We start from the raw sequence: 120,075 nt of genomic DNA on the forward strand, positions 1-120,075 counted from the left end.
ATCAATTTCACATGCTATTGTGCAAATGGAATAGACAACAGATGGAAATTATTGGCAATTATCAAGACACACTCAATAAAGGAGTGGTTCTGCAGATGGGGACCACAGACCACATATCAGTACCAATGCTTTCTGGCTGATGTTTTGGTCTTTTTTGAATGTTGGTTGTGCTTTCACACTCATGGTAGCATGAGACGGACTTTACAACCCACACAAGTGGCTCAGGTAGTGCACCTCATCCAGGATGGCACATCACGCGACTTTCCCCTCTCCAGTCCATCCTTAATGCAGCAGCCAGGGTCGTCCATCTGGCTAATCGTTACTCGGACGCGTCCGCTCTTCGCCAGTCGTTACAATGGCTGCCCATTCATTACAGGATACAATTCAAAGTACTTGTTCTCACCCACAAAGCTCTGCACAGTGCGGCACCCCCTTACATCTCCTCCCTCATTTCTATCGGCCTAACCGACCGCTGCGCTCTGCAAATGACTTTCGACTAACCTCTGCTCTAATCCGTACCTCCCACTCCCGACTCCAAAACTTCTCCCGTGCTGCACCAATCCTCTGGAATGCTCTACCAAGATATTAGGACCATCCATGATTTGCATAGTTTTAGGCGCTCCCTCAAAACACATTTGTTCAGAGCGGCCTACCACGTTCACTAATCAAACTCATTTTATGTTTGTGTGTGTGTGTAGCCTGTTCACTATCTCCATCTATCCCCCACCCCCTGAAGATGGCAGGACCATCATTGTAAATACATCATTGTAAATACACACCTGTGCTTTGTATCTCCCCCACCTCATTGTAGATTGTAAGCTCTCACGAGCAGGGTCTTTTTAATTCGATTTAATTATTGTATTGTTAACGTTGTTACTTATGACTGTTGTGTTTGAAACTGTTAAACTGTAAAGCGCTGTGGAATATGTTGGCGCTATATAAATAAAGATTATTATTATTATTATTATCAATGCGAGCTGTGGCAAGAAAGTTTGCTGTGTCTGTCAGCGTAGTGTCCAGAGGCTGACAGCACTACCAGGAGACATGCCAGTACATCAGGAGATGTGGAGGGGGCCGTAGGAGGGCAACAACCCAGCAGCAGGACTGTTACCTCAGCCTTTGTGCAAGGAGGAACAGGAGGAGCACTGCCAGAGCCCTGCAAAATGACCTCCAACCGGCCACAAATGTGGATGTCTGCACAAACGGTTAGAAACGAATTCCATGAGGATGGTCTAAATGCCCGATGTCCACAGATGGGGGTTGTGCTCACAGCCCAACACCATGCAGGACTCTTGGCATTTCCCGCAGAACACCAGGATTGGTAAATTTGCCACTGGCGCCCTGTGCTCTTCACAGATGAAAGCAGGATCACACTGAACACATGTGACAGACATAACAGAGTCTGGAGATGTCATGGAGAGCGATTTGCTGCCTGCAACATCCTTCAGCATGACCGGTTTGGCAGTGGGTCAGTAATGGTGTGGGGTGGCATTTCTTTGGAGGGCTGCACAGCTCCCCATGTGCTCGCCAGAGGTAGCCTGACTGCCATTAGGTACCGAGATGATATTCTCATTGTGAGACCATATGCTGGTGCAGTTTGCCCTGGGTTCCTCCTAATGCAGGACAATGCCAGACGTCATGTGGCTGGAGTGTGTCAGCAGTTCCTGCAAGATGAAGGCAGTGAAGCTATGGACTGGCCCGCCCGTTCCCCAGACCTGAATCCGATTGAACACATCTGGGACATCATGTCTCGCACCATCCACCAACGTCACGTTGTACCACAGACTGTCCAGGAGTTGGCGGATGCTTTAGTCCAGATCTGGGAAGAGATCCCTTAGGAGACCATCCACCGCCCCATCAGGAGCATGCCGAGGCATTGTATGGAGGTCATACAGGCATGTGGAGGCCACACACACACACACTAATGAGCATAATTTCCTTGTTTTGAGGCATTTCCACTGAAGTTGGATAAGCCTGTAATTTGATTTTCCACTTTGATTTTTGAGTATCGTTCCAAATCCAGGCCTCCATTGGTTAATAAATTTGATTTCCATTGATTTTACATAAATATACTTATTTATTGGTTTAATACTTGTTTTATTTTTTTTTTATTTAGTTTATGAATTTGTTTTTTAATTTTTACATTTTGCTTTAACATTTTTCCTTAGTCCCTCTATGGGACTTTACCTTTTATTAATCTGATCGCTGGTATAATGCATTGTAATGCATTATACCTGTCAGTGCTACTGACGTAATCCTCTTAGACTATGCTCTCAGCATGGTTTAACAGGCTTGCCATAGCTGGGTGATCCGGATGTCATCATGATGACCTCGGCAACGATTGGGCTCTCACGATGATGTCGCCGAAGCTCCATTCTGAAGATTCATCCTCTCCCTGCTTTCGTAATGCTGCATCCTTTATTGATCACGGCATTAATAGAGTTAAATGCCCAGGGAAGGTGCATGCAACGCTCCTAGTACTGACAGCTGAGAGTCAGCAGAGCTCCCAGCGATGATCATGCGGGCACTGCTCCTGTAAACGCATGATCACCATGACATACAGTACAGACCAAAATTTTGCACACACCTTCTCATTTAAAGATTTTTCTGTATTTTTATGACTATGAAAATTGTACATTCACACTGAAGGCATCAAAACTCTGAATTAACATATGTGGAATTATATACTTAACAAAAAAGTGTGAAACAACTGAAATTATGTCTTATATTCTAGGTTCTTCAAAGTAGCCACCTTTTGCTTTGATGACTGCTTAGCACACTTTTGGCATTCTCTTGATGAGCTTCAAGAGGTAGTCACCAGGAATGGTTTTCAATTCATAGGTGTGCCCTGTCAGATTTAATAAGTGGGATTTCTTGCCTTATAAATGGGGTTGGGACCATCAGTTGTGTTGTGCAGAAGTCAGGTGGATACACAGCTGATAGTCCTACTGAATAGACTGTTAGAGTTTGTATCATGGCAAGAAAAAAGCATCTAACTAAAGAAAAACAAGTGGCCATCGTTACTTTAAGAAATGAAGGTCAGTCAGTCTGAAAAATTGGGAAAACTTTGAAAGTGTCCCCAAGTGCAGTGGCAAAAACCATCAAGCGCTACAAAGAAACTGGCTCACATGAGGACTGCCCCAGGAAAGGAAGACCAAGAGTCACCTCTGCTTCTGAGGATAAGTTTATCCGAGTCACCAGCCTCAGAAATCGCAGGTTAACAGCATCTAAGATTAGAGACAAGATTAATGCCACACAGAGTTCTAGCAGCAAACACATCTCTACAACAACTGTTAAGAGGAGACTTTGTGCAGCAGGCCTTCATGGTAAAATAGCTGTTAGGAAACCACTGCTAAGGACAGGCAACAAGCAGAAGAGACTTGTTTGGGCTAAAGAACACAAGGAATGGACATGAGACCAGTGGAAATATATGCTTTGGTCTGATGAGTCCAAATTTGAGATCTTTCTTTCCAACCACCGTGTCTTTGTGCGGCGCAGAAAAGATGAACGGATGGACTCTACATGCCTGGTTCCCACCGTGAATCATAGAGGAGGAAGTGTGATGGTGTGGGGGTGCTTTGCTGGTGACACTGTTGGGGATTTATTCAAAATTGAAGGCTTACTGAACCAGCATGACTACCACAGCATCTTGCAGCGGCATGCTATTCCATCCGGTTTGCGTTTAGTTGGACCATCATTTATTTTTCAACAGGACAGTGACCACAAACACACCTCCAGGCTGTGTAAAGGCTATTTGACCCAGAAGGAGAGTGATGGGGTGCTACGCCAGATGACTTGGCCTCCAGAGCCACCAGACCTGAACTCAATCGAGATGGTTTGGGGTGAGCTGGACCGCAGAGTGACAGCAAAAGGGCCAACAAGAGCTAAGCATCTCTGGGAACTCCTTCAAGATTGTTGGAAGACCATTCCCAGTGACTACCTCTTGAAGCTCATCGAGAGAATGCCAAGAGTGTGCAAAGCAGTCACCAAAGCAAAAGGTGGCTACTTTGAAGAACCTAGAATATAAGACATAACTTCAGTTGTTTCACACTTTTTTGTTAAGTATATAATTCCACATGTGTTAATTCAAAGTTTTGATGCTTTCAGTGTGAATTTACAATTTTCATAGTCATGAAAATACAGAAAAATCTTTAAATGAGGTGTGTCCAAACTTTGGTCTGTACTGTACATATATGTCATTTTGCGGGAACCTCTTCCCAACCATGACGTAGACATACATCAAATGTCGCGATTGGGTTAAGAAAAGCTGCTGATAATCTCCTCTCCTGGCCGGTTTACATAATTTTTCAATGCCAGAAACCTGGAATCTCCTGGTGCTACGTGAATGCTGTAATATAACATATTTAACTACATTGGAAGTGCAGCGATCTGATGAACTGGAAATATTAAAATGCTCAAGAATACATTTATAAAGACCTTGTAGTGCACCCTACATACGATAGATCACATTCCTAGCATCTGATAATGTATAATACATGATCGGAGTTACAATTCATGTGATCTTGAATATTGAATGATTGAGAGCCATTAGAGTTTGAAAAAGTCTTGGAGGGAACCACATACTTGAACATTTTGCAGGGACTAAGTCCACATCTAAAAATCCCTCTATCATGTTGCCATGTTTTTCGAGAAGGATTAAATAAATGACTGCTTGACGATTTATTTCCTATCGCTTGTGCACAACGGGCCCTACCCTACAACCCTGATCAAGTATTTGACAAAGCCTTTGGTCCTCGAATAAGACAGGTATTTTAACCCATTTCTGGTATTGGACGTACTGTTCCATCCATGTGACCCGGGCCCTAATTCCCATGGACGGAATAGTACATCCAACGAGATCAGCCGCGCTCACGGGGGGAGCGCGGCCGATCGTGGCCAAGTGTCAGTTGATTATCACAGCTCACATCCGGTACTAAGTGCCAGGAGTGGTCATGGACCGCTCCTGACACTTTAACCCCCGGAACATTGCGATCAAACAAGATCGCAGTGTTCCGGTGGCATAGAGAAGCATCGCACAGGGAGGGGCTCCCTGTGTGCTTCCCTGAGACCCTCAGAACGCGGTGTGATCACTTTGTTCTGAGGGTCTCCTCCGTTCTCCCTGCAGGCCCCTGGATCCAAGACGGCCACGGGCTCCTTCCGGGTCCTGCAGGGAGGTGGCTTGTCAGTGCCTGCTTAGAGCATGCGCCGGCAAACCTCCTGCACTGCCTGTCAGATCGCTGATCTAACACAGTGCTTTGTGTCAGATCAGCGATCAGACTTGTTACAGTGATGTCCCACCCTGGGACAATGTAAAAAAAAATATATACTATGTAAAAATATTTTTACAAAAATTCCTAAATAAAGAAAAAAAAAATATTGTTCCAATAAATACATTTCTTTAAAAAACAATAAAAGTACACGTATTTAGTATCGCCACGTCCGTAACAAACCGACCTATAAAACTGTCCCACTAGTTAAGCCTTTCAGTGAACACCATAAAATATAAATAAAAAATGAGGCAAAAAACAATGCTTTATCATCATACCACGGAACAAAAAGTGGAATAACATGCAATCAAAAAGATGGATATAAATAACCATGGTACTGCTGAAAATGTCATCTTGTCCCGCAAAAAAACGAGCCACATGCAGCATCATCAGAGGAAAAATAAAAAAGTTAAAGCCCTGAGAATAAAGCGAAAAATAATTATTTTTTATATAAAATAGTTTTATTGTAGAAAAGTGCCAAAACATAAAAAATTATATAAATGAGGTATCGCTGTCTTCGTACTAACCCAAAGAATAAAACTGCTTTATCAATTTTACCAAACGCGGAACGGTATAAACGCTCCCCCCCAAAAGAAATTCAGAAATTGCTGTTCATTCTGCCTCACAAAAATCAGAATAAAAAGAGATCAAAAAATGTCATGTGCCTGAAAATGGTACCAATAAAAATGTCAACTCGTCCTGCAACAAAAAAACATCTCACATGACTCTGTGGACCAAAATATGGAAAAATTATAGCTCTCAAAATGTGGTGATGCAAAAACTATTTTTTGCAATAAAAAGCGTCTTTTAGTGTTTGACAGCTGCCAAACATAAAAACTCACTATAAATAGTAAATCAAACCCCACTTTATCACCCCCTTAGTTAGGGAAAAATAATAAAATAAAAAAATGTATTTATTTCCATTTTCCCATTAGGGTTAGGGTTAAAGTTAGGGTTGGGGCTAAAGTTAGGGTTAGGATTGGGGCTAGAGTTGGGGTTAGGCTTTGGATTAAATTTACGGTTGGGGTTGGGATTAGGGTTGGAATTAGGGTTAGAGTTCTGTCAGGGTTAGGGGTGTGGTTAGGGTTATGGTTGAGGTTGGGATTAGGGGTGTGTTTATGGGTGTGGTTAGGGTTGGGATTAGGGTTACGGGTGTGTTCGGGTTATGGGAGTGTTGGGGTTAGAGTTGTGGTTAGGGTTGGGATGAGCGTTAGGGGTGTGTTGGGGTTAGGGTTTGAGATAGAATTGGGGGATTTCCACTGTTTAGGCTCATCAGGGGCTCTCCAAACTCGACATGGCATCCGATCTCAATTCCAGCAAATTCTGCGTTGAAAAAGTAAAACGGTGCTACTTCCCTTCTGAGCTCTGCTACGCGCTGAAACAGTAGTTTACCCCCACACATTTTGCAGTCCAATTTCTTCTGTTACCCTTGTGAAAACAAAAATTTGGGGGCTAAAAAATCATTTTTGTTGGAAAAAATGATTTTTTATTTTCACGGCTCTCCGTAATGTTAGGGCATGTTACGTTAGGCTACAGGTTATTCAACCTTAATAACTATGTAACTATGTAATAAACTTTACTGGAACACTTGGGGGGTTCAAAGTTCTCACAACACATCTAGATAAGTTCCTTGGGGGCCTTAGTTTCCAATATGTGGTCACTTGTAAGGGGTTTCTACTGTTTAGGTACATCAGGGGTTCTGCAAATGCAACATGAGGCCCCCAGACCATTCCATCAAAGTCTACATTCCAAAACGCCACTAGTTCCCTTCCGAGCGCCGATGTGTGCCAAAACAGTAGTTTTCTCCCACATATGAGGTATCAGCGTACTCAGGACAAATTGGACAACTTTTGGGGTCCAATATCTCCTGTTACCCTTGGGAAAATACAAAACTGGGAGCTAAAAAATAATTTTTGTGGAAAAAATGATTTTTTATTTTCACAGCTCTGCGATATAAACTTTAGTGAAACACTTGGGGGTTCAAAGTTCTCACAACACATCTAGATAAGTTCGTTGGGGGGCCTAGTTTCCAATATGGGGTCACTTGCATGAGGTTTCTACTATTTAGGTACATCAGGGGCTCTGCAAATGCAACGTGACGTCCGTAGACCATTCAATCAAAGTATGCATTCCAAAACGGCACTCCTTCCCTTCCGAGCTCTGCCATGCCCCCAAACTATGCTTCCCTCTCACATATGGGGTATCAGCGTACTCAAGACAAATTACAACTTTTGGGGTCCAATTTCTCCTGTTACCCTTGGTAAAATATAACAAATTGGATCTGAATTAATATTTTTGTGACAAAAAGTTAAATGTTCATTTTTTTTATACATTCCAAAAATTCCTGTGAATTACCTGAAGGGTTAATAAACTTCTTAAATGTGGTTTTGAGCACCTTGAGGGGTGCAGTTTTTAGAATGGTGTCAATTTTGGGTATTTTCAGCCATATAGACCCTTCAAACTGACTTCAAATGTGAGGTGGTCCCTAAAAAAAATGGTTTTGTAAATTTCGTTGTAAAAATGAGAAATCGCTGGTCAAATTTTAACCCTTATAACTTCCTAGCAAAAAAAAAATGTTGTTTCCAAAATTGTGCTGATGTAAAGTATACATGTGGGAAATGTTATTTATTAACTTTTTTGTGTCACATAACTCTCTGGTTTAACAGAATAAAAATTCAAAATGTGAAAATTGCAAAATTTTCACCAAATTTCCGTTTTTATCACAAATAAACGCAGAATTTATTGACCTAAATTTACCACTAACATGAAGCCCATGGGTATTTTCTATCATATAGACCCCTCAAAGAGACTTCATATGTGATGCGGTCCATAAAAAAATGGTGTTGTAAAAATGAGAAATTGCTGGTCAGCTTTTAACCCCAAAAAAATTGGTTCCAAAATTGTGCTGATGTAAAGTAGACATGTGGGAAATGTTACTTATTAAGTATTTTGTGTGACATATCTCTGTGATTTAAGGGCATGAAAATTGAAAGTTGGAAAATTGCGAAATTTCCAAAATTTTTGCCAAATTTCCATTTTTTTTCACAAGTAAACGAAAGTAATATCAAAGAAATTTTATCACTAACATGAAGTACAATATGTCACAAGAAAAATGTGTCAGAATCATCAGGATCCGTTGAAGCGTTACAGAGTTATAATCTCATAAATGGACAGTGGTCAGAATTGTAAAAATTGGCCCGGTCATTAACGTGCAAACCACCCTTGGGGGTAAACGGGTTAAAACTATATTTTTAAGTTGTGAAAATTGATTACTATATTCCAAAACCAGAGTTGGTTTATTTTTGTTATTACACGTGGTTATAGAGGGAGGTGCAAATAGAAAATCATGTCTCTGTTTGTCAGGCAATCCCTGCATGTGTTTTAGCTAACAGCCACAAGACATACAGCAGCGGTGACGTGTACATATTTTGCCAGCACGCCGAAGAGACTCGGTTAGCTCAAGCATGCTCAGATAACACTTTATCCCACCACGTTCGCTCATCACTTACTAGTATATAATAAAAAATCCTCAGATTGGCTGAAATTTCTTTTAATATATGTTAATTCACGTACAGCTATTCCCTCGATGACATGGGAGGGATAAGCAACATTAACCTTGAGGAGAGTATTACCAGCAGTTTTTTCCATGATGAGGTGTTAGTAATAATAGACTGTCCCGCAATGCCCTCTACCGCCAAAAAGCTGATATTATTTGAATTAAAAAATTTAAATTGTAAATTGAAGGAATTATTATTGATCTAATCAAAGCTAGGTATGGTGGATACTGTAGACCATAACATATCTGCCATACCTAGCTTTGTTGATTGTAGCATCTGCCTCTAACAGACCCGTGTAAAGTGAAGTTCTGCACACATCTGCTAGCCTGCTAAGTGACGCTGTCAGTCTGTGTCAGTGGCGTTTACAGTGCACCGGCAGAGGGCATGCTGCTTCATCTGCCAATCAGCGCCTTCGCAAAATGATTGCAGGACGCCAATGGTTTGCCATGACAGCCAGGAATCTGTGAAGCCCCGTGCCTGCCATGATGGTACGCCTGTAAAAGCCAACCCATGCCTGGGGTTCATAGGAGACTGTGATTTTTACTATACTATACTATACTATAGCATTGGATCCAGGATATATTTACAATATTCAGACAATGAAAAAATCCGGCACTCCAAATGAATTATTATATTTTATTAATTATTAATCCAGTTTTAACGTAACGTTTCGGTCAATCGTGACCTTCATCAGACGCTGTATGCAGTAACTGTAGAGACCACCATAAGTGTGATAAATGTGACTCCGTCAGGAGTTCGCAAGTGTGTCCGGTGATCCGGAAATTCTGAACCGCAACGTGCGGTGAAAGATGCAGACATTCCTTTCACCGCACGTTGCGGTTCAGAATTTCCGGATCACCGGACACACTTGCGAACTCCTGACGGAGTCACATTTATCACACTTATGGTGGTCTCTACAGTTACTGCATACAGCGTCTGATGAAGGTCACGATTGACCGAAACGTTACGTTAAAACTGGATTAATAATTAATAAAATATAATAATTCATTTGGAGTGCCGGATTTTTTCATTGTCTGGATATAGGGGTGGCATCCCTTCTCTGAGCACCCTACTACAATTAAAGGAGGAGTGACGTGATAGATTTTTCAAATATTTACAATATTGTATTATTGCTGTACAGTGTATTGGACAATCACAGGTTCAAGTCCCCAATAGGGACTAACAAATACAGTAAAAAAAGTTATATATATATATATATATATATATATATACGTTCACATCATTCCCTTTTTCCCCTAAAAAAAAATACAGACACGTAGTAACGCTACATTCGTAAAAATCCGATCTATCAAAATATAAAATGAAGTAACCTGATCAGTAAATGGCGTGACGAGAAAAAAAATCAAAACGCCATAATAGGGTTTCTTTGGCCACCGCAATAAAATGTAATAAATGATGATCAAAACATTGTATTTAATCCAAAATAGAATATATAACAAGATTGGGTCAGTGTGATTATGTCGAAGTAAAAGGAAGGTATTAATGAATACAACAAGAAGATAATAAATGACATACAGTAAAAAGTTGCAGACAAATTTCTTAAAAGAAAAGAAAATAAACCCGAAACTGATCACTTACATTTTGTGTTTAGGATCCAGGGGAGGCAGAAAGCAGGACAAGTTTTCAATTCGACTGACTCCAAGAAATGACCAACATCCAAAAGTCTTACATTTCTAAGACCTTGTCTGTTTGTTCCCAACCCCATCCTGTGATGTCACCTCCAGACAGAGTCAGGATATTTGCATTCTTTGGCTCTTTATGTTGATTTATCCCCCCACCTGTGGGTTGTGATGTGTAAAGGTACCGTCACACTCAGCAACTTTCCAACGATCAAGACCAGCGATACGACCTGGCCGTGATCGTTGGAAAGTCCTTGTGTGGTCGCTGGAGAGCTGTCACACAGACAGCTCTCCAGCGACCAACGATGCCGAAGTCCCCGGGTAACCAGGGTAAACATCGGGTTTCTAAGCGCAGGACCGTGCTTAGTAACCCGATGTTTACCCTGGTTACCATTGTAAATGTAAAAAAAAAAGCACTACATACTTACATTCCGGTGTCTGTCACGTCCCTCGCCGTCAGCTTCCCGCACTGACTGTGAGCGCCGGCCGGGCGTAAAGCAGAGCACAGCGGTGACGTCACCGCTGTGCTTTACGGCCGGCGCTCACAGTCAGTCAGGGAAGCTGACGGCGAGGGACGTGACAGACACCGGAATGGAAGTATGTAGTGTTTTTTTTTTTCATTTACAATGGTAACCAGGGTAAACATCGGGTTACTAAGCGCGGCCCTGCGCTTAGTAACCCGATGTTTACCCTGGTTACCAGTGAACACATCGCTGGATCGGCGTCACACACGCCGATCCAGCGATGTCAGCGGGTGATCCAGCGACGAAATAAAGTTCTGGCCTTCTAGCTCCGACCAGCGATGTCACAGCAGGATCCTGCAATGATATCGCTATCCAGGACGCTGCACCGTCACGGATCGCTATCGTTGTAATGTTGTTCAGAGTGAAGGTACCTTTAGGTCAAAGAAATGCAATTCCCAGACCCAATGTGCACATAACAACCAGTCCAGAAAGGAATCCTACGCAATAGTTGTGCTGGGACACCCTGGGGGGTTTATGGCTGTGTGCTGCAGGAGGCCTAGAACCACTGTCTTCTCCCCACTTACGGGAAGAAGGTGTGAATGGTTTACCTGTTAAGGTATTGTCACACTCAGCGATGCTGCAGCGTTATAGACAACGAGCCGATCGCTGCAGCGTCGCTGTTTAAGTCGCTGTAGAGACGTCAAACACAGCAACTCCAGAACGATGCAGGAGCGATCCAGTGATGTAACGGCGACTCACTTATCATTCTCGCTGGTTGTTAGCTCCATGTAAAACATTGCAGGCATCGTTGCTTTTGATGTCAAACATGACGATACACGCCGACCTGACAACCAAATAAAGTTCGGGACTTCTAGCTCCGACCAGCGATGGCACAGCGGGATCCAGATCGCTGCTGCGTGTCAAACACAACGAAATCGCTATCCAGGACGCTGCAACGTCACGGATCGTTGTCGTTCTCGTTGCAAAGTTGCTGAGTGTGACGATACCTTTACAGTTCAACCATTCAGTGTAGGACTACTGCACCCAGCCACTGACATCTCATGCCTACGTCAATAAGTAAAGAATATATATATATATAGAGTGCTCTCAGTGGGAGAGACAAAATAGGAATCTTGTGGGTGTGATACCTTTTAATGGCTAACAAAATATAATGAACTAGATTGTGGCCCGATTCTAACGCATTGGGTATTCTAGAATATGCATGTCCCCGTAGTATATGGACAATGATGATTCCAGAATTCGCGGCACACTGTGCCCGTCGCTGATTGGTCGAGGCAACCTTTATGACATCATCGTCGCCATGGCAACCATTATGACATCATCGTCGCTGTGCCCGTTGCTGATTGGTCGAGGCCTGGCGGCCTCGACCAATCAGAGACGCGGGATTTCTATGTCGATGCTGTGGCGGTCTCTGATTGGTCGAGGCCTGGCGGCCTCGACCAATCAGAGAGCCGGGATTTCCAGGACAGACAGACAGACGGAAAAACCCTTAGACAATTATATATATAGATGATGTTACAAAGCAAGCTTTCAAGACGGCTTGCGTCTCTTCATCAGGCTGAAATCTGGAATGAGATAGATAGATAGATAGATAGATAGAGTCCAAAAAATGAAGGCAGCACTCCAATAGAAAAAAAGAAAGTGATTTATTGGCCCATGTGCAACGTTTCAGTCCAGGATGTGGACCTTTCTCAAGCTTTTTTCTATTGGAGTGCTGCCTTCATTTTTTGGACTATAGTATGAGGTTTGGTATATACCTGGAAGGATTTTTTGCACCCTTTGTTTTCTTTTGGTGCTGCTTTATGTTTTCTTTTTCTAGACAGATAGATATATACATAGATTGATAGATATTATCTATCTATCTATCTTGTACAATATCTATCTAAAACCAATAAGGCGGAACAACACAATGTATACTGTCGGGTGCACAAGCCTTCACTGCAATCTATCCACTATGCAAACATTCCAATAGCATTAGAAAAAAATACTTGAAAAAGGCTCCATAGGAGCTGAAACGTCGTTTGTTGTGAATTCTGTGGCTGAATTCACTCCTGTGGTCACAAGTGGTACTGCAGCTTCTGAGCTTCCTTCCTCAGGTGTTCTGGTGAGCTCATTAACTGCTTCGTTACTTAACTCCACCTGATGCTGCTATCCTTGCTCCTAGTCAATGTTCCAGTGTTGGATCTGAGCTTCTCCTGATTGTTCCTGTGACCTGCTGCTCTGTATAGCTAAGTGCTTTTTTTGCTATTTTGTTGCTTTTTTTTCTGTCCAGCTTGTCTTTTGTTTTGCTGGAAGCTCTGAGACGCAAGGGGTGTACCGCCGTGCCGTTAGTCCGGCACGGTGGGTCTTTTTGCCCCCTTTGCGTGGTTTTTGCTTTAGGGGTTTTTGTAGACTGCAAAGTTCGCTTTACTGTCCTCGCTCTGTCTAAGATTATCGGGCCCCACTTTGCTGAATCTATTTCATCCCTACGTTTTGTCTTTTCATCTTACTCACAGTCATTATATGTGGGGGGCTGCCTTTTCCTTTGGGGTATTTCTCTGGGGGCAAGTCAGGCCTATTTTTCTATCTTCAGGCTAACTAGTTTCTTAGGCTGTGCCGAGTTGCCTAGGTAGTTGTTAGGCGCAATCCACAGCCACTTTTAGTTGTGTTTAGGATAGGATCAGGTGTGCAGTCTACAGAGTTTCCACGTCTCAGAGCTCGTTCTTTTGTTTTTGGGTATTTGTCAGATCACTGTGTGCGCTCTGATCGCTAAGCACACTGTGTCTCTGGATTGCCTTCATAACACCTTTCATTAGCAGACATAACAGTACTAGGAGCCAACTAATGATTCTCAATAGAGGGAAAGAAAAAGTTCTGACATCATGTTTTTTTTCCTCTGCTCTGTGTTCACTTTTTTTTTTTTCCCCTAGACATTTGGGTGTTTCTGGACACAGGTGTGGTTATGGATTTTCAGGGTCTGTGCTCTTCAATGGATAATCTCGTTATAAAAGTACAAAAGATTCAAGATACTATAGATCAGAAATCTATGCTAGAACCAAGAATTCCTATTCCTGATTTGTTTTTTGGAGATAGAACGAAGTTTCTAAGTTTCAAAAATAATTGTAAGCTATTTCTGGCCTTGAAACCTCATTCTTCTGGTAATCCTAGTCAACAGGTTTTGATTATTATTTCTTTTTTGCGCGGCGACCCTCAAGACTGGGCATTTTCTCTTGCGCCAGGAGACCCTGCATTGAGTAGTGTCGATGCGTTTTTCCTGGCACTCGGATTACTGTACGATGAGCCTAATTCGGTGGATCAGGCTGAGAAAAATTTGCTGGCTTTGTGCCAGGGTCAGGATGATATAGAAGTATATTGTCAGAAATTTAGGAAATGGTCAGTACTCACTCAGTGGAATGAATCTGCGCTGGCAGCTTTGTTCAGAAAGGGTCTCTCTGAGGCTCTTAAGGATGTCATGGTGGGATTTCCTATGCCTGCTGGTTTGAATGAGTCTTTGTCTTTAGCCATTCAGATCGGTCGACGCTTGCGCGAGCGTAAATCTGTGCACCATTTGGCGGTATTGCCTGAGGTTAAACCTGAGCCTATGCAGTGCGATAGGACTATGACCAGAGTTGAACGGCAGGAATACAGACGTCTGAATGGGCTATGTTTCTACTGTGGTGATTCCACTCATGCTATTTCTGATTGTCCTAAGCGCACTAAGCGGTCCGCTAGGTCTGCCGTCATTGGTACTGTACAGTCCAAATTCCTTCTGTCCATTACCTTGATATGCTCTTTGTCGTCGTTTTCTGTCATGGCGTTTGTGGATTCAGGCGCTGCCCTGAATCTGATGGATTTGGATTATGCTAAACGTTGTGGGTTTTTCTTGGAGCCTTTGCGGTGTCCTATTCCATTGAAAGGAATTGATGCTACACCTTTGGCCAAGAATAAACCTCAGTACTGGGCCCAGCTGACCATGTGCATGGCTCCTGCACATCAGGAAGTTATTCGCTTTCTGGTGTTGCATAATCTGCATGATGTGGTCGTGTTGGGGTTGCCATGGCTACAAACCCATAATCCAGTATTGGATTGGAATTCCATGTCGGTATCCAGCTGGGGTTGTCAGGGGGTACATGGTGATGTTCCATTTTTGTCGATTTCGTCATCCACCCCTTCTGAGGTCCCAGAGTTCTTGTCTGATTATCAGGATGTATTTGAAGAGCCCAAGTCCGATGCCCTACCTCCGCATAGGGATTGTGATTGTGCTATCAATTTGATTCCTGGTAGTAAATTCCCTAAAGGTCGATTATTTAATTTATCGTGCCCGAACACGCCGCTATGCGCAGTTATGTGAAGGAATCCCTAGAGAAGGGACATATTCGCCCATCGTCATCACCACTGGGAGCAGGGTTCTTCTTTGTAGCCAAGAAGGATGGTTCGCTGAGACCGTGTATTGATTACCGCCTTCTTAATAAGATCACTGTTAAATTTCAGTATCCCTTGCCATTGTTATCTGACTTGTTTGCTCGGATTAAGGGGGCTAGTTGGTTCACTAAGATAGATCTTCGTGGTGCGTATAATCTGGTGAGAATCAGGCAAGGAGATGAATGGAAAACTGCATTCAATACGCCCGAGGGTCATTTTGAGTATCTAGTGATGCCGTTCGGACTTGCCAATGCTCCATCTGTGTTTCAGTCTTTTATGCATGACATCTTCCGTGAGTACCTGGATAAATTCCTGATTGTTTACTTGGATGACATTTTGATCTTCTCAGATGATTGGGAGTCTCATGTGAAGCAGGTCAGAATGGTTTTTCAGGTCCTGCGTGCTAACTCTTTGTTTGTGAAGGGATCAAAGTGTCTCTTCGGTGTGCAGAAAGTTTCATTTTTGGGGTTCATCTTTACCCCTTCTACTATCGAGATGGATCCAGTTAAGGTCCAAGCCATCCAGGATTGGATTCAGCCGACATCTCTGAAAAGTCTGCAAAAGTTCCTGGGCTTTGCTAATTTTTATCGTCGCTTCATCTGTAATTTTTCTAGCATTGCCAAACCATTGACCGATTTGACCAAGAAGGGTGCTGATTTGGTTAATTGGTCTTCTGCTGCTGTGGAAGCTTTTCAGGAGTTGAAGCGTCGTTTTTGTTCTGCCCCTGTGTTGTGTCAGCCATATGTTTCTCTTCCGTTTCAGGTCGAGGTTGATGCTTCTGAGATTGGAGCAGGGGCGGTTTTGTCACAGAGAGGTTCTGATTGCTCAGTGATGAAACCATGTGCTTTCTTTTCCAGGAAGTTTTCGCCCGCTGAGCGTAATTATGATGTGGGCAACCGAGAGTTGCTGGCCATGAAGTGGGCATTCGAGGAGTGGCGTCATTGGCTTGAAGGAGCTAAGCATCGCGTGGTGGTATTGACTGATCATAAGAACTTGACTTATCTCGAGTCTGCCAAGCGCTTGAATCCTAGACAGGCCCGTTGGTCGTTATTTTTTGCCCGCTTCGACTTTGTGATTTCGTACCTTCCGGGCTCTAAAAATGTGAAGGCGGATGCTCTGTCTAGGAGTTTTGTGCCCGACTCTCCGGGTTTATCTGAGCCAGCGGGTATCCTCAAGGAAGGAGTCATTGTGTCTGCCATCTCCCCTGATTTGCGGCGGGTGCTGCAAAAATTTCAGGCGAATAAACCTGATCGTTGTCCAGCGGAGAAACTGTTCGTCCCTGATAGGTGGACTAATAAACTTATCTCTGAACTTCATTGTTCGGTGTTGGCTGGTCATCCTGGAATCTTTGGTACCAGAGAGTTAGTGGCTAGATCCTTCTGGTGGCCATCTCTGTCACGGGATGTACGTACTTTTGTGCAGTCCTGTGGGATTTGTGCTAGGGCTAAGCCCTGCTGTTCTCGTGCCAGTGGGTTGCTTTTGCCCTTGCCGGTCCCAAAGAGGCCTTGGACACATATTTCGATGGATTTCATTTCTGACCTTCCCGTTTCTCAAAAGATGTCAGTCATTTGGGTGGTCTGTGATCGCTTTTCTAAAATGGTCCATCTGGTGCCCTTGGCTAAATTGCCTTCCTCCTCTGATTTGGTACCTTTGTTCTTTCAGCATGTGGTTCGGTTGCATGGCATTCCTGAGAATATTGTTTCTGACAGAGGTTCCCAGTTTGTTTCAAGGTTCTGGCGAGCCTTTTGTGGTAGGATGGGCATTGACCTATCCTTTTCCTCGGCTTTCCATCCTCAGACTAATGGCCAGACCGAACGAACCAATCAGACCTTGGAAACATATCTGAGATGTTTTGTTTCTGCAAACCAGGATGATTGGGTGTCCTTTTTGCCGTTGGCTGAGTTCGCCCTTAATAATCGGGCCAGCTCGGCTACCTTGGTTTCTCCATTTTTTTGCAATTCTGGGTTCCATCCTCGTTTCTCTTCAGGACAGGTTGAGTCTTCGGACTGTCCTGGTGTGGATTCTGTGGTGGACAGGTTGCAGCAGATCTGGACTCAGGTAGTGGACAATTTGACCTTGTCCCAGGAGAAGGCTCAACTTTTTGCTAATCGCAGACGCCGTGTGGGTCCCCGACTTCGTGTTGGGGATCTGGTTTGGTTATCTTCTCGTCATATTCCTATCAAGGTTTCCTCTCCTAAATTTAAACCTCGTTTTATTGGTCCGTATAGGATTTCTGAGATTCTCAATCCTGTGTCTTTTCGTCTGACCCTCCCAGACTCCTTTTCCATATATAATGTATTCCATAGGTCGTTGTTGCGGAGATACGTGGCACCTATGGTTCCATCTGTTGAGCCTCCTGCCCCGGTTTTGGTGGAGGGGGAATTGGAGTATATTGTGGAGAAGATTTTGGATTCTCGTGTTTCTAGACGGAAACTCCAGTATCTGGTTAAATGGAAGGGTTATGCTCAGGAAGATAATTCCTGGGTTTTTGCCTCTGATGTTCATGCTTCCGATCTTGTTCGTGCCTTTCATGCGGCTCATCCTGGTAGGCCTGGGGGATCTGGTGAGGGTTCGGTGACCCCTCCTCAAGGGGGGGGTACTGTTGTGAATTCTGTGGCTGAATTCACTCCTGTGGTCACAAGTGGTACTGCAGCTTCTGAGCTTCCTTCCTCAGGTGTTCTGGTGAGCTCATTAGCTGCTTCGTTACTTAACTCCACCTGATGCTGCTATCCTTGCTCCTAGTCAATGTTCCAGTGTTGGATCTGAGCTTCTCCTGATTGTTCCTGTGACCTGCTGCTCTGTATAGCTAAGTGCTTTTTTGCTATTTTGTTGCTTTTTTTTCTGTCCAGCTTGTCTTTTGTTTTGCTGGAAGCTCTGAGACGCAAGGGGTGTACCGCCGTGCCGTTAGTCCGGCACGGTGGGTCTTTTTGCCCCCTTTGCGTGGTTTTTGCTTTAGGGGTTTTTGTAGACTGCAAAGTTCGCTTTACTGTCCTCGCTCTGTCTAAGATTATCGGGCCCCACTTTGCTGAATCTATTTCATCCCTACGTTTTGTCTTTTCATCTTACTCACAGTCATTATATGTGGGGGGCTGCCTTTTCCTTTGGGGTATTTCTCTGGGGGCAAGTCAGGCCTATTTTTCTATCTTCAGGCTAGCTAGTTTCTTAGGCTGTGCCGAGTTGCCTAGGTAGTTGTTAGGCGCAATCCACAGCCACTTTTAGTTGTGTTTAGGATAGGATCAGGTGTGCAGTCTACAGAGTTTCCACGTCTCAGAGCTCGTTCTTTTGTTTTTGGGTATTTGTCAGATCACTGTGTGCGCTCTGATCGCTAAGCACACTGTGTCTCTGGATTGCCTTCATAACACCTTTCATTAGCAGACATAACAGTCGTTTGCCATGTGGGTCTGAAGTAAGTGCTGCCTTATTTTTTTCTAATGCTATCTATCTACCTATCATCTATCTATCTCATTCCTTCTATCTATCATAGATAGAAGGAATGAGATAGTAGATAGATAGATTGACAGATAGATGATAGGTAGAAGGAATGAGATAGATAGATAGAAAGAACGAAGGAATGAGATAGATAGATGGAATGAGATAGATAGATAGAAGGAATGAGATAGATAGATAGATACCAGCCTGATGAAGAGACACAAGCCGTCTTGAAAGCTTGCTTTGTAACATCATTCACTATATTTTGTTAGCCATTAAAAGGTATCACACCCACAAGATTCCTATTTTATCTATCCCACTAAGAGCACTCTCTATACTTTTTTCTACTGGCTAACATGGTACCAAACCACTTTTTTTTCGTTTAAAGGGAACCTGTCACCCCCCTCAGGCGTTTGTAACTAAAAGAGCCACCTTGTGCAGCACTAATGCTGCATTCTGACAAGGTGGCTCTTTTAGTTATGCTCCCTGCACATGCTGAAATAAGCACTTATAAAATGTGCCCCCTCATACCGTGAAATCGCCAGGGAGGCGGGGCTTTCCTTCCTAATCAGATGCAGCACAGCCGTCACTCCGGGCCTTTGCGCACCGGGCGCCACATATACATCATATATATCTGTACATACTTAAAAAAAAGAAAAAAACCTTCTGCAAGCATGTGCCAGCCAGCATATTTTATGCGCCAATAATACATTTTATTCACGATATTCAGCTAGAAAAAAAAAATCAATTTCAAAATGGCACCCACCACGCCAGCGCAGTACCTGCTATCGGTGTCTATAGCTGTGATCCGATAGCTGCTACTGTGCAAGTGCAGGCGACGCCATCTTGCTAAAGAAAAAAAAATCCTCCTCCAAGATGGCGCCGCCAGCGCCCGCGCAGTAGCAGCTTGGAGATACTATTTTAAGTATGTACAGATATTTATTATGCAAACTAGGGGGTCAGTCAGTGAGGGATCAGTGACCTGTCAGCAGGCTGCATTATGAATTCATTATCAGAGCATCACATTAAGATCCATCTCCAGGCCCGCCTTAGGGCACGAGCATATCATTAACTACAAACTGAAAATAAAGAACACCCATCAGATGGATTTCATCAACCAAGGTATCATTTTAATCAGTATAATGGTGCCGACCTGACACTGTGTGTAGGTTACTGTGCACAATCCTTCTGACAGGTTCCCTTTATAAATGGCTGGGAGATTTCTCACCTCCTCGCTGCAGGTTTCCTCACATTTGAATATTACTGTTTCTGGCACAGGATTAGCCTTGCTATCTTGCCCTCCCTCACAGTAAACCTGTCCTCCTGGGCTCAGGGCCATCACCTCCTGTGGTGGTATTATTGCAGATGTTCCCTATGGAAAGTACACAGAAACCATTTTTCTTAATCATCTACCATTAGACACTGTAGTCTCATGTCTAGTCTACCTAGGTCAATATTCACACCTGAAGGAAGTGTCCCCGACCCCAAGTGTGGAAACCAGGTGAGATACTGACACGACTTTATGGCTGACGTATAATGTGGAACATAGTGGGCAACCATTCTGGCAGCCTGGATCAGATGCAGGGTAAAGGTACTGTCACATTTAGCGACGCTGCAGCGATCTAGACGATGCCGATCACTGCAGCGTCTCTGTGTGGTCACTGGAGAGCTGTCACACAGACAGCTCTCCAGCGACCAACGATGCCGTTCCCCGGGTAACCAGGGTAAACATCGGGTTACTAAGCGCAGGGCCGTGCTTAGTAACCTGATGTTTACCCTGGTTACCAGTGTAAATGTAAAAAAAACCAAACACTACATACTTACATTCCGGTGTCTGTCGCGTTCCCTGGCGTTCTGCTTCCCTGCACTGACTGTGAGCACCGGCCGTAAAGTAGAGCAGTGACGTCACCGCTGTAATCTGCTTTACGGCCGGCCGGCGCTGACAGTGCAGGGAAGCAGAAGGCCGTGTGTGATGCCGATTCAGCGATGTCTGCAGGAGGTCCAGCGACGAAATAAAGTTCTGGCCTTTCTGCTCCGAACAACGATGGCACAGCAGGATCCTAATCGCTGCTGTCAAACACAACGATATCGCTATCCAGGACGCTGTAACGTCACGGATCGCTAGCGATATCGTTCAGTGTGAAGGTACCTTAAGCCCATGACAGCATAAGGCAGGAAGGGGTTAATTTTCTTTCTGAATCAGGAGGTGAACAGGTCTTAGCAATTGAATGGTAAAAGAAAAGAATGGGTTTGGGGAAGGTAAGATAAAGTTTGTGGATGGGAATAGTAGATATGGGGTTTATATACAAGATTTTGGCAGGTTAATACACCATTTACTGTGAGAACTATCGGTGTTTCATCATACCCAAGCTATTCAAGCATTAGAGGCTAGGAATCCGAATAGATTTAGTCTGTATGTGGATATATACAAATTGCTTCCTGATGTATCGGTTGGTGAAGGTAGCCCTCCATCTACATTCTACAAGGTGCCCGAGGGCCCTTAGTTTTCGGTTACCTGGGACTCACCTATCCTTTGAGAGGGCGCATGCAGGGCTGATGTCACCACTTAACGCATCCAGGCAAGTGTCAGTGCCCTGAGCAAGCGGGAGGGCCCACTCAACATTGGGGGATACCGGCATGCTATGGGGCCCATGAATCAAGGGGGCCCAGTACCAGGGCATTCTTTAAATAGTTTGCAATACAGGTCCTTCTCAAAAAATTAGCATATAGTGTTAAATTTCATTATTTACCATAATGTAATGATTACAATTAAACTTTCATATATTATAGATTCATTATCCACCAACTGAAATTTGTCAGGTCTTTTATTGTTTTAATACTGATGATTTTGGCATACAACTCCTGATAACCCAAAAAACCTGTCTCAATAAATTAGCATATTTCACCCATCCAATCAAATAAGTGTTTTTTAATAACAAACAAAAAACCATCAAATAATAATGTTCAGTTATGCACTCAATACTTGGTCGGGAATCCTTTGGCAGAAATGACTGCCTCCATGCCACGCCGCATTGAAGCAATCAGCCTGTGACACTGCTGAGATGTTATGGAGGCCCAGGATGCTTCAATAGCGGCCTTAAGCTCATCCAGAGTGTTGGGTCTTGCGTCTCTCAACTTTCTCTTCACAATATCCCACAGATTCTCTATGGGGTTCAGGTCAGGAGAGTTGGCAGGCCAATTGAGCACAGTAATACCATGGTCAGTAAACCATTTACCAGTGGTTTTGGCACTGTGAGCAGGTGCCAGGTCGTGCTGAAAAATGAAATCTTCATCTCCATAAAGCATTTCAGCTGATGGAAGCATGAAGTGCTCCAAAATCTCCTGATAGCTAGCTGCATTGACCCTGCCCTTGATGAAACACAGTGGACCAACACCAGCAGCTGACATGGCACCCCACACCATCACTGACTGTGGGTACTTGACACTGGACTTCAGGCATTTTGGCATTTCCTTCTCCCCAGTCTTCCTCCAGACTCTGGCACCTTGATTTCCGAATGACATGCAAAATTTGCTTTCATCAGAAAAAAGTACTTGGGACCACTTAGCAACAGTCCAGTGCTGCTTCTCTGTAGCCCAGGTCAGGCGCTTCTGCCGCTGTTTATGGTTCAAAAGTGGCTTTACCTGGGGAATGCGGCACCTGTAGCCCATTTCCTGCACACGCCTGTGCACGGTGGCTCTGGATGTTTCCACACCAGACTCAGTCCACTGCTTCCTCAGGTTCCCCAAGGTCTGGAATCGGTCCTTCTCCACAATCTTCCTCAGGGTCCGGTCTCTTCTTCTCGTTGTACAGCGTTTTCTGCCACATTGTTTCCTTCCAACAGACTTACCATTGAGGTGCCTTGATACAGCACTCTGGGAACAGCCTATTTGTTGAGCAATTTCTTTCTGGGTCTTGCTTGAGGGTGTCAATGATGGCCTTGTTGACATCTGTCAGGTCGCTAGTCTTACCCATGATGGGGGTTTTGAGTAATGAACCAGGCAGGGAGTTTATAAAAGCCTCAGGTATCTTTTGCATGTGTTTAGAGTTAATTAGTTGATTCAGAAGATTAGGGTAATAGGTCGTTTAGAGAACCTTTTCTTGATATGCTAATTTATTGAGACAGGTTTTTTGGGTTATCAGGAGTTGTATGCCAAAATCATCAGTATTAAAACAATAAAAGACCTGACAAATTTCAGTTGGTGGATAATGAATCTATAATATATGAAAGTTTAATTGTAATCATTACATTATGGTAAATAATGAAATTTAACACTATATGCTAATTTTTTGAGAAGGACCTGTACTTACCTCTCCCTCTTACTCCGCAGCTCCGGTGTCTTCCGCATTTTCTGACTCTGTCTTGTCTCAGGGCAGAGGGCGCAATGGCATCACTAAAGGGAGTGTGCTGGCTATGTAATTAGAGTTCTTGTAAAAGGCGATTATCATGTGTCTACAGACATGAATATTCAGGTTGCAGAGGAAGTAATCATCCCGTTTTTCAGAGCTTTAAAAAATAAAAAGGGGCAGGACCGCAGTCGTAAGATGATATTGGAAAGGGGGGACAACAGTGAGGCTAGAAAAAATGATGCATTGGCTAAATAAGCACCCAAATTAGGAAAAGCCAGTCGAGTAGGCTGGTCAGTAACATGTGCTGTCAGTGGTCTTTGGATATAACAAGACGGTGTGTGTTCAGTTGAGCTTTCATTCACATTAACACTTAACCCACGTACATGTCGAACACTAAGCCTATTCCCCCTTCCACAGCGACCTCGCTTTTACCCACTCATGTTGTAAGTAGCCTTCACCCCTTGTACCCTGCTGTCTCACAATCTTAAGGTACCGTCACATTAAGCGACGCTGCAGCAATATAGACGATGCCGATCGCTGCAGCGTTGCTGTTTAGTCGTTGTGTGGTCGCTGGAGAGCTGTCACACAGACAGCTCTCCAGCGACCAACGATGCCGAAGTCCCCGGGTAACCAGGGTAAACATCGGGTTACTAAGCGCAGGGCCGCGCTTAGTAACCCGATGTTTACCCTGGTTACCATTGTAAATGTAAAAAAAAAAAAAACACTACATACTTACATTCCGGTGTCTGTCGCGTCCCCCGGCGTCAGCTTCCCTGCACTGTGTCAGCGCCGGCCGGCTGTAAAGCAGAGCACTTACACAGCCGGCACTTACACAGTGCAGGGAAGCTGACACCAGGGGACGCGACAGACACCGGAATGTAAGTATGTAGTGTTTTTTTTTTTTACATTTACAATGGTAACCAGGGTAAATATCGGGTTACTAAGCGCGGCCCTGTGCTTAGTAACCTGATGTTTACCCTGGTTACAAGTGAACACATCGCTGGATCGGCGTCACACATGCTGATTCAGCGATGTCAGCGGGTGATCCAACGACGAAATAAAGTTCTGGCCTTCTAGCTCCGACCAGCGATGTCACAGCAGGATCCTGATTGCTGCTGCGTGTCAAACACAACGATATCGCTATCCAGGACGCTGCAACGTCACGGATCGCTATCGTTCTAAAGTTGCTCAGTGTGAAAGTACCTTTAGGCTCACAGCTGTCAGTATCTTGTCACTAAATGAACAATCACTATTTATTTTCGTAGATAGTGTGCCTGAACAACACTCTTATGCCTAACAATTTTTAAAGGGAACCTGTCACCCCCAAAATGGAAGTTTAGCTAAGCCCACCGGAATCAGGGGCTTATCTACAGCATTCTGTAATGCTGTAGATAAGCCATTGATATATCCTGAAAGATGAGAAAAAGAGGTTATATTATACTCACCCAGGGGCGTTCCCGCTGCGGTCCGGTCCAATGGGCTTCGCGGTCTGGGGCCTCCCATCTTCATAGGATGACGTCCCTCTTCTTGTCTTCACGCTGCGGCTCCGGCGCACTTTGTCTGCCCTGTAGAGGGCAGAGCGAAATACTGCAGTGCGCAGGTGCTGGGCCTCTCTGACCTTTCCCGGCGCCTGCGCACTGCAGTACCTTGCTCTGCCCTCAACAGGGCAGACAAAGTATGCCTGCGCCGGAGCTGCAATGTAAAGACAAGAAGAGGATGTAATCGTAAGAAGATGGGAAGCCCCGGACCAGAATGCTGTAGACAAGCCCCTGATGCCGGTGGGCTTATCTCAACTTCCATTTTGGGGGTGACAGGATCCCTTTAAGTGGAAATATAGCCTTATGATTTGCCACTGAAACACAATTTTAGCACAAACGATTTACAGTAGCTAATGGGGCTTTGGGAGAATGCCACAGTTTTTGCACAACTTAGGGTCTGTTTCCACGATCAGGAAACGCTGCGTGTCTGACGCTGCGTAGAGCCGCAGCGTCAGACACGCAGCGTCCAGATGTTACAGCATAGTGGAGGGGATTTAATGAAATCCCATCTCCACTATGCGTGTTAACATGCACGCGGCGGCCCTGCGACTCCGGACATGCTGCGCGTCTTTTCAGATCGCAGCATGTCCGTATATCTTGCGGCGACGCTGCGTCGCCGCAAGATATAGCACAGGGCCCTATGGTGGGGAGCGATGATGTCGGATGTGTGCTGTGAACACATCCGGCATCAGCGCGTCACTTAAGGGGGCGGGGCTTAGCGCAGAGCGGGTTTGCCGCTCAGGCTAAACCGCCGGCCATCCTGAAGGTGGAAACATACCCTTACTTTGATGCTGGAAGATCGATTTCATAGAGGACAAATTCACTTTCAGCACCAGCACTAGCGCAGGAGCGATCATCACTATGCACTGTGACACTGAGAAAATGGCGCAAGCAAAACAAGATGTCTGCTTTTTATATAGTCAGGTACATGTCACTTCGGCAACCAATCACAGAAGAACAGAAGACCTTGTGTCATGACGTTGTGGATGGTTTCTGTGCCCTGATTGGTTTCCGGAATCGGCACACAAAAAATTAACTGAAAAAAAAAAAAAAAGGATGGGCAGCTCCTGTAATCTCTTCAGACACTCTTTTAACCTCTCTGCAACCCCTCTCCTCATCAAACACATCCCCCCCCAGCGCTCGTCTTATAGCATCGCTGTCCTAGTCAAAGTAATACAAAAGCATTAGTGGAAGCACAATGATTTACCAAACTTTTACCGACTTTTGCCGACGCAGAGCTTGGATTTGGTTTCAGCGTCACCTTTCCATCCCTTCAACCACAAAGCCCTGCAGGCTACATTGGTTAGACCCACCATCCTGGCCACTAGGCGGAGTCAACGGAAGCGTCTGATAAGGATGCCGTCCCTCTAATTAAGGGGTTGGAAGAACGTAATTTGTCTCTGGACATACCGTTCTTAATATTCTGCTCTATCTGGTCTAACCATACCAGCATAGACCTCCCAGTACATGTGGCAGATATTGCCGGTTTGAATGCTCCTATGCAAGACTCCCAGGATCCTTTAAGAATGGCATCTGACTTAAGATCCATGGGATCAGTTAATATTCCAGCATCCTCCACCAGCAGGGAGGTAGAGGAAACTGCCGCCTCTACCTTGGGGGCTTTAGCCCAAGATGCCATATCTTCATCATCGAATGGATATCGCCGCTTAGACGCTGCGGGCATGAAACCTCTTTGCCCTTGTTTTTCGCATTCCTTTATCAGCTCTTTTATCACTGAGATAACCAAAAATGCTGGGCCTTTCGCGCTGGGAGACCCGCAAACATAATCTCCTGAGGAGTTTGGGGTTCCTTAGCCTCTGACAACCCCATCGTGTCTCGTACTGACTTGACCAATTGTTAATACCCCGCTCATGCATAGTAAAACTCGTACAATCAACAGGCAGCCCTGGCTGACCAGCCTGACCAAAGAATTGAGACGGGCTTCCAGGATTGCCGAGCGGAGATGGAAGCAATCCCGCTCTGCTGACCACTTCACTGCATACAAGCAGTCCCTCGCCAGCTTCAAGTCTGCGCTCACTGCCGCAAAACAAACTTACTTCTCATCTCTCATATCCTCCCTGTCTCACAACCCTAAACAGCTTTTCAACACTTTCAATTCTCTACTCCGTCCCCCAGCACCTCCCCCCTGCTGAAGACTTTGCCTCTTTCTTTAAACAGAAGATCGATACGATCAGAGAAAGTTTTGGCCCACAGCGCCCACTGCCCCTCTTAGCTGCTCAACCCTGCTCCTCCAAAACCAGCTTCTCCACCATGACAGAAGATCAGCTCTCCACCCTCCTGTCAAGATCACACCTCACCACCTGCACGCTTGACCCGCTCCCGTCCCACCTCATCCCTAACCTTTCCACGGTCTTCATCCCAACCCTAACGCACCTCTTCAACCTCTCACTCACAACAGGTGTCTTCCCCTCATCCTTCAAGCATGCCAAGATCACACCCATCCTCAAAAAGCCCTCCCTCGACCCATCCTCTGTGTCTAGCTATCGCCCGATATCTCTTCTCCCTTATGCCTCCAAATTGCTGGAGCAACACGTCCATCTTGAACTGTCCTCCCACCTCTCCTCCTGCTCCCTCTTTGATCGGTTACAATCAGGCGTCCGTTCCCATCACTCAACTGAAACTGCCCTAACTAAAGTCACCAATTACCTACTAACTGCCAGGAGCAAGCGACACTACTCTGTCCTCCTTCTCCTGGATCTGTATTCTGCCTTTGACACTGTGGACCACTCCCTTTTGCTACAAATCCTCTCATCTCTTGGCATCACAGACTTGGCCCTTTCCTGGATCTCGTCATATCTGACAGACCGAACATTCAGTGTCTCCCTCCCCCACACCACCTCCTCACTTCGCCCCTTGTCAGTCGGTGTTCCTCAAGGCTCTGTTCTAGGACCCCTACTCTTCATCTACACTTTCGGCCTGGGACAGCTCATAGAATCCCACGGTATGCAGTACCATCTCTACGCTAACGACACGCAGATTTACCTATCCGGACCTGACCTCACCTCCTTACCAAAATCCCGCACTGTCTGTCTGCTATTTCAGCCTTCTTTTCTGCTCGCTTTCTACAACTGAACATGGACAAAACAGAATTCATCATCTTTCCCCCATCTCACTCTACCCCTCCACCAGACCTATCCATCAATGTCAATGGCTGCTCACTTTCCCCAGTCCAACACGCCCGGTGCCTCGGGGTGATCCTCGACTCTGCCCTCTCTTTCAAGCCACATATCCAAGCCCTTGCCTCCTCCTGCCGTCTCAAACTCAAAAATATTTCCCGGATCCGTGCTTTCCTTGACCGCGACACAGCTAAAACGCTAGTGCATGCCCTTATCTCCCGCCTCGACTACTGCAACCTCCTACTCTCTGGACTCCCCTCTAGCACCACTCCAATCCATCCTACACTCTGCTGCCCGACTAATCTACCTGTCTCCCCGCTATTCCCCAGCCTCTCCCCTATGTCAAGCCCTTCACTGGCTTCCTATCGCCCAGAGACTCCAGTTCAAAACCCTCACGACATACAAAGCCATCCACAACCTGTCTCCTCCAAACATCTGTGACATGGTCTCCCGGTACCTACCTACACGCAACCTCCGATCCTCTCAAGACCTCCTTCTCTACTCCCCTCTCATCTCTTCTTCCCACAACCGCATCCAAGACTTCTCCCGTGCTTCCCCCATACTCTGGAACTCTCTACCAACACATCAGACTCTCGCCTACCATAGAAGCCTTCAAAAAGAACCTGAAGACTCACCTCTTCCGACAAGCCTACAGCCTGCAGTGATCCTGAAGTTACTGAACCGCCGCACAACCTGCCCTACCCTCTCCTAGTGTTTCATCACCCATCCCCTGCAGACTGTGAGCCCTCGCGGGCAGGGTCCTCCCTCCTTATGTACCCGTGTGCCTTATTTGCTCAAGTTTAATGTATTTGTCTATATTTGCCCCGTATTCACATGTAAAGCGCCATGGAATAAATGGCGCTATAAAAATGTATAATAATAATACCGTCAATCGGAAAGCATGTGTGCTCCTACTCAGAGGATATGGACTCTCGGGACATATCTGAATTCACCTCCCCGGTGTCCGAAGGGGAATCACCCCTGGGAGAAGTGAACTTTCTGCTGGATGTTCTCCCCACGATACTACTAGAACCCCCCAGGGACTTTAGTTCTTCTTTGATCAGTATCCTCCGTTCTTACTGAACCCTTGTCTTGAGGGATATTCCCAATACAAATTTGACATAACCTCTTAGGATAAGTGTCCGGAAGGGCCTGGGAGCATAGGGCACATTCCTTATGTTTGGATTGTACATTATTTTTAGCCTAAGGATACACAGAAAGGGGGGCATCAGCGTGACCAATAACACTCACGGAATGAAGCTTGTCAGCAAGATACCGGCTTCGGAGACGAAGGCACAGGCTGAGACATGGAACAAGTTGACTTATTGTCCCTTCCAGCTTTGTCCATTGAACTACTCTGCTTAGAGTGTCCACTACCACTTTTTCTGCTACTGATGCGAGAAGGCACCATTAGCTCCTCCAGTGGGCGTGAAACAGGGTCACTTGGGGATGACATTACTGCGCACCAGAACACTGACAGGCCGGCGTTTTTATGCAGCTTCCCCAAGTGACTCATCTTTTTTTTTTCCTTACCCGGAAGTGCTCCACTACTTCCGGGTCCTGTGCCTCCATGCACGCGCCCGCCGTGTATCTCCCGGATACCCCCGGAAGTATTGCCAACTACTTCCGGGGAACGTTGCTGACTGCGCACGCCGGCCTGCTCTCGGCCACGTCTCGATCACCGCTGGGCTCCGCCGAAACACGCTTGCGGCAGTACCCTGATGAGCTGACCAGGAGCAGCTCCCACAGACCTGCTCAGGTAGGGCGGCCATTGCGCTGCGTCTCCCCTGCGAGTCCTGGCGGCTATTCCGGTCAAGGGGAGGACTGTGCCCCTTGGAAATATCCTCCGGCAGCACATACCTCCTTGCGTGAGCCAGGACGGACATACCCGGGTTCTGGCCTCATGTACATCAGAAGAGGGGGGAACAAACAGAATCTCGCCCGACGCGGCCTCTGGCACCGGAGCCCCTGCCGCTCTTAACAAAACTGCACAGGCGGCAATCCAGCCCAGACATCCTCTTCTCTCCACAGGTTCCCTTCTAGGAACAGGAAACCAACTGAGGAGGGGAGCCGCCCTTTTTATCTCTCTGTAGGTTTCCTCTTTCTATCCCCTCTCTCGGTGGGTGCTGTCATGGCGAAAAAAAAAAAAAAAAAAAAAAGACACTGACACCCTGCGTCTCTGGCGGTCTTATGTTTACCCGGCTGCAATCCGGAGGATCTAGCATGCGGTGCACTGCTTAAGTAAAGAGACTTGGTACCAGCGTGCCATGGAAACTGGACAAAGGGAAGTCTGGCCTGATTGGGGACTGCAAACTAAAGTCGTATACTATGTAAATCTAATGGACTGCGTGAAGAAGCCGTGTACTGTCTTTCCAATGGTCTGGGTGAAGAAGCTGTGTATTGTGTATCTCTAATGAACTGTATGAAGTAACACATTAAAGGAACATTTTGTTTGAACTTGCTTGGGTCACTGCTGTTTCACTTCGTACGGTGCAACCGCTGCATCACAACATTCAAAGCTGGAATACTGCATATTTTTATTCATTACGTTTATTACCAAAATAAAGCACAATAGATAAGGAAAAAAATATTTTCAGAATTACTGGGATATGAGACATTCCATCGTTATTACTGCAAAAAGCGACATGTCAAATTTCAAAAATTAGGTTTGGTCACTAATGGATTACAATGCCTTCTTCCCCAATGTGAGTTCTCTCATGTCTAACAAGTTGAGACTTTAAATAAAAAAATATCCCACATTCAGGACATAAAATGGCTTTTCTCCTGTGTGAATTCCCTCATGTGTAACAAGATTTGATTTATTTGAAAAACATTTCCCACATTCTGAACATGAAAATGGCTTCTCTCCTGTGTGAATTCTCACATGTTTAACAAGAGTTGATTTATCTGAAAAACATTTCCCACATTCCGAACATGAAAATGGCTTCTCTCCTGTGTGAACTCTCTCATGTGTAATAAGATGAGACTTTTGAGTAAAACCTTTTCCACATTCCGAACATGAAAATGGCTTCTCTCCTGTGTGAACTCTCTCATGTGTAACAAGATGTAGTTTATCTTTAAAACATTTTCTACATTCTGAACATGAAAATGGCTTCTCTCCTGTGTGAACTCTCTCATGTGTAACAAGAGTTGATTTCTGTGAAAAACATTTCCCACATTCCGAACATGAAAATGGCTTCTCTCCTGTGTGAACTCTCTCATGTGTAACAAGGTGTGATTTGTTTGTAAAACATTTTCCACATTCCGAACATGAAAATGGCTTCTCTCCTGTGTGAACTCTCTCATGTGAAACAAGAGCAGATTTACATTTAAAACATTTTCCACATTCTGAGCATGAAAATGGCTTTTCGCCTGTGTGAATTTTCTCAAGTGAAACAAGAGAAGATTTCTTTTTAAAACATTTTCCACATATTGAACATGAAAATGGCTTCTCTCCTGTGTGAATTCTCTCATGTCTAACAAGATATGATTCATCTGAAAAACAATTTCCACATTCCGAACATGAAAATGGCTTCTCTCCTGTGTGAATTCTCACATGTGCAACAAGATTGGATTTTAGGATGAAACATTTCCCACATTCTGAACATGAGAATAGCTTCTTCCTCGTGGGAGCTTTTTTATTTTCCACACTTCTTCTGTGACTTTTATTTTGTTTAACAGTCTGTGATGAATTAGGACATTGTACTTTAAAAGGATCCATGTCTGAGATGTTAGCATGTTCTTCATATGGGTCTTGTGCAATGCTTTTTTGGATTTTGGAGCCGCTGGTACAACCATCTGTCAAGAATATAACTGATGTGATTTGAGTCAAATAACCTTAATACTTATATTTATCTAAATATAAAAACATTAAGTAAAAATAGAAAAATACATACAAAATTAAAAAGTGTGTAGCAAAATGCTATTACCGTATTAACTGACTAAAGGTGTCATTTACATGATGTAATGATTTCACAAAGAATCAATTGTGCTAATGTTAATTCCCAGTCGTTGGCCAGACCAAACATAAAATAATAAAACATTTGTCATTGGTCGCATATTTTATGAGAATAAAAATGATTGTTGTTGACAGCACATCATCCAATTTGTGTAAATTGAGGCTGTTCTGCAATAATAAAAAAGCCAAGAAAGAAGGAAACAAATGATCATTCCTTCATCAAAATGAAAGCTAATAAGCCCAAATCACCTTCTATACCATCAATCACTGCTCACTGATGAAATTATATTTTCCTTGCAGCCGCTGGATTTTATTCTTCAGGATACGTAGAGGGCTGTAGCAGTCACCTCTCTGTGACTTAAGAGCTTCATGCACCACCTCAAGGACTTTAAGCGAGCGGTTGCAAGGAACATATTTTAATTTCACCTGGTAGCCGCTCTCCCAGTAAAACAGCCTAACATGCGTTAAATACCATTTAAATACAGGTTACCAATATATGTGAACGTAAATAGCATTTTTGTAGCCGACAGGTTATCTTTATGACTTACACAGGCAGATATTGACCTGTAACAAACACTGATTCATGATATGGGAGCAGGTTTGTTCTCTCTCCCCATAGATAATAGGTGAATGCTTGGCCGAATCGTCATGGCTATGTTGGATTTCAAGGACAGTGCGGTCAGCAGACTCAGGTACAAGTAATGTCTATACTAACATCTCTAATTACATGTCTATGTCTGTGGTCTGGAGTGGTTTAGAATAATAAAGCATAATTGGTTTCCATATTGCATCCTCTAATGAGTGCTGTGGTAATTATATCTATTCTTCACTGAACACTTCACATCGACCACTGGCACCCAATCATCCATGTGAAGAGTGCAGGACTTGCTCATATTGTGTCAGAAATGCTCAGGTGTCAGTACTACTAGGTGGTGTCTGTCTCACACAATCGCTGACTGCTACATGCAGAACAGAGGAGCCGTATGGTCGTGTACTAGGAAGTCATGGCCATGGAGCAAATATAAAGATGGATAAGCCCAGGCAATTCTCTACTTTTTCTTATAATCTACTCCTGGCTGTGACTATGAGACAATTACCTTAAAATAGTTTTTTTCTAATCTCCAGCTAGTTCCGTATATCAAATAGGTTACTTAAGTTATATATTAATCCTGGAACCAGAACCATGATGGATATGATGTAAAACACTAAACTAGATACTTTGGCAATGAGGTCTGTCATGTGTCTTTGATGATCTATCATCACAGTCTATTATTAAATCCATATTAGAGATACACAACTGGTCTTATTAAATGTTGCACTATCACATTGTCAACCCTATGAAATCTGTATTTTAGCCGAATGGGGAAATCTGTGGCCAAAAAAAAACACACAAATTGTCTCTTCAGAGAGGAAGAGAATTAGAACTCTAGTGCCACCTATTGGAAGTAGCAATCCTAAAAGTCAATGTCAACCCTTTAACGAGCCTTGTCACATGACTTAGGATAAAAGCCAAACCAGAATCTCAATTTGCAGATACTGTGTTTTGGGGTACTGAAGTCATGTGACAAGGCTCGTTAACCCCTTTCTGTCATTGGACGTACTATTCCGTCCATGTGGGGTGGGCCTTAATTCCCATGGACGGAATAGTACGTCCAGCGCGATCGGCCGCGCTCACGGGGGGAGCGCGGCCGAGTGTCAGCTGACTATCGCAGCTGACATCCGGCACTATGTGCCAGGAGCGGTCACGGACCGCCCCCGACACATTAACCCCCGGCACACCGCGATCAAACATGATCGCAGTGTGCCGGCGGTATAGGGAAGCATCGGGCATGGAGGGGGCTCCCTGCGGGCTTCCCTGAGACCCCCGCAACAATGCGATGTGATCACGTTGCTCCGAGGGTATCCCTACCTCCCTCCCTGCCGCAGGCCCGGATCCAAGATGGCCACGGCATACGGGTTCTGCAGGGAGGGAGGTGGCTTACCAAGTGCCTGCTCAGAGCAGGCACTGTGAAGCCTGCAGTGCTGTAAGATCGGTGATCTGACAGAGTGCTGTGCAATCCGCTAAAAAACCTGCTATAAAAGTAAATCAAACCCCCCTTCATCACCCCCTTAGTTAGGGAAAAATTAAAAAAATGTATTTATTTCCATTTTCCCATTAGGGCTAGGGTTAGGGCTAGGGTTAAGGCTTCAGTTAGGTTGGAGCTAAAGTTACGGTTAGGGTTTAGATTACATTTACGGTTGGGAATAGGGTTGGGATTAGGGTTAGGGGTGTGTCAGGGTTAGAGGTGTGGTTAGGGTTACTGTTGGGATTAGGGTTAGGGGTGTGTTTGGATTAGGGTTTCAGTTATAATTGGGGGGTTTCCACTGTTTAGGCACATCAGGGGCTCTCCAAACGCGACATGGCGTCCGATCTCAATTCCAGCCAATTCTGCGTTGAAAAAGTAAAACAGTGCTCCTTCCCTTCCGAGCTCTCCCGTGTGCCCAAACAGGGGTTTACCCCAACATATGGGATATCAGTGTACTCAGGACAAACAGGACAACAACTTTCGGGGTCCAATTTCTCCTGTTACCCTTGGGAAAATACAAAACTGGGGGCTAAAAAATAATTTTTGTGGGGGAAAAAAAAGATTTTTTTATTTTCACGGCTCTGCGTTATAAACTGTAGTGAAACACTTGGGGGCTCAAAGTTCTCAACACATCTAGATAAGTTCCTTGGGGGGTCTAGTTTCCAATCTGGGGTCACTTGTGGGGGGTTTCTACTGTTTAGGTACATTAGGGGCTCTGCAAACGCCATGTGACACCTGCAGACCATTCCATCTAAGTCTGCATTCCAAATGGTGCTCCTTCCCTTCCATGCGCCCAAACGGTGGTTCCCCCCCACATATGGGGTATCAGCGCACTCAGGACAAATTGGACAACAAATTTTGGGGTCCAATTTCTCCTGTTACCCTTGGGAAAATACAAAACTGGGGGCTAAAAAATAATTTTTGTGGGGGAAAAAAAATATTTTTTTATTTTCACGGCTCTGCGTTATAAACTGTAGTGAAACACTTGGGGGCTCAAAGTTCTCAACACATCTAGATAAGTTCCTTGGGGGGTCTAGTTTCCAATCTGGGGTCACTTGTGGGGGGTTTCTACTGTTTAGGTACATTAGGGGCTCTGCAAACGCCATGTGACACCTGCAGACCATTCCATCTAAGTCTGCATTCCAAATGGTGCTCCTTCCCTTCCGAGCCCTCCCATGCGCCCAAGCGGTGGTTCCCCCCCACATATGGGGTATCAGCGCACTCAGGACAAATTGGACAACAAATTTTGGGGTCCAATTTCTCCTGTTACCCTCGGGAAAATACAAAACTGGGGGCTAAAAAATAATTTTTGAGGGAAAAAATTTTTGTTTTATTTTTACGGCTCTGCATTATAAGCTTCTGTGAAGCACTTGGTGGGTCAAAGTGCTCATCACACCTCTAGATAAGTTCCGTAGGGGTCTACTTTCCAAAATGGTGTCACTTGTGGGGGGTTTCAATTGTTTAGGCACATCAGTGGCTCTCCAAACGCAACATGGCGTCCCATCTCAATTCCTGTCAATTTTGCATTCAAAAGTCAAACGGCACTCCTTCCCTTCCAAGCTCTCCCATGCGCCCAAACAGTGGTTTACCCCCACATATGGGGTATCAGCGTACTCAGGACAAATTGAACAACAACTTTTGGTGTCCATTTTCTCCTGTTACCCTTGGTAAAATAAAACAAATTGGAGCTGAAGTAAATTTTTTGTGAAAAAAAGTTAAATGCTCATTTTTATTTAAACATTCCAAAAATTCCTGTAAAGCACCAGAAGGGTTAATAAACTTCTTAATATGGTTTTGAGCACCTTGAGGGGTGCAGTTTTTAGAATGGTGTCACACTTGGGTATTTTCTATCATATAGACCCCTCAAAATGACTTCAAATGTTATGTGGTCCCTAAAACAAAATGGTGTTGTAAAAATGGGAAATTGCTGGTCAACTTTTAACCCTTATAACTCCCTAACCAAAAAAAAATGTTGGTTCCAAAATTGTGCTGATGTAAAGTAGACATGTGGGGAATGTTACTTATTAAGTATTTTGTGTGACATATCTCTGTGATTTAATTGCATAAAAATTCAAAGTTGGAAAATTGCAAAATTTTCGCCAAATTTCCGTTTTTTTCACAAATAAACGCAGGTAATATCAAAGAAATTTTACCACTATCATGAAGTACAATATGTCACGAGAAAACAATGTCAGAATCACCGGGATCCGTTGAAGCGTTCCAGAGTTATAACCTCATAAAGGGACAGTGGTCAGAATTGTAAAAATTGGCCCGGTCCATAACGTGCAAACCACCCTTGGGGGTAAAGGGGTTAAAGGGTTGACATTGACTTTTAGGATTGTTACTTCCAATAGGTGGCATTAGAGTTCTAGTCCTCTTCCTCTCTGAAGAGACAATTTGCATATTTCCAGGAGGAGCATTGCAGCTTTAAGTCACCTCATCTCGGCATGCTTAGCATGTCAGTCTCCGCAAGGAGAAACGATACTTCTTGGATATAAAAAAAACCATATAACATAAAACTTCAATTGTCCGATCGGGTGAATGAGGAGATATTGAGTCTCCTCTGTTTTATTTAGTGGCGACTTCTCAATGGGGCAGTTACCTGTAGGAACGTCCTCTTTGCACCACTCATCATCTCGCACATCATTTTCTCCTTTCTCCATGACATCAGCTTTGATATTCTTCAGATATTTTCCTGGATGTCAAAGCTGTGAAAGTAATAATGCAAAAGTCACAGACAGAAGGAAAACTCACATGGAATCTTCTAGATGGAGGCTTTTACTACAAGCTCATAGGGCACCTGAGCCCCAAAAGATACTGACATCTCTGCCTCCTATATCACTGGGGCTGCCCTCAGTCAGTACAGCGGCACGTAGTGATAGAAGTAGGCGTCACTGTAAGTAACTGCATTATGGCAAAGTCATTTCCTTCATTAAATGCACTATCATTTTTATATTATTTAAGCAATGTTTTGTCTGGAGATGTTGTATATTTGGGATACATGCTGTTTTTTGTGAGGTTGGAAACATTTTTTCTTTTTATGGCATTCATTTCTGATATGTTATGTTAGAAAAGTTGTCCACCAATTTTTTAATATTTTCATGAAGCCCAGTATGGTTTGAACCACATATGTCAATGTCTGGCATGCAGGCCAAATCTGTCTGGCAAGGTGATTATATCTGGCCCACGATGTTCGCACCACCCCTCCCCCTTCCTGGCATCACCCCAACTGCTCAGCATCCTGGACCAATACAGTTGAAGGTAAAAATGAATGAGGGATCTCAGCCATAATTCTCCTTCTGCATCTGATGTCTCAGCGCACCAGGTGCAATAACATCACTATTCCGCTCCAGCTGTGCTGAGCAGTGACGAGCTTCAGAGTACTCGCTGTCGAGTCTGGAGCACTGGGGAGAGCCGAGTATTTTTATTTTTAATGTGGGGACCATTATGTGATATGGAGTATTTCTCGGGGCCATTATACTGTATGGAGAGATATGTGGGGCCATTATAGTGTATAGAGGACTATATGGAGGCTTTACACTGTATGGACGACAATTTGAGGCCCATTAAACTATATGTAGGTGCCACGCTGTGACAGATGTAAGTAAGGGAAAGGGGCCTAAAACAGTCCCTGGAACTGGGTCCCTAACAATCCCCGTCTCAGGGGTACTCTTGATGTTAGGTAGAGAGGCCTGGGTCTCCAATATGATAAGATCTTGTCCAGCATGGGCCAGCTGGAGTAGATTGCCTTGACACTACAATGGAATGGGAAACAGTGGCTATCCTGGAGGAACTTGAAAGGGAGAATACCACCCCTGCCCAAGGTACCTTTCCTGCGTCCGTTCTGTCCAGGTCTACCACATTCTTCTTCTTTTCTTTATGTCCACAAATCGAGATTTGTGTTGGCAGATTTTCAAAATATCCCGAGTTATAGGAGGAAGGACAATTTAACTAGGGCACATCGACAGGTGCTGAAGGAATTAAAATTGATGAAGGATGTGGTTATTAAGCCAGCGGACAAGGGTGGGGAACGTGGTCATCTGGCTGACGAATCTGTATACAAAGGAGGCTTTCCACCAACTCATGGATAGGGCAGCATACATTTCATTATCTAAAAATCCTGTTGGTGATTTCTCGGCAATCCTTAGTGGGATATTGTAAAAAGCTTTTCAACAGGGCATCATCCCCAAGAAAATCTATGAGGGCCTTGTGGTCAAAAATCCAGCGATCTCTACTTTTTACTTGCTGCCTACGATCCACTAGGATCCCCTAGTTCCACCAGGGAGTCCTATTGTTTCTGGCATTGGAGGGCTATGTGATCCAACATATAAATTCATTGAATATTACCTTCATCCATTGGTGGAGATGCTGCCCTCCTTTGTCAGGGACACTACGGACATCCTGGGGAAATTAAGTGGCTTAACTATGGAACCAGACATGCTCCTGGCCACAATTGATGTGGAGTCGATCTATACGAGTATTGGACATTCTAGTGGCTTAAGGGCGGTAAGATTTTTTTCTTGAAACCAGCAATCTAGACCCTGATCTGTGCTCTCTCGTCCTGGAACTGCTGGAATTTGTGCTGACAATTTTTTCACCTTTAAGTACTGGTTCTTTCTCCAGCAACGCGGCACTTTGATGGGTGCGGCGTGTACGCCATCGTACTCAAACCTCTTTCTCAGATTCTGGGAGAGGGAGATTCTTGGTGTTGGTGCTCGCGCCGCTTCCCATGCGCAGTGCTGGTATTGGTATATAGATGGTATTTTCATCGATTGGCAGGGTCCCGAGCCTGGGCTTTGTGATTTTATCCATGAGCTAAATCAGAATTACTATAATATCAATTTAACGTATAAAATCAAAGTAAAAGAAATTGATTTTTTTGGACATCAGAGTTATGATTGATGATATGGGTATGGTGCAGACAGACGTATTCCGTAAGGAAACATCGGTCAATTCATTACTACATATGTCTAGTGCACATCTCCTCTACGATATGAGCTGTCCCAATCGGACAGTTCCTACGGATGAGGAGGATTTGCTCAGTGGATGGGCAGTTCGAGGCCTAGGCTCATGACCTCTCCAGCAGATTCCGGGATCGAGGTTACAACAATAGGAGCATTAAACAGGGTTACCAATGGGCCAGGAAAGCACCGAGAGATCAACTTATTTGTTCAACAAAGACCAGCACTAAAAAGGATCTGCCTTTGCTTTTTATTACCACTTTTAATGATCAATGGGGATCCATTTGTAGGATTCTACAGAAACATTAGCCAGTGTTAAAAACAGAACCCACTCTTAAGCGAGTGATTCCGGACCATCCGCTTCTGACAGCGAGGGGGGTTTGAAATTTGTGTGATATTTTGGTTAGAAGCCACTATGCGGCCAATCCCCCAAATCCTTTTGCGGCAGGTAAGGAAAAATGGGGTTGTTATCCTTGTGCAGCTGGCCGGAATATTGTTACAACAACTAATGGTAGTAGGGATTACCAGATAACTAGCTTTATCACATGTAGTACCACCCATGTGGTGTACTATGCCATCTGCACCAGTATCCTAATTTATGTGGGGCTTACCTGAATTTAGGATTAGGACATGGGAGCATGTGAGGGACATCGTGGCAGTAAAATAGTTGGATGGAGATGTTGAGCTCAAAACCATTTCTAGGCATTTCAAGCTGTGCCATTACTCTGACCTGACCGCATTAAAGATCTGTGGGTTAAATAAGGGGCATTGTGGTACGAGAGGTGGGGATCTGAAACGGGTCCTGGTGCAGCTTGAATGCCATTGGATTGTTACTTTGGGCACGATGTCCATGCATGGTCTCAATGACAAATTATCCTTTGTTCCTTTTTATGAATACACTGCTGCATTTCCTTCATGGCCTGTATTAGGAGTCACTAGTTAGCATTATTTATGCTCTTTCTGGTTTTGGTTTATAGATGGTTTTTGCATTTCCTTTTCTCCCCCACAAATGTTGTATGTTTCTATTTTTTCTCTGTTTTATGTTCTTTTTAACAGTGTTATATCACTAGGATCTTCACCACTTGATTAGATGGTTCTCTATTCCTAATTATTGAATGGACTTCAGTATCATGTAGTGGACGGACATCGTATGGAATAGTGAAGAAGATATTTATTAATTTATGTGCTGAAGACTTTATCTTCTGTCTTTCATGATCTATGTTCATTATATTGTTCCTTCATTATATAAAACAAAAAAACGGAGTATATAGATCCCAATACACATTTAAAAATATACGTTTTTTATTATCAACAATATTCTGAAAACATTACATCAGTAAATACATATATAGCACAGGATAAAGTGAGGAGGAAACAGATGGTAGCGGCGAAACAGAAAAAAAAAAAAAAAAAGTATATATCACATCCCTGGGGCTGCTAGTACAAGATCACTAGTATAAGGATTTCATGTGACAAATGCCACAATCTCCCATAGTTAAATTATTAGTTAAAGTGCCACAGTGCAAAGATATTACCATTCATAAGTACCAAGCAGCTTACCCATCGTGTATGGATGTCTTTCCAAGTTCCACACGCAGCCCCCCTGACGCACGTTTCGCGGTCTGCTTTTTCAAAAAGGGGTCTGTCAGATTTAATAATTTAACTATGGGAGATTGTGGCATTTGTCACATGAAATCCTTATACTAGTGATCTTGTACTAGCAGCCCCAGGGATGCGATATATACTTTTTTTTTTTTTTTTCTGTTTTGCCCCTACCATCTGTTTCCTCCTCACTTTATCCTGTGCTATATATGTATTTTTCTGATGTAATGTTTTCAGAATATTGTTGATTAATAAAAAACGTATATTTTTAAATACAGTGGGGCAAAAAAGTATTTAGTCAGTCAGCAATAGTGCAAGTTCCACCACTTAAAAAGATGAGAGGCGTCTGTAATTTACATCATAGGTAGACCTCAACTATGGGAGACAAACTGAGAAAAAAAAATCCAGAAAATCACATTGTCTGTTTTTTTATCATTTTATTTGCATATTATGGTGGAAAATAAGTATTTGGTCAGAAACAAACAATCAAGATTTCTGGCTCTCACAGACCTGTAACTTCTTCTTTAAGAGTCTCCTCTTTCCTCCACTCATTACCTGTAGTAATGGCACCTGTTTAAACTTGTTATCAGTATAAAAAGACACCTGTGCATACCCTCAAACAGTCTGACTCCAAACTCCACTATGGTGAAGACCAAAGAGCTGTCAAAGGACATCAGAAACAAAATTGTAGCCCTGCACCAGGCTGGGAAGACTGAATCTGCAATAGCCAACCAGCTTGGAGTGAAGAAATCAACAGTGGGAGCAATAATTAGAAAATGGAAGACATACAAGACCACTGATAATCTCCCTCGATCTGGGGCTCCACGCAAAATCCCACCCCGTGGGGCCAGAATGATCACAAGAACGGTGAGCAAAAATCCCAGAACCACGCAGGGGGACCTAGTGAATGAACTGCAGAGAGCTGGGACCAATGTAACAAGGCCTACCATAAGTAACACACTACGCCACCATGGACTCAGATGCTGCAGTGCCAGACGTGTCCCACTGCTTAAGCCAGTACATGTCCGGGCCCGTCTGAAGTTTGCTAGAGAGCATTTGGATGATCCAGAGGAGTTTTGGGAGAATGTCCTATGGTCTGATGAAACCAAACTGAAACTGTTTGGTAGAAACACAACTTGTCGTGTTTGGAGGAAAAAGAATACTGAGTTGCATCCATCAAACACCATACCTACTGTAAAGCATGGTGGTGGAAACATCATGCTTTGGGGCTGTTTCTCTGCAAAGGGGCCAGGACGACTGATCCGGGTACATAAAAGAATGAATGGGGCCATGTATCGTGAGATTTTGAGTGCAAACCTCCTTCCATCAGCAAGGGCATTGAAGATGAAACGTGGCTGGGTCTTTCAACATGACAATGATCCAAAGCACACCGCCAGGGCAACGAAGGAGTGGCTTCGTAAGAAGCATTTCAAGGTCCTGGAGTGGCCTAGCCAGTCTCCAGATCTCAACCCTATAGAAAACCTTTGGAGGGAGTTGAAAGTCCGTGTTGCCAAGCGAAAAGCCAAAAAAATCACTGCTCTAGAGGAGATCTGCATGGAGGAATGGGCCAACATACCAACAACAGTGTGTGGCAACCTTGTGAAGACTTACAGAAAACGTTTGACCTCTGTCATTGCCAACAAAGGATATATTACAAAGTATTGAGATGAAATTTTGTTTCTGACCAAATACTTATTTTCCACCATAATATGCAAATAAAATGTTAAAAAAACAGACAATGTGATTTTCTGGATTTTTTTTTCTCAGTTTGTCTCCCATAGTTGAGGTCTACCTATGATGTAAATTACAGACGCCTCTCATCTTTTTAAGTGGTGGAACTTGCACTATTGCTGACTGACTAAATACTTTTTTGCCCCACTGTATGTGTATTGGGATCTATATACTTTGTTTTTTTGTTTTATATATATTGGGGAGTATCCTAGGCTGTCCCAGAGATTTGGGCAAAAATATTGGGAGATAAATATTTATTTTCTCTCGGCCAAAAATTTATGTTAATTTTTGTGAGTTTTGTGTGGAGTTCCTTCATTAATTGTTGCTTTTTATCTTAAATATATCCATTGCATACTGCATTAATATACTTACCAAGCATGCTTTAAAGGGAATCTGTCACCCCAAAAATCCTACATGAGCTAAGCCCACCGGCATCAGGGGCTTATCTACAGCATTCTGTAATGCTGTAGATAAGCCCCCGATGTAAGCTGAAAGGTAAGAAAAACAGATTATATTATACTCACCCAGGGGTGTCGCGGTCCGGGTCCAGCGCCTCCCATCTTCATACGATCACGTCCTCTCGTCTTCCTAAAGCGGCTCCTGCGCAGGCGTACTTTGTCTACCCTGTTGAGGGCAGAGAAAAGTAATGCACTGCGCAGGCGCCGGGAAAGGTCAGAGAGGCCCAGCGCCTGCGCTCTGCCCTCAACAGGGCAGACAAAGTACGCCTGCGCCGAAGCTGCAGCATGAAGACAAGAAAAGGACCTCATCATATGAAGATAGGAGGCGCCGGACCCGGACATCCATCGGACCCGAAACGAACCGGGACCGCCCCTGGGTGAGTATAATATACCTTTTTTTTTATCTTTCAGGTTACATCGGAGGCTTATCTACAGCATTACAGAATACTGTAGATAAGCCATTGATGCCGGTGGCCTTAGCTCATATACCATTTTTGGGGTGAAGATTCCCTTTAATTTATTGCCCACATTCAAAATGGCACAGCATTGTGCACATGCGCAGTGGGTCCCTTGCCGGCTCGCGTCATTGAAGGCGTCCTGTTGGCTCGACGTGGGTAGATGAGGAAGTTTTCTCCTTACCCACTCCATAGCCTGGACAGCCAGAGGTGACGTGCTTTTCGGCTGCGACCACACCACGCATGCACTGCAATTAATGTGGTACTAATTTCGAACACTTGTGACTATATATACGTCTCTCTATCTCACATGCACAGGTAGGCTATATCTCCCCCTGAGGAAGCAAACTACGCGAAACGCACGTCAGGGTTAGCGTGCACTCCTCACTCGACACATGGGTAAGCACTATAGCATCTCATGCACTGTGAGCAGCTGTTTCTTTCCCTGATCGTATCAAGCATATGGCAAATGGGATTGATTGATTAATACCCCTTACATGTCCATATGATGTTTACTATATCTAATTGGGGTAAATTCTTTTTGTGACATTTTTCCCTGTGAGACAATATTTCTTTCTGCAGAGTTTTACTACACACGCACAGGGTTCGTTATTCTGCTTAATCCTCATTTGCTATCTTTGCATGTTGTTATGGAGGTCTCCTGGTTGTAGTGACACCTGGTTTTCTTTTTCTTCCCCAATGTTAACTTGTATCATGTTTCTTGTTAGTGGGCTATATGCCCGCTTAATTTATGTAAGTGAGCTGTTTTGACTAATAAAGACATTTTGTATTTTAATATAACTAATTGTTTCATCTCACTTTCATATTTCACTCAGAGCTGTTGCTCCTTTTTTCTTTGTAGGATCATACATATGATCAAGTTAAACTCTAATCTGTTCCCTCCCCCACCCCATGGGGCTTGGTACAGAGATGTAAGGGAAACAAGACACAAATACAAAACAGGGATAACTGAATACCACTATCATACAACAGCACTTAGGCTACGTTCAGATTAGCGTTTCCCGACGCTGCGTCGGGAAACGCAGCGGCGACGCACGCGTCATGCGCCCCTATCGTTTTTGACGCTAGCGTCGGACGCAAGAAAACGCAACAAGTTGCATTTTTCTTGCGTCCGATTTTCGTCAAAAAACGACGCACGCGTCGCAAAACGCAGCGTTTTTGCGTGCGTTTGCACGCGTTTTTTCGTGCGTTGCGTCGCCGACACAGCGGCGTGCAACGCTAATCTGAACGTAGCCTTACCAAACAAAATAGGCAGGGGGATAAGGAAAGGGAGGAATACACAAACCATCGGATTGATTCATCAATCTAATCCCTATTCAGAGCAATACTATATCCACCATGACTGCAGTTTATGGGTTAGGGTACCGTCACACACTGCCATTTTGATCGCTACGACTGTACGATTCGTGACGTTCCAGCGATATCGTTACGATATCGCTGTGTCTGACACGCAGCAGCGATCAGGGATCCTGCTGAGAATCGTACGTCGTAGCAGATCGTTTGGAACTTTCTTTCGTCGCTGGATCTCCCGCTGTCATCGCTAGATCGGTGTGTGTGACACCGATCTAGCGATGCGATCCAGCGATGCGTTCGCTTGTAACCAGGGTAAACATCGGGTTACTAAGCGCAGGGCCGCGCTTAGTAACCCGATGTTTATCCTGGTTACAAGCGTAAAACTAAAAGAAAAACAAACAGCACATACTTACATTCTGGTGTCCGTCAGGTCCCTTGCTGTCTGCTTCCCGCACTCAGTGACTGCCGGCCGTAAAGTGAAAGCAGAGCACAGCGGTGACGTCACCGCTGTGCTTTCACTTTCACTTTACGGCCGGCAGTCAGTGAGTGCGGGAAGCAGACGGCAAGGGACCTGACGGACACCGGAATGTAAGTATGTACTGTTTGTTTTTTTTTACGCTGGTAACCAGGGTAAACATCGGGTTACTAAGCGCGGTCCTGCGCTTAGTAACCCGATGTTTACCCTGGTTACCCGGGGACCTCGGCATCGTTGGTCGCTGGAGAGCTGTCTGTGTGACAGCTCCCCAGCGACCACACTACGATTTACCTACGATCACGGCCAGGTCGTATCGCTGGTCGTGATCGTAGGTAAATCGTATAGTGTGACGGTACCCTTAGAGTCTTTATCCCTAGGATACACAGGCATCACATCTGCGATCTAAAACTAACACATAGCTTCCACAACAAGTTTTGCCTAACAAGCTTCCTCATAGGGTTGGGGCTATACATATTTTTTATAGAGATTATAATAGTGAGATTGCACAGGCACACTGCTGGGTGTTTATTAAATAATTTACGTACCACTATTTTTTTTAACAAAGTATAATAAAATCCATGTTTTAATGCATCCCTTAATTAGGGCTTATTTACCCTCTGGGTAATTTGCTATTATGAATTTTCAATTCCTATGGGTCCCCATATAATGTTCCATCTATCTATATAATTGTCTAAGGGTCACTTCCGTCTTTCTGTCTGTCCTTTTGTCTGACTTTCTTTCTGTCTGTCACGGAAATCCCAAGTCGCTGATTGGTCGCGCCAAAACAGCCACGACCAATCAGCGACGGGCACAGTCCGGCGGCAAAATGGCCGCTCTTTACTCCCCGCAGTCAGTGCCCGCTCCAAACTCCCCTCCAGTCACCGCTCACACAGGGTTAATGGCAGTGTTAACGGACCGCATTATGTCGATGTGTAACGCACTCCGTTAACGCTGCTATTAACCATGTGTGACCAACTTTTTACTATTGATGCTGCCTATGCGGCATCAATAGCAAAAAGATCTAATGTTAAAAAAAAGCCCCCAATTCCAGCCGAGGCCTTTCCTGCTCCACGCGACGCTCCTGTGACCGATCCATGCATTGCGGTCTCGCGAGATGATGACGTAGCGGTCTCGCGAGACCGCTACGTCATCATCTCACGAGACCCCAATGCACTCTTGGGACCGGAGCGTCGCGAGGAGCATTGGTAAATGCCTCTGCTGGATTCGGGGGGCCGATGGAGGGTGAGTATATACCGTATATACTCGAGTGTAAGCCGACCCGAGTATAAGCCGACCCCCCTAATTTTGCCACAAAAAACTGGGAAAACTTATTGACTTGAGTATAAGCCTAGGGTGGAAATGCAGCATTTACCGGTGAATTTCAAAAATAAAAATAGATCATTATTTCCCCATAGCTGTGCCATATAGTGCTCTGCACCGTTCATATTTCCCCATAGCTGTGCCCCATATAGTGCTCTGCACCGTTCATTGTGCCCCATAGCTGTGCCCCATATACAGTGCTCTGCACCATTCATTGTGCCCCATAGCTGTGCCCCATATACAGTGCTCTGCACCGTTCATTGTTCCCTATAGCTGTGCCCCATATAGTGCTCTGCACCGTTCATTGTGCCCCATAGCTGTGCCCATATACGGTGCTCTGTACCGTTCATTGTGCCCCATAGCTGTGCCCATATACGGTGCTCTGCACCGTTCATTGTGCCCCATAGCTGTGCCCATATACGGTGCTCTGCACCGTTCATTGTGCCCCATAGATGCTCCACATAAATCTCTGCCGCCGCTGCTGCTGCAATAAAAAAAAAAAAAACACATACTCACCTCCCTTGATTGCAGCTCCCAGCGTCTCGTTCCGGCGCCTCCATCTTCCCGGCGTCTCTGCTCTGACTGATCAGGCAGAGGGCGCCGCGCACACTATATGCGTCATCGCGCCCTCTGACCTGAACAGTCAGAGCGCAGACGCCGGGAAGATGGAGCGACGCCCGGCGGCTGGAACGCGGACAGGTGAATATGCTATACTTACCTAGTCCTGGCGATCCTCGCGCTGTCCCTCTACCTGGTCTTCGGTGCCGCAGCTTCTTTCTCTATCAGCGGTCACCGGCACCGCTGATTAGAGGAATGAATAGGCGGCTCCGCCCCTATGGGAGGTGGAGCCGCCTATTCATTTTTTTAATGAGCGGTCCCACGTGACTGCTGAAGAGGGGAAGACACTGCAGCACAGAAGCCCGTGGGACGGCAGGGACAGCGCGAGGATCGCTGGGACTAGGTAAGTATACCTCAGCGCCCTCACCCGCCGACCCTGCCACCCACCTTGACTCGAGTATAAGCCGAGAGGGGCACTTTCAGCCCAAAAATTTGGGCTGAAAATCTCGGCTTATACTCGAGTATATACGGTAACTATTTTTTATTTTAATTTTTTTTTTTAACAGGGATATGGTGCTCACATTGCTATATACTACGTGGGCTGTGTTATATACTATGTGGGCTGTGCTATATACTATGTGGGCTGTGCTATATACTATGTGGCTGTGCTATATACTATGTGGGCTGTGCTATATACTATGTGGCTGTGGTATATATTACGTGGCTGGGCAATATACTACATCACTGTGCTCTATACTACGTGGCCTGTGCTATATACATGGCCTGTTATATACTACGTCTCTGTGCTATATATTACGTGGCTGTGCAATATACTACGTGGCTGGGCAATACACTACGTGGCTGGGCAATACACTACGTGGCTGGGCAATACACTACGTGGGCTGTGCTATATACTACGTGGCCTGTGCTATATACTACGTGGCCTGTGCTATATACTACATGGGCTGTGTTATACGCTATTTGGCTGTGCTATATTTCTCTGCTTTATCTGTGCATCATGAATCGTGGTATGTGTTAAAGAGGGGGACCCACTGAGAGCGAGACCGCTACATCATCACGGGTTATTGCCGCAAGGCATTACTGGGAATGGAGCGTCGCGAGGAGCAGCGCTAAAGGCCTGGGCTGGATCCGGGGGCCGTCGGAAGGTGAGTATATAACTATTTTTTATTTTAATTCTTTTTTTAACAGGGTTATGGTGCCCACATTGCTATATGCTACGTGAGCTGTGTTATATACTACGTGGACTGTGGTATATACTGAGTGGGCTGTGCTGTATACTGCGTGGGCTGTGTTATTTACTGCATCGCTGTGCTCTACACTACGTGGGCTGTGCTATATACTATGTGGCCGTGATATATACTATGTGGCCGTGCTATATACTACGTGTCCGTGCTATATACTACGTGCCTGTGCTATATACTGCGTGGGCTGTGCTATATACTGCGTGGGCTGTGCTATATACTGCGTGGGCTGTGCTATATACTGTGTGGGCATGCGTTATATACTGCGTGGGCTGTGCTATATACTACGTGGGCTGTGCTATATACTACGTGGCTGTGTTATATACTACGTGGCTGTGTTATATACTACATGGCTGTGTTATATACTACATGGCTGTGTTATATACTACGTAGCTGTGGTATATACTACGTGCCTGTGCTATATACTACGTGGCTGTTATATACAGTGTGAGCTGTGCTATATACTACGTGGCCTGTGCTATATACTACATGGGCTGTGTTATACGCTATTTGGCTGTGCTATATTTCTCTGCTTTATCTGTGCATCATGAATCGTGGTATGTGTTAAAGAGGGGGACCCACTGAGAGCGAGACCGCTACATCATCACGGGTTATTGCCGCAAGGCATTACTGGGAACGGAGCGTCGCGAGGAGCAGCGCTAAAGGCCTGGGCTGGATCCGGGGGCCGTCGGAAGGTGAGTATATAACTATTTTTTATTTTAATTCTTTTAACAGGGTTATGGTGCCCACATTGCTATATGCTATGTGAGCTGTGTTATATACTACGTGGACTGTGTTATTTACAGCATCGCTGTGCTCTACACTACGTGGGCTGTGCTATATACTATGTGGTCGTGCTATATACTACGTGCCTGTGCTATATACTGCGTGGGCTGTGCTATATACTGCGTGGGCTGTGCTATATACTGCATGGGCTGTGCTATATACTGCATGGGCTGTGCTATATACTGCGTGGGCTGTGCTATATACTACGTGCGCTGTGCTATATACTATGTGGCTGTGCTATATACTACGTGGCTGTGCTATATGCTACATGGCTGTGTTATATACTACGTAGCTGTGGTATATACTGCGTGGGCTGTGCTATATACTGCGTGGGCTGTGTTATTTACTGCATCGCTGTGCTCTACACTACGTGGGCTGTGCTATATACTACGTGGCCGTGATATATACTATGTGGCCGTGCTATATACTACGTGTCCGTGCTATATACTACGTGCCTGTGCTATATACTGCGTGGGCTGTGCTATATACTGCGTGGGCTGTGCTATATACTGTGTGGGCTGTGCTATATACTACGTGGGCTGTGCTATATACTACGTGGCTGTGTTATATACTACGTGGCTGTGTTATATACTACATGGCTGTGTTATATACTACGTAGCTGTGGTATATACTACGTGCCTGTGCTATATACTACGTGGCCTGTGCTATATACTACATGGGCTGTGTTATACGCTATTTGGCTGTGCTATATTTCTCTGCTTTATCTGTGCATCATGAATCGTGGTATGTGTTAAAGAGGGGGACCCACTGAGAGCGAGACCGCTACATCATCACGGGTTATTGCCGCAAGGCATTACTGGGAACGGAGCATCGCGAGGAGCAGCGCTAAAGGCCTGGGCTGGATCCGGGGGCCGTCGGAAGGTGAGTATATAACTATTTTTTATTTTAATTCTTTTTTTAACAGGGTTATGGTGCCCACATTGCTATATGCTATGTGAGCTGTGTTATATACTACGTGGACTGTGTTATTTACAGCATCGCTGTGCTCTACACTACGTGGGCTGTGCTATATACTATGTGGTCGTGCTATATACTACGTGCCTGTGCTATATACTGCGTGGGCTGTGCTATATACTGCATGGGCTGTGCTATATACTGCGTGGGCTGTGCTATATACTACGTGCGCTGTGCTATATACTACGTGGCTGTGCTATATACTACGTGGCTGTGTTATATACTACGTAGCTGTGGTATATACTGCGTGGGCTGTGCTATATACTGCGTGGGCTGTGTTATTTACTGCATCGCTGTGCTCTACACTACGTGGGCTGTGCTATATACTACGTGGCCGTGATATATACTATGTGGCCGTGCTATATACTACGTGTCCGTGCTATATACTACGTGCCTGTGCTATATACTGCGTGGGCTGTGCTATATACTGCGTGGGCTGTGCTATATACTGCGTGGGCTGTGCTATATACTACGTGGGCTGTGCTATATACTACGTGGCTGTGTTATATACTACGTGGCTGTGTTATATACTACATGGCTGTGTTATATACTACGTAGCTGTGGTATATACTACGTGCCTGTGCTATATACTACGTGGCCTGTGCTATATACTACATGGGCTGTGTTATACGCTATTTGGCTGTGCTATATTTCTCTGCTTTATCTGTGCATCATGAATCGTGGTATGTGTTAAAGAGGGGGACCCACTGAGAGCGAGACCGCTACATCATCACGGGTTATTGCCGCAAGGCATTACTGGGAACGGAGCGTCGCGAGGAGCAGCGCTAAAGGCCTGGGCTGGATCCGGGGGCCGTCGGAAGGTGAGTATATAACTATTTTTTATTTTAATTCTTTTTTTAACAGGGTTATGGTGCCCACATTGCTATATGCTACGTGAGCTATGTTATATACTACGTGGACTGTGTTATATACTGCGTGGGCTGTGTTATTTACAGCATCGCTGTGCTCTACACTACGTGGGCTGTGCTATATACTATGTGGTCGTGCTATATACTACGTGCCTGTGCTATATACTGCATGGGCTGTGCTATATACTGCGTGGGCTGTGCTATATACTACGTAGCTGTGGTATATACTGCATGGGCTGTGCTATATACTGCGTGGGCTGTTATTTACTGCATCGCTGTGCTCTACACTACGTGGGCTGTGCTATATACTACGTGTCCGTGCTATATACTACGTGTCCGTGCTATATACTACGTGCCTGTGCAATATACTGCATGGGCTGTGCTATATACTACGTGGGCTGTGCTATATACTACGTGCGCTGTGCTATATACTACGTGGCTGTGCTATATACTACGTGGCTGTGCTATATGCTACGTGGCTGTGTTATATACTACGTAGCTGTGGTATATACTGCGTGGGCTGTGCTATATACTGCGTGGGCTGTGTTATTTACTGCATCGCTGTGCTCTACACTACGTGGGCTGTGCTATATACTACGTGGCCGTGATATATACTATGTGGCCGTGCTATATACTACGTGTCCGTGCTATATACTACGTGTCTGTGCTATATACTGCGTGGGCTGTGCTATATACTGCGTGGGCTGTGCTATATACTGCGTGGGCTGTGCTATATACTGCATGGGCTGTGCTATATACTACGTGGGCTGTGCTATATACTACGTGGCTGTGTTATATACTACGTGGCTGTGTTATATACTACATGGCTGTGTTATATACTACGTAGCTGTGGTATATACTACGTGCCTGTGCTATATACTACGTGGCCTGTGGTATATACTACATGGGCTGTGTTATACGCTATTTGGCTGTGCTATATTTCTCTGCTTTATCTGTGCATCATGAATCGTGGTATGTGTTAAAGAGGGGGACCCACTGAGAGCGAGACCGCTACATCATCACGGGTTATTGCCGCAAGGCATTACTGGGAACGGAGCATCGCGAGGAGCAGCGCTAAAGGCCTGGGCTGGATCCGGGGGCCGTCGGAAGGTGAGTATATAACTATTTTTTATTTTAATTCTTTTTTTAACAGGGTTATGGTGCCCACATTGCTATATGCTATGTGAGCTGTGTTATATACTACGTGGACTGTGTTATTTACAGCATCGCTGTGCTCTACACTACGTGGGCTGTGCTATATACTACGTGGTCGTGCTATATACTACGTGCCTGTGCTATATACTACGTGGCTGTGTTATATACTACGTAGCTGTGGTATATACTGCGTGGGCTGTGCTATATACTGCGTGGGCTGTGTTATTTACTGCATCGCTGTGCTCTACACTACGTGGGCTGTGCTATATACTACGTGGCCGTGATATATACTATGTGGCCGTGCTATATACTACGTGTCCGTGCTATATACTACGTGCCTGTGCTATATACTGCGTGGGCTGTGCTATATACTGTGTGGGCTGTGCTATATACTGCGTGGGCTGTGCTATATACGTGGGCTGTGCTATATACTACGTGGCTGTGTTATATACTACGTGGCTGTGTTATATACTACATGGCTGTGTTATATACTACGTAGCTGTGGTATATACTACGTGCCTGTGCTATATACTACGTGGCCTGTGCTATATACTACATGGGCTGTGTTATACGCTATTTGGCTGTGCTATATTTCTCTGCTTTATCTGTGCATCATGAATCGTGGTATGTGTTAAAGAGGGGGACCCACTGAGAGCGAGACCGCTACATCATCACGGGTTATTGCCGCAAGGCATTACTGGGAACGGAGCGTCGCGAGGAGCAGCGCTAAAGGCCTGGGCTGGATCCGGGGGCCGTCGGAAGGTGAGTATATAACTATTTTTTATTTTAATTCTTTTTTTAACAGGGTTATGGTGCCCACATTGCTATATGCTACGTGAGCTATGTTATATACTACGTGGACTGTGTTATATACTGCGTGGGCTGTGTTATTTACAGCATCGCTGTGCTCTACACTACGTGGGCTGTGCTATATACTATGTGGTCGTGCTATATACTGCATGGGCTGTGCTATATACTGTGTGGGCTGTGCTATATACTACGTAGCTGTGGTATATACTGCATGGGCTGTGCTATATACTGCGTGGGCTGTTATTTACTGCATCGCTGTGCTCTACACTACGTGGGCTGTGCTATATACTACGTGTCCGTGCTATATACTACGTGTCCGTGCCATATACTACGTGCCTGTGCTATATACTGCGTGGGCTGTGCTATATACTGCGTGGGCTGTGCTATATACTGTGTGGGCATGCGTTATATACTGCGTGGGCTGTGCTATATACTACGTGGCTGTGCTATATACTACGTGGCTGTGTTATATACTACATGGCTGTGTTATATACTACGTAGCTGTGGTATATACTACGTGCCTGTGCTATATACTACGTGGCTGTTATATACAGTGTGAGCTGTGCTATATACTACGTGGGCTGTTATATACTGCGTGGGCTGTGCTATATATGTGGCTGTGCAATATACTATGTGCCTGTGCTATATACTACGTGCCTGTGCTATATACTATGTGGGCTGTGCTATATACTATGTGGGCTGTGTTATATGCTACGTGGGCTGTGAGACTCTTTTGCCCAGGGCCTTCAAAAACTGGAGCTGGCTCTGGCTTCACTGATTGGTCACAACTACTGTGTTTTCTCTTTCTAAATCATAATGACAACCCAAAACATCCAAATGACCCTGATCAAAAGTTCACAGACCCCATTTCTTAATATCGTATATTGCCCCCTCCAACATCAATGACAGCTTGAAGTCTTTTGTGGTAGTTGTGGATGAGGGTCTTTATTTTCTCAGATGGTAAAGCTGCCCACTCTTCTTGACAAAAAGCCTCCAGTTCCTGTAAATTCCTGGGCTGCATGAACTTCCACATTCCAAAGACATACTGATAGGGAATGTAGATTGTAAGCCCCATCGGGGACAGCGATGATAATGTGTGCAAACTGTACAGCGCTGCTGAATATGTTAGCGCTATATAAAAATAAAGATTATTATTACCGTATATACTCGTGTATAAGCTGAGTTTTTTTAGCACATTTTTTTGTGTGCAGAAAACGCCCACCCCCTCTCTCAGCTTATACATAAGTCAATTGTGCCAGAGGGCAGGCAGGGGAGGGGGAGCGGCGGGTCACAGGGGCAGGAGCCGACGGCGGTAACTGTGCCGCTGTTAAAGAGAAATAAATCTTCATTTCTCAAATGGTATGTGCACACGTATTTTGGAGCTCTGCGGATTTTTCCGCAGCGGATTTGTGAAATCCGCAGGTAAAAGGCAGTGCCTGTTACTATTACTGCGGAATTAGTGCGGATTCCACTGCACATCTGCGGAATCCTATTGAGAAGCAGGTGTAAACCGCAGTGGGATCCACACAAAGAATTGACATGCTGCAGAATATAAACCGCTGCGTTTCCGTGCGTTTATTTCCGCAGCATGGGCACTGCGGATTGCGTTTCCCATAGGTTTACATTGTACTGTAAACGCATGGGAAACTGCAGCGGACCCGCAGCTGCAGTTCCACAGCAAAATCCGCATGTGCACATAGCCTTATAGCGCACAGTGACAGCCGCCGGCTTCCAGCACACATCCTACTCACCTTCCTGTACGCCCTCGCTGCATCTCGTTGGTTCTGGCGCCAGCAGCATTTCTGTCCGAGTGATGACATGGCCCTGCTCATTAAGGTAATGAACACGCATGTCTCTCCACTCCCATAGGCATGGAGAGAATATTCTTTACCTTAATGAGCGGGGCCATGTGATCGCTCGGCAGGAAGAGCTGCAGGAACCGGAATGAGATGCTGCGAGGACGGGCAGGCAGGTAAGTAGGATGTTTGTTTTCTAATAGGAAACATGCATACAAGGACAGAGACAGGGAAGTCATGCATACAAGGACGGGGAGCCATGCATACCAGGATAGGGGATAAGGAGCCATGCATACCAGGGCAGGGATAAGGGGACAATGCATACCCGGGCTTATACTCGAGTATATATGTAATTATTATTAGCTCCGATTCATCAAAACCAGAAATTTTCAGATTTGCAGTGTGCACCTCACCGCAAATCTTACTCCAGTCCCTGCTTGAGTAAGACTTGTGGTGAAGCGACCGCTACAAGTTATAAATTTGACGAGTGGGGGCAGCCACGTCCCCACCCAATCCCACTTTTTCAGAGCTGGGTGACAATGGAGTGAACACGCCGAATGTCACAATTTTATTTTTTTTTGACCATCCGATTTGTAACAATACTTTGACGAATCGCATCCTTTGCTTGAGAAGCCATTTCAGAGACCGACTTTGATGTGACCCCCAGCCTGATTCAGGTGATTGACAGGTCTCATGTGCGTACGTAGGGAGAGACCTGTCAATCATCTGAAGCGGGTGGAGTCAAACTAGATTTTGTCAGAAACGCAGCAGCATTTTAAAGTAAAATATACCTGGCTGCAATCATATAGCTATAGTTATGCTGCTTGTGGTTCAGGCAGAATGAATCTAATGACAAGTTCACTTTAACCCCTTTCTGACAGCTCCGGCACTGAGCCCGCATCAAAGCCGGGACATGTCAGCTATTTTCAACATGTGCCCGCAATAGCGGCGGGTGGAATCGCGATTCTCCCGCAGATATTAAGTAGTTAAATGCCGCTGTCAAACGCTGACAGTGGCATTTAACTGGCGCTTCCGGTTATTGGGCCGGAAATGAGTGCATCGGTGACTCTTGTGACACATGATCGGGGGTCAGCGATGCGTCGGCATGACAACCAGAGGTCTATTGAAGACCTCTATGGTTGTTGATACCGGCTTGCTGTGAGCGCCACCCTGTGGTCGGCGCCCATAGCAAGCCTGTAATTCAGCTACATAGGAGCGATCTGAGCATCGCTCCTATGTAGCAGAGCCAATCGAGTTAGGCCAGCGTCTAGCCTCCCATGGAGGCTATTGAAGCATGGCAAAAGAAAACAAAATGTTATAAAAAATATGAAAAAAATAAAAATATACAAAAGTTTAAATCACCCCCCTTTCGCCCCATTCAAAATCATAAAAAATTCAAACCTACACATATTTGGTATTGCCGCGTTCAGAATCGCCTAATCAATAAAAAAAGATTAACCTGATCACTAAACAGCGTAGAGAAAAAAAAATTGACACGCCAGAATTACGTTTTTTTGGTCGCCGTGACATTGCATTAAAATGTAATAACGGGCGATCAAAAGAATGTATCTGCACCTAAATGGTATCATTAAAACGACAGCTCGGCACGCAAAGAATAAGCCCTGACCCAACCCCAGATCACGAAAAATGGAGATGATACGAGTACAGGAAAATTGTGCAATTTTTTGTTTTTAGCAATGTTTGGATTTTTTTCCACTTAGTTAAAAAAGAACCTAGACATGTTTGGTGTCTATCAACTCGTAATGACCTGGAGAATCATAATGGCCGGTCAGTTTTAGCATTTAGTGAACCTAGCAAAAAAGCCAAACAAAAAAACAAGTGTGGGATTGCACTTTTTTTGCAATTTCACTGCACGTGGAATTTTGTTCCCCGTTTTCTAGTACAAGACATGGTAAAACCAATGATGTCGTTCAAAAGAAAAACTCGTCCCTCAAAAAATAAGCCCTCAAATGGCCAAATTGACGGAAAAATAAAAAAAAAAAGTTATGGCTCTGGGAAGGAGGGGAGTGAAAAAAGAAAACCAGAAAAAAAGCTAGGGTTATGAAGGGGTTAAAAGGGGTACTCCGATCTCCAGGATCCTATCCCAATATATAGTATATGGAATAATAATATTAGCAAATACCTTCAATTAGAAATGATTAGCTATGCTGCAGGGCATTTCAGTAGCTTAGGCATCAATGGCCATGACTACTAACAACTCACTACATAAGTGGTTGTAACCATGGATACCTAAACTACTGCAAATGCCCTGTACATAAGGTATGCCCTGCGACATAGCTAATCAGAAGAACTGTACTATATGCCTAACTGGAGGCATTAGCTAATATTATTCCATATCAGGACAGGATCTCGGAGCCGGAATACCCCTATAATCAGGCTCTAGCCCCCCACATGGAGAATACATTACTAGCAGATGGCCGCAGTGTATGGGGCACAGAACAGACGGTGACAATTGGAAACATCAATAGAAACAGAACAAATCCCCGCCCACAGCTGTGAGGAGAGGCCTCCAGATTAGATGGCGCTTATTACTGCAGCATTTCCTTCTTCACACTATGAGGAATACAGCGCCATCTAGTGGGAGCAGCGCGGTGTGGGGGGAGATCCGGCCAGGAGGCCCGGGCACCGGCCCCAGCACGTCCCCTGTACAGCCGGGCAGGATGGTGCTGCAGCCCCGGGGAGAGCTCCGGCCTCACGCCCGCCCGCTCAGCATTATCACATCGTATGGGGACGAGAAACAGAAAATCCCCGTCACCCCCAGAAGGCGCCATTCATAAATCTCACCGTGGCGATCACCGCACAGCTACAGGCCCGACATTCCGCCCCATCACCACAGACACTGGAACCTTCCGCAACCCCCCGCCAGCACACATCCCAGAAGCCTTTGCGCGAGCGATGATATCTTCTCTACGTCCCAGATAAAACCTTCCAATCTCATAGTTCACAATGCAATAATAACCCAGATCGCTGATAATAATCGTCGCCATCTCCGTTATCAATACGTGAAACCGTTGCAGTAAAGCGATGTGCATTGAGAGGGACTATATTGTGTAGCGGATGGATACCTCTTGGGAGAAATTAACTATAGTTTTCTTATGATGTCATCAGCCTGCGACGGCAGCGTGAGAATGAGGTCCTACAATCCCATTGGCTGTCGGTGAGTCTGGTTATAGAGCGCTAATAAACTTGGTTGCAGTCGTCATAAAGTTCGTTATATAACCATTTCGGGACCAGACACTTTTCTATTTTTTAGATATTTTCTTTAATAGCTCTAAAATATTTTCTAATTTCAGCATCCAAATAATTTTTGCCTCTTTTTTCCGTGACTCTTTGTATGAACCTACCTTATTTTTATGCTTTTTTGTCATTTTTATATTCTTTTCTTTTTTATATATTTTTTTCTTTGATATCGAGGGAAAGTGTTGAAAAAAAAGGAAATATCTGGCTTGTTTTTCACTCACTTATTTTTCACTTTTTTTTTTTCCCCCACACATGGGACCTCTATTATAGATATATATATTCTAAATTGGGTTCCCGTTAGGTAACAATTATTTTTATACATTGAATAGTTGGAGGACGGGGGGGCTCGGCGGGGCTAGAAACGGCGATACAGATTGGCCTTTTTTTATTATTTTTGTTGGTATTTTTTTCTCTTTATTTTTTTCATTATTTATTTTACTTGCTGATATCGTGCCTTTAATTCCACAGCACTTTACACACATTACCATTTTTCATTTATTTCCTACAATGTACCCCAATAAGGTCATAAAAGACCTTTGTGGGGTGGACAACTCAATATTTATACATTTCATGTAATTGGAGATTTCCCCTGTAACTGGGGCTGGCACATTAGGGTCGGTTACAGGGGTAATTCAGCCTCCGGCCTGCACTTGTAGAGATAATCTGGGATTAATAACACCACACAGCTCCGGGGTCCGGCGATCGTATGTTCTCTGTGGTCCGGAGGAGGAAGCGCTGTTTCCGCTTCCTATACTTGTTTAGTGCTGTCTCTGCAGTGATGAGGAAGGCAGAGATGGTAATAAGTCATCTCTGCCTTCTCTATGGGGATTCTGGCCGTTTCTGACAGCAGCTGTATGATTTCCCTGCAGCTGCTAACTCTGCAGTTTACTTTTAAAAAGTCCTTGCAGTTATATGCAGACCGCCCTGAGATTTTAAGAAGTTGGGTGATTTGCAAGTATTTAAAAATAATTCTCAGTTGAAGTCTCTTTTTTTCTGTAGGTTTAGTGTGTACACAATGGGAAATGCCTCATAATGTTTAGACTTGTTCTTTTCGGGGGGATATAATTGTCTGCTATAGTGTCTAGTGATGAGTGAATGTGCTGGGATAAGGTGTTATCTGAGCATGCTTGTGTGATAACCGGGGGTCCTCAGTGTGCTCGAATAATATGTTCGTGTCCCCGCGACTGCATGTCTCGCAGCTGTTTGACGTCCACAACACATGCATGGGATTGCCTGTTTGTGTTTCGTCTGTTGAAACGCATAGGTGTTTTGCTACAAGTTATGTTTTTTAATGTTTCTTCAATTTTAATTTGGACGTTTCAATAAAAGTCTGGATTTCCACTATCTTCCTAAGTCCCATTGATTCCTTCCAAACCAGAATTTTTCATCTGAGCACTTCCCATGGATCTAACGACTAGTGATGAGCGAGCATACTCGGTAATGCTCCGTACTCGCCCGAGCATCGCTGTACTTGCGGTGCTTGGCGAACACCAAGCATTTCCGGGATTATTCGGCCGGAGCTCAGGTCCCTGCACTGCATGTTTGGCGCTCTTTAGAGCGCCAATCAACATGCAGGGATTGTCTGCCATGCACTGTAATCACCAATGCGACGGACTCAGTGCTACAGGACCCCTGAAGACTCCGCCCACTCCGGACTGCTTCTGCACCTTTTCTACCCTCCATTAGAAGTGTGGTTTTGACAGACCAGCCTTGGTCGAAACGTTAACCGTAACTTAAAGTATCCGTCATTTTTTCTGAACACTAATAAGCATTTGGTGATGCCTGTACTAATAATAAAAAATACAACTTTCACGTAAAAACCTGCAAGTCTTGAGTGTGCGGCTGTTTTTTCTATAGACACTGTGACTTTGTGTTGAGCGGAGAACACATGCGGCTTTTTTCCATGCGGAGTGCACCACATCTTTTGTACTGCATGCACTGTAATGCCGCAGCCATGTTGGTTGTGGCATTACAGTGATTGGTTGGCCGAACAGCGTCATCAGGTCTATATCAGACGTGGTGCCGCCCTGCTCATCCCAGTCAGCTCCGGAATCACCAGTGTAGGGAGAGTTGTGCAGCGATAGGAACAGAATAGGTGGGGTATACAGTTACTGTGCGTATACCATACTTAATACACAAATCCGGCTAAATCAACAATCCTTCTAAGGACTAATTACGGGGTATATAGATTGCAGTACTAGGTAGGCAGGGAGTGTATGTGGGTACACACATATCAGTGCTAATCAGGCAGGCATTGTATGTGGGTATATAGATATCACTGCTAGTCAGGCAGGCATTGTATGTGGCATACTTCATTGCATACATCAAGAGGGTCCATTCCATTACTGTCTGCTGCTGCTGCCTATTACATATATTGACCGTATATATATATAGCCCCAGGTATCAGTGGCCAGGAATAATTTTTTTTGCATCTTAATCCTGATTTTTTTATTCAAAAGCAATCCAGAGCCCATGTTTTTTTTCTCCATTTGCTTGTTGGGACTGCAGAATACAGCCAGATCCTTTTCATAGTACAGCGTGAAAATCCAGCAATTTTAAACAGGTTTGCTCATCCCAGCGATCACATCTAAGTGCACAGAAAATTCTGCCATTTTTGCGGTACTATAAAAAAATTTTGTAGTGTCTTATACAATTTCTTGACACCATTTTTCTGCCAAAAAATATTTAGCTGCCAAAAAAATATTTAGCTACAGGGAAGATGTTTTCCACGGGGTTTTGTCCTCCACACGGATCGCATATCATTGTTGTCAAAATTGTGCCATTTCAGGCCTCCATAGAATTGTCTTTGTTGTGTCTTAGCCTACTTATTGACACAATTTCTTTATCGCCTCTCATTGGGGGACACAGGAACCATGGGTGTATGCTGCTGCCACTAGGAGGCTGACACTATGCAAACAAAAAAGTTAGCTCCTCCTCTACAGTGTACACCCCACCAACTGGCATTATACTCTTCAGTTTAGCTTAGTGTCAGTAGGAGGTGGACACGGGTCTTTCATTAGACCCTTATCTACCTCAATGTGCGTCGTTTCTTTTCAGGTTTTTCCGGAAGGGATACAGGGTGAACAGTCACACCTGTATTCACACAAGGCGGACTATGAGTACGGCGTGTACTGCCACCCCATATTCTCATAGATCCCTCTCCAGGACCAAGAGCCTAGCACACAAGCGTGCTCAGAAGTCCGGTCCTGGCCCCGTCCCTCACCCACTCGCCCACCAGAGCCCGTCGGTTGGAGGAGATGAGGACGTCCATCACCAGCTCCTATGGACGTCTGATACCTTCCCCAAGGTTAGTAACGGACGACGTGGGATGTTTTTAGGTGAGCATTCCTAAAGGGGTTCCCAGGATTCAGCACGGGGTCATCGCTGCATTTGTAGCACCTTCCCCGTTCCCTGCGCGGTGGTCCTGTCTGGCGCGGCGGCTCTTCTGCCAGCCGCGCTACTTTTCCGCCAGCCGCGCTACTTTTCCTGCGGCACCTGCAGCCAGTACCTAGCACCACCGCGGCCCTCCGGCGGTTGCCGTTTTTCCTTTCAGACCCCGGCTTCCCCGGGGCCTACTTGCGGCACACTCCTGCCTGCAGCACCGCGGTTTTTCCTCCGGCGGTCGCCGGCTTCTAATTTAGGCCCCGGCTTTTCCCGGGGCCTACTTGCGGCGAAACACCTGCCCGTGGCAGCGCTTCCCCCCTTCTATGCAGCGGCCTCACAGGCTGCCGCGCCGCTCATCCTCCAGCCAAGCACTGCGATTTTCTTCCTGCGGTCGCCGGCTCCTAATTTAGGCCCCGTCTTTTCCCGGGGCCTACTTCCGGTGACACATCCACCGGCGGCAGCGCTCCCTCTTCCATGCGGTGGCCTTGCGGCTGCCGCGCCTCTCTAGCCGGGCAGCGACAGCACCGCGGGTTTTCTCTGGCGGACGCCGGCTTCTAATTTAGGCCCCGGCTTACTTCCGGCGACGACGCTCCGCCCACTTTCCCTTTCCTCGGGCGGGCTTTTTTCCCGCCGACCATCCCCACCTCGGCATGAGACGTTGCTCCACCCACCGGCGCCATCTTAGTACTCCCAGCCACGCACGTCTCTCATATCTGTGCACTGCTGGGGCTTACTGGGGTTCAGATTTCTCTGGCTGGACTGCTGCAATTCCTTCCAATCTTCCCTGAGGGACCACAACCTGGGCTGCGTCTTCCGTCTGGAATTTCGTCGGCCGTGAGTAGCTCTGCAATGCAGACTGACACCCCCCTCTGCCCCACTGTCCCCTAACCCTCTGGCATTTTCTTCAGACCTCCTCAAAATGTCTTCCACTAAAGGGGGCCGCTCTCGTCCTCCTACTTCTTCCTCTTCTGCCTTAGTCAAGTACTTTGCATGTTCGTCCTGTAACTGCAAACTTCCCTCAGGTCAGTCCTCTCCGCTCTCTCAGGCCTGCAGCAACCCGATTGTCCCCACTGCCCAAGATCTCCCGGCCGATCCGCCTGAGAGTGATACCCCCATCCCAGGTTGGGCTTCCTCTCTGTCACAATCGGTGGCCGATCTAACACGGGTGTCTCAAACTCTGGTGTCCGTGCTGGATCGATTACCTCTGCAGACCCCTGCAGTGGCCAGCGGGTCGCAGGAGCCTCCGTCCGACCTCTCCTTGATAAGCCACAAAAGGTCCAGACAGGTACGACGGTCTGAGTCCTCTTCTCGCTCAATCTCACCACACGGTCCTCCTCTGCGGTCGGCGTCTTCCCTATCCTCCTCCTCTGAGTCAGGCGAGGCATTCTCTGATGCGCCCTCGGAGGATATTTCGGAGCTGGATTCTAACCAAATTGCCACCACGAGGGATATGGTCCAGAATCTTATTGGGGCTATAAACCAAACCTGTGTCATCAAGGATCCCTCTACGGAACCCGCAGATCAGGCGGTTTCGTTTAGACGGGCAAAACCACCTTCCAAGTTTTTTGCTCCTCATCCTGAATTCGAGGAAATCATGACCAGAGAAAGAGAGAACCTGACCAGTTGTTTTCAGAGGGGAAAACGCCTTGGTGTGTTATATCCTTTTTCTCCAGAACTTACCGCCAATTGGACGGTCTCTCCCTCGGTGGATCCCCCTGTTTCCAGGCTGTCCATCAACACGGTGTTTCCACTGTCCGGTGGAGCATCTCTGAAGGATTCTAACGATAGAGTTATAGAATGCTTTGCGAAGTCAGCCTTTGAAGCGGCTGCAGCTGCTCTATGCCCAGCCTTTGCTTCCACTTGGGTTTCGAAATCCATTTCTAAATGGGCCAAAGAACTCCATCGAGATATCCTGGACAGGGTGCCACCCGTGCAGCTGGCGGAGCTTGCCAACCAGATTTCCCACGCTGGTGAATACCTGGTCTCTGCTTCTCTGGATGCCGCGTCTTGTGCGGCTAAGGCGTCCAGCAATGCTGTTGCCATCCGCCGGACCATTTGGCTCAAGGCCTGGCAGGCGGACTTATCTTCCAAAAAGTCCCTTACCAGTCTGCCCTTTCAAGGCTCAGGTCTCTTTGGTTCCAAGCTGGACCAAATCATTAAGGACGCCACCGGGGGGTACAAGTTCTCTTCTCCCCCAGGCTAAACCTCGTCGCCCTCCTCCTAGACGGCAATTTCGGTCCTTTCGGCCTTTTCGTCGCTTCGCGGCATCAAACTCCTTTTCTCAGCAGTACCAGAGGCCACAGGCACGTCAGGAGAAGAAGACAGTATCGTTTAGGCCCACTCCGTCCTGGCGTCCTCGCTACTCCCAGGGTAGATCCTCCAGGCCCGGGACTGGAAGATCCACCTCGGCATGCCTCTCAGCAAGACCCCAGCCCACCTCCCAGGTTGGGCGGCTGTCTTCTCTTCTTCAGGGACGTCTGGATCTCCTCAGTAGAGGACGCATGGGTCAGGGAAGTTGTATCCTGGGGATACAAGATAGAGTTCGTTTCACGACCCCGGGATTGTTTCTTCGAATCCCGACCTCCAAGAGATCCCGCCCTAGTTCCGGGTTTCTTCGCAGCCATCGCTTCTCTTCTGAAAGCCGGGGTAATCGTTCCCGTCCCAGAAAAAGAACGGTTCACAGGTTTCTATTCAAACCTTTTTGTGGTACTGAAAAAAGACGGCATGGTTTGCCCCATTCTGGACCTCAAATTGCTGAACAGGAGAGTTCGTCTGAGACACTTCAGGATGGAATCCCTTCATTCAGTAATTGCTTCCATGGAGGCTCAAGAATTTCTGTGTTCCATAGATATTCAGGACGCCTACCTCCATGTCCCGATATTCCTCGGACATCACCGATTCCTGCGCTCTGCGGTGCTCCAGGAACATTTTCAGTTCGTCGCCCTGCCATTCGGTCTTGCAACCGCTCCAAGAGTTTTCTCGAAGGCCATGGCGGCGCTGATGGCCATCCTGAGGGTCAGAGGCCTGGTTCTGTTTCCATACCTCGACGACATCCTCATCAAGGCTCCGTCCTTTTCTCAGGCTCATGAAAGTCTGTCCATCGTTCTCGACACCCTAGCCCGTTTTGGGTGGCTGGTCAACCGGAAGAAGTCCTGCCTTATTCCCTCTCAGCGCATCATCTTTCTGAGCATGCTCTTTGACACTCATCAGACCAAGGTCTTCCTTCCCAAAGACAAGAGATCCACTCTTTGTCGGGACATACGCTTGCTCCAGGGTCCTCGGCCTCCCTCCCTCCGATCGGCCATGAAGGTTCTGGGGAGGATGGTAGCAACATTAGAAGCGATTCCCTTCGCCCAATTTCATTTGCTACCCCTTCAGCAAGCCATTCTGTCTCAGTGGGACAGGTCTGTCTTCTCCCTGGATCGTCCGATCCAACTCTCTTCTCGGGTCAAACGGTCTCTCAACTGGAGGCTGACGTCACCTCTCGTCTCCCAGGGCAGGTCCTTCCTTCCAGTTCATTGGCAAGTGGTGATGACGGACGCCAGCCTGCTCGGCTGGGGTGCGGTTTTTCGCCACCTGATGGTTCAGGGCCGTTGGTCGGCGCAGGAGTCATCTCTGCCGATCAATGTCCTCGGGATTCGGGCCATCTTTCTGTCCTTCCGCCACTGGGAAAGGATTCTCAGGGGCCTACCAATCTGGATCCAGACTGACAACGCCACGGCTGTGGCGTATGTCAACCATCAGGGGGGGACTCGGAGCTCCTTGGCCCTGGCCGAGGTATCCAAGATCCTCCTCTGGGCAGAGGCAACGGTTCTGGTGATATCCGCGGTGCATATCCCCGGTGTAGACAATTGGGCCGCCGACTTCCTCAGCCGCGAGGGCCTCGCGGCAGGGGAATGGTCCTTGCATCAGTAGGTCTTCCATCAGATTTGTCTTCGATGGGGGACTCCGGACGTGGACCTCACGGCGTCTCGAATGAACAGGAAGGTCCCGCAGTTCGTCTCCAGGTCTCGCGACCCTCTTGCAGTGGGCGTCGACGCTCTGGCCATTCCTTGGTCACAGTTCGCGCTACCCTACCTGTTCCCACCCCTTCCATTACTTCCCAAACTGTTGAAAAAGATCAAAGCGGAAGAGGTGCCGGTCATTCTGATTGCCCTGGATTGGCCCAGGAGAGCTTGGTTCGTGGAGCTCGTCAACCTTCTCGCGGACGCTCCCTGGCGCCTTCCAGGCAGGCCCGATCTGCTGTCTCAGGGTCCGATATGCCACCCGAATTCTCGGCCACTCAGTTTAACGGCATGGCTGTTGAGACCGCAGTTCTAAGAGCGTCCGGCCTTTCAGACCGGGTGATTCTCACCATGATCCAGGCTCGGAAACCTTCGTCTTCCAGGATCTACTATCGTACCTGGAAGGCTTACTTCCGTTGGTGCGAGTCCAACCGCGTTTCATCTATGTCCTTTTCCCTGCCTTCCATCTTGGCCTTCCTTCAGGCAGGACTGGATTTGGACCTTGCTTTAAGTTCCCTAAAGGGCCAGGTTTCTGCGCTTTCCATCCTTTTCCAGAAGACTTTAGCTTCTCGGCCTCAGGTTAAGACCTTCCTTCAAGGAGCAGCCCATGCTGTCCCTCCGTATAGGGCCCTGGTGGATTCATGGGATTGAAATCTTGTACTGGACGTTCTGAGGGTTCCCCCCTTTGAGCCTCTCAGGGAGATTCCCCTGTCAGTTCTATCTTGGAAGGTGGCTTTTCTTGTGGCCATCACGTCTATCCGCCGCGTTTCCGAGTTGGCAGCCCTGTCTTGCCGGCCTCCATTCTTGGTCATTCACCAGGACAAGGTGGTCCTCAGGCTCCCGCCTTCCTTCCTTCCTAAGGTGGTTTCCACCTTCCATCTCAACGAGGACATCGTTCTACCTTCCTTTTGTCCAGCTCCGACTCATCCTCTGGAGCGATCGTTGAACAAGCTGGACCTCGTCAGGGCAGTGAGGATCTACCTGGATAGAATGTCCACTTTCCGGAAGACTGATTCTTTTTTCGTCATTCCTGATGGCACGCACAGAGGCCAACCGGCTTCTAAGACGACTATTGCTAGCTGGATCAGAACAGCAATTCTGGAGGCTTACCGGGTCAAGAACAAAGTGCCCCCTCCTGGGATCAAGGCCCACTCTACCCGGGCAGTCGGCGCCTCCTGGGCGGTGCACGAAGGGCTTCCGCCCTACAGCTTTGCAAAGCGGCAACTTGGTCTTCCATCCACACGTTCGCCAAATTTTACAAGGTCCATACCTACACTTCGGCGGACGCCAGCCTAGGAAGAAGGATCTTGCAGGCGGCAGTGGTGAGTCCTCTGACCTGATGGAAGTCTGTTTTTCACGCCCTAGGGACTGCTTTGGGACGTCCCATGGTTCCTGTGTCCCCCAATGAGAGGCGATAAAGAAAACAGGATTTTTGGTTGCTTACCATAAAATATGTTTCTTGGAGCCTCCATTGGGGGACACAGCACCCTCCCAATGTTTCTGTTGTTTTATGTTCTATGGCTGTTCTCACGTTTACAGTTCTAAAGTTTGTGGTTATGGTTTTTCAACCTTGTTATTTATCTCCTACTGCTTTCTCACTAACTGAAGAGTATAATGCCAGTCGGTGGGGTGTACACTGCAGAGGAGGAGCTAACTTTTTTATTTGCACAGTGTCAGCCTCCTAGTGGCAGCAGCATACACCCATGGTTCCTGTGTCCCCCAATGGAGGCTCCAAGAAACAGATTTTACGGTAAGCAACCAAAAATCCATTTTTTCTGGCCCCCCCAAAAAATACAGGCCAGATATTTGAAAGTGTGGTATCTCACACGCCTCATCTATCCGTGGGCTACAAACTGTGGCATTTGACGCCTGCATTCAACTGTTTTTTTGCTGTGTGTTACCCTAGCTCTTGACACTATTTGCCTGCAAAAAAAACTAAAAATACAGTCCACATATCTTAGGCTGGCGTCACACTCAGCGTATGAAAATACGGTCCGTTTTTTACGGCCGTAATACGCAGAAATGTCCCCAAAATAGTGATCCGTATGTCATCCGTAGGCAGGGTCAGCGTATTTTGCGCATGTCATCCTCACCTTGTGTCCTCGTTATTCACTGCGTCTTACAACATCCACCATCTACCAACTACACTCTGGGAAGCCCTGGGGATACACTTCACCTGTGGGAAGGTATACCATCTAGCTGCCATAACATCACCCCAGCGGACCCCTAAGCAGCGTCGGTCACCCTGACCGAATACCACAGGTGGCGTCACGAACACTATCCCTTTAAAGACCTTCCCCAATTTATCAACGGACGCACCCCTAGGGCCACGGACCGGGTCAGGATCTACTTAAGTCTGAGAATCGGGCCATGTGTGCCTTAGAACTGTGTCAGAATCGTATTTGAACTGTTTGTGCTTAAAGACTGTGTATTGCCATTTGCCGCCAAAATTCCCGCCAAAACCGCCGCCATTATAGCGCCACGAGGAGCGCAGGAGAAGAAGGGCGGGCCAACATGGGAGGCTACCAAAGTGGCGTCGAAAGTGATGACCTCCCCCTCCGACTACTGCTGCGAGAGAACGACGTGCCCAGAGAGCAAGGAGCTCTGCCCCCAGAAAATGGAGGAGCAGCGTGCATGTGCGGCCGCAAATCCAGGAGCACAGATGGCGACCAGCGGGTACCTGAACGACGACGAAGTGACCCAGGACCATCCCAGGCTACCGGAGGTGAACCCGAACTCGCCGCCGCTGGAGAACCCAGACTCCTCCGGTCCGCAGGTGGAGGAGCGGAGCCACCAAACCCCGGAAGCGGAGCCGACAGCAGTGAAGAAATGGAAGTCAGAGTTGTGTCGGAAGATCATGCAGGAGGAGCCGTGGTCCGGGCAGCAGCAGACTCCAGCGTCCTCATCAGTGGAGCGGATCATCATCGGTGGAACCACATCAGACGCAGGTACAGAGAGCGCCCCTGCCCCACCGACCGATTCTGCTTCAGTGACAGCTCCCCGCCTGGACTGTGACCAAACCCCAGCCACCGTTCCGGTCCTAATGGCTCCCGACATGGCCAACGAGACACTGCCCCCGCTACCGATGTCCCTGGGCATATTGCTGGACGTGAGCCCTGAGGAGGTGATCTTCAAATGGGACGCTCCAAGGACCAGACCAGACGGATCCAAACAAGCGGGTTCCTATATCCCATCCTCACATGGGAAGAGTACAAACAATGCCTAGTGTCGCAATGGAGGGAGCGGAATAAACAGGACGCTCAAGGTGACACATCAACTGCTAAAACCCAAGGAGACGACAGTCCCCTGGTGGGCTATGGCATAGTGGTGACCTACCACCTCCAAAGAGGGAGGGGTTTCATTCAGGAATCCAGGATAGTGCCCAAGGTTCGGGTTGACAGAAGGGAAGTGGAGTCTCACCTTGGAAGGGGGCATCCAGACCGAGACTTGCTCCCCGGAGATCCGGTGACTTACACCCGTCACTGGGGCGATAAGGGTTGGTACGCTTGAAACGTTAAGAGATGTGCGCCATTAACAGCGCCACCTAGTGTCAAGGAAACAACCCCGACCGCTGCAGCTGTTGAACCGCCGAGGGTCCTGCAGATTAACGTCACCCCTATTGTATGTCCAGCTACCACTGTAGTGGTTCCAGAACTAATTCCCGTGGTGACTCGTGCATCGGCTGCCCCTGAGCAGAACATTGTGGGTACTCAGACCCCCATCTGGAGTGAGGGAGCCCCCTATGTAGCACCTGGTAGCCGCCAGTATCCAACCGGGCTACCTCCACCAGTGTTACCTCCAGAACTACAATAAACCTCGAAAAACTGATGATGTATATAGTTCTTAAAAGCATTTCCTTTTTCCTGCTTTTCCAAGTTTAACCGTTCCAGGGTTATTTCCTTAAAGGGGTCATCAGTTCCAGGAGGAATCCAAGTTCTGCATCTGTTTTTGCACAAGTTGATCATTGTTTCAAAAGAACTGCAGAATCATGAACTGTGCATGATCACAAACTGTCCCCTGTATATAGTTTGCACCTTCTTAAAGGTGCTCTCTACTGGTTTTACAAAAAGGCTTTGCGAAGAAACTGTTCCTGATAACGTTGTGAAAGTTTCTATGGTTTTAAAGTTAATAATTGACTTGTTGTTTGCACTACCTCAGAAAAGACTTGAGTTTCCTCTTAAAGGGAATGTTCGTTTGTTGCACCTTGCTAAAGAGTAATAATGTTGCCTTAAGAAGTTAGTGATAATGTTCACATAGCAGATAGTATGTGGCTAGAAGCTAGATAGTGATAGAATGTTTCATAATGTTCAGAATAGGAAATAACTTAAAGTGATGTACTTTGAATAAAATTGAAGTTAAATTAAATGATAGGTTTTAGGAAAGAAAGTGCAGTAGGCCCGTGGGGGTAGACAGATAGTCCTGCATATGTGGAAGTAAAAGATAAAGAAAACGTTGATTAGCACTTTAAGGTTTAATGATAGTATACCCTTAGAGGATACTTGCACTTAGTAGATTTCTTCCACCAGGGCGAGTGATATTACGTCTGATGGCACTAAAGGAGTTCACCCTGCCAGGTATCACAAACCATACACTACACTTCACACTCCAGTCCACCAGGGGGAGCAAAAGGTTCTATCTATTAGGCCACTCCTCACATTAGGGTAAAACTGGTGGATTGGATAGAAAGTTAGAGAGAAGCTGACTGGGCTTTGCCCAGGCAACACCTGTTAGGCAGACAGAGGGAAAAAGAGAGACACGGAGCTGTGCCTGCCCCACATGCGGCAGCATCCTAAGAAAGGACACGAAGAGAATTGTATTGTAGAAAGTGAGACGCGAAGTCATAGCACAAAGAGAAAACCAGAAGGAGTTCTGCCCTGAGAGGCTGCCTCCTTCTGAGGCGCGTAGCCGGTGGCCGGAACACCGAGGGAGTAATAGGCTCTACGCTTTACTTCAGAGACCGGCAGGACAGTCAATTCCAAGTTGGCTGCCCGACCTTAATACCTAAGAAGACACGGTGGCAAATTGTGGGAGTCGGGGCGTCTCTAGGGTCCCTATAAACAAGCCTCAGGCCATCAGTCATACGGGTTGTCCTATCCACACCATCTGGGGGACAGAGAGAAAGAAATAACATCTAGAACATTCACAACAGTTGTGAGGACCTTACCGAGTTGCTCAGCAGGGAGGTACTACAACACCCAGGCGCTAGTAGGAAGGCTACTGAATTCCACCTGGCTAAGGGGACTCTGGATGTGCCTTCAGACCGGCCGGACTCTGCCTACCCTGTGGTCCAGTGCCCTGGACTGTGGATGTTGAAGCCTTCAGTAAAGGTAAAGAGACTGCAACCTTGTGTCCTCGTTATTCACTGCATTTTACAACATCCACCATCTACCAACTACACTCTGGGAAGCCCTGGGGATACACTTCACCTGTGGGAAGGTGTACCATCTAGCTGCCATAACATCACCCCAGCGGACCCCTAAGCAGCGTCGGTCACCCTGACCGAATACCACAGGTGGCGTCACGAACACTATCCCTTTAAAGACCTTTCCCCAATTTATCAACGGACGCACCCCTAGGGCCACGGACCGGGTCAGCCACCGTGACATCCCCCGAACCGCAGGACCCGGTGCCGAGTACCCCATTGCCCTACACTGGGGGCGATCTAATGACCACCATCATCCCTTCACTTTGTGTGGAATATTACGTACACATGAGAAAATGGAGGTTATACAAGGCAGTTCTCTACTCACCAGGTCAGGTGTCCTAACTAATGAGTTTTTGGACCCCTGACCTGTTGAGTATAGTTCTGCATTGTATTTCCACCATTTTCTGTTCAGTCTGCAACACTAGTCACAGACTAAAGGAAGAGATTATGGAGATAATACATGAATTATTTTTTGGGCCCACCTCATATCTCTATACTAAAGACACACAAAGCTGCTAACTACTGGAGCTATGATGTGGCCAAAAAATTAAGCGTTTGGCGCACGGTGTGTGTTGACGGTGGCGAAAGACACAATAAACCACACATAATTGGGGGCAAAACATAATATTATTATTTTTTTTTTTACACAAACTTTAAATTTAACTGCGCCTGCTTGGGGTAGAGTGATGTAAACGGGGGGTGTGAAACAGTGAGGCCTGGCTAACAGTGGACGACGCAGGGGTGGCAGGAGAAGGGGCAATGAAACTTGAGGGGTCTGGTAGTTCGGGGATGGGTGTTGTGAATTCTGTGGCTGAATTCACGCCTGTGGTCACAAGTGGTACTGCAGCTTCTGAGCTTCCTTCCTCAGGTGTTCTGGTGAGCTCGTTAACTGCTTCGTTACTTAACTCCGCCTGATGCTGCTATCCCTGCTCCTTGTCAATGTTCCAGTGTTGGATCTGAGCTTCTCCTGATTGTTCCTGTGACCTGCTGCTCTGTATAGCTAAGTGCTTTTTTGCTATTTTGTTGCTTTTTTTCTGTCCAGCTTGTCTTTTGTTTTGCTGGTAGCTCTGAGAAGCAAAGGGTGTACCGCCGTGCCGTTAGTTCGGCACGGTGGGTCTTTTTGCCCCCTTTGCGTGGTTTTTGCTTTAGGGTTTTTTGTAGACTGCAAAGTTCGCTTTACTATCCTCGCTCTGTCTAAGATTATCGGGCCCCACTTTGCTGAATCTATTTCATCCCTACGTTTTGTCTTTTCATCTTACTCACAGTCATTATATGTGGGGGGCTGCCTTTTCCTTTGGGGTATTTCTCTGGGGGCAAGTCAGGCCTATTTTTCTATCTTCAGGCTAGCTAGTTTCTTAGGCTGTGCCGAGTTGCATAGGTAGTTGCTAGGCGCAATCCACAGCCGCTATTAGTTGTGTTTAGGATAGGATCAGGTGTGCAGTCTACAGAGTTTCCACGTCTCAGAGCTCGTTCTTTTGTTTTTTGGTATTTGTCAGATCACTGTGTGCGCTCGGATCGCTAGGCACACTGTGTCTCTGGATTGCCTTCATTACACCTTTCATTAGCAGACATAACAGTACAAGGAGCCCATCTAATGATTCTCAATAGAGGGAAAGAAAAAGTTCTGACACCATTTTTTTTTTCTCTGCTCTGTGTTCATTTTTTTTTTTTTCCCCTAGACATTTGGGTGATTCTGGACACAGGTGTGGACATGGATATTCAGAGTCTGTGCTCTTCAATGGATAATCTCGTTATAAATGTACAAAAGATTCAAGATACTATTGATCAGAAATCTATGTTAGAACCAAGAATTCCTATTCCTGATTTGTTTTTTGGAGATAGAAACTTCGTTCTAAGTTTCAAAAATAATTGTAAGCTATTTCTGGCCTTGAAACCTCATTCTTCTGGTAATCCTATTCAACAGGTTTTGATTATTATTTCTTTTTTGCGCGGCGACCCTCAAGACTGGGCATTTTCTCTTGCGCCAGGAGACCCTGCATTGAGTAGTGTCGATGCGTTTTTCCTGGCGCTCGGATTACTGTACGATGAGCCTAATTCAGTGGATCAGGCTGAGAAAAATTTGCTGGCTTTGTGCCAGGGTCAGGATGATATAGAAGTATATTGTCAGAAATTTAGGAAATGGTCAGTACTCACTCAGTGGAATGAATCTGCGCTGGCAGCTTTGTTCAGAAAGGGTCTCTCTGAGGCTCTTAAGGATGTCATGGTGGGATTTCCTATGCCTGCTGGTTTGAATGAGTCTTTGTCTTTGGCCATTCAGATCGGTCGACGCTTGCGCGAGCGTAAATCTGTGCACCATTTGGCGGTATTGCCTGAGGTTAAACCTGAGCCTATGCAGTGCAATAGGACTATGACCAGAGTTGAACGGCAAGAATACAGACGTCTGAATGGGCTGTGTTTCTACTGTGGTGATTCCACTCATGCTATTTCTGATTGTCCTAAGCGCACTAAGCGGTCCGCTAGGTCTGCCGTCATTGGTACTGTACAGTCCAAATTCCTTCTGTCCATTACCCTGATATGCTCTTTGTCGTCGTTTTCTGTCATGGCGTTTGTGGATTCAGGCGCTGCCCTGAATCTGATGGATTTGGATTATGCTAAACGTTGTGGGTTTTTCTTGGAGCCTTTGCGGTGTCCTATTCCATTGAGAGGAATTGATGCTACACCTTTGGCCAAGAATAAACCTCAGTACTGGGCCCAGCTGACCATGTGCATGGCTCCTGCACATCAGGAAGTTATTCGCTTTCTGGTGTTGCATAATCTGCATGATGTGGTCGTGTTGGGGTTGCCATGGCTACAAACCCATAATCCAGTATTGGATTGGAATTCCATGTCGGTGTCCAGCTGGGGTTGTCAGGGGGTACATGGTGATGTTCCATTTTTGTCGATTTCGTCATCCACCCCTTCTGAGGTCCCAGAGTTCTTGTCTGATTATCAGGATGTATTTGAAGAGCCCAAGTCCGATGCCCTACCTCCGCATAGGGATTGTGATTGTGCTATCAATTTGATTCCTGGTAGTAAATTCCCTAAAGGTCGATTATTTAATTTATCCGTGCCCGAACACGCCGCTATGCGCAGTTATGTGAAGGAATCCCTGGAGAAGGGACATATTCGCCCATCATCGTCGCCACTGGGAGCAGGGTTCTTCTTTGTAGCCAAGAAGGATGGTTCGCTGAGACCGTGTATTGATTACCGCCTTCTTAATAAGATCACTGTTAAATTTCAGTATCCCTTGCCATTGTTATCTGACTTGTTTGCTCGGATTAAGGGGGCTAGTTGGTTCACTAAGATAGATCTTCGTGGTGCGTATAATCTGGTGAGAATCAGGCAAGGAGATGAATGGAAAACTGCATTCAATACGCCCGAGGGTCATTTTGAGTATCTAGTGATGCCGTTCGGACTTGCCAATGCTCCATCTGTGTTTCAGTCTTTTATGCATGACATTTTTCGTGAGTATCTGGATAAATTCCTGATTGTTTACTTGGATGACATTTTGATCTTCTCAGATGATTGGGAGTCTCATGTGAAGCAGGTCAGAATGGTTTTTCAGGTCCTGCGTGCTAATTCTTTGTTTGTGAAGGGATCAAAGTGTCTCTTCGGTGTGCAGAAAGTTTCATTTTTGGGGTTCATCTTTACCCCTTCTACTATCGAGATGGATCCAGTTAAGGTCCAAGCCATCCAGGATTGGATTCAGCCGACATCTCTGAAAAGTCTGCAAAAGTTCCTGGGCTTTGCTAATTTTTATCGTCGCTTCATCTGTAATTTTTCTAGCATTGCCAAACCATTGACCGATTTGACCAAGAAGGGTGCTGATTTGGTTAATTGGTCTTCTGCTGCTGTGGAAGCTTTTCAGGAGTTGAAGCATCGTTTTTGTTCTGCCCCTGTGTTGTGTCAGCCAGATGTTTCTCTTCCGTTCCAGGTCGAGGTTGATGCTTCTGAGATTGGAGCAGGGGCGGTTTTGTCACAGAGAGGTTCTGATTGCTCAGTGATGAAACCATGTGCTTTCTTTTCCAGGAAGTTTTCGCCCGCTGAGCGTAATTATGATGTGGGCAACCGAGAGTTGCTGGCCATGAAGTGGGCATTCGAGGAATGGCGCCATTGGCTTGAAGGAGCCAAGCATCGCGTGGTGGTATTGACTGATCATAAGAACTTGACTTATCTCGAGTCTGCCAAGCGCTTGAATCCTAGACAGGCCCGTTGGTCGTTATTTTTTGCCCGCTTCGACTTTGTGATTTCGTACCTTCCGGGCTCTAAAAATGTGAAGGCGGATGCTCTGTCTAGGAGTTTTGTGCCTGACTCTCCGGGTTTATCTGAGCCAGCGGGTATCCTCAAGGAAGGAGTCATTGTGTCTGCCATCTCCCCTGATTTGCGGCGGGTGCTGCAAAAATTTCAGGCGAATAAACCTGATCGTTGTCCAGCGGAGAAACTGTTCGTCCCTGATAGGTGGACTAATAAACTTATCTCTGAACTTCATTGTTCGGTGTTGGCTGGTCATCCTGGAATCTTTGGTACCAGAGAGTTAGTGGCTAGATCCTTCTGGTGGCCATCTCTGTCACGGGATGTACGTACTTTTGTGCAGTCCTGTGGGATTTGTGCTAGGGCTAAGCCCTGCTGTTCTCGTGCCAGTGGGTTGCTTTTGCCCTTGCCGGTCCCAAAGAGGCCTTGGACACATATTTCGATGGATTTCATTTCTGACCTTCCCGTTTCTCAAAAGATGTCAGTCATTTGGGTGGTCTGTGATCGCTTTTCTAAAATGGTCCATCTGGTGCCCTTGGCTAAATTGCCTTCCTCCTCTGATTTGGTGCCTTTGTTCTTTCAGCATGTGGTTCGGTTGCATGGTATTCCTGAGAATATTGTTTCTGACAGAGGTTCCCAGTTTGTTTCAAGGTTTTGGCGAGCCTTTTGTGGTAGGATGGGCATTGACCTATCCTTTTCCTCGGCTTTCCATCCTCAGACTAATGGCCAGACCGAACGAACCAATCAGACCTTGGAAACATATCTGAGATGTTTTGTTTCTGCTGACCAGGATGATTGGGTGTCCTTTTTGCCGTTGGCTGAGTTCGCCCTTAATAATCGGGCCAGCTCGGCTACCTTGGTTTCTCCATTTTTTTTGCAATTCTGGGTTCCATCCTCGTTTCTCTTCAGGACAGGTTGAGTCTTCGGACTGTCCTGGTGTGGATTCTGTGGTGGACAGGTTGCAGCAGATCTGGACTCAGGTAGTGGACAATTTGACCTTGTCCCAGGAAAAGGCTCAACTTTTCGCTAATCGCAGACGCCGTGTGGGTCCCCGACTTCGTGTTGGGGATCTGGTTTGGTTATCTTCTCGGCATATTCCTATGAAGGTTTCCTCTCCTAAATTTAAACCTCGTTTTATTGGTCCGTATAGGATTTCTGAGGTTCTCAATCCTATGTCTTTTCGTTTGACCCTCCCAGACTCCTTTTCCATACATAATGTATTCCATAGGTCGTTGTTGCGGAGATACGTGGCACCTATGGTTCCATCTGTTGAGCCTCCTGCCCCGGTTTTGGTGGAGGGGGAATTGGAGTATATTGTGGAGAAGATTTTGGATTCTCGTGTTTCTAGACGGAAACTCCAGTATCTGGTTAAATGGAAGGGTTATGCTCAGGAAGATAATTCCTGGGTTTTTGCCTCTGATGTTCATGCTCCCGATCTTGTTCGTGCCTTTCATAGATAAACATAAACCATATAAGGTACCATAGGTGTAATGGTGCTGTAGAGACAAACCACAGTACATATGTCTCACATCCGTGCACCAACAGGACTCTCCCTATCATGTATATATAACATTAGAAAAAATTGGAGATAGGTCCAAATATAACAAAATACAAAGTTTATTAGGTGTACAACAACAGTTATAATATATACAGTACAAGACTAGAATCGGGAAAAAGTTGGGCCAAAAAGTCCTGACAAACAAGATGGAACAATGGCCAGCATGGGTAAGAAAAACAGGCTAAGTGCCGTAAATAAGTAAATGAACCCAAGGGATAGTATCAGTATTAGATCCGATGATTAGTTTAAAACAGATGTATGGTATAGTGCGCACTACCATCTGAGTATATCCCGGTTCATATACCACCACATGTGCGCTTACCCATGATGTGCCAGGTCAGGACCAATGCCACCCGCCTTTCATGCGGCTCATCCTGGTCGGCCTGGGGGCTCTGGTGAGGGTTCGGTGACCCCTCCTCAAGGGGGGGGGGGGGTACTGTTGTGAATTCACTCCTGTGGTCACAAGTGGTACTGCAGCTTCTGAGCTTCCTTCCTCAGGTGTTCTGGTGAGCTCGTTAACTGCTTCGTTACTTAACTCCGCCTGATGCTGCTATCCCTGCTCCTTGTCAATGTTCCAGTGTTGGATCTGAGCTTCTCCTGATTGTTTCTGTGACCTGCTGCTCTGTATAGCTAAGTGCTTTTTTGCTATTTTGTTGCTTTTTTTCTGTCCAGCTTGTCTTTTGTTTTGCTGGTAGCTCTGAGAAGCAAAGGGTGTACCGCCGTGCCGTTAGTTCGGCACGGTGGGTCTTTTTTGCCCCCTTTGCGTGGTTTTTGCTTTAGGGTTTTTTGTAGACTGCAAAGTTCGCTTTACTATCCTCGCTCTGTCTAAGATTATCGGGCCCCACTTTGCTGAATCTATTTCATCCCTACGTTTTGTCTTTTCATCTTACTCACAGTCATTATATGTGGGGGGCTGCCTTTTCCTTTGGGGTATTTCTCTGGGGGCAAATCAGGCCTATTTTTCTATCTTCAGGCTAGCTAGTTTCTTAGGCTGTGCCGAGTTGCATAGGTAGTTGCTAGGCGCAATCCACAGCCGCTATTAGTTGTGTTTAGGATAGGATCAGGTGTGCAGTCTACAGAGTTTCCACGTCTCAGAGCTCGTTCTTTTGTTTTTTGGTATTTGTCAGATCACTGTGTGCGCTCGGATCGCTAGGCACACTGTATCTCTGGATTGCCTTCATTACACCTTTCATTAGCAGACATAACAGATGGGGCTTGACACATGAGAGGCTTGAGACGCACTGGATGGGTGAGACAAACCTGACATTACAGACACACTGGGAGGAGAAGGGGGAGGAATACTAAGAGTCCGCTTTTTTTTTTTTCCTTTCTGGGATTGCCGGGTTCTGGGAAGCTTCGGAGGACTCATTTGTCGTGGCATGGTCGTGGTGGGTGACCTGTTAAGGTCCGGCCACACTGTGCCAGAGTCCATAGTGCTCGTAGAGTGTGCAGCCATGCCAGAGTCCACAGTGCTCATAGAGCATACATCCATGCCAGAGTCCATAGTGCTCATAGAGCGTGCAGCCATGCCAGAGTCCATAGTGCTTGTAGAGCGGAAGGCCATGCCAGGGTCCTGCTGCATCATGGTGGTGGCAGTGCGGAAGGCCATGCCAGGGTCCTGCTGCATCGTGGCGGTACGGAAGGCCATGCCAGGGTCCTGCTGCATCGTGGTGGTGGCGGTACGGAAGGCCATGCCAGGGTCCTGCTGCATCGTGGTGTCAGTGGAGGATGTCCAAGCAGGAGCAGCGATTGTCATGGTGGTGGCGGTGGGCTGTCCAACAGCACTCGGCATGGTGGTGGTGTTGTACTGGTGTCTGGCAGTGCTAGGAATAGAGGTGGCCGTGCAGTGGTATGCAGCAGAGGTCGGCATTGAGGTTAATCGTGACAGTGAAGGCACAGGTGGATATGCCGCCACTGTCTACTGAAAATACCGACTCTGCTGCATAGCCTGCACGTAAGCAGCATTGCAGGCCTGCATGACACTAAGCTGGAGATCAGGAGTAAGGTGTTCCGACATGCCCTGCTCAATTTGGTTAAAAAAACGATGTGCTGGCCTCTGGAGGTCGGCTTTTACTTGGTCAAGGCTTTTGGTGACTTCCTGGATACGTGTATTCATGTGGCTAAGGGAAATATCCATTCGGTCACCCAAAGCCTTGAGTCCTTTGTGAAAAATCGAGCTCAAGTGCAAAAACTCGGGCATGAGGGACCTGTCCGATGCCCTCTGCCACTGCCGGGAGGAGCCCAAAAAAGGGGCAGTGGGCAGTTGTATGTACTGTTATATGCTGTATGTACTGTTGTATGTAGTTATATGTTGTATGATGTATGTACTGTTGTATGTTGTATGTACTGTTGTATGTTTGAGGTTTTTTTGTTTTTACATTCAACACATTAGCTGGATGATGGGACTACTACTGTCCCATAATTGGCTAATGTGTCAGTCACTGTAGCAGGCATAGCCCGATGGGACTTGTAGTCCCATCGGAAGATGCCTGCACACACACACCCCCAAAGACCCCCCTTGACCGCCCGCACAGACCCCCGACAGCCCTGCAGACCCCCGAAAGCCCCAGATGACCTGGCAGACCCACACACACACACGCAGACCCCTCCCGCACACACAGACACGCAGTCTCCGCCCGCACACCGCCCACTCTTCCCCCTCCCGATCTGCAGCTAAACCGCAGATCTTTTTTACATCTGCAGTTTTGCTGCGGATGTGCCCGACTCAATGCAAGTCAATTGGTGCAGAAACACTGCAGTTCGGCATAAAGAATTGACATGCTGCGGAAAAAGCAATGCTGCGTTTCCGCGTGCTTTTTTCCGCAGCATGTGCACAACGGATTGGGTTTTCCATAGGTTTACATGGTACTGTAAACCGCATGGAAAACTGCTGCAGATCCGCAGCGTCAAAAACCGCAACGTGTGAACATGGCCTATTAGTTCATCACCAAGACATTTTGGACAATTTAAGCCTCCAGATCCTTCCCTGTTCTCTATGACTGTGTTCCAGTGCACAAATTCCATAAAGACAAGGTTGGGGGAAGTTTGGCATGGAAGAACATGACCAGCCGACCTCAGCCTCATCTGACACCTTTGGTGTAAACTAGAACAGAGATTGTGAGCCCGACCTCTCCAACATCTGGGTCCAATCTCACAAATGATCTTCTGGATGATGGGGCAAGAATTCCCCCAGACGCCTCCAATATTTTGTGAAAAACATTTCCTGTAGAGTGGGAGCCATTTTATCTGCAAAGGAGGCACCAACTCCCTATTAATGCTCATGGATCATGATTGCGAGGTGATAATGGCTGGTGGTAAAGAGTGGGTGTACTGTGGAGGGGGCACAATACTATTCTCCTTCTCCATCCAGCGTATGTACCGTAGATGGACTGGAATTACCGGTACCATCTCTGTAATGTACATAAAGAAGCGACATAATCAGCCCATAGTGTGGACTATAGCAACATGGAATAATGGTAGAGGACGTATCACATGACAGCCATTTTGAATTTCTTGATGTATTCTCTATCATTCAGCCTGAATTAAAATATTGATTATAGAAGCGATCTGCAATGTTCGGACATGGCCTTATGCTGTGGATGTCACCGCTAAGGTTCATTACAAAGGGTGAAATGCTCTGCAGTCCAGCTACATTTCCACAATGTTACTGCAGATTTTTCTCTGTAAGGCCACATGCTTACACTGAGTGTTTGGGGAGTTTTTGTACCTCAGTATTTGTAAGACAAAACCAGGAATGTGCGATGAATACAGAAGTGGTGCCGTGTTTCTATTAGGCCATGTTCATACAGTCAGTATTTGGTCAGATTTTACCTCAATATTTGTAAGCCAAAACCAGGAGTGAAACAATCAGAGGAAAAGTATAATAGAAACATGTCACCACTTCTGTATTTCGCACCCACTCCATGTTATGACTTACAAATACTGATGTAAAAAAACTCAACAAACGCTCAGCGTGTGCACGTGGCCTGAAAATCCACTCCATTTTCATTGAGGAAATGTAAAGCCACATGCACACATTGAATATTTGTTTTTGTTTTTTTTAACCTCAGATGAAACTTGAGTACACATGACACGAGGAGAACCTACAATCTCCTTACAGATGTTGTCCTTGGTGGGATTTGTACTCAAGATCTCAAGGAACAGTAATAACCACTGAGCCACTGTGCTAACCACTGAGCCACCATACTGTTCTGTTTTTTTTTCAGAATTTTTTTCAAATAGTTTTCTATGTTAAGAATTGCAATGTATCTGTAAAAATCAGATGGTATATGGGTGACCCGTATGGGATACGATGTTTCTTGCACACCCATAGATTTGAATGGGCGAGTCTCTTCCGAAACATAGAAGAAACTAGTGCAATTTTTTTTTATGTGGACATTTGGTTCGGGTAAAAATATTGTTAATCTGAAAAAACCTACATTGATCTAACTGCTGTTCGTATCAGTAGTCCGTGGCCACTGTACCAGAGCTGTTATGTCTGCTAATGAAAGGTGTAATGAAGGCAATCCAGAGACACAGTGCGCCTAGCGATCCGAGCGCACACAGTGATCTGACAAATACCAAAAAACAAAAGAACGAGCTCTGAGACGTGGAAACTCTGTAGACTGCGCACCTACCTATCCTAAACACAACTAAAAGCGGCTGTGGATTGCGCCTAGCAACTACCTATGCAACTCGGCACAGCCTAAGAAACTAGCTAGCCTGAAGATAGAAAAATAGGCCTGACTTGCCCCCAGAGAAATACCCCAAAGGAAAAGGCAGCCCCCCACATATAATGACTGTGAGTAAGATGAAAAGACAAAACGTAAGGATGAAATAGATTCAGCAAAGTGGGGCCCGATAATCTTAGACAGAGCGAGGACAGTAAAGCGAACTTTGCAGTCTACAAAAACCCCTAAAGCAAAAACCACGCAAAGGGGGCAAAAAGACCCACCGTGCCGGACTAACGGCACGGCGGTACACCCCTTGCGTCTCAGAGCTTCCAGACAAAACGTAGGGATGAAATAGATTCAGCAAAGTGGGGCCCGATAATCTTAGACAGAGCGAGGATAGTAAAGCGAACTTTGCAGTCTACAAAAAACCCTAAAGCAAAAACCATGCAAAGGGGGCAAAAAAGACCCACCGTGCCGAACTAACGGCACGGCGGTACACCCTTTGCTTCTCAGAGCTACCAGCAAAACAAAAGACAAGCTGGACAGAAAAAAACAACAAAATAGCAAAAAAGCACTTAGTATACAGAGCAGCAGGTCACAGGAACAATCAGGAGAAGCTCAGATCCAACACTGGAACATTGACAAGGAGCAGGGATAGCAGCATCAGGCGGAGTTAAGTAACGAAGCAGTTAACGAGCTCACCAGAACACCTGAGGAAGGAAGCTCAGAAGCTGCAGTACCACTTGTGACCACAGGAGTGCATTCAGCCACAGAATTCACAACAGTACCCCCCCTTGAGGAGGGGTCACCGAACCCTCACCAGAGCCCCCAGGCCGACCAGGATGAGCCGCATGAAAGGCACGAACAAGATCGGGAGCATGAACATCAGAGGCAAAAACCCAGGAATTATCTTCCTGAGCATAACCCTTCCATTTAACCAGATACTGGAGTTTCCGTCTAGAAACACGAGAATCCAAAATCTTCTCCACAATATACTCCAATTCCCCCTCCACCAAAACCGGGGCAGGAGGCTCAACAGATGGAACCATAGGTGTCACGTATCTCCGCAACAACGACCTATGGAATACATTATGTATGGAAAAGGAGTCTGGGAGGGTCAAACGAAAAGACATAGGATTGAGAACCTCAGAAATCCTATACGGACCAATAAAACGAGGTTTAAATTTAGGAGAGGAAACCTTCATAGGAATATGCCGAGAAGATAACCAAACCAGATCCCCAACACGAAGTCGGGGACCCACACGGCGTCTGCGATTAGCGAAAAGTTGAGCCTTTTCCTGGGACAAGGTCAAATTGTCCACTACCTGAGTCCAGATCTGCTGCAACCTGTCCACCACAGAATCCACACCAGGACAGTCCGAAGATTCAACCTGTCCTGAAGAGAAACGAGGATGAAACCCAGAATTGCAAAAAAATGGAGAAACCAAGGTAGCCTAGCTGGCCCGATTATTAAGGGCGAACTCAGCCAACGGCAAAAAGGACACCCAATCATCCTGGTCAGCAGAAACAAAACATCTCAGATATGTTTCCAAGGTCTGATTGGTTCGTTCGGTCTGGCCATTAGTCTGAGGATGGAAAGCCGAGGAAAAGGATAGGTCAATGCCCATCCTACCACAAAAGGCTCGCCAAAACCTTGAAACAAACTGGGAACCTCTGTCAGAAACAATATTCTCAGGAATGCCATGCAACCGAACCACATGCTGAAAGAACAAAGGTACCAAATCAGAGGAGGAAGGCAATTTAGCCAAGGGCACCAGATGGACCATTTTAGAAAAGCGATCACAGACCACCCAAATGACTGACATCTTTTGAGAAACGGGAAGGTCAGAAATGAAATCCATCGAAATATGTGTCCAAGGCCTCTTTGGGACCGGCAAGGGCAAAAGCAACCCACTGGCACGAGAACAGCAGGGCTTAGCCCTAGCACAAATCCCACAGGACTGCACAAAAGTACGTACATCCCGTGACAGAGATGGCCACCAGAAGGATCTAGCCACTAACTCTCTGGTACCAAAGATTCCAGGATGACCAGCCAACACCGAACAATGAAGTTCAGAGATAAGTTTATTAGTCCACCTATCAGGTACGAACAGTTTCTCCGCTGGACAACGATCAGGTTTATTCGCCTGAAATTTTTGCAGCACCCGCCGCAAATCAGGGGAGATGGCAGACACAATGACTCCTTCCTTGAGGATACCCGCTGGCTCAGATAAACCCGGAGAGTCGGGCACAAAACTCCTAGACAGAGCATCCGCCTTCACATTTTTAGAGTCCGGAAGGTACGAAATCACAAAGTCGAAGCGGGCAAAAAATAACGACCAACGGGCCTGTCTAGGATTCAAGCGCTTGGCAGACTCGAGATAAGTCAAGTTCTTATGATCAGTCAATACCACCACGCGATGCTTGGCTCCTTCAAGCCAATGGCGCCATTCCTCGAATGCCCACTTCATGGCCAGCAACTCTCGGTTGCCCACATCATAATTACGCTCAGCGGGCGAAAACTTCCTGGAAAAGAAAGCACATGGTTTCATCACTGAGCAATCAGAACCTCTCTGTGACAAAACCGCCCCTGCTCCAATCTCAGAAGCATCAACCTCGACCTGGAACGGAAGAGAAACATCTGGCTGACACAACACAGGGGCAGAACAAAAACGACGCTTCAACTCCTGAAAAGCTTCCACAGCAGCAGAAGACCAATTAACCAAATCAGCACCCTTCTTGGTCAAATCGGTCAATGGTTTGGCAATGCTAGAAAAATTACAGATGAAGCGACGATAAAAATTAGCAAAGCCCAGGAACTTTTGCAGACTTTTCAGAGATGTCGGCTGAATCCAATCCTGGATGGCTTGGACCTTAACTGGATCCATCTCGATAGTAGAAGGGGTAAAGATGAACCCCAAAAATGAAACTTTCTGCACACCGAAGAGACACTTTGATCCCTTCACAAACAAAGAATTAGCACGCAGGACCTGAAAAACCATTCTGACCTGCTTCACATGAGACTCCCAATCATCTGAGAAGATCAAAATGTCGTCCAAGTAAACAATCAGGAATTTATCCAGATACTCACGAAAGATGTCATGCATAAAAGACTGAAACACAGATGGAGCATTGGCAAGTCCGAACGGCATCACTAGATACTCAAAATGACCCTCGGGCGTATTGAATGCAGTTTTCCATTCATCTCCTTGCCTGATTTTCACCAGATTATACGCACCACGAAGATCTATCTTAGTGAACCAACTAGCCCCCTTAATCCGAGCAAACAAGTCAGATAACAATGGCAAGGGATACTGAAATTTAACAGTGATCTTATTAAGAAGGCGGTAATCAATACACGGTCTCAGCGAACCATCCTTCTTGGCTACAAAGAAGAACCCTGCTCCCAGTGGTGATGATGATGGGCGAATATGTCCCTTCTCCAGGGATTCCTTCACATAACTGTGCATAGCGGCGTGTTCGGGCACGGATAAATTAAATAATCGACCTTTAGGGAATTTACTACCAGGAATCAAATTGATAGCACAATCACAATCCCTATGCGGAGGTAGGGCATCGGACTTGGGCTCTTCAAATACATCCTGATAATCAGACAAGAACTCTGGGACCTCAGAAGGGGTGGATGACGAAATCGACAAAAATGGAACATCACCATGTACCCCCTGACAACCCCAGCTGGACACCGACATGGAATTCCAATCCAATACTGGATTATGGGTTTGTAGCCATGGCAACCCCAACACGACCACATCATGCAGATTATGCAACACCAGAAAGCGAATAACTTCCTGATGTGCAGGAGCCATGCACATGGTCAGCTGGGCCCAGTACTGAGGTTTATTCTTGGCCAAAGGTGTAGCATCAATTCCTCTCAATGGAATAGGACACCGCAAAGGCTCCAAGAAAAACCCACAACGTTTAGCATAATCCAAATCCATCAGATTCAGGGCAGCGCCTGAATCCACAAACGCCATGACAGAAAACGACGACAAAGAGCATATCAGGGTAATGGACAGAAGGAATTTGGACTGTACAGTACCAATGACGGCAGACCTAGCGGACCGCTTAGTGCGCTTAGGACAATCAGAAATAGCATGAGTGGAATCACCACAGTAGAAACACAGCCCATTCAGACGTCTGTATTCTTGCCGTTCAACTCTGGTCATAGTCCTATTGCACTGCATAGGCTCAGGTTTAACCTCAGGCAATACCGCCAAATGGTGCACAGATTTACGCTCGCGCAAGCGTCGACCAATCTGAATGGCCAAAGACAAAGACTCATTCAAACCAGCAGGCATAGGAAATCCCACATTGACATCCTTAAGAGCCTCAGAGAGACCCTTTCTGAACAAAGCTGCCAGCGCAGATTCATTCCACTGAGTGAGTACTGACCATTTCCTAAATTTCTGACAATATACTTCTATATCATCCTGACCCTGGCACAAAGCCAGCAAATTTTTCTCAGCCTGATCCACTGAATTAGGCTCATCGTACAGTAATCCGAGCGCCAGGAAAAACGCATCGACACTACTCAATGCAGGGTCTCCTGGCGCAAGAGAAAATGCCCAGTCTTGAGGGTCGCCGCGCAAAAAAAGAAATAATAATCAAAACCTGTTGAATAGGATTACCAGAAGAATGAGGTTTCAAGGCCAGAAATAGCTTACAATTATATTTGAAACTTAGAAACTTAGTTCTATCTCCAAAAAACAAATCAGGAATAGGAATTCTTGGTTCTAACATAGATTTCTGATCAATAGTATCTTGAATCTTTTGTACATTTATAACGAGATTATCCATTGAATAGCACAGACTCTGAATATCCATGTCCACACCTGTGTCCAGAATCACCCAAATGTCTAGGGGAAAAAAAAAAGTGAACACAGAGCAGAGAAAAAAAAATGGTGTCAGAACTTTTTCTTTCCCTCTATTGAGAATCATTAGTGGCTCCTTGTACTGTTATGTCTGCTAATGAAAGGTGTAATGAAGGCAATCCAGAGACACAGTGCGCCTAGCGATCCGAGCGCACACAGTGATCTGACAAATACCAAAAAACAAAAGAACGAGCTCTGAGACGTGGAAACTCTGTAGACTGCACACCTACCTATCCTAAACACAACTAAAAGCGGCTGTGGATTGCGCCTAGCAACTACCTATGCAACTCGGCACAGCCTAAGAAACTAGCTAGCCTGAAGATAGAAAAATAGGCCTGATTTGCCCCCAGAGAAATACCCCAAAGGAAAAGGCAGCCCCCCACATATAATGACTGTGAGTAAGATGAAAAGACAAAACGTAGGGATGAAATAGATTCAGCAAAGTGGGGCCCGATAATCTTAGACAGAGCGAGGATAGTAAAGCGAACTTTGCAGTCTACAAAAAACCCTAAAGCAAAAACCACGCAAAGGGGGCAAAAAAGACCCACCGTGCCGAACTAACGGCACGGCGGTACACCCTTTGCTTCTCAGAGCTACCAGCAAAACAAAAGACAAGCTGGACAGAAAAAAAACAACAAAATAGCAAAAAAGCACTTAGTATACAGAGCAGCAGGTCACAGGAACAATCAGGAGAAGCTCAGATCCAACACTGGAACATTGACAAGGAGCAGGGATAGCAGCATCAGGCGGAGTTAAGTAACGAAGCAGTTAACGAGCTCACCAGAACACCTGAGGAAGGAAGCTCAGAAGCTGCAGTACCACTTGTGACCACAGGAGTGAATTCAGCCACAGAATTCACAACACAGAGCCCTGAATATCTCCTGCTACTTGTGGCATCACCAACTCCATGTAGGCTTCATATTGTCATGTATGACGTTGCTGTGACTTTCTCTTTAGAAACGGTGCAAGGGATGCAGCAGATAATAGGAGGTGCACAGGGCTCGGGTGTAGCAGACACCAACTACTGATTTGGTCACTGGACCAGTGTCCTACAAATCTTTTTTCTGTACTCTAATACATGGCATATGTTGACACTTGTTTGGTCGGGTTCTTGGATATTGTGCTACTTTAGATCCAGCGTGTCGGACATACAGGTGCTTCTCAAAAAATTAGAATATCATCAGTTAATTTGTTTCAGTTCTTCAATACAAAAAGTGAAACTCATATTATATAGTCATCACAAACAGAGTGATCTATTTCATGTGTTTATTTCTGTTAATGTTGATGATTATGGCTTACAGCCAATGAAAACCCAAAAGTCATTACCCCCGATTGTGGAAAATTTACACTAGACCTCAAGTAGCTTGGATTGTGTGCCTCTGCACTCTTCCTCCAGACTCTGGGACCTTAGTTTCCAAACTTTAGTGTGAAGTATCCACAATCAGTAATGGATGGGCAGACATGTCATCTGCTGGTGTAGGTCCACTGAATTATATCAAGACCAAAGTCAGCACAGCCGTCTACCAGGAAATTTTAGAGCACTTCATCCTTCCCTCTGCCAATAAGCTTTTTGGAGATGGAAATTTCATTCTCCAGCAGGACTTGGCACCTGTCCACACTACCAAAAGTACCAATACCTGGTGTGCAAACAACAGTATCACTATGCTTGATTGGTCAGCAAACTCGCCTGACCTTAACCCCATAGAGAATCTTTGGGGTATTGTCAAGAGGAAGATGAGAGACACCAGACCCAACAATGCAGACGAGCCGAGTTTTCTGTTTTGGAAGTGTCAAGTCAGTTTTTTGTATATTAGCTCTCATGTGTATGAAGTGTATGGAGCTGAGCCGTGTGTACAGAGCAGAGCCTTGTGTGTATGGGGTGTACGGCACGGAGCCGCATGAGTACGAGGTGTATGGAGCAGAGCCTCATGTGTACGAGGTTTACGGAGTGGAGCCATGTGTGTAAGAGATGTACGTAGCGTGGCCGCATGTGTACAAGGTGTACAGAGCAGAGCCGCATGTGTATGAGGTTTACGGAGTGGAGCCGTGTGTGCGAGGTGTACGGAGCGGAGCTGTTTGTGTACGAGGCATACAAAGGGTAACTGTGTGTATGATGTGTGTGGAGCCATGCGTGTACGAAGTCGGTGTATGGTGGGTAGCAAGTTTCATACCTCACAACCGTCCCGGATCCAGCGGGACAGTCCCGATTTTGAGAGTCTGCCCCACTGTCCCGGCCGGGAGCTTACTTTTCCCGCAAACACAGGAGTACATGGCGGGGTCTCAAGTAGCACTTTAAAACTCGCATGTGACGTTCCACCGGAAGTGATGTGCTGGAAGCTGACCGGAAATTAAGTAATTTTGGAGAGATTGTGACGGAACCATGGAGGCACTTCAGGGAATGCTTCAGATCCATCACCTTGTCCTTCTCCGATAGCGCGGACAGCGGGATCACCTTGGAATCGGGGATGCCGGCCATGTCAGCGGATCATATTTCCTGCTCAGGTGGGCATTACAATGGGAGCCGTATCTTTATAGAATCTTTCTCTCTCACTGTTCTTGCTTTCCCTGTCTAATCTTTTTCTTTTTCTCTGTTCTTTCTATCACTGTTCTTTCTTTCCTTTTTTTTCTCTGTTCTTTCCCCCTTTCTTTCTCTCTCTTCTTTCTGTTTTCTTTTTCTGTTATTTCTTTCCCCTCTGTTCTTTCTTTCTCTGTTCTTTTTCTTTCCCCTCTTTTGCTCTGTTCTTCCTTTCTCTCTCTGTTCTTTCTCTCTCCTTTCTTTCTCTCTGCTCTTCCATTCCCTATAATCAACGAACAGAAAAAGGGGGTGGGGGTGTAAAAAAGGTACTACTGGCCTCTCAGATCCTCAATATTAATCTGACCTGATAGCAAAATGACTATACTTGCCCATAGGATGAATAGTATATACATGATCTCATTTTATATGGTACAAATAAGTGGTGCTTATAAGAAAAGGATGTTATACCCATACTTGTTATTGTGACTTACTTGGGCATGTAGATGACATATCCTATGGGCAACTATAGTCATTTTGCTCTCAGGTCAGATTAATATTGAGGATCTGAGAGGCCAGTAGTACCTTTTTAACACCCCCCCTTTTTGTTTGTTCTTTATAGGGCACTTCCTTCACTGTGGTACCCCTTTGTTTTTGTTTGGCTAATTTGGCGTTTTACAATTTTACCTAATGTAAGAAGTGAAATCTGGCATTGTACTATACCTATATTTCTCTGCTGTATCTGTGCATCATGAATTGTGGTATGTGTTAGGGGGAGAGGGGGGCACTGAGACTCTTTTGCCCGGGGCCCTCAAAAACCTGGGGCCGGCCCTGAATGCTACAATATGAAAATATTGAAATACTATTTTTTTTTCATTTCCCTGTCTCTGAGCTGTTGATAGGGACAAACATATCTCGTTGGACACAATCTGGCATCATATATATGAACCTGTGTTCGCCCCTGCCTTTTCTTACTTACTTTCATCGGTGGATTCACATCCTTTATTTTTTTTTTCAGTATGATTTATCTTTATGTCTCCTCATTCTCCACCACTCCATTACCAGGCTTAACGTCTTCAGTGCCACTACAGGTAGTCCAATTTTTGGCAAGGGTGTCTATGATGCCCATAGTATATTTTTTTAAAATGTATCCCCCTTGGGGAAATGTTTGTCAGCCCATACACTTAGTGTATTTGCATTACAAGTCTAGGAGACACACTCCTTTACATTGGGCCTAGTTTTTAATGAGGCCTTCAGCAATGTCTCCTCATTCTCCACCACTAGATCACCACACTTAACTTGTTCTGTCCTGCTATAGGCAGTCCCATTTTTGGCAAGGGTGTCTATGATGCCCATAGTATATTTTTCAAAAAATGTATCCCCCTTGGGGAAATGTTTGTCAGCTCATACACTTAGTGTATTTGCATTACAAGTCTAGGAGACCAGCTCCTTTAAATTGGGCCTAGTTTTTAATGAGGCCTTCCTTCACCTGTCATCATTTTCCACCAGGGTTCACGTGTTCCGTGCTGATACACAGTCAATTTTTTGGCAAGGGTGTCTATGATCCCCATTAAATATTTTTTTTTAAAATTTACCCCCCATGGGGAAATTTTTGTCACCCATAGGCCGGGATCACACACACGCGAGATACGGCCGAGTCTCGCATGGTAATCCCCGGCCCTGCCGCCTGCACTCAGGAGCGGAGCGTGCGGCTCCATGTGTTGCTATGCGGCTGCACGCTCCGCTCCAGAGTGCAGGCGGCAGGGCCGGGGATTACCAATGCGAGCCTTGGCCGTATCTCGCGTGTGTGTGTGAGATCGGCCATACACTTAGTGTATGGGCATTACAAGTCTAGGAGACCCGCTCCTTAAAATTGGGCCTAGTTTAGAAAAATGCCTTCCTCAAGATGTCATCTTTCGCCGCCACTAGATCACCATGGTTAACGGGTTTTGTGTTGCTACAGGGAGGCCAATTTTTGGAAAGGGTATCTATGATGCCCATAAAAGATTTTTTTTAAATATACCCCCTATGGGGAAATGTTTTGACAATTTTAGTACTCCACATGTTTTATTTTAGTGTCATAGCGTCCTTGTGGACACATTTTTTGTGGGCCCCAAAAAAACAAGAACACATTTTGATCACTCTGTTATCTCCATCAGACACACCGTGAATCTGTGGTGTCCAAATCCTTCCTTTTTGCAGGCATACATTGCATTTTTTGGTCTGCTACACTGCTACCCTTGGGGTATGCAGTATTTTGTTGTTTTTAAAATTTTTAAAAATACATCCCACATATTGAAACAGTCTGCTATTTCAGTCACACGTCTTGTCTATCGGTGGTCTTCAAATCTTGTCTTTTCAGACATACATTCCATTTTTTGCTCTGATACCCTTGGTGTATACAGTATTTTGTGGTTAGACAATTTTTAAAAATACAAGCCACATATTGAAACAGTCTGTAATCTTCGTCCGACAGGCGTGTGGTCTGAAAACATTTTTTTTTCATACATACATTACAATTTTTGGTCTGTCTAATAGCCTAAAAGATAGTGTATAGACCTAGGGTATGTGCACACGTTCAGGATTTCTTGCAGAAAATTCCTGAGAAAAACCTGAAATTTTCTGCAAGAAATCTGCATGCGTTTTTGGTGCGTTTTTTTCCCGGACATTTCCCAATGCATTTTAAAGTGGGAAATCCGCAAAATTAATGAACATGCTGCGTTTTTTTTACCGCGATGCGTTTTTTTCCGTGAAAAAAACGCATCATGTGCACAAAACATGCGGAATTCATTGTAAATGATGGGATGCTTATTGTATGCTTTTTTTGCAGTTTTATAGCGTTTTTATCACGAAAAACCGCGAAAAATCAGCACCGCGTGCACACAGCCTTACAGTGTGGTAGTTCCATGACATGCCTCATCTATCTGTGGGATACAAAGTGTGCTTTTGAGGCTTCCATTCAACTTTTTTTGCGGCTACCCTAGCTCAAAACAGTAAACACTATTTTGTCATGAATTGCTTTTAAACATTTTTTTACCCCCCCATTGGGGAAATGTTGGTCAATCCATACACTTAGTGTATGGGCATTACGAGTCTAGGAGACACGCTCCTCGGTAATGGGACAGTTTTGTTTAGGAAGCCCTCCTCCATGTTGCTTCCAAGGGGGGATTGGGGTGCGTGCAAATTTTCGTCAAGGCGGTCCTTGCATTCAATGCATAAGGAAACGGTATGGCAGGACCAACTGAATAATGTGAAGTGGGTTTTCCAGTGGCCATCCAGTGTTAGGACTGGCGGAACGCACCAAGAAAGGTGATATAGATGCGTTCGCAGTCCGGGGTCCACCGTGCAGGTGAAAACCTGCTGCTAGTAAATAGACTATATGGCGGTACACTAAAGTATATACACGTGGGTTCAACCTCACCCAGCGTGAAGGGAGCAATCCTGTTGCGTCACAGGATCGCGGTACCGCACCTAAAGCGCGAGCGAGTAGTCAGCGTACTTAACCCCAACTGGGATTGAAGTCCGATTAGACCCTCGCTGGCACTACACCACAACTGGGTGTGTAAGGAAACTAAGTATAAATATATAAATGCACAGGAGTGCGAGCAATGCCGCACTGACGGACGCCACCAACCACACTGGCTTGGGTATGGAAAGCGCAAGGCAAGCGCAAGGCAAGCGCACGGCGCCGTACAGGCGGACACAGCAAGAGGACGCTGTAATGTGTGTATCGTGCAGATGATTAGTCGGGCGCTAGATAGCTACCAACATCCGCGAGCAGACAACAACTCTAGGGAGGGATATTTAGGAGCTTTCATCCATCGACATACATTCATCTACACACACACATATAACATTATGAGATAATACTAGCGCATGGCCGTGCGGTCATGCGCAGTTTATATAGTTGCAGCACAGGAAGTGGCTACAGCACTTTTGCCCTTCCAAGACCTGCCAAGAGGACCAATGGAATGTGCTGCAGAGCCTGAGCACATGACCCTCGATCTCCAACGGGAGATCCTACCCTGGGCATGCTCAGTACGTGCAGACAAGGACTTAGTCCCAGAGAAGTCCGCTCGCTGCTGACCAGCACTGACTTTAATGGCAGAGACTGGAGAAGCAGTAGCAACTCTTCGCACAGAGTCAGACCGAGCGAGACGCTGGGATCGACGTCCCTGCTGAGCAGACTCCACTGCAGCTGGAGGAGAATGGGAGACCGCAGCGGAGACGGATCGAGATTCCCCCTGTGCAGCAGAGGAAACTCGACTCCTAACATCCAGTACCTGGGTTCAAAGGCTTATTGGGTGCATATTATTGGGTAGCAGGGCAGGCCTTGCAGTGAATACATAAGAAAACAGTATGGCAGGACCAACTGAAAAATGTGAAGTAGCTTTTCCTGTGGCCATCCAGTACATGGGTTCAAAGGCTTCTTGGGGTGCATATATCTTGATAGCAGGGAAGGCCTTGCATTCAATGCAACATTTTTTCAGGAAGCCCTCCTGTATCTCTCGTGAAAGGGTATTGAGGTGCGTTGTAATTGTTGGCAGCCCAGTCATTCACTTCATAGGCAATAACAGCATAGGAGACCCACTGTTTAATAATGGCCCTTTAAGAATATTAATGCCGCCTGATGCCCCTCTAAAAATAGGCTTTGTGATTTTAAAACTGAGTCCCTCTTTCATAAATTAAACAAGATGTGTCTCCTTATGTGTCACACACTACATGGCCAGCTAGGGTTGTTAAATGTTACAATGACATTTCACAGTGAATGCATTTGTATTGGTTGAAAGCAATGTCAAAGTTGAAAAACGCATCAAAAACGCTGCATGTGAACATAGCCCAAGTGATGGAGGAACATTTCGGTCTGGGATTAACTATTTTGCCTTATATATGTCATTACCCTGTAAAGGATGTACCTTAACATATTTCCCAGCAAAATCCTTTTTGGTTTCATTTTTGTATGTTTTTTGGTGCACCTGTAAAAATGGCGTGAAACTCTGACAAAATTGCTTACAGCCGTGACCTAGGAGTCAGAAATGCTTCCAGGGGGCGATCCCCATGATGTTCCCGTGTCATTTGAGCAGTGTTTCCATCATTTTCAGATGTTTTTAGACCTTAAAAGGACCCCCGGGGGGATCGCGGTAAAAATTCTCGGGTTTCCCATAGACTTACATTGGGCTCGTTGCTCGGGTCAAGTACCCGAGTATTCCAATATGCTCGACCCGAGCATTTTAGTGCTCACTCATCACTAATTATGACCACTCTCTACTTAACGCTCGAAAACTGGCAAATTCATTTTCTTTCTTTACGACTGGTATACCTATGGTGATTCAGTCTTGTTTTTAGGTCCCATGTGGTCTCTCCCACATGCAGTAAATTACAAGGACACAGCAGTAGCTATAAAAAATTCGGAATCACATGTTTGATATTGCTTAATACCATGTTTCCCCGTAAATAGGGTGCCCCCCGAAAGTAAGGCATGCTAGGGGAGCACTGCAGCCGCGCTGTTCGCAGGAGTTAATCACAGCCTGGGAGCTGTGTGCCAATCTCTGCCCATGAGCCCTGCGCCAATCACAGCGCAGGAACCATGGGCCAGCTGACATCATCCATAGCCTCTGATTGTTCCTGGGCTGTGATTGGCCCAGGGCTCCTGCACCACCAAAGCACTGAAAGCAGCTCCGTGGAGGAAACCAGTAAGAAAGTGAAAGTGTGTGTATGGGTGTGTCTGTGTAAGGGTGGGTGTGTGTGTCTGTGTAAGGGCTCATTTCCACTTGCGAGAAACACATCCGTGTCTCGCATGTGGAAACCAAGCTGTGGCACCGGCTCTTTGGAGCGGAGCGTGTAGCTCCATGTGTTCCTATGCGGCCGCACACTCCGCTCTGGAGTGCCTGCGCCACAGCTTGGTTTCCATATGCGAGACACGGACGTGTTTCTTGCAAGTGGAAATGAGCCCTAAGGGTGTGTGTATGTGTGTCTGTGTATGGGTGTGTGTGTCTGTGTATGGGTGTGTGTGTGTCTGTGTAAGGGGGTGTATGTGTACGGTACACACATGGGAGGCTGCAGTGTGATACTGTGATAATGGGAGAAAATAAGACACCCCCTGTTGTGAATTCTGTGGCAGAGTTCACTCCTGTGGTCACAAGTGGTACTTCGGCTGATTCTCTCTGGGAGCTTCCGTTTGTGGAGGAAAATGGTACTGCAGCTTCTGAGTTTCCTCCCTCAGGTGATCTGGTGAGGTTGTTAGCTGCTTCTCTACTTAACTCCACCTAATGCTTTGATCCATGCTTCCTGTCAATGTTCCAGTGTTGGACTTGTGTTTCTCTGGATCATTCCTGTGGCCTGCTGCTCTGCATAGCTAAGTGCTTCTTTGCTATTTGTTGCTATTTTTTCTGTCCAGCTTGTCTATTTGTTTTGCTGGAAGCTCTGGGACGCAAAGGGTGTACCTCCGTGCCGTTAGTTCGGTACGGAGGGTCTTTTTGCCCCCTTTGCGTGGTTTTCTTTAGGGTTTTGTGTAGACCGCAAAGTTATCTTTTCTATCCTCGTTCTGTCTAGAATATCAGGCCTCACTTTGCTGAATCTATTTCATTCCTACGTTTGTCTTTTCATCTTACTCACAGTCATTATATGTGGGGGGCTGCCTTTTCCTTTGGGGTATTTCTCTGAGGCAAGGTAGGCTTATTTTTCTATCTTCAGGCTAGTTAGTTTCTCAGGCTGTGCCGAGTTGCATAGGGAGCGTTAGGCGCAATCCACGGCTGCCTCTAGTTGTGTTTGGAGAGGATCAGGAATTGCGGTCTACAGAGTTCCCACGTCTCAGAGCTCGTTCTATTATTTTGGGTTATTGTCAGATCACTGTATGTGCTCTGATCGCTATGTACATTGTGTTACTGAATTGCCTATCATAACAACCCCCCTCGAAAATACATTACATTACAAAATGCTGTAGATAAGCCCCTGATGCCGGTGGGCTTAGTTCACCCTCGATTTTGGGGGTGACAGCTTCCCTTTACGTTGTCTTATTTTCTGGGAAACGGGGTAGTAAATTTCTCATTGGTCTGAGGATGCAAACATTGGTTGCCCTTCAATATATAGGCAGTGACGGCCACAATTGACACAATTCAAACAGGGTAACACCCCGTCTTCTTGGCTCCTGTTGGAAAATTATTGTTTGCTAATTTTGGAAGGTCCAATGTCCGCATGTGTTAATTTGTATTTTAGACATTAGAAGAGAAAAGGGGGAATTCCTATGTTCCAGAATCTCAGGCACACATCTACCCACCATAGGCCAATGTTTTTTGAGAATACCAGAAATACCAAAAACTGCATTACTCTCTTCACAATGTTCTTGTAATTTATATGGAGTTTAATTTAATTGTAGTTTATGCATCCTCTATTGTAAATTATTTATATGCACTTTATTATGTAACCTGTTAAACACTGATTATATACATGTATATTGTAATCATTTTTATAACTTTGTATGGCACTTATGCACTTTATTACTATAATCAATTTATAATAGATATATTGCTAAATATTCTGCTTCACATTTCACATTGCCTGAGAAAGGCTCACACTTTGAGCTGAAACATCGCTACAGCCCATATGGTCTATTAAACCATTTTTTTCTAAGAAAGAGTGCAGTTTTCATCTTTTATGTATTGCATCAAAATATAGCTATGCAAAAACTTGTTTTTACAATAAAAAGCGTTTTATGCCTGTTTCTCACATCCGCTTTTTAGAATCAGTCACAATCCGTAAGAATGTTGAAATGACACGGATCCTGTGCTGATTGTAAAAAAGGGAGGCACTGGATCCGTTTTTGTGACGGATCCGTCGAAGCAGACGCTCCCTGAATTTAAAGGAGCAAAATTCTAGAGAGATTTCCCGACTGGAATCCAGGCATGCTCAGCTTCAAAAACAGGATCCGTTGCTGGATTCCTGTTTTGGACGGTCAGCAACGGATCCTGCGTCCATAGGCTTCCATTATAACCAATGACGGACAGTGCAGGGTTCGTCGCTGGGCGATTTTTCGACGTACAGAAAAAAGTTTGTGTTGGCTCCGTCCGACGGACAGCGATTTTTCGATGGATCCTGCACACAACAGATGAAACGGATGCCCATCCAGCACAATCCGTCGCTAATACAAGTCTATGAGAAAAAAACGGATCCAGCAGAAAGATTTGCTGGATCCGTTTTTGTTTTTTTTTTTTTCAAAAAATGACGGATTTGGACGGGAGCAAAAAGACAGAAGTATGAAAGAGGCCTTAGTGTGTGACAGCAGCCAAATGTAAAAAACAATATAAATCGGTTATCGTTGTAATCCCACCGACCCAAGCATAAAGATGTCTAATCTCTAATACAGCACGGGGAACTGCATAAAAAATAAATAAAACCAATTCCTCACCTGCTGTTGATTTGTTCATTCTGTCTCCCAAAGATAAAGTAAGGCTCGGCTCACATTTCTCCTGCGCTCTACGTTGAGCGCTTACACTTTGGTTTTCATGTAAAACTCTGAAATAAGTGATTCAGACAGAACCCCTGGAGGAAGAATCCCTATAACGAGGCCAAAGGCACTGTGGACGTCGTATGACCTCTGATCCAGCGGTGTCCAACTTTTTAGCTGTGCATAAAGTGCCAAATAAGTTCCTTAAGAAGTCTAATTTCCAAAATTGGGTCAGGGGCTCTTCAAACACGACGTGGCATCCGCTGATTCCAGCAAATTTTGCATTCAAAAAGGCAAACAGCGCTCCTTCCCTTGCGAGCCCTGCCATGCGCCCCAACAGTAGTATTCAATCACATATAGGGTATAGGAGTGCTAAGGAGAAATGGCACAACAAATTTTGGGGTGCATTACTTTTCTGTTACCATTGTGAAAATAAAATTTAAGTCTAAAGTAACATTTTTAAATGTTCATTTTTTCCTTCCACATTCCATTAATTCCTGTGTACTCCTGAAGGGTTCATAAACTACTTTAAGGCTATTTGCACATGTTGCGGATTAGGCTTAGGAATTTCTGGTGCAGATTCTGCCTCTCCTGGCAGAAAACGCACCTGCGGATTTGTCGCGTTTTTTGTGCATTTATGCTGCGGTTTTCTTGCTGATTTGCTGCATTTTTTACCCCTGCGGTTTTCTATAATGGAATGGGTACAAAAACGCTGCAGATTCACAAAACAGAAGTGACATGCTACTTCTTTTAAACCGCAGAGTTTCCGCAGCGGATTTTCCGCAAAGTGTGCACAGCATTTTTTTTTCTCATTGATTTACATTGTACTGTAAATCAATTGCGGATCTGCAGCGTTTCTGCACCTCAAAAAATGCTGCGGATCCGCAGAGAATCCGCAATGTGTGCACATACCCTTAATGTGGTTTTGAGCACATTGAGGGGTGCAGTTTTTAGAATGGTATCACTTTTGAGTAGTTTCTGTCATATAGACTCCTCAAAGTCACTTTAAATGTGATGTGGTCCATAAAAAAAGTTTTGTAAATTTTATTGTAAAAATGAGAAATTGATGGTCAACTTTTAACTCTTCTAACTTCCTAACAAAAAAAATGATGCTTCAAAAATTGCGCTGATGTGAAGTAGACATGTGGGAAATGTTATTCTTTTAACTATTTTATGTAACATGAGTCTCTGATTTAAGGAAATTAAAAAATAAAAGTTGGAAAATTGTTCTACATCTACTCTATCATGAAGTACAATATAGTGAGGAAAATACTTATTTGATAAACTGCAGATTTTGCAAGTTTTCCCACTTACAAAGAATGGAGAGATCTGTGCAATTAATATAGCTAGAAATAATAATCTTTATTTATATAGTGCCAACATATTCCGCTGCACTTTACAATTAAACAATAATAAGGTAATGAGTGCAGAGTACGAGGGATTCTTAAATAAAAGTGAACAGGTCTGTGGGCAACAGGCTGGTTGGTAGGTGATCAAATACTTATTTTATGCAATAAAATGCAATTTAATTATTTAAAAATCATACAAATGTGATTTTCTGTTTTTCATTTTTAGAATCTGTCTCACAGTTTAAGTGAACTTACAATAATTACAGACCTCTTCATTCTTTGTAGGTGGGAAAACTAGAAAAATTGGCAGTGTATCAAATACTTATGTGCCCCACTGTACGTCAGTATGTCTCAGAATCAGTGGGATCCATTAAAGTATTCCAGAGTTAATACTTCATTAAGTGACACTGGTCAAAATAGATAAAAATTGTTCCGCTCAGGAAGGTGGAAACAAGCATGTGGGGTGAAAGGGTTAAAAAAAAATCCACCCCTTTAAGGAAATTGATATATATTAACCCCTCAAAGTCGCTTCAAAACTGAATAGGTCCCTAAAAAAACGAGTTTCCACATTGCCCTAAAACAGTGTTTCTCAACTCCAGGCCTCAAGACCCACCAACAGGTCAAGTTTTCAGGATAACCTTAGTATTCCTCAGGTGATGTAATTATTGTCTGAAGAGGTACTACAATTATCACCTGGACAATACTAAGGAAATCCTGAAAACATGACCTGTTGGTGGGTCTTGAGGACTGGAGTTGAGAAACACTGCCCTAAAAGAATGAAACATTACTGAACTACTAAACCTTTAACCCTTCTAACACAATAAAAGGATGTTTGAAAAGTTACTGACATAGAAGATGTAAGGTAAATGTTTTGGTAAGTTTTTTTTTTATATAGTAAAACCATAAGGTATACAGGTATAAACATTCAAAGTTTGAATATTGCATATTTTTATTACCAAAATAAATCACAACATATAAGGAAAAAATATTTTCAGAATAACTGGGATGAGATATTCCATCATTACTACCACAAAAAGTGACATTTCAGATTTCAAAAATTAGGTTTTGTCACTAAAGGATTACAATGCCTACTTCCCAATGCGAGTTCTCTGATTTCTAACAACTTGAGATTTGTATACAAAAAATATCCCACATTCAGGACCTGAACCCGTTGAAGCGCCAGACCGGCGCAAAACGGCCGTCGTTCTGCTCCCACATTCTCTTGTTCATTCACCCCTGAGCCGTGAAGATGTATAACTAATAAAGGCAACTGTTAAGAAGATCGGTGAGTGCTGCCGTTTTTCACTTCATTTATTCAGGACCTGAAAATGGCCTCCCTACTGTGTGAACTCTTTCATGTGTAACAAGATGTGGTTTATCTGTAAAACATTTCCCACATTCTGAACATGAAAATGGCTTCTCTCCCGTGTGAATTCTCTCATGTCTAACAAGATGTGATTTATCTGTAAAACATTTCCCACATTCTGAACATGAAAATGGCTTCTCTCCCGTGTGAATTCTCTCATGTCTAACAAGATGTGATTTATCTGTAAAACATTTCCCACATTCTGAACATGAAAATGGCTTCTCTCCTGTGTGAATTCTCTCATGTTTAAGAAGATGACATTTTAGAGTAAAACATTTGCCACATTCTGAACATGAAAATGGCTTCTCTCCTGTGTGACTTCTCTCATGTGCAACAAGATGACATTTTAGAGTAAAACATTTGCCACATTCTGAACATGAAAATGGCTTCTCTCCCGTGTGAATTCTTTCATGTTTAACAAGATGTGATTTATCTGTAAAACATTTCCAACATTCCGAACATGGAAATGGCTTCTCTCCTGTGTGAATTCTCTCATGTGCAGCAAGTTGTGATTTTAAAACAAAACATTTCCCACATTCCGAACATGGAAATTGCTTCTCTCCTGTGTGAAATGTCACATGTGTAAGAAGAGTTGATTTCAATGTAAAACTTTTTCCACATTCTGAACATGAAAATGGCTTCTCTCCTGTGTGAAGTCTCACATGTGTAAGAAGAGTTGATTTCACTGTAAAACATTTTCCACATTCTGAACATGAAAATGGCTTCTCTCCTGTGTGAGTTCTCACATGTGTAAGAAGAGTTGATTTCATTGTAAAATATTTTCCACATTCTGAACATGAAAATAGCTTCTCTCCTGTGTGAAATCTCTTATGTGAAACAAGAGTTGATTTGTTTGTAAAACATTTCCCACAATCTGAACACGAAAATGGCTTCTCTCCTATGTGTATTCTCTCATGTGTAACAAGGCGAGATTTATTTGTAAAACATTTCCCACATTCTGAACATGGAAATGGCTTCTTCCTCGAGGGAGCTTTCTTTTCCACACTTCTTCTGTGACTTTTATTTTGTTTAACAGTCTGTGATGAATTAGGACATTTTACATTAAAAGGATCCATGTCTGAGATGTTAGCATGTTCTTCATATGGGTCTTGTGCAATACTTTTTTGGATTTTGGAGCTGCTGCTACGACCATCTGTCAAGAATATAACTGATGTGATTTTTTTAGTCAAATAACCTTAATACGTATATTTATCTAAATATAAAAACATTAAGAAAAGTAAAAATAAAAAAATTACATAGAAATTGCAAATTGTGTAGCAAAGTTCTATTATTAAGTGACAAGCGTAATTTACATGATGTGATGATTTCACAAAGAATCAATTGTGCTAATGTTCATTCTCAATCATTGGCCAGTGCAAACATAAAATAATAAGACATTTGTCATTGGTTGCATATTTTATATGAGAATAAAAATGATCATTATTGACAGCGCATCATCCTCTTTGTGTAAATTGAGGATATTCTGTATTAAAAAAAAGCCATAAGATAAACAAATCATCATTCCTTCATCAAAATGAAAGCTAATAAGCCCCAATCACCTTCCTATATCATCAATCAGTGCTCATTGATGAAACTATATTCTCCTTGCAGCCACTCGATTTTATTCTTCAAGAGTAGAGGACTGTAGCAGTCACCTCTCTGTGTTAGAGCTTCATGCACCACCTCAATGACGGGAGGTGAGCGGCTGCAAGATACATATTTCAATTTCTCCTTGTAGCCACTCACCCAGTAAAACAGCCCAACTGCTTTAAATACTATTTACCTACAGATTACCAAAATACCTGCATGAAAATAGCGTTTTTGTAGCTGACAGGTTATCTTTAGGGGTTGTTTTACACAGGCAGGTATTGACCTGTAACAAGCACTGATTCATGATATGGAGCAGCTTTGTTCTCTCTCCCCATAGAAAACAGATGAATGATTGGCCAAACCCTCATGGCTATGGTGGATTTCAGAGACAGAGCCGTCAGCAGACTCAGGTACAAGTAATGTCTATACTCACTGTTAGGACTGGCGGAATGCACCAAGAAAGATGTAATAGATGCGTTCGCAGTAAGGGGTCCACCGTGTAGGTGAAAACCTGCTGCTAGTAAATGGCAGCGTAATATGGCGGTGGAAGCGAACCCGGCAAAGTCACAGGTCCGCAATACCGCACTAAAGAGTGCAAGCAAGGAGTCAGCGAACACAACCCCAAGACTCAGGATTGAAGTCCGATTAGACCACTTGCTGACACAACACCGCAACTGGGTGTGTTAGGCAACTATTATAATTAGAGCACCGAAGTGCGAACTGTGCCGTGCTGGCAGACACCACTAAGCACCCAGACGTGGGTCAGGAAGCGCACTACTGGCGCCGCACTGGCGGTCACAGCAATAGACGCTGATACGTGTGTGACACGTTGAGTGGTTAGTCGGGCGCTAGATAGCAGCTATACACCATACGCGAACAGTCAAACAATAGGGTAGGGGTATTTAATGAACGACTTGCACTCACAACAAACACACGTATACAATTGTACACTAGCGCATGGCCATGCGGTCATGCAAAGCTTATATAGCTGTAGTACTTTCAGGACCTTCCAATAAAGGACCAATGGGCAGCTGCCACAGAAGTTAGCCCTTTCAGGACCTGCCAGGAGGACCAATGGGAACCACTGCAGCATCTGAGCATATGACCCTTGATCTCCAACGGGAGATCTCACCCTGGGCATGCTCAGAAGGGAAAAAGGAGGACTTAGTCCCAAAAGCGTCCGCTCGCTGCTACCCAGCACTGGCTTTAATGGCAAAAGCTGGAGAAGCAACAGCAAGCCTAAGCACAGAGTGAGACTGAGCCAGACGCAAGGACCGACGTCTCTGCTGAGCAGGTTTACCTGCAGCAGGAGAAGAATGGGAGACCGCAGCAGAAGCGGGAACTCGACCCCTAACATTACCCCCCCTCCTAGGGCCCCCCCCCCCTTGGGCCTCGCTACGTTCGAAAGCAGCAATGAGCTGCGGAGCCCGAATGTGCTCAGCAGGCTCCCAGGATCTATCCTCAGGACCGTAACCCCTCCAGTCTTCCAAATAAAATTTTTTGCCACGAACCACCTTGTACCCCAACATAGCGTTCACCTCGTAATCATCCGTAGACGAACCCGACGTCCCAGTAGATGACTCAGAAAACTGGGACATGTACACGGGCTTAAAGAGGGACACATGAAAGGTGTCGGTGATACCTAGGCGTGGAGGAAGGGCTAGACGGTAAACCACAGGATTAACCTGTTCGAGGACCTTAAAAGGACCTAAGTAGCGAGGTGCGAACTTAGTAGACTCAACTCGCAGCCTGATGTTACGGGCGGAGAGCCACACTAAGTCGCCAGGAGCAAAGGTTGGAGCGGGGCGCCGATGTGCGTCGGCGGAGGACCTCATTCTCTCCTTGGAAGCCCGAATGGCATCCTGAGTGCGATCCCAAATGTCCCGTGCCTCCACAGCCCAGTCTGCCACCCTGGAATCGGCGGAAGACACGGGCATGGGCACAGGTACCCGCGGATGCTGACCATAGTTAAGGAGGAATGGGGTCTGTCCAGTGGAGTCAGCTACAGCATTGTTCAGAGCAAACTCCGCCCACGGTAGCAAAGATGCCCAGTCATCTTCCCTAGCAGAGACAAAATGTCGCAGATATGTGACCAAGGTCTGGTTGGCTCTCTCCACCAACCCATTCGTCTCGGGATGATATGCCGAAGAGAGATTTAACTCAATACTGAGAAGATGACAAAGCTCTCTCCAGAACCGAGACGCAAACTCGGGACCCAGATCACTGACAATTTTGTCTGGCATACTGTGAAGGCGGAAGATGTGTTTAATAAACAACGCTGCCAAGGCCCGTGCAGTAGGTAGCCGAGGAAGCGGCACCAAATGCACCATTTTAGAAAAATGGTCGGTGATTACCCAAATGATGGTACAGCCACGAGACTTGGGCAAACCCACCACAAAGTCCATCCCGACCATCTCCCAGGGCCTGTCTGCCACTGGCAGAGGGTATAACAAACCAGCTGGCCGTTGACGGAGAGACTTATTTTTGGCACAAGAGACACATGCCCAAACGTAGTCTCCGATGTCACGAACCATATGTGGCCACCAGTACATTCTCGCCAGCAACTCAGATGTCCTCTTTGCCCCAAAGTGTCCACCCACTCTGGACGAATGAGCCCAAGAGAGAACCTCCGGTCGCAAATTGATGGGAACAAAAGTCTTGCCCGGAGGCACAGACTCAAGCGAAACCGGAGCTACGGTTCTCAGACTCTCCGAAGGGACAATAAGCCGAGGCTCCTCCTCCTCAGTTGACACAAGGGAGCGAGAAAGAGCGTCAGCACGAATGTTCTTCTCCCCGGCGAGATAATGTAGAGTGAAGTGGAACCGGGAGAAAAACAAGGACCATCTGGCCTGACGAGAATTCAGCCGCTGGGCTGTACGCAAATAGACCAAATTTTTGTGGTCCGTGAAGACTTGGAATGGAAACCTAGCACCTTCCAAAAGATGTCTCCACTCTGAAAAGGCCAACTTCATTGCTAGCAACTCTCTATCCCCGATGGAGTAATTTCTCTCCGCTGGTGTGAAGGTCTTTGAAAAGAAGAAGCATGGATGCTTCCGACCTTGAGCATCCTTTTGATAGAGAACTGCTCCAGCACCAACGGATGAGGCATCCACCTCCAGAAGGAATGGCTTATCCACATCGGGACGATGTAAGATGGGAGCGCTAGCAAAATGGGACTTTATAGAAGTGAAGGCCTTGGAGACCTCTTCCGACCACAATTTGGGATTCGCTCCCTTCTTGGTGAGGGATACCAAGGGAGCTACCAAAGTGGAGAAGTGGGGGATGAACTGGCGATAGTAATTTATGAACCCCATAAAGCGCTGCACCGCTTTAAGAGAATGGGGTTCTTGCCAGTCCATCACAGCCTGTAGTTTGGCAGGATCCATAGCCAATCCCTGGGCCGAGATGATATAGCCCAGGAAAGGTAAAGACTCCTGCTCAAACACACACTTCTCCAACTTTGCATAAAGAGAATTCGCCCATAGGAGTTCGAAGACTCTGCCAACATCTCTCCGGTGGGAGTCAATATCTGGAGAGAAGATGAGAATATCATCCAGATAGACTACAACCGAGGTGGAAAGCATATCCCGGAAGATATCGTTGACAAAGTCCTGAAAAACGGCTGGGGTATTACAGAGCCCGAAGGGCATTACCAGGTACTCATAGTGCCCATCCCTGGTATTGAAAGCCATTTTCCATTCGTCCCCCTCACGGATGCGAATCAGGTTGTAGGCACCCCGCAGATCTAGTTTGGTGAATATCTTAGCTCCCCTTAGCCTGTCAAAGAGCTCCGATATCAGGGGCAACGGGTACTTATTTTTAATGGTGATAGCATTGAGACCCCTGTAATCGATGCAAGGACGTAATTCCCCATTCTTCTTCTGTACGAAGAAGAATCCCGCCCCTGCAGGAGACACTGACTTCCTAATGAACCCTCTTGCCAAATTCTCCTGGATGTATTGAGACATAGCCTCCGTCTCAGGGAGAGAGAGGGAATATACCCTTCCCTGAGGAGGTTCAGCTCCAGGCAAGAGGTCAATAGGACAGTCATAGGGGCGATGAGGCGGTAGAGTCTCTGCTGCCTTTTTAGAGAATACATCTGCATAGCACCAATAGCACCTTGGAAGAGATGAAAGGTCTGTGGGTACCTCGGTAGTAGAGACCTGTACACACTCACTCACACACCTGCCCATACAAGACTTACTCCAACCCAATATTCTCCATGAGGACCACTCAAATATGTGGGGAGTGGTAACGGAGCCAGGGTATTCCCAGTAAAATCTCATCCATTCCCTCGGGAAGGACTAGAAGGGAAATAATCTCCTGGTGGGAAGGGGACGTGGACAACGAGAATGGAACAGTCTGGTGTGTGATTTGTTGTGGAAGTGTCGACCCATTCACAACTCTAACAGTTACAGGTTTGGCGAGCATAACAAGTGGTACAGCGTGGCGTAGAGCAAAAGCAGAGGACATGAAATTTCCCTCTGCTCCTGAGTCCACACAAAGCTCGACTGTTAGATTGATAAGTCAAACAGGATTGTCCCTTTAACCCCTTAGTGACGGAGCCAAATTTTTTAAATCTGACCAGTGTCACTTTATGTGGTAATAACTCTGCAACGCTTCAACAAATCCCAGTGATTTTGAGACTGTTTTTTCATGACACATTCTACTTTATGATAATGGTAAATTTAGGTCAATATGTTTTGTGTTTATTTATAAAAAATATCAAAAATTTGAGAAAAATGTTAAAAGATTAGCAATTTTAAAAATTTGAATGATTATCCCTTTTATCCAGATAGTCATACCACAGCAAACCATTAATAAATAACATTTCCCACATGTCTGCTTTACATCAGCACCATTTGTAAAATGTTATTTTATTTTTTTAGCATTTTAGGAGGTTTAAAAATGTAGCAGCAATTTTTCATTTTTTCAACGAAATTTACTACATTTATTTTTTTAGGGACTTATCCATGTTTGAAGTGACTTTAGGGGTCTCATATATTGGGAAACCCACAAACGTGATACCATTTTAAAACAGCACCCCCTGACATATCGAAAACTGCTGTCAGGTAGTTTATTAACCCTTCAGGTGCTTTACAGGAATTAATGCAAAGTGGTATGACAGAAATGAAAATGTGTATTTTTACCACCTAAATGCCTCTAACTTCTGAACAGATTACTACAGCCGACAGACTCTAAGGCCGCTATTTGGTCATGAATTGCCATGGCAAACATCAGGACAACAAAATCATGATCTGAGGGCACCAATTGGGATAAAGAGGAAGCCCCCACACTCTGTTAACCATTTATAATGATGTAGTCACTATTTACAGCAGCATCTAAGGGGTTAAACAGGTTTGGACGGTGCAAACACTGATTGTGGCTGATACAGCAAGTTGTCAGCTACAGTGCACAACTGACAGATGCTGGATTGTTACCTGTATGGGGAGGCTATTCTCTTATTTGTAAGGTCAGTTAAAGGGCGTATTGGCTGTCACTAAGGGGTTAAAGGACAGTTTGGAGGAAAAAGCCGCTGTGTCTAGTGAACCTCCCCCTAAGGTTACTAGACGCGATAGTTTTCCCGACTGCCGTGGACATTTATTAGTGTAATGTCCTCATTGGTGACAATTTTTACAAACCATGGGTACTCGAGCGGCCTGAGACTTGAGTCCCGCTCGAGAAACCTCCATGGCCTCATGGGAGTCGGACACCAATACGGAAGATTCAAGAGGTCTGGCGAAGGTGGGAGCCAGTCTAAACCTCTGCCTACACTGGGTCTGCTCTAACCTTCGTTCGTGAAAACGGAGGTCGATGCGGGTAGAAAGAGAAATAAGCTCCTCCAGTGTGGCGGGTATCTCCCTGGCGGCTAAGGCATCCTTCACGTGGTCTGCCAGTCCCCTCCAGAACACCGGAATTAGAACTTTATCCGACCACTCTAACTCCGAGGCTAGAGTCCGGAACTGGATGGCAAACTGGCTGACCACGGACGAGCCCTGAGTAATTGTCAATAACTGGAGCGCGGTATCGTGTGTAATACGGGGTCTCAAAAAGACCTGCTTCAGAGCGTCCAGAAAGAGCGGAGCACTCTGTACTACACGGTCATCACGCTCCCAAAGTGGCGTTGCCCACTCCAACGCCCTGCCCGACAAGAGAGATAAAATAAATCCCACTTTCGCCCGTTCCGTAGGGAAACGCGCCGCCAGGAGCTCGAGGTGTATGGAGCACTGGCTTACGAATCCGCGACATTGTTTACTGTCACCAGCAAACTTGTCAAGAAGCGGGAGACGGGATAAAGTCGGGGCAGAGGTGGCAGCAGACAAACTGGCTGCAGCTACACTTGCAGCCTGAACAGCGACAGCAGTGACATCCACAGCTGAGGTTGAACGCTCTATAGCCGCCAACCTTCCCTCCAGCTGCTGGATGTACCGCTGTAAGGCTAGGTTCACATTGCGTTAGTGCAATCCGTTTAGCGCTAGCGGATTGCGCTAACGCAATGTTTTCTAGGAGGCTGCGGTCGGGGTCGCGGTAACGTCCCCGCTCTCGCAGATCCCCGATCTGCGAGAGTGGGGAACGGACCGCGGGCGCGCCTCGGACGCTGCAAGCAGCGTCCGCGGCACGCCAGGAATCACCGGCGCGTCGCTAGCGCGTGCTGAACATGGCACGCGCTAGTGAAGCGCGTTCCCATTAGCGTGAATGGGCGCGCTAACGGACGCGTTGCACGGCGTTAATTTTGCCGTGCAACGCTGTCCGTTTAACGCGGTCCCATAACGCAATGGGAACCCAGCCTTAACGCTCATCGTCTGCCATTTACTAGCCAGACCCTGGCGCTAGTGTTCTGTTAGGACTGGCGGAACGCACCAAGAAAGATGTAATAGATGCGTTCGCAGTCCGGGGTCCACCGTGCAGGTGAAAACCTGCTGCTGGTAAATGGCAGCGTAATATGGCGGTGGAAGCGAACCCGGTAAAGCCACAGGTCCGCAATACCGCACTAAAGAGTGCAAGCAAGGAGTCAGCGAACACAACCCCAAGACTCAGGATTGAAGTCCGATTAGACCACTTGCTGACAACACCGCAACTGGGTGTGTTAGGCAACTATTATAATTAGAGCACCGAAGTGCGAACTGTGCCGTGCTGGCAGACACCACTAATCACCCAGACGTGGGTCAGGAAGCGCACTACTGGCGCGTGGCGCCGCACTGGCGGTCACAGCAATAGACGCTGATACGTGTGTGACACGTTGAGTGGTTAGTCGGGCGCTAGATAGCAGCCATACACCATACGTGAACAGTCAAACAATAGGGTAGGGGTATTTAATGAACGACTTGCACTCACAACAAACACACGTATACAATTGTACACTAGCGCATGGCCGTGCGGTCATGCGAAGCTTATATAGCTGTAGTACTTTCAGGACCTTCCAATAAAGGACCAATGGGCAGCTGCCACAGAAGTTAGCCCTTTCAGGACCTGCCAGGAGGACCAATGGGAACCACTGCAGCATCTGAGCATGTGACCCTTGATCTCCAACGGGAGATCTCACCCTGGGCATGCTCAGAAGGGAAAAAGGAGGACTTCGTCCCAAAAGTGTCCGCTCGCTGCTGCCCAGCACTGGCTTTAATGGCAAAAGCTGGAGAAGCAACAGCAAGCCTAAGCACAGAGTGAGACTGAGCCAGACACAAGGACCGACGTCTCTGCTGAGCAGGTTTACCTGCGGCAGGAGAAGAATGGGAGACCGCAGCAGAAGCGGCCCGAGATTCCCCCTGTGCAGAAGCTGGAACTCGACCCCTAACACTCACATCTCTAATTACATGTCTGTGGTCTGGACTGTTTTAGAATAATAAAAGCATAATTGGATTCCATGTTGCATCCTCTGGTGTGTGCTGTGGAAATTATGTCTACAGGGTGGGTCATTTACATGGCTCCACCTAAATAAAATGGGAATGTTGGTGATATCAACTTCCTGTTTGTAGGACATTAGTATATGGGTGGGGGAAACTTTTCAAGATGAATGGTGACCATGGCGACCATTTTGAAGTCGGCCATTTTGGATCCAACTTTATTTTTTCCAAAAAGAGGGTCATGTGAAACATTAAACTTGTTGAGAATTTCACAAGAAAAACAATGGTGTGCTTGGTTTTAATGTAACTTTATTCTTTCGTGCGTTATTTACAAGTTTATGACCACTTATAAAATGTGTTCAAAGTGCTGCCCATTGTGTTGGATTGTCAATGCAACCCTCTTCTCCCACTCTTGACACACGGATAGCAACACCGCAGATGAAATGCTAGCACAGGCTTCCAGTATCCTTTGTTTTAGATGCTGCACATCTCGTATCTTCACAGCAAAGACAATTGCCTTCAGATGACCATAAAGATAAAACTCTAATGGGGTCAGATTGGGAGACCTTAGTGGCCATTCAACAGGCCCACGACGACCAATCCACTTTCCAGGAAACTGCTCATGTAAGAATGCTTGGACCTGACACTCATAATGTGGTGGTGCACCATCTTGCTTGAAAAACTCAGGGAACGTGCCATCTTCAGTGCATAAAAAGGGCAACATATCATCATGTAGCAATTTCAGATATCCAGTGGCATTGAGGTTTCCACTGATGAAGAATGGCCCCACTATCTTTGTATCCCATATACCACACCATACCATTAATTTTTGTGTTCCAAAAGTCTTGGGGGGGATCTATCCACTGTGGGTTAGTGTCAGACCAATAGCGGTGGTTTTGTTAACTTCACGATTCACAAAAAAGTTTCTGCCTCATCACTGAACATAATGATCTGTGTAAACTGAGGGTCCTGTTCCAATTTTTGTTTTGCCCATTCTGCAGATTTAGCGCCCCAATCTGGGTCATCCTCATTGAGATGCTGCAGCAGCTGGATTTTGTAAGGGTGTCATTTATCAGTAGCTAATATCCGCCGAAGGGATGTTCGACTGATGCCACTCTCCAGTGACATGCGGCGAGTGCTACGTTGTGGGCCCTAGCTGAATGAAGCTAGGACAGCCACTGATGTTTCTTCATTAGTGAATTTTATTGAGTCCACATTTTGGCAAATTCAACACTGAACCTGATTCACAGAATTTGGAAAGCAGTTTGCTAACTGTAGCATGGGAGATGGGTGGACTCGTAGGGTGTCTTGCATTGAAATCTGCTGCAATAACCCAGGTACTGCGTTCACCAGACATCAAAACAATTTCTATCTGCTCCTCACGTGTTAACCTCTGCGACATGTCAATGGCTGTAAGCAAAGAGAAACTTGGACTTAAAATGGCCACCACGGTCCCCCCTCTCGTATACTAATGTGCCACAAGCAGGAAGTTGATATCACCAACCATTCCCATTTTATTTAGGTGTATCCACATAAATGGCCCACCCTGTATTCTTCAGTGAGCACTTCAAATCGACCACTGGCACCCAATCCTCCATGTGAAGAGTGCAGGACTTGCTCATATTGTATTACTGATGTCTAGAGCAGTGGTCCCCAACTCCAGGCCTCGAGGGCCGCCAACAGTGCAGGTTTTCCTTAGTATTGCACAGGGGTTGGAATCATCACCTGTGCAGATGATTACATTACCACCGATGCAATACTAAAGAAATCCTGAAAACCTGCACTGTTGGTGGCCCTCGAGGCCTGGAGTTGGGGACCCCTGGTCTAGAGAAATGCTTAAGCGTCAGTACTACTAGGTAGTGTCTGTCTCACAAAATCACTGACCGCTACATGCAGAATAAAGGAGACGTATGGTCGTGTACTAGGAAGTCATGGCCATGGAGCAAATATAAAGAAGGATAAGCCCAGGCAATTCTCTGCTTTCTCTTATAATATACTCCTGGCTGTGACTACGAGACAATGGTCTTAAAGGGACACTGTCACCTGAATTTGGAGGGAACAATCTTGCCTTGCGCAGGCATGTACTACGGAGGACAGAGAATGAACTTCAATCCAATATTGTAGCCAGCATGCAGCCAGCGGGTAAGGAAAGGGTAAATCAAAAACCCCCAAACCCCACCTCCATGGCTGAAGATTGTTCCCTCCAAATTCAGGTGACAGTGTCCCTTTAAAAGTTTTTTTAATCTCCAGATAGTACAGTATACCAAATAGGTTATTTAGGATATATACAGTGCTAAAAAAAATAAAGGGAACACTAAAATCCCACATCCTAGATATCACTGAATTAAATATTCCAGTTGTAAGTCTTTATTCATTACATAGTGTAATGCGATGAGAACAGTAAAACCTAAAAATGATCAATGTAAACCACAACTAATATCCCATGGAGGTCTGGAGTTGGAATGATGCTCAAAATCAAAGAGGAAAATCAAATTGCAGGCTGATCCAACTTCAGTGGAAAAGCCTCAAAACAAGGAAATGATGCTCAGTAGTGTGTGTGGCCTCCACGTGCCTATATGACCTCCTTACAACTCCTGGGCATGTTCCTGATGAGGCGGCAGATGGTCTCCTGAGGGATCTCCTCCCAGGCCTGGACTAAAGCATCCGCCAACTCCTGGACAGTCAGTGGTGCAACGTGACATTGGTGATACGAGACATGTTGTCCCAGATGTGTTTAATCGGATTAAGGTCTGAGGAATGGGCGTTCCAGTCCATGGCTTTGATGCCTTCATCTTGCAGGAACTGCTGACACACTCCAGCCACATGAGGTCTGGCATTGTACTGCATTAGGAGGAACCCAGTTGCAACCGCATCAGCATATGGTTTCACAAGGGGTCTGAGGATCTAATCTCGGTATGGAGGGCTGTGTGGCCCTCCAAAGAAATGCCACCCCACACCATTGCTGACCCACTGCCAAACCTGTCATGCCGAAGGATGTTGCAAGAAGCAGATAGCTCTCCACGCCGTCGAGACTCTGTCACATGTGCTCAGTGTGAACCTGCTTTCATCTGTGAAGAGCACAGGGCGCCAGTTGCAAATTTGCCAATCCCTGGTGTTCTGTGGCAAATGTCAGGCGTCCTGCATGGAGTCGGTTTCTAACCTTTTGTGCAGACACATGCACATTTGTGGCCTGCTGAAGGTCATTTTTCAAGGCTCTGGCCAGAGGCGCAGCTAGGGTTTCGGTTCGGGGGGCTAAGCTTCTCAGTGGTCCCCCTACCAGGTAACCTTGATTACAATTCGGTGACGCGCCCTAGTAGTGGAGGAGAACCTCAGTAGATGATCGCGCAATTACTGAAGATAATCTCTATATAAAGACCAACATGGATATTACCGCCATATGGTCAGTGGTAAATACCAGTCCTACAGAACATATAAGTGATCACAGCACAGTTATAGATGGTGACTTACCTCAGATGTTCTTTATGATGGAATCGTTCACTTTTCCCATCTTTTCGATCTGGCCCAGATCGACATGACAACTTCTTCCAGCAACGACTCACCTGCAGAGATTACAACAAAGACACATTTCACTTCTCATATTCCAGCACCATCACCATCTATTCCCAAGCTGCACAAACTCCTCATCCTGCTGATACCCCAATACTGAGCAGCTGCTGCCGTATGTGACCCTATTACTGTACCTGATACCCCAATACTGAGCCGCTGCTGCCGTATGTGTTCCTATTAGTGCACCTGCTGTGCGGTTCTCTGTGCCTTCTAAATTCTAAAGCTACCCTCTATAATATAGTAATGCCGGGTGCAAGTGCCCTAGAAAACAGTGCCTACATTTTGCCCCCTAGAACGTAATATTGCCCTGTGTGCCCCTTTGATAGTCACAGTATCCCGAGTTCCCCTATAACAATAAGTGCCCACTTTACATTTAATAATGTCCCAAGTCTCCCCCCCTGTACAGCTCCCCTACACACAGTATGATACTCTCTTATACACAGTATACTGACCCCTTAGTAGCCTCCAAACTGTTTGATGGCTCCAACACAGTAATCCCCACACTGTATGATGCCCCTCTAGATAGCCTCCATATAGTATAATGCACCAGACCCTCCTCAATATAGTATAATGTACCAGATAGTCCTCAATATAGTATAATGCACTCCCCATAGGCCTTCTCTATATTGTATAATGCACCCCCTATAGGCAGACTCTCTAGTATAAGACAGCACCCCATAGGCAGACCCTGTAGTATAAGGTAGCATCCTGCGGGCAGACCCTGTACTATAAGGCAGCACCCCTATAGGCAGACCCTGTAGTATAAGGCAGACCCTGTAGTATTAGGCAGACCCCATAGGCAGATCCTGTAATATTAGGCAGACCCCCATAGGCAGATCCTGTAGTATTAGGCAGACCACCCATAGGCAGAGACTAATATTAGGCAGACGCCCCATAGGCAGATCCTCTAATATTAGGCAGACCCCCCCTAGGCAGATCCTGTAGTATTAGGCAGACCCCCATAGGCAGATCCTGTAGTATAAGACAGCATCCCCCACCCCCATAGGCAGACCCTGCAGCATTAGGCAGACCCCCCATAGGCAGATCTTGTAATATTAGGCAGACCCCCCATAGGCAGATTCTGTAGTAGGCAGCATCCCTTAAAAAAATACTCACCTCTCTTCTTCCTGGTTCCTGCGCTGCTCTGTGCGCCCGCTGATCTCCTGACAGCGTCGCCGATATCAGACGCTGACAGGGGGATGATGGGGGAAGGAGCGCAGCACAGTGCTCCTTCCCTCATCATTGCGGTCAGCTGTATCGGCTAAATGCCGGTACAGCTGACCTTGCGATGAGAGGAGGGGGCCCACTGCTGGCACTGGGCCCCCCCGCCTGCTCAGGGGCCCCATAGCGGGCAGAGCAGGGAGATCGATTCTCCCTGCTCTGCTGCAGAAGGTAACTGTATCGGCGCGCGCCGATACAGATACAGTAACGTAGCTCCGGGTGGGCCCCCTCTGAGCACCGGGCCCGGGGCGCTCGCACCCTCTGTCTCCCCAGTAGCTACGCTACTGGCTCTGGCAGTGCTCCTCCTGTTTCTCCTTGCACAAAGGCTGAGGTTGTTGCCCTCCTATGGCCCCCTCCACGTCTCCTTGTGTACTGGCCTCTCTCCGGGTAGCGCCTCCAGCCTCTGGACACTACGCTGACAGACACAGCAAACCTTCTTGCCACAGCTCGCATTGATGTGCCATCATGGATGAGCTGCACTACCTGAGCCACTTGTGTGGGTTGTAGAGTTTGTCTCATGCTACCATGACTGTGAAAGCACAACCAACATTCAAAAGTGACCAAAACATCAGCCAGAAAGCATTGGTACTGAGATGTAGTCTGTGCTCTCCACCTGCAGAACCACTCCTTTATTGAGGGCGACTTGCTAATTGCCAATAATTTCCATCTGTTGTCTATTCCATTTGCACAACAGCATGTGAAATTGAGGATGATACCGCGCTAAAGGGAAATGTCTGTGCTGAGGAATCTATATACCAAAAGGTGGAGTATACAAAAGTTGCCCCTATTAATAAACTCCCCGCTGAGTCCCTGCTACATGTGATGGCAAAAAATGGAAGGATAAGTGCACTGTGATAAATACTATGCTGAGCACAACGTGGTACCAGAGGTGTTGGCACTAACCAATAAGAGTCTGACTCACCGAGGTCTGATGATAGACGTAGTGCCAGAGGTACCAAGGATCCGAGCGCCTGGAAAGTGAGTCCAGCACATGAGACGCTGATCCTGAGGAACAAGTACTGGGCGAGGAAGCCTTCCCTGATGAAGAAGGACTGCGTTCCTTCGAAACGTGTCGGTTGTCTGCTTGGTCCCAGTGTTGCTCCACACTTTTTGTGACGTCACACAGTGAGCGCTCCCGTCGGCCATTTTTTATTTTTTTTCTCTTTTCCCTCACTGTTTCCAGTGACGCCACCGGCCGGGCGGTCCTGGTTTCCACGCCGACTCACCACCTTCCTGTTTGGCTGCTGCTACCTGGCGCTGGCTTCCTCGCCCAGTACATGTTCCTCAGGATCAGCGTCTCATGTGCTGGACTCACTTTCCAGGCGCTCGGATCCTTGGTACCTCCTCTGGCACTACGTCTATCATCAGACCTCGGTGAGTCAGACTTGTATTGGTTAGTGCCAACACCTCTGGTACCACGTTGTGCTCAGCATAGTATTTATCACAGTGCACTTATCCTTCCATTTTTTCCCATCAGATGTAGCAGGGACTCAGCGGGGAGTTTATTAATAGGGGCAACTTTTGTATACTCCACCTATTGGTATATAGATTCCTCAGCACAGACATTTCCCTTTAGCGCGGTATCATCCTGTTTTACTAATATTGTTTACTTACATTGACAGCCCTGGCATCTGGCTGTTTTGATACCAGCAGCAAAGGGTACCTTTTCTATTGGTAGCGCTGGTGTTTTCCTTTGTTGTATACAGCATGTGAAATTGATTTTCAATCAGTGTTGCTTCTTAAAGGGAAGGTGCCACCAGTTTTCTTGTATTTAGTTTTTTTGTGAAATTAAGCTTAAAATAGTAATTAAAATGTATTAATGCAATGTTTGCAAACATTTCTATATGAAAAATTATATATAATTTTTTTTTACAAATGTACATATTTACCACTAGGGGGAGCATTTTCCGTTTTAGACCTCAAGCAGCTATAGTAAGATTTACCAGCTTTACTTTTAGCAGCAAAATTTGGGCAGTAACTGCTGACATCGCCATTTCCCTCCCCTTTTGGGTGGTCTAGTATCCCTGGGGCAGACTGAAGAGCAGCATCACAGGGCAGCACAATTTTGTGTGTGACTGCCCTGTGACCTGCTATTAACAGCAGTTACTGCATCAGAGGCACAGCTTGTTTACAGAGGAGCAGAACACAGTGGGCTCAGCAGCATTTTTTGTGAATAACATTCTTACCATCCCCCTTAATCCCTGTCCTGTCAGCTGTTCTGCTCTCTCTCCAGGTGTCAGCTCCCTCTCTGCAGGCTGTGAGTGCAGCTTACCGGAGATCACAGGGACTGTGTGTGAGGGGGGAGGCGGAGACACAGCAGGAGAAGCACACAGCTCAGCGTGTGAGGAGCAGAGGATGGCTGCCCAGGACGTGCCTGCCTGGAGTGCAGAGGAGCAGGGAGGTAAATCACCTGCACTCCCCACTCTCCATCCTCTGGCTCCAGTGAGCGCTTCTTCTGTCCTGCGATAGAGAGTAAGTGGAGCTCGGCAGATAGCACAGGGCTATAATAAAATGGCAGCTAGTCACACCTACAGCAGTGAGTTGTGCAGCCCACAGAGGCGTGCCCAGCCACTGCTAATGCTGCTGCAATGTTAGAAATAGGGTCAGCGTCGGTCTATTATCTCCTATGTCCATGGGGTGCAGTAATCTGACACTGATAGTGCCCTGCTACTGATGTGAAACCAAGATGTCAGCCCCCAGTGCATTCTTTAAACTCATAACACATGAAATCTGTTTCACATGCATTTAAAACTTGGTTATAGCAGCATGTTATGCTACATTACAGTTATTATTAATGATCTACAAACGCGGTACCTTACCTTTAAGTGGATAGTTTGATTTCACATAAGTTTGATTTACTTGGAGTTATATTCTGTTGTTTAAGTGTTCCCTTTATTTTTTTGAGCAGTGTATTAATCCTCGAACCAGAACTCTGATGGATATAATGTAAAACACTAAACTAGATACTTTGCCCATGAGGTGTTACTTGTCTTTCATGATTTATCATCCCAGTCTATTCTTAAATCTATATTATAGATACAAAACCGGTCTTATTACATATTGTGTCATTACATTATCAGCCCTATATAATCTGTATTTTAGCTAAATGGGGAAATCTATGGCCAAAAATGCTGAGAAAACACATAACAAAAAACGTCAAGCCTAAAATTGTCCGGTCCGGTGAATGAGGAGAATGTGACTATTCTCTGCTTTATTTAGGGGTGACTCCTCACTGGGGCAGTTACCTGTAGGAACGTCCTCTTCGCACCACTCATCATCCCGCACATCGCTTTTTCCTTTCTTCATTATGGCTTCAGCTTTGATATTCTTCAGATATTTGCCTGGATGTCAAAGCTGTGAAAGTAGTAATGTAAAAGTCACATAGTTATTAAGGTTGAAGGAAGACTTTAAGTCCATCTAGTTCAACCCATAGCCTAACCTAACTTGCCCTAACATGTTGATCCAGAGGAAGGCAAAAAAAACCCATGTGGCAAAGAGTAAGCTCCACATTGGGGCAAAAAATTCCTTCACGACTCCACATACGGCAATCAGACTAGTTCCCTGGATCAACGCCCTATCAAGGAATCTAGTATATATAACCTGTAACATTATACTTTTCCAGAAAGGTATCCAGTCCCCTCTTAAATTTAAGTAACGAATCACTCATTACAACATCATACGGCAGAGAGTTCCATAGTCTCACTGCTCTTACAGTAAAGAACCCGTGTCTGTTGTTATGCTTAACCCCTTCCCGACCTTTGACGCATACGCTGCGTCATGAAAGTCGGTGCCATTCCGACCCATGACGCAGCATATGCGTCATGGAAAGATTGCGTCCCTGCAGATCGGGTGAAAGGGTTAACTCCCATTTCACCCAATCTGCAGGAACAGGGGGAGTGGTAGTTTAGCCCAGGGGGGGTGGCTTCACCCCCACCGTGGCTACGATCACTGATTGGCTGTTGAAAGTGAAACTGCCAATCAGAGCGATTTGTAATATTTCACCTAAAAAAACTGGTGAAATATTACAATCCAGCCTTGGCCGATGCTGCAATATCATCGGCCATGGCTGGAAACATTAATGTGCACCCACCCCACCGATCGCCCCTCCAGCCCCCCGATCCGTGGTCCGCTCCCCTCCGTCCTATGCTCCGCTCCCCCCGTACTCCAATCAAACCCCCCGCACTCCGATCACCCCCCCGCACAGCGATCCCTCCCCCCGCACAGCGATCCCCCCGTGCTCCGATCCACCCGCCCGCACAGCGATCCCCCACTCCGTGCTCCAATCCATCCCCCCGTGTTCCGATCCACCCCCCATGCTCCGATCCACCCCCCCGTGCTCCGACGCCCCCCCCCCCCCCCCTGGCCCTGATCTCCCCCCCCCTTATACTTACCTGGCCTCCCGAGGTCCGTCCATCTTCTTTCCTGGGCGCCGCCATCTTCCAAAATGGCGGGCGCATGTGCAGTGCGCCCGCCGAATCTGCCGACCGGCAGATTCGTTCCAGAGTGAATTTTGATCACTGAGATATAACCTATCTCAGTGATCAAAAAAAAAAGTTAAAGTAAATGACCCCCCCCCCCCCCTTTGTCACCCCCATAGGTAGGGACAATAAAATAAATATATATTTTTTTTTCCACTAAGGTTGGGGTAAGAACTAGGGTTAGGGGTAGGGTTAGGGATGTGCACACGTATTCTGGTCCTATGCGGATTTTTCCGCAGAGGATTTGATAAATCCGCAGTGCTAAACCGCTGTGGATTTACCGCGGTTTTTCTGTGCATTTCACTGCGGTTTTACAACTGCGATTTTCTATTGGAGCAGTTGTAAAACCGCTGCGGAATCCGCAGAAAGAAGTGACATGCTGCGGAATGTAAACCGCTGCGTTTCCGTGCAGTTTTTCTGCAGCATGTGTACAGCGATTTTTGTTTCCCATAGGTTTACATTGAACTGTAAACTCATGGGAAACTGCTGTGGATGCGCAGCGTTTTCCACAGCGTGTGCACATACCTTTAGAATTAGGCTATGTGCACACGGTGTTCCATCAGGTTTACAGTACCATGTAAACATATGGAAAGCCAAATCCGCTGTGCCCATGGTGCGGAAAATACCGCGCGGGAACGCTGCGTTGTATTTTCCGCAGCATGTCAATCTTTGTACGGATTCCGCAGCGTTTTACACCTGTTCCTCAATAGGAATCCGCAGGTGAAATCTGCACAAAAAACACTGGCAATCCGCGGTAAATCCGCAGGTAAAACGCAGTGCCTTTTACCTGCGGATTTTTCAAAAATGGTGCTGAAAAATCTCATACGAATCCGCAACGTGGGCACATAGCCTTAGGGTTAGGGTTGGAATTAGGGTTGTGGTTAGGGTTAGGGGTGTGTTGGGGTTACGGGTGTGTTGGGGTTAGGGTTGTGATTAGGGTTACGGCTACAGTTGGGATAAGGTTTAGGGGTGTGTTGGAGTTAGAATTGAGGGGTTTCCACTGTTTAGGCACATCAGGGGGTCTCCAAACGCAACATGGCGCCACCATTGATTCCAGCCAATCTTGTATTCAAAAAGTCAAATGGTGCTCCCTCACTTCCGAGCCCTGACGTGTGCCCAAACAGTGGTTTACCCCCACATATGGGGTACCAGCATACTCAGGACAAACTGCGCAACAATTACTGGGGTCCAATTTCTCCTGTTACCCTTGAGAAAATAAAAAATTGCTTGCTAAAACATCATTTTTGAGAAAAGAAAAATGATTTTTTATTTTCACGGCTCTGCGTTGTAAACGTCTGTGAAGCACTTGGGGGTTCAAAGTGCTCACCACATATCTAGATAAGTTCCTTGGGGGGGTCTAAGTTTCCAAAATGGGGTCACTTGTGGGGGGTTTCTACTGTTTAGGCACACCAGGGGCTCTGCAAACGCAACATGACGTCCGCAGACCATTCCATCAAAGTCTGCATTTCAAAAGTCACTACTTCCCTTCTGAGCCCCGACGTGTACCCAAACAGTGGTTTACCCCCACACATGGGGTATCAGCATACTCAGGAGCAACTGGACAACAACTTTTGGGGTCCAATTTCTCCTGTAACCCTTGGGAAAATAAAAAACTCTGGGCTAAAAAATTATTTTTGAGGAAAGAAAACGTATTTATTATTTTCACTGCTCTGTGTTATGAACTTCTGTGAAGCACTTGGGGGTTCAAAGTGCTCACCTCACATCTAGATAAGTTCCTTTCGGGGTCTAGTTTCCAAAATGGGGTCACTTGTGGGGGGTTTCTACTGTTTAGCCACATCAGTGGCTCTGCAAACGCAACGTGACACCCGCAGAGCATTCCATCAAAGTCTGCATTTCAAAACGTCACTACTTCACTTCCGAGCCCCAGCATGTGCCTAAACAGTGGT

The 120,075-nt window shown here is 45.9% G+C and overlaps 1 pseudogene; it reads right to left on the bottom strand.

Annotated features, from left to right (window-relative positions):
• Positions 1 to 30,334: 30,334 nt before the first annotated feature.
• On the bottom strand, positions 30,335 to 117,761 carry LOC138645822 (oocyte zinc finger protein XlCOF7.1-like; annotated as a pseudogene).
• Positions 117,762 to 120,075: the final 2,314 nt, after the last annotated feature.

The sequence above is a fragment of the Ranitomeya imitator genome, chromosome 7, assembly GCF_032444005.1.
Source record: "Ranitomeya imitator isolate aRanImi1 chromosome 7, aRanImi1.pri, whole genome shotgun sequence".
In the NCBI taxonomy this organism is placed as follows: domain Eukaryota; kingdom Metazoa; phylum Chordata; class Amphibia; order Anura; family Dendrobatidae; genus Ranitomeya; species Ranitomeya imitator.